A 133,095-nucleotide genomic window follows, 5' to 3' on the forward strand; every position below is an offset into this window, starting at 1 on the left:
TAAATAAACATTAAAAAATTTAAAAAAAGTAGGGGTGCCTGGGTGGCTCAGTCGGTTGAGTGTCCGACTTCGGCTCAGGTCATGATCTCACAGTCCATGAGTTCGAGCCCTGCGTCAGGCTCTGTGCTGACAGCTCAGAGCCTGGAGCCTGCTTTGGATTCTGTGTCTCCCTCTCTCTCTTCTTCTCCCCCCTCATGCTCTCCCTCTCTCTCTCTATCAAAAATAAATGAACATTAAAAAATTTTTTAAAAATTAAAAATAACATAAAACCCCCCAAAATAAAAGCTTCTGGCCCAAATAGTTTCACTGGAGAATTCTACCAAATGTTTATTATTATTATTATTATTATTATTATTATTATTTGAGAGAAAGCACATGCAAGCAGGGGAGAGGGGCAGAGGGAGGGGTTGGGGGAGAGAGAGAGAGAGAGAGAGAGAGAGAATCTTAAGCAGGGTCTACACTCAGCACAGAGAACACAGGTCTCAATCTCATGACCCTAGGATCATGACCTGAGCCAAAACAAGAGTCAGATGCTCAACTGACTGAGCCACCCAGGTGCCCTCCTACCAAATGTTTAAAGAATTAACACTAATTCTGCACAATCTTTTCTAGGAAAAGGAAACAAGATGACTTTCTGCTTCACTTTATAAAGCTAGTATTACCCTAATACCAAAACTAGGCAAAAACAATACAAACAATCCCACCTTACAGACTAATATTCATGAGCTTAAAGACACAAAAAAACCTCATTACATTGATATATTATGGCATATATAGTTCAATCATATATAAGACCATGAAGCCTTGTTATATAGCTACAGTAATCAAGGCTACGTGGTATTGGAGGAGGGATATCCACATAGATCAGTGGGACAGAACAGAGAACCCAGAAATAGATGCACACAAATATGCCTGAACAATTTTAACAAAAATGCAAAAACAATTCAATTTGTAGAACTTCAGCTCTTTCAACAAATGGTACTAGAGCAGTTGGATATTTATGGGAGAAAAAAAAGAGGAACTCAGTCTAAGTCTCATTCTTTCTATAAAAATAAATTTCAAGTGGATCATGGACTTAAATGTAAAACGTAAAACTGTAGAGCTTTTACAGAAAAAGAAAAATAGGAGAAAATCTTTAAATCTAGAGCTATGCAAAGAGTTCTTAGATTTGACACCAAAAACTCAATCCATAAAAGAAAAAAATTGACAAATTTGACTTCATCAAAACTGAAAACTTTTGCTCTGTGAAAGACCTTGTAAGAGACTAACAAAGACAAGGTACAGACTGGGAGAAATATGCATATACCACGTATCTGACAAAGGACTAGTATCTAGAATATATAAAGAATGCTCAAAAGGCAACAGTAAAACAAACAAATAATCCAGTTATAAGATGGGCAAACCACACGAAGAGAGATTTCACCAAAGAGTATATGCAGAAGGCAATAAACACATGAAAAGATGTTTATCATTATCCATTAGGAAAATGCAAATTAAAACAACATGAGATCACTACACACTAATCAGCATGGCTAAAACGCTGATTAGGATGCAGAGCAAATGGACCACTCATACGTTGCTGGTGGAATGTAAAATAGAAAGACCACTCAGGAAAACAGTTTGGCAGTTTCTTTCTTTTTAAAAAAAATTTTTTTAACGTTTATTCATTTTTGAGACACAGTGGGAGTGGGGTAGGGGCAGAAAGAGGGAGACAGAATCTGAAACAGGCTCCAAGCTCTAAACTGTCAGCACAGAGCCTGATGCGGGGCTTGAACTCACAGATGGCAAGATCATGACCTGAACTGAAGTCGGATGCTTAATGGACTGAGCCATCCAGGCACCCCATGGCAGTTTCTTAAAAAAAAAAAAACTAAACAGGGGCACCTGGGTGGCTCAGGTAGGCATCCAACATCAGCTCTTGTGGTTTGTGCATTAGATCCCTGCATTAGGCTCTCTGTTGTCAGTGCAGAGCCCGCTTCAGATCCTCTGTCCCCCTTTCTCTCTGCATCTCTCTCTCTCTCTCTCAAAAATAAAAATAAACATTAAAAAAAAAAAAGCTAAACAAGCATCTACTCTACAGCTTAGCCATTGTATTCAGCTTCTATCCAAGAGAATGAAACTTATGTTCGGACAACAACCTGCACACAAATGTTTATAGTGGCTTTATTTGTAACAGCCCACTGGAAACAATCCAGCTGTCCCTCAACAAGTGAATGCCTAAACAATCTGTAGCACACCCACACCATAGAAAATTATTCAGCAGTGCAAAAGAATGAACAACTGATACATGTGACAACCTGAATGAATCTCTAGAGAATAATGCTGAGTGAAAAAAGCCAACTCCAAAAGGTTACATACTGTATGATTTCATACAGCATGTATGGATGAAATGACAAGATTCTAGAAATGGAGAACAGACTAGTAGGGGTTAAGGATCCCAAGGGTAAGAGGGAAGTAGGTGTGGCTAAAAGGACAGCATTAGGAATGCTTGGGTACAGTAAAGTTCTGTATCTTGACTGTATCAGTGCTAATATCCTAATTGTGATATTACACCATAGTTTTATAAGATGTTACCATTAAGGGCACGCCTGGGTGGCTCAGTCAGTTAAGCATCTGACTTCAGCTCATGATCTCATGGTTCATGACTTCAAGCCCCGTGTCGGGCTCTGTGCTGACAGTTCGGAGCCTGGAGACTGCTTCGGATTCTGTGTCTCCCTCTCTCTCTGCCCCTCCTCTGCTCACGCTCTCTCTCAAAAATAAATAAATATTAAAAAAAAAATTTTAAAAAGATGTTATCATTAGGAAAACTGGAAAACTGTACATGAGATCTCTGCATTCTTTCTTACAGCTGCATGTGAATTTACAATGATCTCATAATCAAAAATTCAATTTTTAAAAGTAATACTTTTTAAAAGTATTGCTCAAAAATGAAAAGTATTGTTCAAATCATGTATTTCATTATTTATAAAACAACTTATATTAATTGTGAACTACTGGCCTAGAACTTTAAACAAGTAGTTTTTATTGAGCTTTTTATTTTGAACTACTTTAGACTTATAGAAAAACTGCAAAAAAAGTAGTTCCCATATATTCTTCACATATACACTCCCAAATGTTAAAATCATGTGTAAACATAGTATAATATCAGAACTAGGAAATTCACAGTGGTACAATACTATTAACCAAATTCAAGACTCCATTCACGTTTTGCCAGTTTTTCCAGTAACATTGTTTTTTTGTTGTTCCAGGGTCCCATTCAGGATCCTACATTGCATTTAGTTGTCATTTCTCCCTGCTCTGTGACCAGCCCCAACTGTTCCTCAGTCCTTCCTTGTCTTTCATGACCTTGATATTGCCAAAGATCAGCTGTTTTGCTTAATGTTTCTCATTACCAACCTGTCTGGTGTCTTCTTGTGACTGGACTGAGCTCTTATGCTATGAAGCCATCTGAAGGCTTCTAGCTTTTAAAATTAGGAAGGATTCAGGGGAAGGGGCAGGCAGGGCGGTAATTCACAGCTACTCCCGGGTCCTATAGAAAAAGGTACTTCCTCTTCTGAACTTTTGGATATATCCCTGAGAGAAAGATCACAGAATTGCCAAGTAGACTTGTGCAACTCAAGAGTGAAAGGAACCCATGTCCCCTTGCTGGACAGACAGGTTTGGAGACCTCTCAAGCCAGCATGGACAGGAAATGTCAAAGGTATTACATCAGTCCCTCTCATTCTGCCACCATATCTAAATGTAATCAGTAGGTTGGACAGACCCTCCAAAGTGGCTATTCACTTAGCAGAATAGGGGCTCAGACTAGAATCTGTTTTGAATTTTGGAAAAATCAATGTTACATTTCTTATGCTTCTGAGCTGTGGTCTGGGATTTATACCCATTGGTAAGAACTGAATAGTCTCTTATGGTCTGCCTCCCTCTCTGTTTTTATCTTATTTTTCCTTCCCTTCCCCTATGTTCATCTGTTTTGTTCCGTAAATTCCACATATGTCTTTCTCTGACTGACTTATTTCGCTTAGCATAATAGACTCTAGTTCCATCCACATTATTGCAAATGGTAAGATTTCATTATTTTTGATTGCTGAGTAGTATTCCATTGTGTGTGTGTGTGTGTGTGTGTGTGCCCACCCATTGGTAAGAACTGAATAGTCTCTTATGGTTATATGGTTATATATATATATATATGTATGTGTGTGTATACACACACACATATATATATACATATACATATACATATACATATATATATACACATACGTTTGGGCTCTTTCCATAATTTGGCTATTGTTGATAGTGCTGCTATAAACACTGGGTGCATGTGCCCCTTTGAATCAGCATTTTTGTGTTGAATAAATAACTAGTAGTGTAATTGCTCGGTCGTAGGGTAGTTCTATTTTTAACTTTTTGAGGAACCTCCATACTGTTTTCCAGAGTGGCTGCACCAGTTTGCATTCCCACCAGCAGTGCAAAAGGGTTTCTCTTTCTCTGCATCCTCACCAACATCTGTTGTTGCCTGAGTTGTTAATGTTAGCCATTCTGACAAGTGTGAGGTGGTATCTCAGTGTGGTTTTGATTTGTATTTCTCTGATGATGATTGATGTTGAGCATCTTTTCATGTGTCTGTTAGCCATCTGGATGTCTTCTTTGGAGAAGTGTCTATTCGTGTCTCTCCATTTCCCACTGAATTATTTGTGTTTTGGGTGTTGAGTTTGATAAGTTCTCTATAGATCTTGGATACTAACCCTTTATCTGATATGTTATTTGCAAATATCTTCTCCCATTCTATCAGTTGCCTTTTAGTTTTGTTGATTGTTTCCTTTGCTGTTCAGAAACTTTTTAATCTTGATGAGGTCCCAATGGTTCATTTTTGCTTTTGTTTCCCTTACCTCTGGAGACATGTCTAGTAAGAAGTTGTTGTGGCTGATGTCAAAAACGTTGCTGCCTGTGTTCTCCTCTAGGATTTTAATGGTTTCCTGTCTTAACAAAAACAGAGAGGGAGGCAAACCATAAGAGACTCTTAAATACAGAAAGCAAACTGAGGGTTGCTGGAGGGGAGGTGAGTGGAGGAATGGGCTAAACGGGTGATGGATATTAAGGAGAGCACTTGTTGGGATATGCACTGGGTGTTATATGTAAGTGATGAATCACTAAATTCTACTCCAGAAACCAATACTACACTGTAGGTTAACTAACTTGAATTTAAATTTTAAAAAGAACTGAATAAATGACAGTGAATATTGTGAATAACGATATATATGCACAGACGTGTGTGGATGAGTATGAGTGTGTTTGTTCCGAGCAGAAAGAGCAGCATGTTCAAAGGTGTGGAAATAGAAGTCGGCATGTGTGCTTTGGGAACTTCAGACATTCATGGGAAAGTAACCAATTAGCTCTACTTGTCAGGGTGGGGGGCTCCCATCCATACTGTGTTGTATTCCTCCTATTACACAGTGATGCATGTATGGCACCAAGTTGTGATGCCAGAAAAATATCTTTTTATGAAATGCCATAACCACCATCTAGGTAATGGTGCTGCATGTCTTTGGTTCTCCAGACCACTGCAGAGGGTGTGCTGCCATTGACCATGAAGGGGAGCCCTTGGCATGTTTATGAGTGTGGGTGAGAGGCTTGCCTCTTCTTGCAGGTGACAAGCAGGAGAAGTGGACAGCTCAGTCCCTTCACCACCAACTAAATTCCCCAACATTCTGTAGTCCCTTAGGGACTAACTCAGTTCACATTTCCAGACTTAGGGAATCACAGGAATTTAGACCAACGAGATTCGTAGGGGTTCAGCACCCTCAATTTGCAAATGAACAGACTGAGGTACAAAGAGAGAAGCGTAGCTTGTATAAGCACGTCCAGCAACACAGTGGCTGAGCCTTTGTGCTCCAGGCGCCCAGCCCAGTGTTTTGTGGTTAATTTACAATGTTTCATGACACCCTGGGGTAGCCTCCTCCCAGGAAAGCACTACCTGCCCCTCCAGCCCACCTAAACCCTATCTAGCTTTCAAAACCCACCTCTTATATGCCATGAACTGACCTCCCCCATGACAAATCTTGTCAATATTAGTAGTTGGCAATTAAACAAGCATTATCTTAATGCTTTATCTTCTAAGGTTGTTCTGTCAGCTTAAATATATGGGTTGAGTTTTTTTGCTGTTACTTAACTTTTTAAGCCTTTTTGCATTAGCTTGTGCAATAAAACTATTTTATGCTTGAGCATAGGCTTTGTATTTTGTGCGCATGTGTTCCTGCAATGGTCCCAGCGCAGCAGTGTGCAGCAAGTGGATACGTAATAAGCATTGGTTGATCTGATGCTGCTAGCACAAGCTCAATGCAGTGGGCTCTGAGACTCAAAGGAGTGTGATATAAGGCTAATTATGGATTCAAGAGTCAGTAGGCCTGGCTTTGGCCAGTTGTGTGAACTTGGGCAAGTTGCTTCAGTTTTTTTTTTTTATATGCAACATGGAATAATGATACTAATTCTCATAGGACCAACAAGAGGATTAAATCAATCTCTCTCTCTCTCTGTCTCTGGCATATAACATACTTATATAGATACATGGTCACAACCATAAATCTTCAGTTGATAGCAGCTATTACTACGACTAATGTCATGTCACAGGTTGGAAATCACTGAAGGGCTATTAACTTCATGGAGTTCTATGGCCTTAACCTAATCCTTCAACAGTCATTTCAACACCTCACAGAAGGGTTACAGGATCCATGCAGGGGCATGTGGGTATGTTCCCATAATTGTCACCCATTCTTATCCCTACCCTACTCTCATCCCCATTAAAGTAGTGATGTATGTTTTATACACAGAATCCTATATGTGTATATATGTATATGTATGTTGTGAATACACAAGACATTTGCAGGACACCCCTTCCAAAAAACCCCAAACCAACAGGTACCTTGCGTTAAGAGTTGTTAGCCATATTCTCTGCTTGCATAAATACTTTCAGCCACTAGGCGGTGCCTTAACTCTTCCCCGTGCAGCATGTTGGCTAATTATCACCAGGGACTCGGCTCTAAGTCTTTAAGTGAATCTTTCTTTTTCAACCTACTGCAGCGTGTGCAAATCATTTCCTCAGCTGATTCAGATGTATTATGATGTGCTGGGAAACCTGAGCATTCTCTCACCCTGTGGAGATTAATTACCTTGAAATATTCATTGGATTAAATGTATTTAAACATGCACTGTTTAAAGCTCAGTGCTGCAAAATGCCATGCTCAAGATATATATTATGGGCATTAAATAATTAACTTTAGTGTGTGAGAGAAAGGGAGACAGGAAGAGAGGGAGAGACCTTATTTAGTGCTAGGCCAGGGGTGACACTGACAGCAGCCAAGTCTAAAGCTTTCCACAAATCAACTCAATCCTGGCTCTGCTATTACTATAATTATGTGACCTTGGGCAAAATACTAACCTCTAAGTCTCAGCTTCCTCATCTTTATTTTTTTAATGTTTATTTATTGAGAGAGAAAGAGAGAATCCCAAGCAGGCTCTACACTGTTAGCACAGATTCCCAACGTGGGGCTTGAGCTCACGAAGTGAGAAATTGTGACCTGAACCAAAACCAAGAGTTGTACGCTTAACTGACTGAGCCATCCAAACACCCCAGTCTTCCTCATCTTTAAAAGGGAATTATAGTGCCTCAGAAGTATCAATTTTATGTGGCTAATACATGGAAAGCACTAGGAATTGTGCCTAACACATAGTAGGCATGCATATAAAGCAAGATTTAGAGTTTGTTTTTGCTTCCTTAGACCCAGAGATGGCCTTGGTCCCGGCTCTGTGACACTGTTCTTCCTTCTCTGTGCCAGGGTGCTCTCCCTTAGCTCTGGGAGAAGCTTGAGAGCATGGGTGTTAGGCGTCCAGACTCGGGAGCCAAACTGCCCTGGTCCATAGCCCAGCTCTACACATACCAGCTGTGCAAGCTTCTGAAACTCTCAGTGCCTCCGTTTCTTCATCTGTAAAAGGAGATAGTAACAGTACCTTACCTGATAGGGTTGTTGTGAGTGTCGAATGAGTCACCACAGAGAAAGTTACGAGAACAGAACTTGCCGCATAGTTAGTGCCTTTCAGGTGTCAGCTGTTATTATCATTTCTGGCTCAGTCGAGACCTCACCTGTGTCTAGATCACAGCTGACCTTCACACCCAGAGTAGGGGCTGTACCGCCTCCCAGTGTCCTATCCTGTTTGTCTCAGTGCCATACTGGACCTTCTAGAAGCCCCTCTGCAGGCTGGCCTTCTCCAAGTGGCACCTGCTCCATGCTCTAAGTCTAGATATATCCCCTCTTTTCCTCATTCAAATTCACCCCTCCTTAGTACCCTAATTTGTGGCTGCTGCAGGAAATGGAGCAACCCAATTAATTCATACTAAGATGCTAATGGCTAAATATAAGCTCCAGGGGGACAGAAGTCTTGTCTGTTTTATCCAGTACTTATCCCTAGTACCTAACAGGTGCCTGAACATAGGAAGTACTCTATAAATATCTGGTGCATGACTATTTGGACCTGTGGGAAGATAAACCTTCGTTGAAAGTAATGCATCTTGAATGGTGGGATTTCAGACATCTCGACAACTGAAGAGGAAAATGTTGAAGGCAGGGACTCCGACCTGTGTCCCTGAAACCACAGTGGCTGGAAGACCTTCTACTTCACTTACAAATACAGCTATATCTTTTTTTGTTTTATTTTTTATTCTGAAGTGAGTTTTGACTTACAGAGAAGCTGCAAAAAGAGTACCCATCTCTCAGCTTCCCTGAATGTCAGTGTTAACATCTTACATAGTGCAGTGACCAAAACCATGAAATTAACATCAGTACTATTAATGTTACTATTTGTGCTATTAATCATCATTAATTAAACTATAGGCCTAATTTGAATTTCACCAGTTCTTCCCTCTCATATGGCTCTCACACTGCATTTGTTGTTATGTCTCTTTAGTCTCCTCCAATCTGTGACAGTTCCTCAGTCTTTCTTGTCTTTGGAGACCTTGCCACTTTAAAAAAATACCAGTCAGTTATATTGTACGATATCTGTCAGTTGGGGTTTGTTGGATGTTTTTCACTATTAGATTGAGGTTATGGATTTTCGGCAGGAACACCACAGAGTGATGTGACCTTCTCGGCATATATATCAGGGGGTACATGATGTCAATATGTCTTATTACTGGTGATAATTAACCTTGATCACTTGGTTGAGGTGGTGTCTGCTGAGTTTCTCCACTGTAAAATTGCTATTTCTCCCTTTAAAATTAATAAATGTCTTGAAGAAGATACTCTGAGACTATGCAAGTATTCTGTTTGTCCTCAAACTTTCCCATAGTAATTTGAGCACCTATCGGTAGATTATGCCGGTAACAATTATCCCTGTAGTGTTTGCCTACTGGTGATTTTTTTATTTCTCTCTCTCTCTCTCTCTCTTTCTTTTTTGCACTTATTTATTGGAATCTTTCTGTAAGGAAAAGCTGTCCCTTCTTCCCTGTTTGTTTATTTATTTATGCAATTTAAAATGTATATCAGGGGGTGCCTGGGTGGCTCGGTCGTTTAAGCCTCCTACTTCAGCTCAGGTCACGATCTCGCGGTGGGTGAGTTCGAGCCCCGCGTCGGGCTCTGCGCTGATGGCTCAGAGCCTGGAGCCTGCTTCTGGTTCTGTGTCTCCCTCTCTCTCTGCCCCTCCCCCGTTCATGCTCTGTCTCTCTCTGTCTCAAAAATAAATACACATTAAAAAAAAATTAAAAAAAATGTATATCAGTATGGAATCATGGATATTTATTTTATTTTTTGTATAATAATCCAATATTTGTTTATCAGTTTGTTGGCTTAACATTGGCTTTGGCCAGTGTGGCACTCGTTTTGGCCTTGTGTCTTGTCATGTGCCCCATCCTTGTTTGAGCCCTTCCGTGAAGTCACATTTGGTAATGATAGACAGCACCTGGGCATATCCCCCATTATACACTGGGGGATCAGGTCCAAGGAGGCACACTGCTGTTAAGGGTGGTGGGACTTAGAAGCCAGGTCTCCTGGATGTCTGTCCTGCTCTGCCAACACTCTCCATACTTCATAGTCTTTGTTTACCATGAAATCCACATAACTGCACACATCCCCCATCCCCCCACCCCCAGTAACTGGGGTTCAGCTGGAAGAGCAGGAGGCCAGGCTCTCTCTCCACTTCTGTCATGTGTCATGGAGGGCTGGCCCTCTTTGTCACCTCTTTGTCACCAACACCCTCAGAGACAGTCAGGATTATTTTGGGAAGGTAAATCGTTAGGTTATCATTTCTGTTGTTGTTATACTACTGTAAACGTAGAGCATCTCACTTTTCAGCTAGTGTGGTCACTCAGAACTTTAAAAAAAAAGTGTAGGTACAACTTATTTCTCATTCCCGCAGTAGTGACTGAATGCAAATGAAGCTTGTTAAAGGATCCAGGACAGTTAAGTAGAAAACTGTTTCATCTACAGAGAGAGAGGAATAAATGAAAGGATATCACTAGGAAACATCAAAACATATCTAGAATGTGGAGTGCTCTACAAGAAAATTGGCCTGGACTCTTTACAAAGTCAGTGCCATAACACAAAAGTGGTAGGGGTTTTGTAAATTGAAAGAAGTTAATGAGACATAACAATCATATACAATGTGTCAATCTGGGATGGGAGCCTGATTTTTAAAAGGTTGTGAAAGTCATTTGGAGACATTTGAAATTTGAATTTGGACTGGATATTACACACTAGGAAATTATTAACTTTCTCTGATGTGATAATGGTATTATCATTCTGTAGGAGAACATTCTTATTCTTGGGATATATATGTTGAAGTATTAGGGGTGAAGTCTTTTTTTTTTTTTTTTAATTTTTTTTTTCAACATTTATTTATTTTTGGGACAGAGAGAGACAGAGCATGAACGGGGGAGGGGCAGAGAGAGAGGGAGACACAGAATCAGAAACAGGCTCCAGGCTCCGAGCCATCAGCCCAGAGCCTGACGCGGGGCTCAAACTCACGGACCGTGAGTTCGTGACCTGGCTGAAGTCGGACGCTTAACCGACTGCGCCACCCAGGCTCCCGTAGGGGTGAAGTCTTTTGATGTCTATAACCTACCTTCAGATAATTCCGAAAAAAAAAAAAAAGTCCATAGAGTGAGGCAAATGTGGCGAAAGGTTAACAGTTGTTAAATGTAGGTGTATAATAGAACAGTGTTCCTCTCAGTATTCTGTATGCTTGAAATTTTTCAAAATAAAGTCTGAAGAAAAATTACTCTTACAATCTTGTTTTACACCTTCTACTTATTAAGAAAACACCCCCTTACTTTTATTCTCATTAAAATGACAAAAAAATCAGTTCCATCCTACTGAAGCAATCACATGACCGGGGGCTCGGGAACTCACAGTGACAGCATTAAGAATCAAGCCCAGATCTGTGGAGAAGAGAAATGGTTGGGATGAGGAGAACTCTGTTCTCTGCATATCCAGTGTTAAATCCCAGCGACTCCGCTGTTTGATCAGTGACCTTGGCTATGCAACATGGCACTTCTTTGCCTCAGTTTCCCCAACTGTAAAATGAGGATGGTAGCATGTTATTTGTTTCGAACATCAAGGGTTCTATCTGGACATGCCGTCTAGTTTGGATATGAGAATCATCACCAGTAGTAGACAGTGATAGACCCACCAAAAACAGTAGCTGTTATGTTAGGTATAAGGGCCATCCAGTCCTTCTGGGGTGTGCAGGGAATGTGAAGATGAAATCCCAGGCCCCAGGAGCTAGAAGTTGGCTGACAGAAGCAGGAGTGAGGGCGGAATGGGGATGGGGTCTGTCCTCAGGGACCTCGAGATCATTTGCACAAATGAGATTTCACTGTGCCTTCAAAGCTTTTGGGTCAGGATCATTAGCTTATTAAATGTGAACATTTGAAATACCCGACAATATTTTAAAGTTCTGGTTTGGCATGGCTGCATCTTCTTCATATTTATGTATTTAACTTTTAATGTTTGTTTATTTTTGAAAGAGAGAGTGTGAGCAGGGGAGGGGCACAGAAAGAGGGAGACACAGAATCCCAAGCAGGCTTCAGGTTCCGAGCTGTTAGCATAGAGCCAGATGCGGGGCTCAAACCCACAAATCGAGATCATGACCTGAGCCAAAGTCAGACGCTTAACTGACTGAGCCACCCAGGTGCCCTTACTTCTTTTTTTGTTTGTTTTAAATACAGAAGCCTCAATAATAGGAGGGTCAACAATTGGATATCTTTATGCAAAAACATGATCCTTGGCTGTTACGTGACACTACGTGAAAAAAATTAACATGGAGTACATCAGAGACTTAAATGTAATCGCCAACTCAAAAACTTCCAGAAGAAATACAGAATAAAACCTTAGTGATCTTGGGTTAGGCAAAGATTTCTTTAAAAGGACACAAAAAGCATGAGTCATAAAAGAAAAAGGATTAAATTGGACTTCATCAAAAGACAGTGTCATCAAAAGCCACCAGTAAGGAAGTGAAATAGCAAGCCTTTCACTGGTAGAAAATGTTCACAAAACATGTATCTAACAAAAGACTTGTGTCTGGAATACATGACAGATTTCTTAGAACTCAAAGAGAAGATAAACAACTCAATTAAAAAGTGGGCAGAAGACTTGAATGGAGACTTCACTAAATAACGTATGCAGATGGGGGCGCCAGGGTGGCTCAGTCATTTAAGTGTCTGACTTCAGCTCAGGTCGTGATCTCACCATTCCTGAGTTCGAGCCCTGCCTCAGTCTTTGTGCTGACAGCTCGGAACCTGGAGCCTGCTTCGGATTCTGTGTCCACCTCTCTCTACCCCTCCCCTACCTGCGCGCACGCACGCGCTCTCTCTCTCTCTCTCTGTGTGACAAAAATAAACATTAAAACAAAGAAAAGAACATATGAAGGCAGTAAATAAGCACATGAAAAGATGCCCAACGTCATTAGTCAAAAACACAGTGAGATGCTGCTAGATGACCAAAATGAAAAAGATAGGTGCCAAGGGCTGGTTGGTGAGGATAAGGCGCAGTGAAAGCGTTCATACACTGCTGGTGTAAATGCAAAACAGTAAGGTCACTTTGGAAAACGATTGGGCGGTGTCCTATAAAGTTAAATGTACACTTAATAGAATTCCTGGAAATTCTACTCCTTAGTATTTACCCGAGAGAAATGAAAGCATATGTTTACACAGAGGCTTGTATGTGACTGTACACAGAGCTTTATTCATAATAACTCCAAACTGGTAGCAATCCAGATGCCCATCAGCTGGTAATGGATGAAAAATTATGGTATGGCCACATAATGCAGCAATAGAAAAAGGAATGAATGTGTACGACATGAATGAATCTCAAAAGCATATTAGGTGAAAGAAGGTGGGACACATAATTGTATAATTTTGCTTATATGGCGTTCCGGCAACCTTAAACAGAGGTGTTCTGGAAAAAATAACCTAGTGGTGATGTGGAGGTGATTTGACTTGCAGAGGTTCCCAGGGGGCTGTATATTGCTAGAAGGTGGGTGCTATAACCTTGACCTGACCTTGTGGGAGCCTGGGCTGGGGAGATTAGAAAGTATGAACATCAGAGGCTTAATATAGAGACTTGGCTTCTCATCTAGGCTCTGCTAGGGATGAACTGTGTGCCCCTGGGCAAGTCGTTTAACTGCTCTGGGGCCTCGGTTTTCTCATCGGTAAAACAGGGATTGAAAATCTGCCCCCAAGGAAAGTTAGAGGTTAGTTAGAGTTATAGGTAAAGTGTCTCACACCCTGACAGAAGTATAGCTCTCTGAAGATTATTTTCCTTCCCTATTGGTTTCTCCCACTTTGCCCCTCATTGATATGCATCTTGCCCATTCTCTCTGCTTCTTTTACGTAAGAAACTTAAGCACAAATGTGTCTAAGCTAAGTCAAAATGTGTCTCCTGGCCAGTTTCACCCCAGTATCACCCTTAGTTGGGTCTTTCTTCAGCATAACTTGGTGAGTGACATCCTATGTGACCTGGGCCCACAAGTCACCTTCCTTCTCTGGACATATTCTCCAGAATGAAGGGCTTGGGCTAGATGATCGCTCTGGGTTCCAATTCCAGATCTTTCGCTCTAGGATTCCAGTTCAGGAATGAAGAAATGGCCAAGCTCAAGGAGCAGTTGCTTATGAAAGTCCAAGGAGAGCTAGAGCCTCTGGGCGCTGGGCCTGGGCCTGTGGTCTAGCCGTGAGTCGAAACGGGACCTTTGGGAAGAGTCAGTCTAGAGTCTAGAGGAGAAGGATAGTAAGTTCAGAGTGGTCCCTATTTCAACTCCTGCACAGCGCCCGGCCCAGCAAAGTGTTGTGAGGTGGGTGGAGGCACCTGTTCTTTCGTGGAGGGAAACCATTTCTCAGGACGGGGTCCCTGAATGTCCTACATCAGAGATGCTGGCCTAATTGCTTTCCTGGCACAGCAGACTTATCAGGAGCTTCCAGCGAATAGGGGTACTTGGCAGCATCCTATCTTCTTGAATTTCTAGTTTCCTATCAGGCTTAGCTATCAGAACAGTGGGGGGAAAAATCTAACTTCTCAGCTGCCTACTTTTGGAGAAGGGGACTGCACATTTTGGTAGGTTTTTGCTGAGCAGGGAATCCAGAGTGGACCTGGTTCCTTTTTCATCTTTTTTCCTCATACAGGAATAAACTGTCATTCATGGTGTGCTCAGATCCTGGGACTCACCGGACACAGACAGGGTCTGCCTTCCCTGCTGTCCTCCGGCCCCCTTTACTGGGCCCCAGGACATGGTGCCCGGTCACTGCTCTTACTCCCGTGGCAATGAAGGGTGAGGCAAGCTCAGAATACCTGGGGGTGCCACTGTTGTGCCCAGCACCCCCTGCCCTTACTGATGCTCAGCAGCATCCACTGCGTGGAGAGGAAATGGCAGAACACCATCATCGAACTTGTGGCCTTGGCCTCCGAGAGGATCTTCCAAGTAGGATGCTGAGCAGCCTCAGATAAAAGGGCCAGACAAGACCCATTAACCTCCCTGGGCTGGGGGTGATGGATCCCACCCAGACAAGTTCCTTGTCTTCAAGCCATGCTGCACAGTAACTTCCCAACTGGCCTGCTGCACCAGCCCTGAGCTCTAGGTAGGCCAGTATTTTGTCTCTGACGGGCACATACTTTGTTAAAAAAACAAGAACCATGTAGTCACACAGGCTTGGGTTCAGAAAAGTGACTTAGCTTCTGTGTGTCTTACTTTCTCATCTATATAATGAGATTGGCAAACCTACCTGGAACCGTCATGGGGAAAAGGAATAAAATTGAATGCAAAACGTCCAGTGCCGTGCTCCGTACGTGGTGGAGACTCCATAAGTGAGGCTTATTTTTACAGTTGGTTTTAGGACCTCCTGCACAGGAAAGGGGCACATACCCCAGACTGTTTTGGATGCAACAAGGTTTATTTCACTAGACCAGTAACTCTCAGACCAGCAGGATCCAAGAATGGTTAGAAATGCAAATTCCCAGTCTTCACCTCAGCTCGTCTGAATCAGGAACTCTGTTTAAGTTCCTGAATGAGGCTCAGCTGTTGTAATAAGCCCTCTAGGTGATTCTGATGCATGTTCAAGTTTGAGAACAATTGTACTCTTTTTTTTATTTTGCAAATTCGAGAGGAGAGAATTTAAAATGGTGTCATGTAATATATTAATTGGTCTCACTTCATGCACTGAATTGGAAATAATACAAATCTCCCCCCAAAATATAACATCACGATTTGCATCATTTCAAAGCTGGCAAGTGAACGACTTGTGAAGAGCATTTACACTATATAGACTTGGTGGTGCCTTTTTAGTTGGTATCAGTTGAGTTGCCCTCAGCAGCAGATAACAGAAAATTCAGACTAAAATGGGTTTAAGAGATAGGAAAATGTATGGGGCGCCTGGGTGGCGCAGTCGGTTAAGCGTCCGACTTCAGCCAGGTCACGATCTCGCGGTCCGTGAGTTCGAGCCCCGCGTCAGGCTCTGGGCTGATGGCTCAGAGCCTGGAGCCTGTTTCCGATTCTGTGTCTCCCTCTCTCTCTGCCCCTCCCCCATTCATGCTCTGTCTCTCTCTGTCCCAAAAATAAATAAATGTTGAAAAAAAAATTAAAAAAAAAAAAAAAAGAGATAGGAAAATGTCTTAGCTCACGTGACAAGAATTCCACAGGTGGGTACACCTGGGAACAGTTCATCAGGGGCACTTGGCTCCTCTGTGATTCTGTTCTGCATGCTTTTGTGTGTTGGCTTACCTCCAAGATTGGGATGTAATGGAGGCAGGAATCCTAGATGTCACATCCAGACTTGTCAACACTGCAAGGAAGAAGCCTATTTTTGTGACCTTTCTTAAGGAACCATGAAGCCTTTCCTACAAGATCCTGGAAAGCTTCCCCTCATCCCATTGGCTGTTCCTAAACTGTATATCCACCTCTAAACCTATGCCCACAAGATGGGAAGAACAAGTTAGTTTATACCAGTCTTTGAGTGTTGTTATGGGTTGAGTTGTGTCCCTATTCCCCTCCCACCAAGTTTACTTGTTGAAGTCCTAATCTCCAGTACCTCAGAATGTGACTTTACTTGGAAATAGGGTCACCACAGATGTTATCAGTTAAGACGAGGTCATAATGGAGTAGGGTGGGCCCCTAGTCCAACGTGACTGGTGTCCTTACAAAAAGGGGAAGCTTGGACATAGACCTGTGCACAGGGTGAATGCCATGTGAAGCTGAAAGCAGAGATTGGGGTGATGCAGTAGAAGCCAAAGGATGCCAAAAAACCACCAGCAAACGACCAGAATTTAGGGGGATGGCAGGGAACAGATTCTTCCTTAGAAGGGCTAACCCAGCAAACACCTTGATTTGGGACTCTTAGCTTCCAGAACTGTGAGACAATAAATTTCTTTTGTTTAAGCCACCCACTTTGTGGTGCTTTGTCATGGTAGCCCTAGCAAACATATAGGTGGACCAGATGTTGGGGGCCATGACCACTACACCTGTTATCGGGCAATGAACGTTATACTAATATCTCTCCTACACCATACACCTAAAGTGTGAGACGAGCAGTATCATGAGATAGAAAGTGCCCAGGCTTTGGGATACAAAAATCTGGGTTTAAACTGTATCTCTGACTAGCTATGTGACCTTGGCAAACCACTTGAGCTCTCCAAACCACTAAACTCTAACGTCCACCACTGATCGGTGAGATGGGATATCCACTGTTGGCATGGATATTCTCGAAGACATTCCCCTTTCCCAGTCCACCAAAGAGGAGACCCCACCCCTTAATTTTCTACCTGGTTCCATTCTGTCCTTACCTCAATCCTCCTCCACCCCACCTCCACTCCAGGAGAGTTTGAGGTTGTTTCTGCAGAACTAACTGGGTGGAGAAGGACAAGACAAGACAGGAGAGGGAAGAGAAGGTAGAGAGGGAGAACTTGGCCCTCTGCAGAATAAAGCAGTGAAAGAAAGAAGAGAGAAGATGAGAAAAAGAAAATTTGAGAAGGCTAGAGGCGGAGAGACATAATTTTGAGGGTCTTTTGGCTAGTGAGGGGCTTCAGAGCAAGTACAGTGCAAGGGAATCAGGAAAGAGATTTCCAAGGAGATTTGCTAGGGGTATAGATTGGATCCACCTTTATGTTTTTCTTTTCATTTTTTCTTTTTTTAACATTTGTTTGTTTGTTTATTTTGAGAGAGAGAGAGAGCAGGGGAGGGGCAGAGAGAGAGGAAGAGAGAGAATCCACAGCAGGCTCCATGCTGCCAGTGTAGAGCCTACACAGGGCTTGAACCCATGAACCATGAGATCGTGACCTGAGCTGAAATCAAGAGTCAGGCGCCTAACAGACTGAGCCACCCAGGAGCCTCACCACCTTTGTGTTTTTCGAAAACTTCTAGTGAAGAATGTAATTCCTGGGCTGTAGACAGAAAATAAAGCCGGATCACAAACTCACCTTCCTGCAATACTTAGTGAAAGAATCATAAGATTAAAACCAGCTTCCCCCACCAAAACAAAAGCAAAAAGCAAGCAATCAGACATCCACAGTGGCAGCCAGTCAAGGAAAGGGGTACAACTTCATGCCACACTGTCCACGACGTACTGTCAGGGAAGGAGAGCAGTCTGGCTTGACTTGCCATGACTTGTAAACTTTCCCTGTAAGCCACTCAGATGGAAAAAGGTGAGCGAAAAAAATTCTGAGACTTCACACAACTATGCCCCAAATTGGAGCGAGAGGGACTAAAGCAGGGCTCTCAGATTAACTACAGGATACCGAGTTAAATGTGAATTTCAGATAACAGTGAATAATTCTTTAGTGTATGCCCCATGCAGTATGGAGGACACACCTATACTAAAAATTATTTGCTGTTTATCTGGAATTCAAATTTAACTGGGAGTCCTTGTATTATTATTATTATTGTTGTTGTTGTTATTGTTATCATTATTTCAATCTGGCAACACTAGACTGAGGTAATGAGCAGATATTCTGTAGAAAACTTCCAAAACCAAAAAATGAAATTAAAAAAACCCTCAAGTAAATGACCCTAAGTAGTCTAGAAAGGTCTCACTGGCAATCGGACTAACCATCTCATGGGCTCCTTTCCGAATGGGGGTACTGTTATAATGCCTCAGGGAGCTGCATGTGGCTTCACTAAAATCCCAGCAGAGAGACAGCCAAAGTCCTCTGGGCTCCCCATGACCTCTGTATGAGTTCTCCTCCCTATTGCACCCTCAGGGTATAAGAAGTGGGGATTTGCGTCTCCCTTTGGAGAAGACAGCCAGGCTTTGGGTGTAGCAGGATGGAGTCCATAAAGGAAGTCTTTTTAGAGTTATCTACAGTACAATGAGCAAAATGGAAAAGGATGCATCATAAATATGAAAGCAAGCAATACGTAGAAGACAAAGGAGAGATGAAGAATCCTGCCTGGAAGAAAACCCAAGAAATGAAAGAAAATTCCCTCTGGCCATTTTGAGGCAGCTGTTTTTGTCCAGCTGGCTGTTCACCACAGTTTTATAGCAAAGGAAGAAAAAGAGAAGAAAGAAAAGGCTTAGATATTTGATTAACTCTTTACTTTGGGGAATTAACGCTTAAGGAGAAAAATCAAAGAACTGCCCCAAACAAGCAAAACAACATATATAATAGGGATATCTGTTCTATCGCTGTTTATAACAGTAAACAAAAATGGCTTATGTAGTCAGAAATCGGTTAAGTAAATGGTAAGAATTCATACAGTGGAATTTACATGGAGTATTGAGAATTAAGATTGAGATCTGTGTTTTCAATTTCTGAGTAAAAATAATTAGGTTTCAGAGCAACATGTAAAGGAAAATCTCTTTGATGATCTGCAAACCTATGATCATGTGCTGATGTTGGTAAAAAGTGCCCACGAGGGCGTTTTCCCAAGATGCTATCACAGGCTTCCATGTCTTACAGTGGGATTTCTGATTTTTCCCCCCCTTCCCTGCACTTTTCTGGATTGAGTTCACTTTTTCCCCTCACGGCATATATGTATTGATTTTCTTTTTCTTTTGTTAAATTTTTTAATGTTTATTTATTTTTGAGAGAGAGACAGAGACAGAGACACAGCACGAGGGGAGGGGACAGAGAGAAAGGGAGACACAGAAGCGGAAGCAGGCTCCAGGCTCCGTGCTGTCAACACAGAGCCCGATGCGGGGCTTGAACTCACAAACTGTGAGATCATGACCTGACCCGAAGTCGGACACTTAACCGACTGAGCCACTCAGGTGCCCCTTGATTTTATTTTTCTTTAAAAGCTGGTACCCCTCTTTGCTTTTCTTGAGCTCAGGGGACTTTCAACATACCTGAAGTACTCTGGGATGCAGTAGACCAGGTAGAATGTGACCAGGTCACATTTGCTTTGTAACGCATGGCCTACACCTTGCCAGGCCTCAGGACAGTTCTGCAGCCCCAAGCCCTTGGGGAGTCCTAGCAACAGCTTCTTGGCCTGAAGCCACTGATGACCAGCTGGGTAGGCACCTGTTGGAACACTGGACTTGAGGCAGATGAATCATTTTGGACGGCAGAATGGGGCCGTGGAAGAGGGAGAACATAGCAACTTATTGGCCAGGCAATCTTGGGCAATTATTTCTCCTCTTGAGCCTCAGTTTCCCTGTCCATAAAATGGGGTTAATGGATCCTATCTTACAGGGTCATTGTAGGCGTCAGATAAAATAATGTATGTGAAAGATACTCCATAAATTTCAATTTCCCTTTTCAAAGTCTTCCCATTGTTCTGTTAAAATTAGATGTTCCATTTTACTGATGATTGGACCTTGAGTTGAGGGCAAATTTACTTGGAAATGTTTATGTAAGGATAAATGCCCTCCCTGCCCTCTAGTCTATACCCACAATCTAGCCTTCAATATACTTTAGGATTTCATTACTGATGGGAGTCTTACAACTCAATTATTTGTTTCCAGAATCTGACTTTCCTGTGCATTCTCTTATTTGATACGTGGGAAACAAGAGAATTCTGCAATTTCTATGAATAGAACATGATTAAACAGTTGTCAGGAAATCAGAACAAAAGGGAATGCTTTGCACTCAAAAGGCTTGCAATCAGTAACGAAAGGTCAGAATGGCATGTGAGGTGGAAATAGGGTTTCCATTTCCCCCTGCAGGGTGAGAGACCCTTGGTTCTCAGCTTTTCATCTCTGGCTCAATTAAATAGCAGAGTCAGCCTGCTGCCTGGGCTGACACACAAGCTGAGTACATTTGGTTACTTGTAGTTTATTCAGAGCAGCAATTTGGATTTTAAAAATTATTAAGGTGAGTTAATCAGCCTTACGTGTTGTCTTTGGAGGGACAGTCTGTCCTAGGGTAGGGTGAAAACATTCTCTCTGAAGTCAGTTTAACACAGGAACCCAGCAAAATGGGATTGCTCCCTGGATGGGCGTTTTGGAAACCGTGTTTAAAACAGAAAATACTGTATGGCAACTAGCATGTCAAAGCAGTGAGGCTCAGGGCGCCTGGGTGGCTCAGTCGGCTAAGCATCTGACTTGGGCCCAGGTCATGATCTTGCGGTCCATGGGTTCAAACCCCGTGTTGGTCTCTGTGCTGACAGCTCAGAGTCTGGAGCCTGCTTCTGATTCTGTGTCTCCCTCTGTCTCTGTCCCTCCCCATCTTGTGCTCTCTCTTTCTCTCTCTCTCAAAAAACAAAACAAACAAACAAACAAAAAAAGGCAGTGAAACTCAAAGAGCTGAGTTCTAGTGCAGACATCAAGCACGTGGCCATGGAATACAGCATTAATCAGAGCAACTAACACATCTGCACACATTCCAGGCAATTTCTCCCTCAGAGGACCACATCTGTATTTTTCACTGAAGTTAAAGTTTAGGAAAGCACATATCTAGGTATGTGCTTAGGCCAGGGGCTTCTGAATTCAAAAATGCCCGAGGATCCATCATAACCTGCCCAAGTCAGACACGCCCTTACAAACACACCTTCTCAGGGAGGAGGGGACTGAGGGGGCTTGTAAGGGCTGCGTCTTGGGTTGAACATAGGACGTGATGCTAATGAATCAACAGCTACTAAACATTCAAACATTGAGACAACTCTTCATAATTTTGGTCACCGGTAGCCATGGGATTAGTAAGTTGCCCCATACTGTGAATGAGTGCATGCACATGTGCGTGCATGCTCACGCATTAAGTGGAGTAAGAGAACAGAAATAAAAGATTCCAAACAATTAATTGCCCAATTAGCTGTCCTCACAATTATGGGAATGTGACATTTAGTGAAAAACGCAATGATCATTTGAAATTAAATTGCCCATTTTGCAAGCGTCCTCCTGGCTCAGTCGCCATGCCAACTGTTTCTCACAGTGGTGCCATTGCTTTTGAGGGGCAGGCACAATAGTCTCCCTCACACCAAGCCCAGCCTGCTTTCTTAATTAACAATATCGAAACCAGGGAGGAGAAAGGCTGTGGCTGGGAACCAGCGGCTCAGAGGGTCTCTCTTTCCAGGGATCTCTCAGAGTTGAGGGTGGCCTGCCTGAACGTTGCATCTGAGGAAATATTGTTGAGGGGGGTGATGCAGGGCAGGGCTGGGAAGACTGGCTGATCCGGGGCTTTGTGCAATCAGCTAAAGGTCTTTTTTCTTTCTTTCTTTCTTTCTTTCTTTCTTTCTTTCTTTAATGTAATTTATTGTTGAGTTAGCCAACATACAATGTATACAGTGTGCTCTTGGTTTTGGAGGTAGATTCCCATGATTCACCGCTTACATACAACACCCAGTGCTCATCCCAACAGGTGCCCTCCTCGATGCCCATCACCCACTTTCCCCTCTCCCCCATCTCCCCATAAACCCTCAGTTTGTTCTCTGTATTTAAGATCTCTTTGGTTTTACTCCCTCTCTGTTTGAAAGTTTTTTTCTCCTTCCCTTCCCCCATGGTTTTCTGTTAAGTTTCTCAAATTCCACATATGAGTGAAAACATATGATATCTGTCCTTCTCTGGCTGACTTACTTCACTTAGCATAATTCCCTCCAGTTCCATCCATGTTGTTGCAAATGGCCAGATTTCATTCACTCTCGTTGCCAAGTAGTATTCCATTGTGTATATAAACCACATCTTCTTTATCCACTCATCAGTCAATGGACATTTGGGCTCTTTCCATAACTTGGCTATTGTTGATAATACTGCTGTAAACATTGGGGTACCAGTGCTCCTATGCATCAACACTCCTGTATCCTTGGGTAAATTCCTAGCAGTGCTATTGCTGGGTCATAGGGTAGTTCTATTTTTAATTTTTTGAGGAACCTCCACACTTTTCCAGAGCAGCTGCACCAGTTTGCATTCCCACTGACAGTGCAAGAAGGTCCCTTGAGTGCTGTGGGAAGAAGGTATATAGCCGCTCCAAGGACAGAAGACTCTGCAGGCACCCGCCAACCAGAGGCCCTTTGTCGGCTGGGTGGAGTGGCACTACCCCCAACCAGGGCACGCACAGAGCGGGATCCTTTGACATTGGGGTTTGAATCCCAGCCAAGTGCCTGGGAGGTGCAGGAGACTGTGGAGGGGGACAGACCCGCCTGCTCACGCTCACGCAGCGCTGTGAAGACGACTCAACTGAGTGGCTGGGACACTTCGTCCGGGGAGGAGACACTGGGGTATGGTCATTTTTTTCCCCCATCACCAACAAGGTGGGGCTTCAGGGAACAGGACAGCGGCCCACAGTGGAGCCGGGCCGCCTACACCAAACCACACCCCTCCATGCCTGGTAACAGTGTATCTACCTGAGCGGGATTGACACTGACTGAACCAGACCATGCCTCCAGACCAGTGCAGCCACCAGTTCCAAGGCACCATCATATATCTTTCTAGTGGTTTTGCATTTTCTGATTTGATTCCATATATATATATATATACTTCATTCCTTGCTCTTATTTCTTCCCTTCTCCTTTCCGGTTGTTGGTTTGTTTAAGCAGACATTTTTAATCTATTCTTTTTACACTTCTTCTGTATCTCTTTCTTCTTTATTTTCCTCTCTCTCTCTGGATTAAGCTGTATAGTTTCTCTGATTCTCTGCCTGGCCAATTTTTTTTTTTTCTTTTCTTTTTATCCTACCCCTATCATTTCTCTCTTTGTATGGGATAAGGTTTCTTCTACCACCAACCCCCCTTTTTAAATTTTTTCCAGGGTTACTTCAGTGAACAAATCAAAGCATACCTGATGGAGGGTCCAAACCACCACTATGAGTAGGGAGATAAAGCAAAACCAGAGTCACAGCAACAGAGAGCATGCAACACAGTCCAAAAGCACCTCCTGAAGAGCCAGGCCCTGGACAGTGTATGACCCCTCTTTAATATAGTAGTGCTCGCAGGGGCAGGACTCATACAGGTCTTTTTTCTTTTTTTTTTATAAAAAAAATTTTTTTTTAATGTTTATTTATTTTTGAGACAGAGCATGAGTGGGGGAGGGGCAGAGAGAGAGGGAGACACAAAATCCAAAACAGGCTCCAGGCTCTGAGCTGTCAGCACAGAGCCCGATGCGGGGCTCGAACCCACGAACCATGAGATCATAACTTGAGCCGAAGTCGGACGCTTAACTGACTGAGCCACCCAGGCGCCCCCATACAGGTCTTTTTTCAAAGCAGGGTGATGTACGGGCAAAAATGAAAGACGAGTGAATATGAGCAAAATCTCAGGTTTCAGGGATTCAACATTATTGATCAAGGTGTATCTGGATTCTTTATGACATTTCCTATTGGCATCCAGAAATTCGAGAAGGGGACAGAACCAGGAGACTCTTCTTCCTCCTCTTTGTTTTCATGGTATCTTGTCTCGCATGGTTCCCACATGTGTCATTTTCATACCCCTGAGCCCAGAAGGAAGGGCCCAAGGGCAACCAGGATTTGAAGGGCACTAAGACCTCCTCCTCAATAGGCCTCTTGTGCCTTGGGTGACAGGTCAGATCCCAAAGCCCAGGGAGGACTTTGCAGTCAGTGAACATTGAACAGTTGCAAGCTTGTCTGACATGGAGTTCTCGAGAAAGCCCCATTGGCCAATACTTCAATACTATGAAGACTAAATAAGCCAATGCATGGGAGGGGTCTAGCACAGGTAAATACTCGGAAGTGGTAGTCTTTGTTACTACATATTCATTATTTCTTTCCAAATGGTGGCTCAGTGTCAAAGCTGGGGCTCCAGAGAGGATCCATCACCCCTCAGCCTTGTGTAGGCTCTGGGATTTGGAGGCCAAGGCACAGGCTGACTGGACCTACTTTCCACATGGCCTCCAATAGAGTTTTTCTAAAAATGGAGCTCTAAAGCATATCTCTCATCCTGCTTGAAGCCCTTCGGTGGCTGCCACTGACCCTGGAATATAGGCAGACAGAGGGGCCCTCTGAATGGCTGGGGCCTGGGCAGGGGCCTGAGCAGAGGCAAAGTGAGCAGAGCAACTGAGGACTCTGTCCATCAGGGAAGAGTCTGAGGCCCCGCATGGGTCAGGATTCAGGGTTCAATGCAGGTCTAGAGAAGAATGGAACCAGATTTGGGGAGGCACTTCAGGACCAAAAATGAGGTTCTTCTGTGCCCTAGAGATGGTTCCTGGGTGGGCACACAAGTCAGTCCACGAAACCAGATTCCAGGAGGAGTAAGACTGTTTTGGTTCTGTCCTCTTCTTGAATCCGAATGCCAGTAGGAAAGGTAAAGAATCCAACAGAATGACAGCTGGATCGGAGAGTGACCATTGATCCTGGGATGGTGAGGGGGCATTGACCTCTCTCTGTCCCACCACTGTATGTCTATCTTGCCTCCTAGTGTATGAGGAGAAATGTGGCAGCTCCCACGATGGCTTCAGTGGCTCTTATGAGAAAGAAATTTCACTACGGCGCAGTTAAGACACTTTGTGTTGCATGCGACAGTTCTGTTTGTTTCTCACCATACTAGAAGTGCAGAGGTAAGGCAGGCTCGGGATGAGGATGAGAGCCTATTGGTGTTACAATGATGTCATCAGGGCTGTTTTTGGGTCTCAGCTCTGCCATCCTTGCATGGATGTCCTCCTAAGATGGTTTCCTTCAGAGTGTCAAGATGGCTGCCAGGGAAAATGGCAAATACCTGCCTCCTTGTGAGGATGGGGAAGGGCTGAAGAGACCTCTCCCTGACCATGAAATGTAAGCCTTTCCTCTTAACCTGACTGGGCAATTTCGGGTACCCCAGACCGATAACAGTTTCCCTCTGGAGCTGGGGGGGATCCCAGATCAAATTTAAGACTCATTTCAAAAAGGCAGGAGAGAGCTATGGGTTGGGTAGGCAGGCGACTTCTCGCCATGTTATAACAAATATATACCTGTCACACTGGCATGTGAGAAGCATTCCCAGGTTTTCAAGACTGTGACATCCTCTGGCTTCTTAAACACCCACGGTAAACTTGAGAGCTCAGCCAGGGTTAGTCTATCTACTTGCCAGAAAAGGGCTCAGAGAGGTTCAGAAACTAACTCAAGGTCACACAGGTGGTAGAGCAGCAGCCGGACTTTCTTTACCGTCCCTGCTCACTCAGAACCTGTTTATGGTCTAGAATCCTGTGGAGGCCCTGAGAGCAAGAGGGAGTCCCATGGGTGATTCAGTTGTTTGTTCTGTATACGGTTGGTATCTAAATACTCTCTCAGAGAGCATCCCACAACATGTGCATCCTAGATCTTAGCTGCCAACCAACCACTCTCTGGCACCCAGCTTTTCCCTGCCCCCATCCCTGCTTCCTACCCACAGGCCCTGCTTTTTCACGTTTTGCCTTCTCACTTCTAGTGCCCTTTGTCCCAAGATTACCCACTATCAGTTAATGACAAAAATCTTCCCAGTGTGGGTAGGAGAAGGCAGGGGACAGGGAAAAGAGAGAGAGAAAGGACATTCCTAGGCAGAGAGTCTAGGGCAGCTCCACCCAAGGCAAAACGGCAGTGAAGCCCAGCTAAGCAGATCTGGGCAGATAGGCCCAGCTGTTGCCTGCCAGAATGTTGACTCCTAATGCAAAGGCATTGATTTGCCCATTGGGATATGTGGTTCCTTCTGAGTCTCCCTGGTGATATTTGGTTCAAAGAGATTGGAAACAGGACTTCAGATGATCTGGCTTTCAAAGGAGCCAAGGGTCAGAGTCCATCTGTTGGCTAGTGGGGCTTAACTTTTTCTCCTGAACGGTTGCAGAGGGCAGTGGCCTTTTTCTCCTTCTTGTTCTGTTTTAATGGGATAACCAGAGCCATGGAACATCCATTCCACCCTTCTGCCTTTGACAAAGCTCCCCTTCCTAGGCGCCAGCAAGAGGCCATGAGCTCCTCCGGCCATTGAAATGCCCACCTCCAGGCCACCTGTTGGAGGTGGCATCAGAGTCTGCCTGAGTGTCTCACTTACAGTGGAGTCTCCCAAACTTGGAGGAGCTCCATCGGGGATGTCTGAGGACCCTGGGGTTTCTCCTGATTTGGGGAATTTCTGTGTCTGTAATAAATGTGAGCCCCAGAGGAGTGGGGAATGCTCTGGAACATAGGGTGGGAGTACTGTGGCTAAGTATAGCTCAGATAACCACTAAGGTCTTGATTCATGTAGGTCTTCTATACCCTTATGTTTTAGAGAAAATGTAGCTGCTTCCTAGCTGATGCCTCTGCAATCCCCTGAACCTGACCCTGAGTAGAGAAAGCGATACTATTTTTTCTAATTATCCTGACATTTCTGACAAGGCTGTTGTTCCTTAAGTCTAAAGGGACTTGAAGTAGCTCTAATCTGGTTGGGCTCATGTCACCTGGTGCTGGCTTCCAGAGTTCCCATTACCTGAATTGCACTAACATTCCCTAAAGTTCATAAGAAGGAGACTCCAGGTCTGTGGTAGAGGGAGAAGGAACTTTGAGAGGATGGTCTTTTAAAAATATTAACTCAATCTTTGCAATCTTGACTTTTTCTGCAAAGAAGCAGGTTTTGTTCAACCCTTCCATGCTTCCTGAGAGAACCAATGTGACTGGGGTAAGGGGAGTGCGTAGAACGAGTCAAACAGGGGCAACACCCCAAAACTGGTCTGCAAAGGAAATCTCACAGACAAATGAAAGTCCTCTGAAGTCTTGGCAAGCAGGGTAAAGCAGATCAGTCCTATACTTGGGTCACAAGACAAATAGAGTCTTCCAATTTATTCTAGATTGTCAGTCATGTGGTCAGTTGCTCTGTATCCTCTGAAAATGTTATAGAAGAATATTAGTCATGCAAGAAAATTTCCCACTAGACGAGCGTCTCATCTTCTGCACCACTGACATTTGGAGCTGGGTAACCTTTGCTGTGGGGCTATCCTATGTGTTGTAGGACATTTGGCAGCAGCCCTGGTTTCCAGCCATCACTAGTACCTCACCCCTAGTTACCAAACCAAAAATGCCTCTAGACATTGCCAAATGTCCCTTGGGGGTCAAAATGGTCCCATTTTGGTTTGAAAAAGTAGTAACAGACTATCATTTTGGCCACTAATTACTGCGTGACTGTTACATGCCAGGCAACGTGTTAAGGGCCTTACAGACAGGATCTTGTTTATCTGTGTCTCCTGGGTTACAAGGGCCTTTTATTTTTTTCTTTCAGTATGAGAAACACATAAAGCCACAGGGTCCTGATTTCTCTAGTTAATTTGTGGGTTCTCCCTCTGCCCCAGCCCCACCCAGAGAAAAGTGACCATGTCGGGCTGGGGACAAAGATTAGGGGTCCTGGCTGTGTCGCTTCTTAGGGGTGTGGTTTTGGACATCCTTGTCACTCTTTTGGAACCTCATTTATAAAATGAAGATAATAATGTCATCCTTGAAAGGCTGTGAGGCTTAGAAACAAATTTGTGAGGAGAGGGAACATGCCTGCTTTGCTTATCCCTATCTCCTCATGCCAGGCCACTGGACCTGGTTCACAGTAGATGATCAATGCATGCTCCCTGAATGAATAGGTCAATGAAGAAGAATGCCTGGCATCTATCACAGGCCCTGGCACTTATATGTGCCCCATCAATACTTCCTGTCCGATTGTACGTGTCAGAGGCACTAGCAGGCATCGGATGCTATGAGCAGGACAAAAAATAGAACCGCCTCTGCCCTGCGGAGTTTGTGATCCAGGAGGATGGGAAGCTAGTCATTAAATAATTGCAAGTATGAAAATACCACGAAGCAGAGGTTCAGAGTCACCCACACGCTCCCAATCACTTGGACACACACTTACACACAAGCACGCCCGACAGCGGGCGGGTGAGAGCAAATACCTGGTGGCCCAGACTGTGGGAATCTCCAGAGCCAAGGATCTAGGCTCTCGAGAAGCTTTAGAGAAGTGTTCATTGCTTTTTAAGCTTAAAACAGTAAACTTTAATAAAAGAAAACATTTCCATTGAACTTTTAAATACTAGGAGTTAAAAGTAATTAAGACTAATAAAACAGTCTGTTTTGTTCCAATTCAGTAAGCACTTTCTTTTGTTAACCTCACTGTCCATTAAGATTGAGATTCAGGTTTGTCTACATCTGGAAAAGGTCATATTTGCCCAAAGACTGATGGAGGACTGGAGTAAGGCAGCCACTTGCACTGGGAATGACAGCAAAAGACAGGACTCTGTGAGGCTGCACCAAACCCACGGCCCTGTCCTTGGCTGTCACCGTGGACACGTTTCCCCTCCCTATTCTGCCAACCCTCAGTTTCCTCATGTGCGAAGAGAGGCTGGTACTACCATGTAAGGTTGTGTTGAGGATTAAGAGAACTAAGGTACGTGTGGAAAGGCACACCTGATACATCATGTGGCACAAGGAGGGGTCATTTGATGGTGACCCTCTCCCTCTCGGCTTCTGTGTAAGCGCTTCCCTGTACTGCATTCCCTCCGTATGAAATGCCTAGCATGGTTGTTTCCTGACAGGAGCACAATGTCGCATTCTGTGTCCCTGGCCTCGACAGGATCTCTGATCGGCTGAGTGCATTTTCTGTTGTCGCATTTCAAAGAAGATGGGATTTTGTCCACCTTTCTAGGCCTTGCACTGGGTTCCCCATCATGATCCATGACCTAAGTGATCCAGAAGCATGAGGGGCAACTAAAGTGAGGACCAACCCCAGAAAAATCTATGACCAAATCTTTAAAGTTCTTGAAAATTCTGTTAGTGCATTTCTATTTCATTTTCTCAAGCCCCAGCTTCTAATTGGGTCCACTTACATAACAAGTGTAATCAGTGAGCCAAAATTAAATACCCCCAACCTTTGCCCTTCTAATCAATCACAAGTCATGAGTGAAAAGAGCTGGTTCAAGTGGAAGAATTGGCTCCGGGAGGCCTGCTCTGTCTATCAGTTCTGTCCAGCTCTGCACAGAGGTGGGACCAAACCCCCCAGCCTAGGAGAACGTGAACCAGTCATCTCCAGTGACATCCTGTCTGCAGTGGAATTAGTCTTGAAGGAAATTTAGAGTGAATGCTGACATAAGAAAAATGCATCCTGGTTTCAGATGATTGGGAAGACATGGCTTTAGAGGTTGCCTGAATATGATAGGTGTCTCCCCTGCCATGAAGCTTCTCCAGAGAGCATGAAACCACTTCTCTTAAGGGGCTCAGGACATGCAGGCCGAGGTCCTGATACAGCCTCCCGAAGAGATGTGTAGGTGGTCTGCACTTGCTTTGGTCACCTGTGGAGATGGACTGGGCTTTGTTGAGAGTGTGCAGGTACAGGTACATAGGTGAATATGCATTCGGAATAAATCATGCTTTGGGGAGCCTGGGTGGCTCAGTCAGTTAAGGGTCCGACTTCGGCTCAACTAATGATCTCGCAGTCTGAGAGTTCAAGCCCCACATTGGGCTCTGTGCTGATAGCTCAGAGCCTGGAGCCTGCTTGGGATTCTGTGTCTCTGTCCCTCTTTGCCTCTCCCCCACTCAGGCTCTGTCTCTGTCTCTCTCTCTCAAAAAAAAAAAAAAAAAAGCATTAAAATGAATCATGTTTTAACTGAAAGAAGTAGGGTTTGTCATTGTGCCTGCCAAGCACCTGCAGGTGACTCACCTGGGGGCCTTGTAATAACACAGATTCCTAGGCCCTGCCCATGACCTCAGAGCCACAATCTTGAAGGGGGAGGGAGGCAGGAATCTGTGTTTTTAATCAATTCTCCTGTGATCTTCACATTTGGGGACTGTGTAAGGGATATCAGTGTTTTTAAGTGTTTATTTATTTAGCTGGAGAGAGAGAGAGCAAGAAAGGAGGGGGGGAGCAGAGAGAGAGGGAGACACAGAATCCCAAGCAGACTCCATGCTGTCAGTGCAGAGCCCGATGCAGGGCTTGAACTCACAAACCATGAGGTCATAACCTGAGCTGGAAACAAGAGTCAGACGCTTAATAGACGGAGCCACCCATGTGCCCCGGGGAAGTCAGTATCAAAATGCTTAGAAAGCAAGAGTTTTAATGAAGGGATCACTACCTCAGCACACATGTATGTATAAATCAATGGGACTGGGGAAGAGAATGAGTACTGACTACGGTTTTAGGTTCTGTGCTAAGCTCTTGCCCAATCTCGCTACTCTTTGTGACGCAGGCTCCATAGTCTTTATTCCTGACTCCACAGAAGGAGAAACAGAGGCTGCACCCCTGTCCAGCCGAGCAGGGTCTGAACTAAGGGCTGAGGCCAAAGCCCACATTTCAGCAACTCAGTGCTCCCCATTTGTGAACTGGGGTTTTCAGTGGGCAGGCTTTTTTAACTTTCAAGCTCAGGCCCCATGGTTCCTAGATCAGCACGTCCTCCCTCAGGACATCTCTAGAGGCTGGGGTTTGAGGTTCTGAGAGTCTTTCCCAACAGCCTGTATGGGGCTATATGCCTCAGTGTAAGATGGGTTTTCAAAGGTGACTCCTTCCACTCTGTCCCTAAACAGACTAGTCCGTGTGCTGGGGGAAAGCATTGTTGTCATGATTTAGTCTTGAAATCGGCTGAGGGAACAGAAACACGAGAGGCAGGACTTGCCCCATCTCGCCCACAGTGAGTGAGGGACATGGGGACAGGCCCTGGCCCACAACATCTGCCCAGCTTTGAAATGAATACCTCAAATTCGACCATTTCTGCGTGCCACTTTCTTTGTTGAAAAAAGAAGGAGCAGTAGAATTGAATGGAGCCACCGTTGGTCTTTTGTGCCACAGGGAAACTAATCAGTTAACTCTTCACTTGTGGAAAAGGTACGCTGAGAAAATCCCACTTGGAAATGGGAGTTTTAAATTACATTGTTTGTTATCTGTCATCGAAAAAGTGGTCTGCACATGTAAGGAACAAGTTGGTGTTTCCAAAACACTGTCCAGGAGTGAAACACTGTGGGTAAAGGGGTCCCAGGGCTTAAGGCCCAGCTTCTTTGCCTCAGGACTTGTCAGAGCTTTAAAAACAGGAATTCTCACGAGTTTCTAAGAAGGAGATATGGTTGTCATCATTTCCAAAGTTCATTTGACCATCAACTTCTTCACAGAATCTCGGGGGGCTAACATCCCCTGGAATACACTTTGAAGAAGCTAGGACTGAAAGTTACTAGTAATTAGAATCCCTGCCATGGACAGAATACCTGAGAGCTCGTCTCAATGGGCTTTCAGATGGATCTTGTTCTCTAGGGCTTTCTTGAAGGACAAAGAAGAGGGTGATTTGAGGCTGTTTTGGACAAGGGCGAAACTAGGAGGGGGCATCAAAAGGGGGACCTGGGGCTCCTGGAGAAGCTCCAGGGGGGCTGGGGACAAAGAGCTTGCTTCATCAGTCCCTGCACTTGGAGACAGGCCTGCAGCTCCTCAGGAAGCTCCCCTCTTCCCTAGAGCATGTGGGAAGACCCCCACCCCCACCCAGGCAGCATGACGCTCCATCCAGGCACTTCTCTGTCTTTTCTGGGGCAGGAACATGGCATGGCTGTTGGGGAGGACAGACTGCCAGGAGGCCTGTGGCATGGATGCCTGGTCAAGGGCTTAGGCCAAGGCTGGCCCTGGGCCACGTGGCCAGATTACAACTTTTCTCTCCCGCCTTGATTCCATTTAGGCCGCTCAGGATCGATGAATGTTCTGTTCATTCAAGTCACACCCGAGTGTGCCAACACCACGTGCTACTGCTCTGGGGATAAACCTGCTTTTCGAAGATAATGCTTACCTAATGGTGGAATTCTAGGCTCTGCTACAAAATGGGGAGAAAAATGGCTTTGAGCTATGGGGCTTTCTCAGGACCCCATGAATGATCCACCATAAATCTGTTCCTATTGACTACCATGCTGTTCCAGGTGCACTATTCCATTGGTACATCCAGCAGGAAAATACAATTCAGCTCAGAGTAACAAACCTAATATTCTGGAAGTACCAGGAGGCCTTGGGGGCTCCGAGCCATCCCTACTTAGTATCCACTCATCTGGGCCCCTGGGATGTGGAGGGAGTAGCTCTAAATAATGATCAGAGCTAGCAGGAACTTCATTCTTACCATGTATCAGGTTCCATTCCAAGCACTCTGTATGCAATAGCTTGCTTAATGCTCACATTAACCCCATGGAGGAGATGCTATTTTGTCTTCTCCATTTTATAGAACAGAAAAACATGGATAGAAAGGCCAATGAGGGGCTCCTTGGTGGCTTAGTCAGTTAAGCATCTGACTCTTGTTTTCAGCTCGGGTCACAATCTTATGGTTCATGAGTTTGGGCCCCATATTGGGCTCTGTGCTGACAATGTGGAACCTACTTGGGATTCTCTCTCTCTCCCTCTCTCTCTACCCCTCCCATCTCTCTCTCTCTCTCTCTCTCTCTCTCAAAATAAAGATATAAACTTCAAAAAAAAAAAAAAAAAGAAAAAGTCAATGAAGTTCCCATGGTTACCTAGCTAAGAAGTGGAGAAGCAAAACTTGAACTCAGGCTTCCTAGAAGTGCTTAGCAAGTCCTCTGCAGGGGTGCCATTTTGCCCATAGAGGAAGGGCAGAGGGCTGTCCTGGGCCAAGAGCAGCTGGTACTGAAGATCTGCAGAGGCCCTTAGAAGTAGCTGGGCCCATGTTGCTGAAGGCAAAGTGCAAACTGGAAGCCATCTGCATTCTTAAAATAGAGAATCTTGGAGAAATGAATGTACTATCCGAAGGAATGAATCACAAAGGGCAATGTTCAAGAATTAGTAGGGGATGCTGATGTCAGCCAGGGAATGTTTCTGAGTAAAGTAATTCCCCCAAACAAATGAACAAAAAACAAATAAAATGAAACCAAAAAATAAACAACAACTACCACAACAAAAGCTGCACAGAAAACCACCATGTGGGCAATCACACTTTTGCCTGTGGATAAAACTGAGAGTTCTAGAAATAAAGGGAGATAGATATAAAGGGTTTCAAAGTATGGGAGTGATTTTTGTTTTTTCATTTAATGCCAGGTTTCAACGAAGGAAGTATATATTTGTCAACTGTTAACACACTCATTCTGTTTTAAAACCCATCCAGATGCCTTACTGGGCTCTGTGAGGAGGGGAGGGTCCCCATGGCTGCTTCCCTAAGCCCACAGAGAACCCATGTGGGAAGTGTGGAGCACGTGCTCAGCAGGCCCCCTCGTGGGCCATTACTTCTTCTTGAACACTTGATGGCACACCTGGTCACCACAGGTCAGCTCCTGCAAGGTTAGAAAGTGGGTGAAGTGACTAGCAAGCCAGGCCTTCCTATGCACGCCCCTCCCCCTGCCCCCGCCTCTTGGTGTCTGGGAGCTGGGGTGGTGGGGGAAGCTGGAATAAAGAGGACACTTAGTCATTCTGGGCAAAGTGCATCTCATAGACCCAATCAGCTGGCATGCCCTGCAGGTAGCAGTAATTTGATTTTGACACTTGAATTGAGCTTGAACAACTATAAAAATGAAAAATGCAAAGAAATTACCCTCTTGGGCGGGATTTTTCCTACTCCCGTGATTAAAGCAACATCTCCTAATTTATAAAAGGCAGCGAAGCCACAAAGAAGGAAGGGATCTAGTGGGGAAAAGCATTTGGAAGGCAAGGGCCTGGGAATATGCTGGCTGGTGGGGTGTCACTCCATCCTGGGGGCTTTCTGGCCTCTGGGGATTAGAATGTGGGTTGGCGACATCACAGGCAAGGACAGGGCATGGGCTGCAGAAGGGCTCCCCCCAGGCCTGCCTATGCAGACAAGATGCTGCTTTTCATCTAGACAGAGGGAACCCCCAGGCCTTATCCTCACCTCATGACTCCTTGAGGGAGGAGGGAAAGATATGAGTGTGGGGACGGCCACAAAATCAGTGCAGTTGACAATGAATCCATTGTCTTAGCCACAGGGACCATTGGGGATTGTACTACAATTAAAAAAATCCATCATCCAAACCAGAGCAGGTAGGGAAAACCATCAACGGAAAACACGGTGAATGCCTCCCATTTATCACCAGTTGACACTGCCTCCAAAATAAAGATCTCAGGTGAGGCAGAGCCCGCCTGTGAAGGGCACCATGGTGACCTGAATACCGACACTGGAGCCAGGCACCCGCTTGACTCCACAGGTGAATGAAGGACTGAATGAATGAAGAGCCATTTGACAAATGAGTGACTGAATGTGTAAAGCAGTGAAAGATTTTCCCCTACATGAATGCCGGATGCATAAATTTCCTTGAAGGTTGAAGACTGAAAAATTAAGCTATCTAGACACATAATTCATTTCAGGAGATCAGCAATTGTTCCTGCTGCTCTGTTCTAATACCAAGTTTACCTAAAATAGTTCAGGATCAGGTGGGCACACCTGATGATGAGAGGGTAATGCTTGTGGTCTGTGAGATGGTTTCCCAAGCCCACCTGCCCCTGTCCACCCTACTCCCACCACTCTTCTTCCCTGGCTCACATAATGGTGAGGCCTGGACTTCCCCTCCCTTGGGGCGTCTTAATTCTGTGCCTCCCATTTCTCTTCAGCTGGTCTTTAGCAGGTTCCCTGCATTTCTCCCTGGATCTCAGCTTCCTAACTCAGCATTTTGAACTTTCACTTTAATTGCAGCCGTTCACAGAAACAGCGATATAGATTTCTTCCTGGAGTCCCCTGAGCCAGATGGGAATGGCTTTCTGACTATATGACCACACGCATTTGGCTGGAGCTCAGGGGAGGAGTGCAGGGCCGTTTTTCTTGTCAAAGCACCTGGCGCGGTGAACCTGTCATGTGTGGAAGCGTGTGGAAGGGAGCCGGGCAGACCCCGGGACTTACCAGGTGCAGCTTGTCCCCCTCAACCCACTGCCTCCAGCCGCGGTTCTCCTTCTCCCCCTTCTGCACGCATACCAGGACATCGCCTTCCCAGGTGACCAGAGTCTGCAATGACAGGTTCCCAGGCGAATCAAATGTATGGTCTTGATGGGGACCGAGCAAGCCTAAACCCGCAGCTGCACTTCCCGCGGCCATAGCCAGCCTCCCGCTTGCCCACAGGGCAGAGCCCTCGGCTTCTGCCAAGCCAAGATCTGCCAGACTCACTTTCCACATATACCTACCATTCCCACCAAACCGGCTTATTGGAGCTGGTTCTCTTTTAAAGAATTCTACTCTCTCATTTTACCATGCTGTGAAGATAGCATTTCAAATCAGTGGGGGAAAAGACGATGCATTTGACTATGTAAGGGTGTAAACTTTGTGGAAGGGGAAAATAGCGTAATGTCAACAGAGGAGTAACAAACTAGGAAAAATAACTGTAACACATACCAAAGACCTGACTTCCTTATATATAAAGGGCTCCTGTAAATCAATAAGAAAAAGATCATTCACCTAATAGGAAATTTTAAAAAGGATGCAGCCAACAGCTTACAAGGAGGAAAAAAAAAAACAAACCAGCAGATGGCTTTTGCCCGTAAGAAAACATATTCAAACCTACTCATAATAGGAGAAATGCAAATTAAGGCTGGTGTTTTTTCAGATACAATTCATCATATGGTCAAAGATCAAAGGGTCTGATAACACACTGAGTTGGAGGAAGTGTAGAGAAGCAGGCACCTCCGTAAACGGCTGGTGGGTACAGAAATTGGTATGAGTCCTTTTGCAGGGCAATTTTATATTACCTTTTGAAATACGGCATTGTGTATACTCCTTGACCTAGAAATTGTGCTTCTGGGAATTTTCCTACAGAAGCTACACTGTGAGGACTGCCTGTTGGAGGGCAATAATACATGCAGAGAAGCTACCTAACTAGCAGGGGCCACAACAGATGGCTTCAGTGCCATCCTCATCATCCAGAAGCAGGAGGGTGGACCTTCCCCCGGTCCTGGGTTTCCTCCACGAAGCAGTGCAGACTGGTTAGTAAAACAGGAGCAGCAGCAGAGGTTCAGAGCTCATGTTGGACAGCCAGGCTGAGCAGACCAGTAGGTTGCAGAAGCCATAAACCTGCTGAATTCCAAGAGGCTCAAACTCCTGTGCATGGGGTGCCTGGGTCGCTCAACTGGCTGAGCGTCCAACTCTTGATTTCCGCTCAGGCCATGATCTCACGGTTCATGAGTTCGAGCCCTGCGTTGGGCTGTGTGCTGATGGTGTGCAGTCTGCTTGGAATTCTCTTCCCTCTCTCTCTGCCCCTCCCCTGCTCACACTGTCTCCCTCTCAAAAAAAAAAAAAAAAAAAAAAAAAAGAAACAAAAAACTCCTGTGCACACACTTATACATTTTACACCCCCCACCTCCTCTGCCCTCTGTTTCCCTTTTATTTCTCCTGGTACCTGCCTCAGGACGATTCGTACCAGCCCTAGGTGGTTCTCTAGGGCCACCCACCTCTGAGCTCAGATTAGGACTGCACATGCACCTCCTGAGAGAATGATGTCACTCCCATGCAGGCAGTGGTTTTGTGTCGGTACTGTCCTTTCTCAGGGATGGCCCTGATGCCAGCTGGTTTTCTTCTAAGTATGTACAATCAGTAGTACGCCTCTATGAGCAATATTATGCCAAGGACTAGACGTTTACTTTTCTATCTTGCAAGCCTAGTTGGTAACAAACTGACCTGTGTTTATTTAGTCACTGTCCTTTGCACATTTAGGTCTATTTTTTGGTACAGATTTTCTTTCTACAGATTGTTAAGTCTACCTATTTCTAAAATATTTGACCTTGACCATATTATATATTTAGTGTACAATTTTATTCCTCCTCATTTTACTCCTCAACACAATGCAGTGTTGTTTGCTACAGCAAATGTCTGGAAGCCTCATCAATTCTGTCAGTGGGTGGCTGGTTAAATATGTGCGGTTCATCCATGCTGTGCAGCCCTTGAAAGGAGGAGGCAGCTCTCTACTTATGGAGGAGGGCAGTCTCCATAGTGCACAGTTAAGTCAAGAAAGCAAAGAGCAGGGCCACGTGCATAAAACAAGGGGGGTGGGTGCATGCCTGCATATGTTTGCACACAACCTCTTCAAGGAAGTAAAAGAACCCTTAGTAGTATTTGTCCCCGGGAAGGAACTGAGAGGCTGGGGGCCAGGATGGGAAGGAAATTTCACTTTTTACTTTTTACTTTTTAAAAAACCATCTGCATGTATTAATATTCCCTAAATTAATGTAATGATAAAATTGCCTACGTTTTCTAAAGAAAATGTCTCCTCCTTTGGGGCCATCCTAAGCCTCACATCTTTGAATGTCTTGGAGAAGCTTAATTCACAGGGTGTTCCCTTTGCCCTTCTGGGAGGGAGATGTTGTCTGGAATATTCCAGAATTCTCTCCCAAGTAGATGAGAAGGGGATACTCATTTGTTGTTGCTCATCATCAGTCTTGCGACTAAGTTCCCTCCCAAAAGGATGAGAAACGACTCAAAATGTCTTCCATTTGGGCAAAGACCTTGTCTTCTAACCCCTGCCTCCCCCATGCCACATTGCCTTACACCTAATGGACACCTAATACATGCTCATTGAACAAGTATCTGTTGCCCCCAATTGACACTAAGCTCCATGAAGGAAGAGGCTATGCCAGCTGCTCAGTTCTGCAACCCCAGACTCGGCACAGTCACCAGCCAGAGAAGGTGCCTGGTAAGCAGTGTTAAATGAATCTGTGATTGAGTAATTTTGTCGAAACGGAATCTTGAGGTAAATCCACGTGGGGGAATAAATGAGCGTATGTACTCTTCATTGATGATGGTTCTTGGCAATGACCTCCTTGCCTTGGTTTCTCTGGTACCCCGGGAGTGCACCCATGGGATCATCAATATGAACACTGGATGGTAACTGTCCGTCTACTTGTCTGCCTCCTCAGGAGGCTGTGACATCTTTCAGGGCAAAAAGGGGTCAATGCAATGACCCAGGCCTGGAATGTAGTAGGCGCTTGGCAAACACATAGAAGGAACAAAAAAGAAAAATGTTGGTGCATGAGGGCCTGTCCTAATATTTTCTGTTGATAAATCTTAGTAGGCAGCAAGATTAACAGTTACTCTGACCCTAAGTAAATCCATCACCAATGGCGGTATCTACGATTAATGGCAACACCTACATGTTTCCTACATGAAACAGACGACAAGAAGAGAGGAGAGAATGGTTAAATGAACTAAAATCCCACACTTCAACTTGCTTTTAGCTGGTGTCCCTCATCCCCACATCAGAGGAGGTTTTAAAAGATGCCCAACTGTCTTAAAAGATCTTGAGGCTGAGGAAATGGATACTAGTCAGGAAAATCATTGCTTGTGAGCTAGAGGGTGAAGAAGATGTGTTTGCAGTGAATTAAGGAAACTGGGCCCGCACTGCAATTTCCCCTGTCTCAGTGTTCAAAGTTAACATCATTAAAAACAGCCCTGTATGGGAAATTAGATAGGGTCCTGTATCGATGTTAAATTTGCAGAAGTTGACAACTATACTGTGATTACACAAAAGAATATCCCAATTCATAGGAAACACTCAATTATTTAGGGGTAACATATCGGACTGTTCAGAAAAATATATTTATATGATGGCAAGAGAACACGTACAAAAGCTAAAGCAAATGGGGCAAAAACGTTAACAGTTAGGTAAAGTCTCAGCAGAGGGTATACAGATGTTCTTTGCTACTTTCGTGCAACTTTTCTGCAAATTTGAATCAGTCCCCAAGGAAGTTTTTTTTTTTTTTAAAGGAAAATAACAGCTCTTTAAATTAAGAGCATTAAAGGGCACTATTAACAGGTTTAAAGTCTCCCAGTGCACCTGCCCTCATGGAAGAGTTATTCTGGCATTGCCCACTGTCCCCTCCGGCGACCCCTGAAGTGGGGACCTCCTGTGTTTCCCCTGGGCTCTGGCGCATAATAATCACAATGGCATTATTTGTTCTAACTGCCATCATCTGTGTCTGCGTTCCCCTGCCCTTACTGTCTGCCTCCAATCACTTATTGTTTTTAATTGAGATATAATTCCCATACAATTTACCTTCCCTTTCAAAGTATATAATTCAGTCATTTTTAGTATATTCACGGGGTTGTAAAAGCATCACCACTATCTAAATCCAGAATATTCTCATTGTCCTCCAAAGAAGTCCTGCACGAATTAGTTGCTGCTACCCACTCCCTCTGCCCCTGGCAACCACTTTCTGTGTCTATAGGTTTGCCTATCATGGACATTTTATGTAAGTCATATGACAAGTGGCCTTCTGTGTCTGACTTCTCTCACTTGGCAGAATGTTTTCCGAGTTCATCAAGGTTGCAGCAGGTATCAGTACTTTATTCCTTTCTATGCCCATATGCTATTCCATTATAAGATTATTAATTACTTCTTTTTTTTCAACGTTTCTATTTATTTATTTATTTATTTATTTATTTATTTATTTATTTATTTTTGGGACAGAGACAGACAGAGCATGAACGGGGGAGGGGCAGAGAGAGAGGGAGACACAGAATCGGAAACAGGCTCCAGGCTCCAAGCCATCAGCCCAGAGCCTGACGCGGGGCTCGAACTCACGGACCGTGAGATCGTGACCTGGCTGAAGCCGGACGCCTAACCGACTGTGCCACCCAGGCGCCCCATTAATTACTTCTTTTTAATGTACTTTTATTCTGGTCAGCTTGTGTATTTTTTTTTTTTTTTGCTTGTTTGCAAGCTTGTTTGCTTGTTTGCACCTTTTTGAAAGGTGCTTTAAATTCTCTTAGAAACAAATCAGAATAGGAAGTGACCCATGTGACCCATAGGAAGGAAGAAGATGATCCCTGGGTCCCTCAAAGATTCGACCCCATGATCAAAGTGGTGTCACTGTTCCTGTTCTGGCATAGACCTGGGCACTTTGGGGCTCTATTGTGCCTCTGCTACAACCCCACCCTACACACATCTCTCCCCCAAACTGCCCAATGGGGAGATTCTCAGAGGGGTTCCTGAGGGTGACCAAGTTGTTGAGAAGTAGAGCCCTGGAGCATAAGAGCATGAGTGCTACAGCAACATATATACACACAGATACATGCACACACACACACACACTCATACACATGCACACATATACATATATGCACCCGTGCATACTGGGGCACATACATGCACATGTGCACACATGCACATAGACACACGGCTTTGTGTGCACTCACACATGTCACCACCTGTGGAAGACAGAAATTCAGCAGAGAGGTAGACTCACTTGCTCCCTGTAGTCCCTTTCCAGCTGAAGGAATCCAGTCAAGTTACAGTGAGTAGGTAGTTCCAAGGGCATCTGCTCTCTGTGCAATTCTCATGGGAACAGTCCTTTGCTGGAGGAGACTGGGCACATTCTGTCCTGGGCACTTCTCAGCCCCCACCAGTCTCCTCTGAGTGTATGTGTGTGTGTGTGTATGTGTGTGTGTGTGTGTAAGCCCAAACTTTTTGTTTTGGGCAGAATAGAGACAAAAAGTGGGAAGGGGGATTCTCTCTCCATGCAGGGCTAAGACCTGATCCTGGGGAACAGACGGGGCTCCCAGAGGGAGCCCAGAGGGACGAGAATGGAAGAAGAGGCACAAGAAGAACAGGTGTTAAGAGACGGAATCCTTTAAGGGTCAGGAAGGTTGCACGTATGTGACTGATTTCAGGAAGAGTGAGTTCTCGACTATCAAAGGTGATGGAAAAGCCAGTCAGAGACAACAGGGCTGCTTTTCAATAGCCCAAACCCAGAATGGAAAGGTGAGGGAAAATGAATCGTTGTGAACAGATCAGGCTGGAACAGCAGAGTGATGCAAAAATCCAGACCACAAATTTCCTTTCGGTTCTGGTGTCTGAGGAATTGGCCTTCTAGCCACACAGTTCAGAGAAGGCTTGTCGATCCATCAACCCCTCGGGGAGGGATTCTACAAGGGGCTGCTCCAGAGCCCGGAAGCTCAGGTTCTTACGCCAAGATTGCTCTGATGGAAGCATTTCCAAAGTGCTTTTCATTTCCCACTTTTCTTTAGCACGGAGCACTAAATATAATTCAACCTTGACGTGATGGCTGAGATTATCAATGCTGCAGGACAACTTGATTGAGAAATAAAATGTGTCCTGCTGTCTTGGCTTCAGACTCATCACCAAAGAATGATGACAGCTTTTTCTCCCCACCCAGGAGAGCAGCCAGACCTCATGTCCCTGGCTTTGGGGGAGGGTTCAGACCTGTGACTTTGAAGGCGCTCCTGGACGCACCAGAGAAAAGTGGGACTCTGTAGAGAGTGGGGCTTACGGTGAAAGGGGAGGGGCAGGGTGGAGGATTCTGCTTTCCCGAGACACTCTAAGGGGATGGCCCACTGCTGGGGGTTGAGGGAACAAATACCGGTGGACACGATACTCAGCCCTGCCCGCCCTCACTTTGGGAGCCAGGGCGGAGGTCCTGGTGTCTACATTGGCATAGGGGGAGTGGGTGCTATAAATATTTAAGCTGCCCACTGTGGTATAAACTGCACGGGCCTGAACAGTGAGTGGTCTGTGGCGACCATGCTAAATGATATCCCCGGAAGTTTCCTGGACTGTATCATCCATGAGGTTCTTGCACGATGCTAAGATTGGAATGGGGGAATCCTTAAATATGACTGAGATGCATTTCTCCCCACTCCTACTTGTGGGGACTGACCAGGTGTAATTGGATTTGGATAACCAAAGACAGGTGCACTTACTATGAGTGTGGGCACCGTGGAGATCGCACACTGCGTTATGATTCCACATGGGGTTGCAAGAGGAGAGGGGGGCCTGCTGTTACCTCGGCTTCCCCCCCTTCCTCCCCACTTCCCCTTGTTGCTATCCTTCTCTACCTTATTTACAAAAAGCTCTTCTGGGCGAGGTCCTATCTCCTCTGCAGAGTACGGTTCTCAGGCTTTGAGATAACTCTCGACTTACGCACTCAGAGTTGTCTGCTCACTACCAAGGTCCTACCTATACCCAAGCAGTTCCAGTGGCTGGAAGTCTGGCCTTCTGATAAATGGAGGCTTTCCTCAGTGATGCCCTGTGAGTTAAGGTGATGCTGAGACAGAAGATTCCTCCAAATACCAGGACTGGGGAAACCCTGACTTCATTTAGTCTACTGACCTTTTTTGATTAGCACTTTCTTTTTCTCTTTTTGAAAATTTTTTTTAAAGTTTATTCAGTTTTGAGAGACAGAGAGCAAGCAGGGGTGGGGCAGAAAGAGAGGGAGACACAGAATCTGAAGCAGGCTCCAGGCTCTGAGCTGTCAGCCCAGATCCCGATGTGGGGCTCGAACTCATGAACTGTGAGATCATGACATGAGCCAAAGTCAGATGCCTAACTGACTGAGCCACCCAGGTGCCCCGGCACTTTATTTTTCTTAAAAAAAAATTTACATCAGTTGGGATCCTCCAATATTGAGGTATTTCATATAAAAACATGAATTCTCAGCATCTCTTGAAAAGAAAAATGAAATCTAGCAACATAAGACCCCAGGGCTCCATGGCAATGCTTGGCTGGTGCTGAGTAGGGTTGCCCCTGGAATGAAGCTGTGCTACCCAGCTTGTGAAATCACTGTCACTCCCTACAATATTCCACCTTCTTGGCCAGACCCATGTCGGCATAGGAGCTGGCCTCCTAACCCAGATCCTAGAGAGGTCGGCAGTCTTTTCATCTCTCCTTTCATTATAAACTTAGTGTAGAAGGCAGCTTGCCTCTTCCTGCTGAACTTCCAATAATTGCTAATTGCCAGCATCATTAAGTCCACTCTGGTCCCCTCTCCTGATCCCTCCCAGGTTGTTTCTGTCATATTTTCATTGTGAAGGCAGATAGCCAGCTCCTGCACACAGAGTATATGAGTAGAAACTGCCAGGCCAGGTCCTCACCTTAACAGTCCGATTGTCCAGGCCCTTTGTGTGTTCCTCAAACTCCACTCCAACGGTGAAATCCAGGTCATAGTTGCGGAACGTGCTGTTGGTTTTTGTCTTGAAGTTATCGCCGTTTTGATCAATGATCTTTGTCTGAGTCAGACGTACTGCGATCTTGCGGGTGGCAAAATCAATATCTGTTGGCAAAGGGAGTTGTGGAGGTTATGATGTGCTCAGCCAGACTCATTCATTTCTTTAACAAGGCCAAACATTTAGGACCAGAGGCACAGATCATGGGCAGGCCACATTTCTTTGCTCAAATGGAAAAGAAGAGTTGTCTTACACACGGCCAGTTTGGGCATCTCAGTCAATTGTCTGGAAACCTAGGGTCTCTCAGTGCCTCTTCAGGAGCCCTAATAGGAGGGAGAGGTAGCAGGCAGGGCTTACCTCTGAGCTGCAACTCCCAGTGTGTATGTGCACTCATACACATGCACACATACACATGCATGTGCATGCACACACACACACACGCACACACACACACACCGCTCCACCTAGAAGCTCCATTCTATCTATCTGACATTTTGGGTTTCCTCCTAAGAGCTTGCTGAGCAAAAGACTTCATGGTTTAAAAGAAAAAGGACCACTTAAAAATAACCAGTCTAGATCATGGGTAAAAATGGACCTTTTGTTAATAGCCATGGCAGGTAAGGATACATGCAAACTTTCATTAAAAAAAATTTTTTTTAATGTTTATTTATTTTTGAGAGAGAGAGAGAGAGAGAGAGAAAGAGAGAGAGAGAGAGAGAGAGAACAAGCAGAGAAGGGGCAGAGAGAAAGGGAGACACAGAATCTGAAGCAGGCTCCAGGCTCCAAGCTGTCAGCACAGAGCCCAACACGGGGTTCGAACTCATGAACTGTGAGATCATGACCTGAGCTGAAGTCAGATGCTCTACTGACTGAGCCACCCAGGCACCCCAGCAAACTTTCATTTTTAAAGCAGATTGCGGATGTACTTAGCTAGGCTGTTCTGCCTCAGTCATGATCCTCCAGGACAACTTTAAGCATATTCCAGACACTTAATAAATAGTTGTTCAGAGGTTTCTTTGGTTATTTTTAAGGAAAAGATGAATAGTTGTTTATATTTTTTATTGCAAAAAGTTTAAAACAAAACAGAGAGGAGAATACAAAGAACTACACGCAACCACTATCCAGATTCAATAATTAAGATTTTGCCTCATTTACTCCATTTACATGTTTTCTCTGCCTTGATTTTTTCCCCATCAAATTCTATAGCAGTTCTTTTTATCCCCAGCTTTACTAAGATACAATGAACAAATAAGAATGCATAACTTTAAGTTGTACAATGTGATGATTTGAAACATGTATATGTTGTAAAATGTTTAAGAACAATAAGGCAGTTATTTTTAAAGTTCAGTAAGCATCAGAATTTCCACGAAAACTTGTTCAAAGAGATGACTGGGCCCTGGTCCCATATGTTCCAACTCTGTTAGGTCTCAGGGCAAGCCATGAGTTTGTGTTTCGGATAAACTCCAAGGTGATGTTCATTATTATTGGTCATTGGCCACACTTTGAGTAGTATTCCTATGACAGATTGACAATTGGTACATATGCAGTCTTTGTTTTCACATATATTTTTGATTGAAAACAATGGCAATGGATATTTGAATATTAAGTTTCGCCAGAGAGCCTTCCAGTTATCTTTAACTATATCTTTATTTTAAAACAGGAGTGAAGTTATTAAAAAATATTTTGAAGGAAAACATATTCATTTCTTAGAGACTATTAGTAAGTAAAAGGGAGTGTGCCCCTCAGTGGGGTGTTTCATTTACTAAGCCTTGAATTTTATAGTATGAAGCTAGGTGCAGAACCAACTTTCTCGCCAACCTCTGGTTTTGTATAAAATGTCACTGTCCTGTAGAATAGATTTAGAAACAAGGGATAATTCTGGGACTTGCTATAAACATTATTAAGCTCTTAGTATCTAGCCAAATCATGTTTGAATCTCTTGATGTCTGTGAATTCTCCAGATATTTTTGGATGTCAATCTAAATTTTTAATTTTTTTTTCAGAAATTCTACCTGGAAATTTTCAGAAACTCTGACATTGATACTGACCTCAAGAGTAAGAACAATTCAAATTCATTGAGTGTTCTTTCTCCGAGAACCCCAGTCCCATCTCTATGGTAGGGGGGTGATTAAACTTGACCCTGTGTGCTGTCTGGTGGGGGATAAATACTATTGAGCCCGTGGGAAAGAGCAGCAGTTACCAACAGTTCAGGAAGCTCCAGTCAATATGGAGAACTAACATCTCTGCTGGCCATACCCCACCCTTTCTGTTGTGCTTCTATGGTAACCAAACATCATGTCCTTTATCCTCTCTTCCCATTTCCTTTCTGACCCATTTCCTTCTGGATCTCTTCACTTACTATCACTCTAAAGGACCTAAACAACCTTGGTTCTAAAGGACCATGAAGGGACTGAAGCTGGCTGGTTGGACTTCACTGTGAGCCAGCAGTTTGACCACAGATGGGAACCCACAACGGTATCACATCTGCATGGGGAAGGGCCCTGGCTGGGATTTTGGAACTGAAATTGTATAGACAGCCTTTATCATAAAGAGAAGAATTTCACCTAGCATTAGGCAGCCCAGAAAGTAAAAGGGTTACATACCTGTATCCTAAGTTGAAAAGAAAAAATAGGTTCAGATTGGCATGAACTGGTACATGAATGCTAGTGCCTTGCTCAAATATTGTTCACGAATATTGGTTGAGAACCTGTCATGTCTAAGAATTCACCAATGGGTCCCAAAGTTAGCTGCCCATCAGGATCATGTGGGAAGATGTAAAAACTACATATTTCTGGGTCTTACCTTAGACCCAGAATCTCTGGGTTTTTTTAGATCTTGGATTTCCTCATAAGGGGATGTCTGGAGAGAGTTCCATGGTGTAAGAAATTTGAAAGCCATGGCTTAAGCACCTACTCCTCAAGCCATAGGTGATGACATGGAGGCCGAGAGAGGTTAAGTGACTTGTCTAAGTATACATGGCTGAAAAAGCAATTACAGGATTTGATAATTGGATGGATATGTGTGGAGGTATCAGGTTGGGAGGAGAAAACAGTGGTTTTCAGCTTTGGAGTCAAGGTGAGATCCAAAAAGTGGGACAGGGGATTAATCTTTTGGGGAACATAGGAGCCAAATTTTAGGTAAGATGATCTGGGGGCTACACTGTGTGGACCCATGGTAATACTTGGGGCGGTAACTAAGACATGCCTTGAAACCGACCAGGAATGGTGCCCCAGGGTGGAACCTCCCTTGGGAAACCTCACCCAACACACTCATGAGATAAGTACCATATTATCTCCATTTTACCAATGAGGAAACTGGCTCAGAGAGGCTGTGTCACTTTCCCTGGGTTATATAGTGAGGAAGCAATACAGGTGGAATTTGAACTCAGAATGGCCTGTCTCCAGGGTCAGCACAGTGCTCTACAAGCCTGAAAGCTGTGGGCTGGCCCATCTTGTCAGGTCAGACCATCCTAGATTGTGCACTTTCTGTGGCTGCCCAAATACCAGTAACTTCTGACTGACCCTTCTTTATACTTCCCCTGGAGGCACAAGGACTTCTGGGTCCAGCTAGATGAGACCTCCCTGTTTGGGGCAGTTTATGTTTTCCAGAGCTCTAATGTATTATCTTCACCACATAGCAATGGTTTTCTGTGCCCAGGGTTCTATAAGAAATTTGAGGTGGGTCATTCACACTCCAGCCCCTGGCCATTCTCTGATACCTCATTTAGCTTCAGCTTCATGGCTTATGGAATTGTACCTGGGGACGTCCAAGCCACACAGACTGGAATGAGGCAACAGGATGTGGAAAGAGATAAAGGCTCTCTCCTCTGCTCTTTGTGCTGTGAACACCTCTAGGCCTCTTCGCCAGCATTCACAGATCCCGGGGCATCCCACTGTGTTTGCTTCATAGGTCATTTGGTCGTCAAAAAAATGTGGCCCGTGAGCTACTAAGTTCGGGAAATGAGGAAGTAAAAGCAAGAGAAGCTGGTTTCCACACTGAAGAACTTCACAGAGTCTTCATTCTATGAGAGATACTTTGCAACTCCAACAGTGGGGAGATAGGATGCAGACTTTCCCAGTCTTATGTGGTCGTAGCCCTGTGCTGTGGTGGGACATCTCACGCAGCCGGTCTGGTGCTCCGCAGAACATAATACAGAAAGCGCTAACAACCCCCCAATCTGAGGCATTATCTCAGTCACCTGGGCCCTGCAATTATGGAGCTATTTCCTGTTTAATTTTCACCCTTCAAGGCAACTGCTGGCCTGTTGAGAAAAGACTAAACAGGACCAAGTGTTCAAGTATTTCTGTCTTACAAATTAATCTTTCCTTAAAATTGCTAAAAGCCACTGAAGAATCTTCCATATCTGGTCAGTATAAACACATGGTTGTGGTAGGCAGAGGGCTAACATGTCACACTCCAACTCCTGCTTCTCTCCTTCTATCCCAGAAACAGTCTAGCGAGTCAGGTGACACCTGTGTGTCCAGCTTCAGTGCCATTGCTGGACCCTCGGGTCCAGATCTAGAAGCAGCAGAGAGTAGTGGCCATAAGTGGAGTTATTATTAACTGCATCACGTTGCTTTGAGGATTAACTTCGATGGTGTTTGTGAAGAGTTCTGCTCAGTGGCTGGTGCCTTGTGGTTATGGCCCCGTAAATGGTAGCTGTTGCCATCATTGTAATCATCATTATGAAGCCCCTTGATCTCAGAGGCTGGTGTGCTCAGAGTCCTTAGCGTTTTTCTAGATATGCCCTGTGCGTTCGCCCCCTTAATCTCTGCCCCTCTCCTCCCAGCTCTCCAAATCTGCTAAGACCCAGCCCCAGCCTTGCCCTTCAGGCCACAGAGCTTTACCCCCAGGAGGCACTACCTGATAGTTTCCTCTGACTTTTTCACGGGGGTGATGGTTCTTTCCTCTGAAGTCTTACCTCTATGAGGATAAGGACAATGCTGTCTGCTTGCTCTGTGTCCCCAGGATCGGACACAGAGTAGGTGCACCAGAAACACTTCTGGATTGGTTAATAGGCACCCTAGTTTGGGACAGTGGTTCTCACAGTGAGGTCCCTGGGCCAGCAGCTTCACAGCACCTGGGAACCTCTTACAAATGTAAATTCTAGGGCTTGCACTAGACCTGGGGATTGGGCCCTGCTTGTTTTTACAAGACTTCCAAGTGATTCTGTGCCTGCTAAAGTTCAGAACTACTGGTATAAAAGAGTGAGGGTCAAATCCAGGTATAAATCCTGGTCCAGATTTCCCAGCTATGTGACCTCAATGAAGTCACTTTGCCTTTCTGAGCCTAAGTTTTCTCAGAGTAAAATGGGGAAAGAATGCTCATCTCGTAGGGTTATTCATGTAAGGTTTCTGTTAAAATGATAGTAAATTGCTTTACAGAGTAGTAATGAGTAGTAATAGATGCATTGGCCTCTACCCCTCAACCTTTCCTGTTTAGGTGAAACAGTGGCCAGATCAGCATTCAGTCCAGGGCGAAATATTTGGTTCATGTTTCTGCATCTCCGCTCCACGGTCCAAGGGCTCTGGACTCTGAAGGAACAGTCAGAATGGTGGCTTATCTACTCTCTCACTAGCATAGGCCTGGCTTGTCACATAGGAATTCTAGCCAGCTTGGCCAAACATTTGTCTACATGGGCCAGTTTCCTCACTGTGATAGAAACAACTTTAGCTCTTGCTCCTGAGGTCCATGCTGTTCTAAACCCTGGTGCTGGAGCCGTAGTTAGGAGATGAGAAAGAAAACCACAGACCAGGTGTTAACCAGGTGAAACAAAGGGGAAGGCTCTGGGCAAAAGGACTAAGGAAGAATTGGGAATTACTGAGAAATTTAGAACAGCAGTGTTCCTCAGAGAGGATGTGGAAATCAAGGCACAGAGAATTTACGTGGTGGGTTCAGAGTGACCCAGCTGGGACAGAGCTCCTGACAGCTTGCCTACAAATACAGTCCGTTTATCGTTCACAACTAAGGCTCCCCTAACAAAAATTATTGCTTGTCCCTGGTTGCCTAGAAAGGTAGATCACAGCTAAAAATGCCTATTGCTGACAGAACTGGTTTGTCCTGGAAACACCACCCCCCCGTCAATCTTTCTGACCAGTGCTAGGGGAATCTTATCAGGGGCTCTATGCAAATGGAATCAAGCATTGCTGCTTCTCTAGACTGAAAAATGGCTCGGCCTCTTGGCCACCCTTTAGCATTTGCACAGGCCAGTTAATCATGTCACCTCTGCTCCACCCCAGGGAAGGGAACCAAGTGTTCTGTTGGTAGATTCGTGATATTTCTAATCAAAAGGAAAGGTTCAACTGCAGCTGTAGAATACACACGCACACACACAGATTATAAAAACACTTCCTCTTTGTACTTTGCAGAGAAAATTATTTTCCTGATATGGTATTTTAACATCAGGGTTATCAAGTATGTTTTATCTGCTTTTCTGGATTAAAGGTATCTTCGAGCCTGATTTATAGCCAGGTGAAATGAATTTCTATCTCAGAGGAAAAGGTCCAAAGGCAAGCTATTTCTGAATAATATATGTGGCTTGTAGCTCCTGCAGAAGAAAACAACACTGAAGTGACTTTATTAAAGCATACTTTCCATAACTGCATTTTGAACAATGCAAGCCATAAAGTTGAAATATGAGTATACTACTCACCATTAAAATGCTTTGTAATATGCTTGCGCAAAAAGCTAAAGTTGCGGGCTAAAAGGGCAGGCACTCTTTGTAAATTAAAGAGAGAGATGCACACATATTCATCATATGAAATCTGAGACCCATTTCAAGGGCAGCTTCGATGGGCTTCAAACCTGGACTTCATTCTCAGATCATCAGCCCTCTCAGGCAACTGTGGGGAGAAGGGTGCAAGAGCAGTCTTCTCCGCATCTTCATACCATTTCGTCCTCCAGATAACACATTTAGAGAGAAAGTGAGCTGCCCCCCTGTCTGCCTCTTCCTTTCTCTCATGGGCATCTCCAAATATGTTTAAAACCTTTTGTAGCCAGCAGAGGCAGGCTGGAGACCTTGGGATGCCTCCCTGCTCCCCCGGCACGAGTTTACCTCCCCACCCATAATCTAGTACTCACGACTTGGTTGGGGGCAGGGTGGAGGTGCTGCCATTACAACCTAGAGGAGAAGGGGCTCTCACTCTCCTAGGGGAAGATGCTAGGAAGAGGCTGAGCTTATCTTCACTGGGGCTTTTCTACCCCCAGCACTCTCTCTGTTTAAAAGCCCAACCAGTCTCTGCTTCAAGTAAAGGCTTTGGCAAGGTGTATAACTTCTTTGACTTAGGACCACCAGCAGAAATCCAAATTTTGTGAAATTAACTCCTTGGGTCATCAGACATTTTTTTCTTTCTCTCTCTCCCTCTCCCTCTCCCTTTGCCTATCCCTCATTTGTTAATTAATTTCTACCCAGGGACTCTGAGTAACCCAATGTTTCTGAGCATTCTGACTACCAGTGAGCTCCTCCTCTGCTATCCACATGCTTAGTACTTGTACCTAGAATAGTGCCATGGAAAGAGCTTGAGAGATGGAAGCAGGCAGATTGGGCTCTTGTCTGAGCAACATCATTTCCCAACCACAGATGACCCTGGGGAGGTCCTTTCACTTCCCTGGGCTTCAGATTCCTCATTCCATGAAATGGAAAACATTCCTTCCATCTTGATCCCTGACTATACCCTGAGCTCTAGATCTTGCGTCAATATGCCAATTTTAATACTCCAGCTGGATGTGTAACGGGCATGTGAAATCAAAATATGCAAAACAGAACCCTCAGTGCATTCTGCCCTGCCCAATACCCCTAACCAAACTCACGCCTCCCCCATGTCTTCTCTATTTCAGCCTATGGGATCAGCATCTTCCCAATTGTTCATCCCTAAGCCTGGGGCCATCTTCATTTCCCCCATATCCTCTGGTTTCACATTCCCCTAAAAGCCCTGTTGGCTTTATCTCCAAACTGTATGTTGAACCTGTTCTCTCTTCTCCAGACCCCTGGGCACTACTAGCCCAAGCCACTATTACTTCTTGCCTGAACAACACAGTGGCCTCCTAGGATGGGCCTCCCTACTTCTAGTCTTGCTTTCCAGTAAGTCATTCTCTACACTGTAGCCACAGTGATCCTTAAAGAATATAAATAAAGTAGATTGTCCTCCACCACAATGTCTAAACTTCTCTTTATTTGCCACTTCCCAACACATCAACCTTTGTGTTTCTTGAACACACCCAGAACCTCTGCACCTGCTGTCTCTTATACCCGGGACGCTGTTTCTCGGCATTCGAGCCTTGGCTCACCTGTCAGCTCCTCAAACAGCCTTCTCTGACCACCCATCACTGTTCACCCAACAAGTCCTTTTTGCTTTCTTTAAAGCACTTACCTACTTTATTTATTTTCTCTCACGGCCACTAGTGTGTACACTCCTCAGGTGAGAGGGATTTGTCACCTCATTTACCACCATGTTACCAGTGCATAGGACATTTCTTGGCATGTCATAGGTGCTCAATGCATTTGTTGCAACTGAAAAAATTACATGAAATAATATATATAAATTTCTAGAATGGTGCTCATCATGGCACGTGCTCATCTCTGATGGTAGACTGTGGCTCTTAAACCGTTAGGACAGGATTTGGAACATTGTGGGTATTCAGGAAACCTTTCCTGGCAGAGACAACCCAGGTGAGGGCTGCTCGACTTCAGCCTTTAAGCTTACCTCCTTTCTGATTGAATTTTCCAGAGACACACTAGGACTTTTTGCAGTAGCCTCTGCTCTTTTAAATCTGTGCATATTAATTTAAACGAAAATTTGGTCTTCATAGGAGATGGGCCCCACCTTCTTTCCCAAGTAAAGAGGAGAACTGGATTTTCCCCAATATTTACAATTGGTGAACTAAATATTTCCTAGATGTCTAAATTGAACATTAACTGAGCAGTTTTAAGATACACACCTTCCATTATATGTCCACATCTTTGCTGATTTACATGATGGTTCACTGAGTTACATTAAGGTGTTTCATTTTCCAGGCTCCTTCCCTGCCCTGTCACCACCCAGTAACCAAATCTAGTCTATTTCCCACTCTGGACATCCCCCTGTCTACCTTCTTGGCACTGCTCTTACCATCTTCCCAGGACCATTGCAACAACCTCTTCAGTTCTCTGACAGTTCTGCAGATCTATTCACCCCTGGTTGCCGGGGTGAGCATGGGTGCTTTCTCTCTCTTCTGCAGACAATTCTTCTCCTTGTAGGATGAAGTCCACATGTGGTGGCACACCCCATTCAAGATCTGACCTGTTACCTTTCTGACTCTGTTCAATCCCCTCCTTGCACTTCACCCTCTAGCAATACAACTTTTTCTGTTCCCTCTGCCCACACCACATTCTTACTGGCCTGCCCTTTGCACATACCCGCAGAACAATGCCTGACTACATTTCTGTGTGGAGCCATTCTCTCCTCCCTTCAAAACCCCACCCAAGACTTAGGAAGCCTTCAGTGACATTGTCCAGTAGCTCCACTCACCACTCACACACACATCTTGCTGTGGGCTCAAGGGATGGAATCACCTACTGTCTCATGGATGATAGATTGCATTTTTTTAATGGCTGCAACAATACCTCTCAACCTACAAGCTATTCTTGCCATGTGGCTTTAACATTCCTCCCACTGAGAGACGGGTCTATGTACTCTTCCCTTGGAGGTAGGTGGGCTCATGACTACTTCAACCAATAGAATACAATGGAAGTGATGCTCTATGATTTCTGAGCCTGGATCATAAGAGGCCATTCAGCTTTCACTTCCTCTCTCTTTGGATACAGCAAGCATGCTGTGAGGAGACCCAGGCCACATGGGAACACCACGTGTAGATACTGACAGTCCAGCTGAAGCCTCAGCTGCCAGCCAGTACCTACTGCCAGGCACAGAAGTGGGGAAGCCTTTGAGATGGCTCCAGCTTCAGTTATTGTCCACATGCAACGGAATGAAAGCCCCCTAGCAAGAACCTAGCAGGTAAACCTGGTCAGCCCCCAGAACCATGAGAGACAATAATAAAATTACTGTAGTTGTTCCAAGCCACTATATTTGGGGGTGATTTGTCACACTGCAGCAGAAAACAGGAACACCGTTTGTGCACGGCTTTAACTCGGCTGACTACGTAAGTTTGAGCTCCTTGAGAGCAGAGACTGGGTTTGGTTCTGCCTTAGATGGCACAGTCTCTGGCTTCCATGGCTAATGTCTGAACTGTGGTAGAAAAGTCAAGTGATTCCCCATGTCTGGACACTACTGGCCTCACTCCTTGGTAGTTAACAGACCTCCGCCAGCATTCTCTCACAATGCTGGAACTTCATTTTTAGATAAGCCTTCCTCAGGCTCTCCTTTAAATTAAAGACCACTCCCCCCATTCCCTGATCCCCTGATCCAGGCTGCAGGGGGACCTCAGAAAGCTACAAACCCCTTAGGGTGCAAGAGTTTACCAGCTGCTTTCCTTGCTGTCAAGAAAGTCTAAGACCTCAAGAAACACCAGGTGCCTAAGAAGGCAGGAGAGGAGGTACCATTGACCCTTGGCACTCAGTCTCTGAACACTTAGTAACTTTGATGATTTGGGATAAAACCAAAGGTTATCGTGACATGTGATGCTGCTGAAGCTGGCAGCTGAGTCATGTGGGAAGGCTGATGTATAGAGTGAGTCGCTGGCTAGTGACAAAGCCATGGGTGCCACCCAGACCCACTTCTCAACAGGAATCTCTCTTTCCCTACTGAGCCAGCCACCAGTCCCCCAGAGAAAGCCACCTCCTTGGTGTGAGGGATTCGAATCTAAGAAAGTGATGGTTCTTTAGTAGGAAATAGAGTTATACTTAGTGATATTTCCATGTCGGGGGATTTGCAGAGATCTCCACATATGTTCTTCCCAAATGCCAAGGGTTTGAATGCTCAAAAGGGCAAGTTTCCTGACTTGTCAATGTTGGGAAAGCAACCCCTGTTCCGCAGGGTAGGTGTGAGGGAATTGTACAGGTCTGCTGGGTTGCCTGTAGCAGATTAAATTGTGGGGGCAGCCCCACTCAGTTGCTTCCAGGGGATGGTAATAGTGGTGTTTACTTCTCACCTGAATCCTAGAGAGGGGGCATCAGGGACCAGTCTGCACAACTGAAAACTGAACTGAGACTCAGTTTTATACCTGAAGTAACATAGGACTTTATTATTTAAGAAAACACAGCAAAGGACACAAAATTGCTTTCTGATTATATTCCCTGAGTCTGGCTTGTTCAGCACAGGCTGAGAGCTTGAAACTGCCAAACAGCCCGTGGATAGTACTATTATTCTATCTAGCAGATGAGGAAACTAGTTCTGGAAGGTTAAAAAATTGGTCAAAGTCAGAGAACAAACCTTATGTGGGCTGGCCCCTCTCGTGTGGTTTCCTCACCTGCATGATCTTGTTCAGAATTACACTTCTGAGCTAAGCTCCAGACCCTCTGCCCATGTGTAGAATCAGTCTTCCATTTCTTTTTTTTTTTTTAATTTAAAACAATTTTTTAGGTTTATTTATTTATTTTGCGAAAGAGTGAAATGGGGAGGAGCAGAGATAGAGGGAGAGAATCCCAAGCAGGGTCTACACTGTCAGGACAGAGCCTGATGTGGCTCAAACTCACTAACTGTGAGGTCATGACCTGAACTGAAACCAAGAGTTGGACACTTAAACAACTGAGCCACCTAGGCACCCCTCAATCTTCCATTTCTATTGTTTCTTCAGGACACTAACCTCAGTACAACAGGTGTGGAGCTCTGGAAGGAAGATCTGTGCCTCCCTCCTCCTCCCCCAAGTATTTGAGGTAAAATTCTGACAGCCAAGAGGGAAAAGAAAGCTATTCTGTATTGGAAACATGTCTAAAGTACATGAAGAAAGTTCCAATCTCTATACATCACACAATATGTCAGCTCTCCTTGTTCACTGACAGAGTAGAAATATTCCTCAATGGAGTATCAATTGATTAAGTGTCCAACTTCAGCTCAGGTCATGATCTTACAGTCTGTGAGTTCGAGCCCCACATTGGGCTCTGTGCTAACAGCTCAGAGCCTGGAGCTGCTTCAGATTCTGTGTCTCCCTCCCTCTCTGCCCTTCCCTGTGCTTGTGCTCTGTCTCTCTCTCTCAAAAATAAATAAATGTTAAAAAAAAGAAATGTTCATCAAACTAGAAGTTAATTGCACAGAAAATTCCACAATTCCCATACTTGGTGAGACTTCCCATCTTCATATCCAGATTATTGGACCTCTGACCCCACGTGCAGCCTTAGCAGTGGGGAAATTCCAACCTGGAGCTCCTTATGTGGAAAGTTCTAAAGCTGGAAAAGGTGATGAGGAGGCTGTTGCAGGCTGTTGCCTGAAATAAGCACAGGCAGCCAAAGCTCCCTGCCCAGCGCCTGGCCCATGGCAGCTGCCCCACATAGTGAGCTCCTCCTTCAGGTGTTATATGATTTCTGTAAGCCCATGAGAGATCCCACAAGAGAGTCAACTCAGGACACACATTGATCAAGCTTTTGGCCTGGAGTCCAGTTCAAAAGCCAGGTAAGCAGTGAGTTGTTTGACCTGTATGCCAAAAGCCACTCCTAGCCTTCTGTGGGTCTCATATTCTCTAGAATAACAAATTTAGCCACTCCTTGTCTGCTTCCCCACCACAAGCCTGCCACAAGAGCAATGCAGGGTCATTCATGGATAATATCAGGTCTAACTGGCTATCTAATAGATGGTGATCCAAAGCGGGAGAGCTACTGTATTTATCTTGTCAAGTTTGATTTTACTCCATGTGTGCATGTACGCGTGTATGTGTATCCCACATTCATGTATCTTTTCTGTGTGCCAGGTATTATGTTGAGGACATTCCAGACATAATCTCATTTATTATTATTCCCAATTTACAGATGAGGAATCTGAGTTTCAGAATTTCTATGACATACCTATTATTACATAGCTAGCAAATAAGGAGCAAGGCTTACATACAGATCTGTTGAACTCCATAACGGCACTGTCTGGAGGGCCAGACTAAAGTTCTCCCAAAGTGACCCCTCCCCCTTCCATCCCTGTCCTCTCCCTTACCTAGGGCTTTCATGTAGCCTTCAAAGTTTTCATTACTCTCCATCTCCCAGGTTCCATTCTGGTCCCTTGTCATGGTGATAGCTTCTGGTTCAGTGTGGGTGAATGTTGAATGTCAAGGAGTAGGCTGCAGGGAGAACATGTTGAAATGAGCTACTTTTATAGCCTAGTGACTAGGTTTATGGCTTTGAGATAATAGGTTCAAAGATCGTAAGCACAACCAAAAAAACCTTCCCTTTCCTTTGCAAAGTTCAGCAGGACTATGAGCAACCCACGCTCAAAGTCCAATTGGGCACATGGGTGCCCCAGTGACCTGTACCATATGCAGGGGTCCAGAGAAGCCCATTTTTGGATAGCTGGGATCACACAGAGCTCTTGGACCCAAACTAAACACTGTCTGGCATTTGAGGAAAACAAATATTCAGTGCCCACCCCACACTGGGCAGTGCCCAATATACTAAAAGCAAGCCAGACAAGGAGGGAGGCCAGATGGAAGGCAGAGGGGCAGTGGGACTCTGCTTCAAGCCATTAGGAGCAAGCTGAAGATCACCTTGACCAAAATAGGGGGCATAGCTGGCATTTGGACAAGGACTCTTAGTTTGGGCTATTTCCCAGATTGGCTGTCCCCAGGGGTGAGAAAATGGGTTGGTTTACTGTTCTGATGCATAGTTCTGATAGATGAGGCCTGAACAGGAGCTGCTATACTGTGAAAAACAGAGATGTGGGCTGAGATGGATAAACCATGAGTCCCCAAAAGTGAGGCCAATTTTGATTATGGCACTATGGATCTCTAACATATGTATTTATATGCTATGAAATATAAGCAAATTCTGCTTATATTCTGTTGGCTTGTGGTTTGGGGGATGTAAAACGGCACATTTATTTATTTTTTTTTAGTAAATAGACTAGAGTCAGGAAGACACACAGTAAAAAAATGGCTCAGCTGCTATCAAAAAACCAATGTAGGGAAAAGGGAAGAGTAAAGGACAACTTCACTACAAATAGAAAATGAGTGAAGGCAGAAGAAGCAGATAGATAAGTAGCATCAGACTTCATTATTTGGTGTCCAGTCAGAAGCTTCTATAAGCTGATCACTTAGCCTTCTAGGTTGGAACAGTAGGTATTCCCCTAAAGGTTAAGATTCAAGGGCCTCTACGTGACCCCTCCTACCTCCAACTGAGTCTCCTATAGGCCTCCTTTGAAAGAAAATAATTAAAAGCTGACCTGGTATGGGAGAGAGTTGGGGGCAAAAATGAGGTTGCTAATTTCAATAAGCCAGAGATTTTAATTTTAATGGGTGGGCGGAGGCATTCACCCTGTATCAGGTGGGAAGTTGAAACTAAAATGTTTGCATGAAACCAAAACACTGAACAGACTACTCTGTCATTGAGAATGTGAAATAGTCAAAATATTCCCGGAGACAGTAAGAAAGTGTGTCTATTTAGCCTGGGATCTATGTGAGTTAAAAAGAAGTTCTACCCTGCTTTGCCTCTGGTTTAGGGTTTGAGCTTATGCTTCCTGCTAGCCAATGTATTAAATAAATGGAGTCCTGGAGCTTGCAAAACTTATAGGCTGCAAGAATTTAATGTAAAAACTGTCTGGAGGGATACATCTTCAAACCAGGCCAACCAGAATTGCCTGTGATAAAGTCAGCCAAATGTGAGCTCATCCAAAATTGTTAAACACATATGAAAATCCACCAAAAAAGCACACATCAGCAGAAATATACAGTCAAATTAGACTTCTAAGACCTCACATAATACAAATGGCCAGTTACAAACTATAAAATAAGTATTTTATAATGAGAAAAAAATTAAAAGCACTTAAAAACATGAAAATGGATAAAAAGACATTTAAAAGTATATTGAAAAATAACCAGAGAGTAGTTATAGAAATTAAAAAATGAAGTCATTAAAATGTGAAAGGTAATACATGGGTTAAATAGCTGATTAAACACAGCTGGAGAGAGAATTAGTAAACTGGATGATAGAGTTGAGGAAATTCCCAGAATGTTTGTAACATAGAATACACTGGTGGAAACTTAGAGCATCAAAATAAATATGAAATTCTAAAATCTTCCAGAGAAAACAAAACAACCATATAGATTACCTACAAATAAACAATACAATAATCATCTTGATATCAGACTTCTCAACAACTTTGATGGAAGACAACAATAGAACAATATCTTGCAGTGATAAGGGGAAATACTTTTGACTAAGAATTCTAAATGCAGTCAACTTCATTAAAATATGAGGGTTTTAAAACTAAAATTATTTCACACATTATAGACCCAAACTGGAATCAACCCAAACATTCATTGACAAATTAATGGATAAACAAATTGTGGTATATTCACACAATAGAATCCTACTCAACAGTAAAAAGGAAAAATCTCTTGATACACTGAATGATGTGAATGAATCTCATAGGTATTATGCTGAGGGAAAGAAACTTGACACAAATGGTCATATACTGCATAGTTTCACTCATAAGAAACTCCAGAAAAAGGATCTAATCTACAGTGATAGAAAATAGATCAGTGATTTGGTGAGTACAAGAAGAGAAGGTGGGGCTAGGAAAGGACACAAGGGAAATTTCTTGGAGAGGTAAGATGGAAATGTCTATAATTCATATGGTGGCTGTATGACAATCGCTAAAACTAAAACTCTGCAATTTGTATCTGTTCCTTTCTATCGTATATAAATTAAACTTTAATTTAAAAATGAATAAAACAGGGGTGCCTGGGTGGCTCAGTTGGTTGAGCGCCTGACTTCGGCTCAGGTCATGATCCCATGGTCTCTGAGTTCAAGCTCAGCGTCGGGTTCTGTGCTGACAGCTCAGAGCCTGGAGACTCCTTCAGATTCTGTGTCTCCTTCTCTCTCTGCCCCCACCCCTCCACTCTCTGTCTCTATCTCTCTGTCTCTGTCTCTCTCAAAAATAAATAAACATTAAAAAAAATTTTTTTTAATGAATAACACCATTTTTACTCATGGGCGGCTGGGTGGCTGAGTTGGTTAAGCATCTGACTCTTGATTTTGGCTCAGCTCATGATCTCAGGATTTGTGGGTTTGAGCCATGCCTTGGGCTCTGTGGCTGATAAGGTGGAGCCTGTTTGGGATTCTCTCTCCTTCTTTCTCTGACCCTCCTCCTGCTTACATGCTCTCTCTCTGTATCATAATAAACAAATAAACTTTAAAAAAACTATAAAAAACATTTTCATTCATGCATTCATTCATGATTATTTTTGCAAAAAAGATTTAGTAGCATCTCAAACTAAAATCCCATATTATACCCACATGGGAAATTAGCTGATTGATGTGTGTGCTAAGGAGGTTATAATTATTGATTGACTAGATGGTTGTAAGAAATATAAGTTTAAATATTATCTGAGGGGTGCCTGGGTGGCTCTGTTGGTTAAGCAACTGACTCTTGGTTTCGGCTCCGGTTATAATCCCACAGTTCTCGCAAACCATAAGATCAAGGCCTGTGTTGGGCTCTGCACTGATAGCAGGGAGCCTGCTTGGGATTCTCTCTCTCCCTCTCTCTCTGCCCCTCCCCATGCTTGTGCACTCTCTCCTTCAAAATAAATAAATAAACATTAAAAAACTGGGGACACCTGGGTGGCTCAGTCAGTTAAGCGTCCAACTCTTGGTTTCAGCACAGGTCATGAACTCATAATTTGTGAGCCCTGTGTTGGACTTTGCACTGGTAGTGTGGAGCCTGCTTGAGATATTCTCTCTCTCTCTCTCTCTCTCTCTCTCTCTCTCTCTCTCTCTCTGTCTCTCTCATGCTCCTAGCCCACTCATACTGTCTCTGTCTCTTTCAAAATAAATAAATAAACTTAAAAAAAATATTATCTGAAAAATTTAGGAGAAACCTCTAAGGAAGTGGTTCTCAAGCCCTACCAAGGGTCAGATTTATTTGTAATCTCATCCCATGGGCACACAGAGATAACAGCTACATCTATGCAACTAACTGTGAAAATGACCTGAACTCTGGCAGAATAGACTTTCCACTTAATCTTAGGTAGAAAGTCATGTTGAAAGGGGTAGGAAAGGTAGAGAAGTAATTGGGAACATAGCTCCCCCAGTGAGACTAACTACAAGTGGGAAGGACATCACAGACATAGAGAAGTGAGAGGGTCAGACCCCATACCAGGCACCCCTAGCCCTGGGTACCTGCATTGGGAAGATGAGTCCCTGTAACATCTGGCTTTGAAATCCAGCAGGGCTTAACTTGAGGATCTTTAAAAATCACTGGGGGTTAACTCCAAGAACTTTAAAAATCAGTGTACTTAACTCTGGGAGAATTGGAAGGTGATAGGAAACTGAGTCCCTGCCATTAAAAAGCCAGCATAATAAACAACTCAGCTCAAGACACAGCACAAATAAAGCTGTTTGAAAATTACCTGTGTTAGACATGAAGGAGATTTATTGACTAATCTTAAAATGTGTGCTGGTGAGGCAGGCATTTTTAGGAGACATCTCCAGGAAGAAAAGAATTTCTCTTCTTCTCCTCCAGTCTAGATGGCCTGATGTTTGTGGGAGCTAGAGCTAATACTCTCCATCTACCCTGCTAGCCTGTGAGCCCTGCCCCTGTGTTTCCCTGCAGAGCCCACCATGCCCAACCTGCTAGCTTCTTCAGGTATCCCTCCAAAACAGCTCCTGTCCTTTGAGACTCTGTAGGCAACTGTGGCCAGGACTGGTGCCACTCCAAAGTGACTCCTGCCCTGGGGAGGGAGGAAGATAATTCTACGCACCAGCATTGCAGTTGTAGCAGATGGGCCTCTTACCTGACTGTCCAGAGAGCAAGCCCTGCCCTTTGTATGCCTGCAGCTGTGGCAGAGAGGCTAAGTGCAAACAGCTAATCTGACTGCCAGCCCCACCCACCAACAAGACCTCAGCGACCTCAGACAGGACTCTCAACAGGGACCAAACCCTGCCCAGTATGCCCATAGCAGGCAAAGCAGGTCATTGAAGCCAGTTGGGCTGAAGGCAATTACAGTTTAGTCTCAAGAGGAGGATGCATGCAGCCCACGCAGGGGATACTCCTGAAGTGCCTGGTTCTGGTGACCAGAGAGGATTGCACTATATGGCACCACAAGACCCCTACTTCACAAGGCCACAACTTTCAAGACTAGGAGATGTAGCTGACCTACCTAATACATAGAAACAAACACAGAGAGACAAAATGAGTTGACAGAGGAATATCTCCCAAATGAAAAAATCAGACAAAGTCACAGTAAAAGAACTAAATGAAACATCTTAAGCAATATTCCTAATAAAGAATTCAAAGTAATAGTCATAAGGATACACACTAGACTTAACAGAAAAGTAGATGAGCACAATAAGAACTTCAACAAAGACAAAATATAAAAAATAACAAATCAGAGCTGAAGAATTCAATAACTGAAATTTTAAAAATACAGTGGAAACAATTAACAGACGATTAGAGGACACAAAGGAATGAGTCAGTGATCTGGAAGACAGGATAATAAAAAGTAACCAAGGTGAACAGGAAAAAATAATAATAAAGAATGAGAATAGATTAAGGGACCCAGCAATATCATCAAATGTAATAACATTCACATTAGAGCCATCCCAGAAGGAGGTGAGAAACAGAAAGGGGCAGAAAACTTATTTGAAGAAATAATCAGTGAAACCTTCCATAATATGGGGGAAGGAAACAGGCATCTTGGGCCCAGAAGCACAGACAGGCACTAACAAGATAAACCCAGGAGGTCCGCACCAGACACACAATAATTTTAAAAAGTAAAAATGACAAAAATTAGTAATAAGCAGAGAATTAAAAAAATTTTTTTTTCAACATTTATTTATTTTTGGGACAGAGAGAGACAGAGCATGAACGGGCGAGGGGCAGAGAGAGAGAGGGAGACACAGAATCGGAAACAGGCTCCAGGCTCTGAGCCATCAGCCCAGAGCCCGACGCGGGGCTCGAACTCGCGGACCGTGAGATCGTGACCTGGCTGATGTCGGACGCTTAACCGACTGCACCACCCAGGCGCCCTAAGCAGAGAATTTTAAAAGCAGAAGGAGAAGGTACAAAAACAGACACAGACAAATGGAATAGAATAGAGAACCCAGAATTGGACCCACACATATATGGCCAAGTAATCTTTGACAAAGCAGGAAAGAGTATCCAATGGAAAAAAGACAGTCTTTTTAGCAAACGGTCCTGGGAGAACTGGACAGCGACATGCAGAAGAATGAACCTAGACCACTTTCTTACACCATACACAAAAATAAACTCAAAATGGATGAAAGACCTAAATATCAGACAGGAAACCATCAAAACTCTAGAGGAGAAATCAGGCAACAATCTCTTTGACTTCAGCTGCAGCAATTTCTTGCTTGACACATCTCCAAAAGCAAGGGAATTTAAAGCAAAAATGAACTATTGGGACCTCATCAAGATAAAAGGCTTCTGCACTGCAAAGGAAACAATCAATAAAACTAAAAGGCAACTGACGGAATGGGAGAAGATATTTTCAAATGGCATATTGGATAAAGGGCTAGTATCCAAAATCTATAAAGAACTTACCAAACTCAACACTGAAAAAACAAATAATCCAGTGAAGAAATGGGCAGAAGACAGGAATAGACACTTTTTCAAAGAAGACATTCAGATGGCCAACAGACACATTAAAAGATGCTCTACATCACTCATCATCAGAGAAATACAAATCAAAACCACACTGAGATACCACCTCACACTGGTCAGAGTGGCTAAAATGAACAACTCAGGAAAAAACAGATGCTGGAAAGGATGTGGAGAGATGGGAATCCTCTTGCACTGCTGGTGGGAATGCAAACTGGTACAGCCACTCTGGAAAACAGTGTAGAGGTTCCTCAGAAAATTAAAAATAGAACTACCCTACGACTCAGCAATAGCTCTACTAGGAATTTATCCAAAGGATATAGGAGTGCTGATTCATAGGAGCACATGTACCCCAATATTTATAGCAGTACTTTCAACAATAGCCAAATTATGGAAAGAGCCTAACTGTCCATCAACTGATGAATGGATAAAGATGTGGTTTATATATATAATGGGATACTACCTGGCAATGAGAAAGAATGAAATCGTGCCATCTGCAGCAATGTGGATGGAACTGGAAGGTATTACCCTGAGTGAAATAAGTCAGTTGGAGAATGACAGAAATCATATGTTTTCACTCATATATGGATCTTGAGAAACAACAGAATACCGTGGGGGAAGGGAAGGGGAAAAATACAGTTACAAACATAGAGGGTGGGAGGTAAATCATAAGAGACTCTTAAATACAGAGAACAAACTGAGGGTTTATGGGGGGGGGAGTGGTAGAGAGGGGAAAATGGGTGATGGGCACTGAGGAGGGCACTTGTTGGGATGAGTACTGGGTGTTGTATGTAAGCGATGGACCATAGGAATCTACCCCAAAACCAAGAGCACACTTTACACACTGTATGTTAGCCAATTTGACAATAAATTATATTAAAAAAAAGAAATAGTAATGAAAGCTGTGAGGATTAAACAAAGAAGAAAAAGCAGCAAGAGAAAAGAAAATAGTTATATACAAAGAAAATCCTATGAGGCTATAAGCTAATTTTTCAGCAGAAACTTTATAGGCCAGAAGGGAGTGGCATGATATATTCAAAGTACCAAAAAGTAAAAAACCTACAACCAAGAATATTCTACCCACTAACGTTATCATTCAGAAAAGAAGAGGAGATACAGTTTCCCAGACAAACAAAAGTTAAAGGAGTTCATAAACACTAAACCATCCTTACAAAAAAATGGTAAAGGGAATTCTTTAAGTGGAAAAAGAGGAGACCATAACTGGAAGTAAGAAAATTATGAAAGGAAAAAATTTCACTGGTAAAAGCAAGCATGTAGTAAAGATAGTAGATTAATCACTTATAAAGTCATATGAAGGTTAAAACATTAAACTAGTAAAAATCAATTATATCCATAAAAATTAGTCAAGTGATACAAGAAAATTAAGATGTAAAATATGACATTGTACACATAAAACATGGTGAGGGGAGTAAAATTTTAGTGCTTTTAGAATGTATTTAAACTTAAGCGACAAACTTAATACAGACTGCTATATACATAAGATGTTATATATGAAACTGATGGTAATCACAAATCTGAAACCTATAGTAGATACAAAAAATAAATAAATAAAAAGAAGGGGAACCCAAGCACAACACTAAAGAAAGTCATCAGACAACAAAGGAAAAGATGAAGAGATGAAAGAAGAAACAGAAGAACTACAAAATCAACCAGAAAACAATTAACAAAATGGCAATAAGTATATACCTATCAATAATTACCTTAAATGGGGCACCTGGGTGGTTCAGTTGGTTAAGTGTCTGACTCTTGATTTCAGCTCCGGTCATGATCTCATGGTTTTTGAGATCGAGACCTGAGCTGGGCTCCACACCGACAGCATGGAGCCTGCTGGGGATTCTCTTTCTCCCGCTCTCTCTGCCCCTCCCCACCCTCATACATGTGTATACACATGTATGCTCTCTCTCTCTCTCTCTCTCTCTCTCTCTCAAAATAAATAAATAAACTTAAAAAAATTTCCTTAAATATAAATAAACCAAATGCTCCAATCAAAAAACATAGGGTGACTGAATGGATAAAAAAATAATACCCATTTATATGCTGTCTACAAGAGACTCACTTCAGACCTTAAGTCACATACAGATTCAAAGTGAAGGGATGGAAAAACATATACCATGCAAATCAAAGTGAGAAAAAAAAAAAAGCCAGGATAGCAATACTTAGATAAAATCAAGTAGACATTTTTTTTTCCTGAAAAGAGGTGGCTATTAATGTTTATGGATATTAACATAGAAATCCATGCCAATTCAGAAAACCCTCGTTCTCACAACAGCTTTTTGTATGCTAAAAGAGCAATTTCAACTGGGGATGGTTTTGCCCCACAGGGGACATTTGTCAATGTCTGGGGATGTTTTTGTTTGTTACAGCCAAAGGCCAGGACTGCTGCTCAACATCCTACAATCTATAGAGGACAGCCCCTTACAACAAAGACTTACCCTGCTCCAAATTCTGCAATGATAACATGGTCAGTGGAGACTATTATCTAAAGGGCACCAGAATTTAATGAGATAGTTTTAAAATAAAGCTTCTGAGATACTATGAAATCTGATTTCTTCTCAATCTGTAGTAGCAACAATATTTCAAGAAACGTAAGACACTACAAAGTAGAGATATATTACAGTATCTGTAAATTTGTCATTATACAGTTCATCTAAGTATTCTGTCCTATTAGTTCCATGAGGGCAGGATCAAGGGCAGTCTTGATCTTTGCTGTATCTCCAATGCCTGAGACATGATAGACACACAAATGTTGTTTTAATGAGTAAAGAAGTGAAGCATATTACTAACTGGACTTCTCTCTACAATACAGCATGATCTTTGTAGCCATTGGTGTCAGATGTGAAGTATCTTTGATTCCAGACAGAGTTATTTCTCACATCCTCTTTAAGAAGTTGGTCCACTCACTGTAGCACCTGAGTGGCTCAGTCGGTTGTATCAGGCTTCAGCTCAGGCCATGATCTCACCATTCATGAGTTTGAGTCCCACATCGGACTCTGTGCTGACAGTGCAGAGCCTGCTTAGGTTTCTCTCTCTCTCTCCATCTCTCTCTGTCCCACCCATGCACATTCATTCTCTCTCTCTCTCTCTCTCAAAATAAATAAATAAATAAATAAATAAACTTAAAAAAAAAAAAGTTGGTCCACATGCCGCAGCTCATTATCCCAAAATTTAAATTCCCGAATAACCCATTGTTGATATTGCCAGGGATGATAATTCCTTTGCATCCAATTAAGAATATCAGCAATAAACTCAAACTCCTGAGATGGATCTTTTAGCCAGTCCGCTAGTACTCTCCTATAATGCCAAACTTGATAGTTTTGCAGATGTTCCTCAATTATTGCAGTGATATAGTACATTTTTTCATGTAGATCTTTTTGAAGTGACTTTAAGAGAACTCTCCAAAAATGCCACACTGTATAATTGGCTGCATTTGACTCAATAACACCTCTGGTTAGTTTAAAAGCTCATTCACTTCTTTCATCATATTGCAGAACAAGCCCAAAATAATCATAAACATTTCTAAATTATTTGTTACAAATGATCTAGACCACTGTATTGGGGCCATAATTCTGTGGCACTAGATCTATATTTGCCCAATCTTTTTTTTTTTTTAATGTTTATTTATTTTAGAGAGAGAGAGAGAGACAGAGTGTGGGTGGGGGAAGAGCAGAGAGAGAAGGAGACACAGAATCTGAAGCAGCCTCCAGGCTCCAAGCTGTCAGCACAGAGCCCGACGTGGGGCTTGAACTCACAAATCATGAGATCATGACTTGAGCCGAAGTCGGACACTTAACCAACTGAGCCACCCAGGCACCCCTATATCTGCCCATTCTGCTCTCTTCATGTACAGGACATAAGTGGGTGAGTCCAGGCTGAGGAACCCATTGTCCATAGGGGACACCACCACTTCTCTGGGTTCAGCCACTATCGTTTCTTTCTGCAGACCAAGTAGACTTTAAAGCAAAGACTGTAGAAGAGGAAAAGAAGGGCATGACATAACGAAAAGGAATCAATCCAACAATAGGATATAACAATTGTAAATAGCTATGCACACAACACTGGAGGATCTAAATACATAAAGCAAATATTAACAGACATGAAGGAAGAGATTGACAGTAATACAATAATAGTAGAGAACTTTGACATTCCATTTACATCAATGGATAGATCATCTGGACAGAAAATCAACAAGGAAATAGTGGCTTCAAATGACACATTAGACCAGCTCGACCTAACAGATATATTCAGAACATTCCATCAAAAAACATCAGAATACAAATTATTTTCAAGTTCACATGGAACATTCTCCAGGATAGATCATATGTTAGGCAACAAAAGAGGTCCTAATAAGCTTAAGAAGATTGAAATCATATCAAGCATCTTTTCTGACCCCAATGGTATAAAACTAGAAAAAACTTATAAGAAAAAAACACAAACACATGGAGGCTAAAAAATATGTTCTCAAACAACCAATGGGTGAAAAAGGAAACTAAAAAAATTCATGGAGACATGAAAATGAAAACACAATAGTTCCAAATCTTTGGGAAACAGCAATAGCAGTTCTAAGAGAAAAGCATATAGCAATACAGGTCTACCTCAAAAACCAGGAAAAATGTCAAACAACCTAAAGGAATTAGAAAAATAACAAATAAAATCCAAAGCTAATAGAAGGAAGGAAATCATAAAGATGAGAACAAAAATAAATGAAATACTGAAAAAAGCAAGTGAAAAGATCAATGAAATCAAGAGCTGGTTCTTTGAAACGATAAACATAATTGATAAGCCTTTTCCAGACTCATCAAGAAAAAAGAAAGGAGTCAAATAAAATCAGAACAGAAGGAGGAGAAATAACAACTAACACCACAGAAATACAAACAATTATAAAAGAATAGTATGGAAAATTATATGTCAACAAATTGGACAACTTGGAATAAATGGATACAGTCCTAGAAATGTACTATCTTTGAACAGATTGCTAGCAATGAAATTGAATCAATAATAAAGGAAAAACTCCCAATAAACAAAAGTCTAGGACCAGATGGCTTCACAGTTGAATTCTAACAAAGCATTTAAAAAGAATACCTATTCTTCTCAAGCTATTCTAAAAAATAGAAAAGAAAGGAAAACTTTCAAATTTCTACAAGGCAAGCATTACCTGATGCCAAAACCAAAGATATTACTATAAAGAAAACTATAGGCCAATATCTCTTATGGACATAGATGCACAAAATCTCAACAAAATATTAGCAAACCAAATCCAACAATACATTAGGAAAATCATTCACCATGATCAAATAAGACTTATTCTATGGATGCAAAGGTGGTTCAGTATCTACAAATCAGTATCTACATATCATTTTAACAAGAGGAACTATAAAAAAAATACGACCACTTCAATGGATGCAGAAAAAACATTTGACAAAATACAACATCTATTTATGATAAAAAGTCTCAACAAAGTGTGTTTAGAGAGAACATACTTCAACATAATAAAGTCAACATATAAAAAATCCACAGCTAACAACATACTCAATGGTGAAAAACTGAAAGCATTTCCTCCAAGATGAGGAGCAAGACGAAGATGTCCACTCTCACTACTTTTATTCAACATAGTATTAGAAGTCCTAGCCACAGCAATTAGACAACACAAAGAAATAAAAGGCATCTAAATTGGTAGAGAAGAAGTAAAAATGTCACTATTTGTAGATGGCATGATACTACATATGGAAAACCCTAAAGACTCCACCAAAAACTATTAGAACTGATAGATGCATTCAGTAAAGTTGCAGAATACAAAGTTAACATACAGGAATCAGTTGCATTTCTAGACACTAATAACAAAACCATAGAAATAGAAATTAAGAAAATAATCCTATTTACAGCTGCACCAAAAAAAAATACATTTAACAAAGGAGGTGAAAGACCCATACTCTGAAAACGATAAGACACTGATGAAAGAACCGAAAGACAACACATAAAAAATGGAAAACTATAACATGCTCATGACTGGAAGAATTAATAATGCTATAATGTCCACACTACCTAAAGCAATCTACAGGTTCAATGCAATCCCTATCAAAATACCAAGAACATTTTTTGCAACACTAGAACAAATAATACTAAAATTTTTATGGAACCACAAAAGACTCCAAATAACCAAAGTAATCCTGAGAAAGAAAAACAAAGGTGGAAGTAACACAATCCCAGATTTCAATATATACTACAAACTTCTGTAATTAAAACCGTATGGTATTGGCACAAAAACAGACATATAGATCAATGGAAAAGAATAGACAGTCCAGAAATAAGCCTATGCCTATCTGATCAAATAATCTATAACCCAGAGAGCAAGAATACACAATGGGGAAAAGACAGTCTCTTCAATAAAGGGTACTGGGAAAACTGGACAGCTACATGCGAAAGAATGAAACTGGACAACTTCCTTATACCATACAAAAAAATAAACTCAAAATGGATTAAAGACCTAAATGTGAGACCTGAAGCCATAAAACTCCTAGAAGAAAACAGGGGTATTAATATCTCAGACATTGGCCTTAGCAACATTTTCTAGGTATGTTTCCTCAGGCAAAGGAAACAAAAGCAAAAATCAACTATCGGGACTATACCAAAATAAAAAGCTTCTTCACAGTCAAGGAAACCATCAACAAAGTGAAAAGTCAACCTACTAAATGGGAGAAGATATTTACAAATTATATACTTGATTAAGGGATTAATATCCAAAATATATAGAGAACTTATATAAATCAACATCAAAAACCCCCCAAATAATCCAATTGAAAATGGGCAGAGGACTCAAATAGACGCTTTTCCATAGAAGATGTACAATGCAAAAGAATGAAACTGGACAACTTTCTTACACTATACAAAAAAAAACTCAAAATGGATTAACACCTAAATGTGAGACCTGAAGCCATAAAACTCCTAGAAGAAAACAGGGGTATTAATATCTTGAACAGACACATGTACCCACAGACACCTAAAGAAATGCTCAGCATCTCTAATCATCAGGGAAATGCAAATCAAAATCACAGTGAGATATCACCTCACATCAGTCAGAATGGCTAGTATTTAAAGGGCAGGAAATAAAAGTGTAGGTGAGGATGTGGAGAAAAAGGAACCCTCATGCAATGTTGGTGGGAATGTCAATTGGTACGAGCACTAGCGAAAACTAGAGGTTCCTCAAAAAATTAAAAATAAAAATACCATATGATCCATTAATTCTACTACTGGTTATTTATCTTCCTCTCAAAATGAAAACACTAACTTGAAAATATATATGCACCCCTGTGTTTACTTCAGTACTGTTTACAACAACCAAGATACAGAAGCAGCCCAAGTATCTACTGATAGATAAGCAAATAAAGAAGATATATATATATATATATCTCACACACACACACACACACTGAAGTATTACTCAGTAATAAAAAAGAATAAGAACTTGCCATCTGTGACATGAATGGACTTAGAGGGTATTATGTTAAATGAAATAAGTCAGACAAAGACAAACATCATATCATTTATATCTAGAATCTAAAAAAAACAAAGCAAAGGAACAAACAAACAAACAAAAAAACAGACTCTTAAATACAGAGAACAAACTGATGGTTGTCAGAGGGGAGGTGGCTGAAGGGTAGATGGGTGAAATAGATACAGGGTATTAAGAGGTATAAACTTCCAGTTATAAAATAAGTAAGTGAAGGGGCTGAAGACCACAGCATAGGGAAATAGTCAATAGTTTTGTAATAACAGTATATGGTCACAGATGGTAACTACACTTATCATGGTGAGCACTTTGTAATGTATTCAATTGTTGAACACAACATGTTAAACACATGAAACTAATGTGACACTGTATGTTCATTATACTTTCATTGAAAAAAGAATAAAAGATACCAGTGTGGAAACACACACATACACACACGCACACAGATTGTTGGGCACTAGCCCTGGAATTTCTGATTTACTGGATCTGGGGTAGGGCCCAGGAAGTTACATTTCTATGAAGTTCCCAGATGGTGCTGATGCTGCTGGTATAGGACTATGATTTAAAGACCATGGGGGAGAGGAAAGGAAAAATAAAAAGTTACAGAGAAGGAGGGAGGAAAGAGATAAGAGACTCTTGGATTCTGAGAACAAACTGAGGGTTGATGGGGTGTGGGGGAGAGGGGAAAGTGGGTGATGGGCAATGAGGAGGGCACTCGTTGGGATGAGCACTGGGTGTTGTATGGAAACCAGTTTGTCAATAAATTGTATTTAAAAAAACAACGAACATTGCTAGAGAGTAATAGAAACGGAAGAGAAAAACAGTGGAGAGGAAAAATAAAATCTTTTAAAAAGTTTTGGGGTTGGCCACGCCAAGTTTTGAATCCAGGTTTCACCCCTTCCTAACAGTGGGATACCAAGACACTTGCCTTTTTTGAGTGTCAGAATCATGTGTCTCAGGGTCATTGTAGCAATTAAAGGAAGTGACACACATAAAGGTCTTAGCAGCGTCCTGGCACCCAGCATGCGTTTATTCTGAGGTGGTAACTATGGTACGGGGGTGGAGATCAAGCTCCTAGAAAGGATTTGGCTTGTGATAAGTCCTCAACAACATACAGCTTCACCATGCTCTTTGTTCTCAGATCTGTGTGTAGAGGATGGTGTGGTGGTAGTGGGGATACTGGGGGAAGAAAGTAAGAGACAGTGGATGAAGGAAAGCAATTGCCACTCAACAATTCAGCCAGTATTATTGCCTACACCTTCCATCCCAGGAGGACCAACTAACTTAAAATTGGCAGAACCCCAATTTCAAAAGTTCTACCCTAGGACCCCTGAACTCTCCATTCATACTAACAAATCACACACCCAGATGTTTCATTTTCTCTGTTGCCTGGGCATCTCCACTTCTGAATTTATCAACCTCTCTGTAGAATCCCTTAGGTGAGTCTTAAGCCTGCGGGAACTCATCAGTTGTAACCCAGTCTTTCTAAATTGCAAGAACCTTTCTGGAGAGCACACGAGAAAGTGAAGATGTGGATCTCTCAAGAAGCTTGGGTCTAAGATAAATCAGTCAGCTAAGAGCAAGCACAGCAGATTTCCAGGCATTTACCTGCAGTTCTCAGGAGCATCTGGCTGCCAGCATCTGGGCTCTTCACTGGCTCCAGTTAATCAAGGCAGCCTTTAGAGCCCAGGCCTGCCCAGCTCCACCCTGTTTCCTCCTGAGGCAAGAAAGCAGGTCCTACCAGGGAAAAGGCATCCGCTGAATGCTTACTCAGCTTCTCCTCAGGGCCCACTCCTTCCCCTCCCTTTGTTGAATGCCCTTGCAACTGGTCTGTCTGGCCTGTGTTTGTTATTGGAACTGGACAAGACCAGATTTGTCTTCACCAGAGACCCCGAGAGGGAGGGGACCTCGAGTTCCTTCAGCCACTACACAGAGCTGCGTCTCGCTTTAGTTTTCATGTAAATTGTTCCCCTTCTCCACTTTTGTGCCCAGAAGGCAGGCCAGGAGAACAGGAGGTCACAAACACTCATTCTTCCCAGGGCCACAGGGATCAAATTGCTTTAGCTCAGGGAGGAGCCCACTTGCAACCCCCTCTTCCTTCCCACCTTGCCCTACACTTTTACCAGCAGTTGGGAGGATGTGGGGAACTAGCAAGGGTGAGTCACTCCTGACCACCTCTTCCCAAGGGAGCTGTCCCTGCCTTTCTGTCAAGGATTCTTGGAATGCCCTTGGCAATCCTGACAGATGGAAACTGCTCCCTGCTGAAATTTTCTGCCACCAGAACTAAGGAATTTCTGGCTTTTCTCAGATTAGGGAACATCTGTTTATTTACTATCTCTTTCTCCCTGAGATTAGAGGATTATTGACTGTCTCTCTGTTTTGTTTACTGCCATATCCCCAGTGACTAGCACATTGTAGATGAGGAATAAACAAATATTTGTAGAGTGAAGACTGCTGCTCTTGAGTGTAAATGGGGAGGGTATTTCTCAGGCAGGAGCCCCAATTTTCTGCATTCTTTGTGAAGGAAAGACAGAAGGATTTTGACTATGAATGACGCTATAAGCTACCAGCAATCTTTCTTTTTAAGAACCTCAAATTAAATGAGAACATTGGTGATTTAATCAATTAGATATTGGTCCATATTCTTTTGCACCGTTTGTCAAATGCCATTTGATGTGTTAAAATCAATGAAGATGTGCCCATTCAAAACCTTTTATTATACAGTGTTTTGTTTCCAATAAGTGGTTTAACCCATGATTAGAATAGCAATCATGATCTTTTATTGAGTGTGCCAAGCACTTGTCCTGGCTTGTTTCATTTAACTCTCTCAGCTGCCCTTCAAGAGAGAGAATGTCACTGAAGTCCCACTATGAGGTTGACGAAGATGAGGTTCAGAGAGGTTATGTACCTTCCAAGGGTCACACAGCTAGTAAGAAGATTGTGGATTTGAACCCAGACACTCTTTTATCTGACCGGTAAGGTCTTGTTTTCTAGTTGAAGAAAATAATATATACTTATTAAGGCGGTGTTGAGAATTAAATTGTGTAATGTTTGAAAATAGCTTAGTGCAGTGGTTCTCCAACTTTGGCCCTATCAGAATTACCCCAATGTAGTTGGTGAAAATACAGAGGGTAGGCCTTATGCTACTTTAATGATCCTGGGCATGCCTTATTAGCTCCCCAGGTGATTCTGATACCTGCCAAAGTGCAAGAAGCATTAATGTAGCACATTTTATGCACTAAACATGGGAGAGCTACAAAACAAACAAGCAAAAACAAAATTCCCATGAAGCCCAGGTATAAAAAGAGAGCTGAGGGCGGCCAAAGATGTTGGACCACAGAAAGCATCAGTCTTTTATGGTCCCTTCAGTGCCCTGCATTCCACGAGTGCTGCCCTCTGGACTTGGGAGAGCCAGGCCTCAGGAACAGGTATTAGTAATGGTCATTGCATGGCTGCCCACATGCCCACAGTGACCTCAAGGCCGCCACTAGGGGCATGTCGTTCTCTTTGGGGCAATGTAGGTGAGGAGTACCTGAACGTGGTGCCCTTCACTGGCCTGATAGGTTGCCAACCTCAGCCGTGTGTTTGAGTCAGATTCAATGTTTTCCAAGTGGACACTCCTATGAGGCTGCTGGGGCCAGGCAAGTCTGTTCCCCATGCTGTGAGATGTGGGATCTCAAGCCCAGAGCCCTCATCGGGGCCCTGAGTAAATGATTGGTGCTAATCAGGTATGAGCCTTTAGATTTGTCTTCACCAGAGTCCTCAGGAGGAAGGAGACCTGGTAGTTCCTTCAGCTATCAGGCAGTACTGGGCCTTGCTTTAGTTTTTATGCAAATTGTGCCCCTTCCCCACTTTTGCACCCAGAAGGCAGGCCAGGAGAACAAGAGATCATAAATCTTCATCCCTCCTAGGGCCACAGGGATCAAATGGCTCAGGCCTAAGATGGGGTCCATTTGCCATCCTTGGGTCTCCCCACCCTCTCCCACCCTCTAACCAATAGTTAGGAGGAGGTAGGGCACTGGCAGCAGTCACTCTAGACCAACTCTTCTCAAGGGGGCTATCCCTGCCCCTCCTCCAACAGTTTCTAGATGGAAACTGTTTCCCACTGACCTTTCCTTCCATCATATGTAAGGAATATCTGACATTTCCATTTAATATATCTAAGAAATATTTCCAAATCAGCACATATGATCTACTTTGTTCTTATTTATCTCTAACATATTCACCTGGCTTGAAATTCAAGCATGAAAAAATACACAGTGAAAAGTCCTGCTATTGGTTCAGTTCCTGCTGCTGCTATTGCTAAGCAAGAAACCATTTTTAGTAATTTCTTGTGTACCTTTCCAGAGTTTCTTTCCATATATAAAATCAGATACAAAGACATTTCCCACTTCTTGCCTTTTTATCCAAAAAGGAGAATCCGACAAACTTTGATCCATATTTTTCTTTTGTTTCTCTTAGCAAATTTTCATATTAATACACAGAGAGCTTTCTTATTCTTTTTGACTGCTGTATAGTATCCAACTCCTTACAAGTACCATAATTAATTTAGCCAGTCCTGACTGGAAGGTCATTTGGGTTGTTTCCTGTCATTTGTAATTACAGACTGCAATTCTGATCCATCTTGTGCATATGTTTTTCTACACATTACAGAAAATGTTTTTAATAGGTTGTCCCAGCATATGAGGGTTCTGTTTCATCACATTCTTGGCAACCCTGTGTATTAACAAGTAATTTTTTAGAAATCTTTGTCAATCAGATAGGTTTCTAAAAATGTATTCTGTTGTTTTAAAATGAATTTATTCTATTATAATTGAGCATGTTTTCAAATACTTGTGGACATTTTTTTTCTGTGAGCTGCTTTTTCATGTCCCTTGTTCATTTGAAATTGGGTTTTTAGACTTTTGACTGATTTAAAGAGTTTTTTATAAATGTGCATGGAACCACAAAAGACCCCAAACAGTCAAAGCAATCTTGAGAAAGAAGAACAAAGTTTCAGGTAACACAATCCCAGATTCCAAGATACACTACAAATTTGCAGTAAACAAAACAGTAGGGTTTGGCATTAAAAACAGACACATATATCAATGGAACAGAGCAGACAGTCCAGAAATAAATCCACACCTATAAGGTCAATTAATCTATAACAAAGGAGGCAAGAATATACAATGGGGAAAAGACAGTCTCTTCGATAAAGGGTGCTGGAAAAACTGGACAGCTACATACAAAAGAATGAAACTGAACAACTTTCATATACTATACATGAAAATAAACTCAAAATGGATTAAAAACCTAAATGTGAGGCCTGAAATCATAAGACCCCTAGAAGAAAACAGAAGTAGTAATCTCTTGGTCTTAGCAACATATTCTAGGTATGTTTTCTCAGGCAAGGGAAACAATAGCAAAAACACTATTGGGCCAATACCAAAATAAAAAGCTTCTGCAGGGCAAAAAGGCAACCTACTGAATGGGAGAAGGTATTTGCAAATGATACATCTGATAAGGGATTAATATCCAAAATATATAAAGAACTTATATAGCTCAACATAAAAAAAACCCCAAAGAATCTAATGAAAAAATGAGCTGAGGACTTGAATCAACATTTTTCCAGAGAAGATGTACAATGGCAAAGATACATGGAAAGATTCCCAACATCACTAATCATCAGGGAAATGCAGATCAAAACCACAGTGAGATATCACCTCGCATCAGTCAGAATGGCTAGTATTAAATTTTTTTTTCAACGTTTATTTATTTTTGGGACAGAGAGAGACAGAGCATGAACGGGCGAGGGGCAGAGAGAGAGGGAGACACAGAATTGGAAACAGGCTCCAGGCTCTGAGCCATCAGCCCAGAGCCCGACGCGGGGCTCGAACTCACGGACCGTGAGATCGTGACCTGGTTGAAGTTGGACGCTTAACCGACTGCGCCACCCAGGCGCCCAGAATGGCTAGTATTAAAAGGGCAAGAAATAAAAGTGTAGGTGAGGATGGGGAGAAAAAGGAACCCTCATGCACTATTGGTGGGGATGTCAATTGGTACAACCAGAGAAAACAGCATGGAGGTTCCTCAAAAAATTAAAAATAGAAATACCACATAATCTAGTAATTATACTCCTGGGTATTTATCTCCCTCCCCAAAATGAAAACACTAAATTGAAAAGATACATGCACCCCTCTGTTTACTGCAGTATTGCTTACAAGAGCCAAGGTACAGAAGCAGCCCAAGTGTCCATTGATAAGCAAATAAAGAAGATGTGGTATGTATATACAATGAAGTATTACTTAATCATAAAAAAGAGTGGTATCTTGCTATCTGCAACATCCTTATGCATCTAAACCTTATGGTCTTAGAGGGTATTATGCTAAGTGAAATAAATCAGAGAAAGACAAACACCATATCATTTCACTCATATGTGGAATCCAAAACAAAACAAAACAAAACAAAACAAAACAAAACAAAACAAAACAAAATGAACAAAGAAAAAACCAGACTCTTAAACACAGAGAACAAACTGGTGGTTGCCAGAGGGGAGATGGCAGAGGAGAGGACAGGTGAAATACATAAAGGGTATTACGAGGTACAAACTTCCAGTTATAAAATAAATAAGTCACAAAGATGAAAAGTATATCATAGAGAAATGGTCAATAATACTGTAGTAACATTATATAGTGACAGAATGTGACTACACTTATCATGGTGAGCACTTTTTTATACAATTGTTGAATTAATATGTTATGCGCCTGAAACTAATATCACATTGCATATTAATTATATTTCAATAAAAAATGAACAGCTTTTTATACATTAAGGAAATTAATCTTACTATATAACTGTTACAAATATTTCCCTCAGTTCCTTGTTTGCTCTCTTCCTTTCTTTATTGCATTTCCCCACCATATTTTTCTCAATACAGTGTGTGTAAATATTACAAAACTCAAACTACTACATGGCTTATAATAAAAGTAGAAGTCTTTTGTGCTGCTTCTATTTACCAAAGTCCTACTTCCCAGAAGCAACTGTTTTTTACCACTCTTAGCTGTTTTGCTGGCACTTGCCTCTACATTTCCCAATAGACTTACATAACTTTTCTTTACTATACCAATTTTAGACATTTTCTATTGACTTCTGTCAATTGATGTTGAAGATTTCGCAGTATTATACCAGTTTTTCCTTCCCTTCCAACATATACCTTTCAGTCCTCTATTTGCTCTCTCTCTCTCTCTGTATTATCCAGTTTTGGGGTAGGTCAATGTTTAGTGTTTACATTATTTTGACTATTTAAATATTGATAATCAAGCTGAATAATTTATTGTGATTAGATTTCTATTCCTGCACAACTCTTTGTTTCCCTTTGTTCTGTTAATATTTGCCTTAGGTTGTTGCTTGAAATTGTTGTGTTTTTTTTTTTTTTTGTAAGTCCAAATCAGTTGAACATTGTGAATTTCCTATGTTTCAGCCTAATACATATCTCTTCCTAATTCTTTCCAAACTCTCAAACACAACGTGAAATCTCTCTCAGTAGAATCAAGTGCATCAAGGAAGATATTATTTCTTGAAAATATTGTCCTGGAGTGCTTCTTTCTCCTATTGTAGCTCTCCTGTTGTACAACCCAAGGTGGTTGTGCTGTGCCTATGTCCTCAGATGTAGAAGCCCAAAGGGACAATTTTCTAGAGAGTATACCTGTAGTTCTTGATGGAAGTGGTAGGCATAGTCAATTTTCTAGATGGGAAAGAGGTGAAAGTGCAGAATCCTAGTTGTTTCTTTTATAAACATGTAACTGATCTTTCTACTTTCAGTCTTTACTCCTATCTTCTGGGGCATTTATGCTTCTGACTTCTGTGCCCCCACAGAAAGTTTTTTGGGCAAATTAGACGGCTTCTCATTGGCATTCTCCTTTTGTGACACTTGAGGGTTTTTTTTTTTTTCTACTCTGCTAAGTCATTCACTACTTACCCACTTTTTCATTTCTCCCATCACTCAACTGCTTTTTCACTTTCTTCACTTTTGTGGATTTATAACATTTTTATTCTTTTCTGAAAAGTTGTGAACATTTTTAAATGGCAAAAAAATATATATTAGTGTGTATTCTATATAGCCCACCCATTCAGGTAGTCTTTAGCTAGCCAACTTTGTAGAGATAGACATTAACTTGTAGAGCTGATTGTGAGGCAACCGCTTCCAGTCTATAGCTGTGCAATTGATTCCTGATCATGGAATAGGTTTTATCCCATAAAGAATATGAATCTCTGTAAGTCAAATTATCATTTGAAGCAGCTGTAACATCTTACTCATTCCCTCATCAACTAATGAGTTAATTTAAAATCTTTGCTAAGTGTTCATTTTATATTTATATGAGAGTTATGATTTCATCTTTAAAAGAGTATCATTTAGGGGTGCCTGGGTGGCTCAGTTAGTTAAATGTCCGACTACAGCTCCCGTCATGATCTTGCGGTTCATGGGTTCGAGCCCTGCATTGGACTTTGTTGACAGCTCAGAGTCTGGAGCCTGCTTCAGAATCTCTGTCTCCCTTTCTCTCTGCCCTCCCCCCAATCACACTGTCTGTGTCTCTTTCTCTCAAAAATAAACAAGCTTTTAAAAAATATCATTTAACAGTTTTGAAGTTTCTGCTGAGATGCACTATAGATTCACCTGACAGAGCCAGGTGGACTGTGTGCCCAGAGAAGTATATTTCATGAGCAGCTTAAAGCAAGACACATTTTTTTTCTTGGCTCCTAGGTGAATCCAAGTATAGAATTTTAACTTTGCCAATTCTACATTCTCTGGGAAACACAAATTTTGAACACAAATTAATTTAAAAATTCATGCCCAGTAGGAAGGAGAACAGGTCTCTTTGATATACAGAATGGTGATTTAAAAAAAAAAAAAATCTGTGTCTGTTTCATGTGACTTGTGGCTAAAATTGTAGAATTAAAGCTATAAGCTCTCTGTATTTGGAAAGACCTTTACCTATCAATGTGTGTGTGTGTGTGTGTGTGTGTGTGTGTGTGTGTGTGTGTGTATGTATTTTCTTATTTCTGGAGGGTATAAACAAATTAGATTACAAAGTCTTTTAAATTAAAGGAGCTTTGTTCTTATTGGTTTATAGAATAAATGTCTATATAAAATCCTCCAAATAAGATAATTAAACTTCTAATACTTTAAATGTGCTAAAAAATCTTCTTCCTGAAGCTAAGTCAGAAACCTTTTAAGAATCCAAATCCACATAATTAAAGTAAATGTTTGGCAAACAAGACCAGTTTACTAATGTGAGTTTAATAAAAACAGCTTTGTCTCCTCTGATTTATCATTGTTAAGTATCATACAAGCAGTTTTTTCTACTTAGGTATGTTTTTCTTAGACATTTATTGGTTTACTGATCAGATAAGCTAACATCATTCCTACATAATGTTTAAGATTATGAAAAATATAAATTTATGCTTGACTAAATTGAATCATTGTTCTGACAAATTTTTAATTTCAACAGCTTTTTTAAAACCCGTAAGCTGGTATTAAATTAAATTAATTATTATGTAACCAGTAGATATGTAGGTACTTTCTAAGTAGAATAGAGCACTGACACATTGATTACTAAGCATAATTTTGCTTTTTTAATATGCTAAAAGAGAAGCTATAGCAATGAGTCATGTTAATGAATGTGCTCATTTTTGCCACACAGGGATGCATGTGACTATAAAAAATTATATTCTGAACTCTGCTGTCTGCTGAAATGCTTCAGTATGACAGAAAGTTCTCAATTATCTGCTCTCTAGTTTTCTCTGTGAAATAGAAGTTAATTACTTGAGTGAAAAGTTAAAATTAATATCAGTGGTCGCAACTGCACAAGGAGAAATGACAGAAATACAACCGAGAATATGCTTTCGCTTTTCCATAAGCAGTGGTTCTTGGGATTTATGTGTGTTACAGCTATTTATACTTACTCTATTAAAAATCAAAACTGAGAAATATTTAGAATACTCATTTATGTATTCATTTGAAGATAGTGATTAATGTATAGCATGTTATCAAAAATAGCATCTTAATATTATTATAGAATTAGTTTTGAACTTATGGACCTCTTGACATCTGTATTAGAATAAAAGTATAACCAGAGTATCAAACAGTGTAGTAAAGGGAAAGACTTGGAAAGTATATTTTTCTTATCCTGGTTTATAATTCTTAATCTTATAAGCTATGAAATGTGTTAAAATTTTTGCAATGTTCTTGGTCTTGATCGGCTTGCATCCTTGATTTTCTGATTAATGTCTTCACCTACAGTGTAAATGACTATTCTTAAAAAAATTTTTTTTTAATGTTTATTTATTACTGAGAGACAGAGAGAGACAGAGCATAAGCAGGGGAGGGGCAGAGAGAGAGGGAAACACAGAATCTGAAGCAGGCTCCAGGCTCTGAGATATCAGCACAGAGCCCAATGCCAGGTGGGCCTGAACCCACAAAACGCGAGATCATGACCTGAGTCGAAGTTGGATGCTCAACGGACTCAGCCATCCAGGTGCCCCAATGGCTATTCTTTTTAAAGTAACCCACATTCCTGATTGGCCTGGAACCAAGGGCTTCCTAGGATGTGGAACTTTCAGTATTATAATCAGAACAGTCTTGGGGAAGCTGGGAGGATTGGCTACCTTATTTACTTTCTGTGTAATCTGCCTAGAAAGCAAAGACTCTGTGACTTGCCTGAATAATCTTACATTCTCTATGTTGACTTTATGCTCTTAATTATGAAAAAGAAGAAGAAGAAAAAGAGGAGGAGGAGAATAAAAGGGAACAAAAAAAGTTTCCTTGCTTATGAAGGTGCTAAGGTTCTTTGCAATTCTGTTTCCTCCCTGTCTTTATTTTTAAATGTTTTATTGTCACTTTGATTCAATAAGCAGCCAAGTATTGTTTCTCAAGCACCCATGATCCTATCTTAATCAAGTGTCTAAATCTCCTCTGACAACTCTTGATTTTTGCCTTTGAAAAATTAGGTCTGAAATATAAAAGAAAATAAATAAGACTTGCAGGAAATCTTTTACACCTAAAGTAGTCTTTGAGATTTCCCAGAGGGATCCTGGAAAAACACAAAGCTTTGTTCTTTTACCTTATAAAAAGGGATGCTAGAAATAATCAGATTTGGTGAGCTGCATGGGAAGAGCTGTTAAATCAGAAGAAATGCTCAGCCTTCCCTAGGTTAAATTTGTATAGGTAAGATGTTATTAATATAAATATTTCAGAAATTTTATGCTTTATGGGAAGCCCCTAGAGATTTTTCAATGACTTTCTTTCTGTATATGTTTAAATTCAGGAAAAACATTGACTGGAAGTCTTATAAGATAGTTCTGTTGAACTTTCCCCTATTTATTTGAGTCTTGATACTGTTTTGTCTGATGATAATGAGCAACAGTATATTTCAATTATTGTTTAAAATGTTTATTGTCACAGTCTTTTATCTTTTTTAAAAAATTTGAATCAAGTACTTTTTAGGCCAATGGATCTTAATGCATATCAGACCTAATCATAAAATTTTATAGAAATACTGTTGTCTAGACCCTACTCCAGATGTACTCAATCTTTTTATTTGATATCATTCATATATTGTATACATGTTATATCTAAGGATTATGATATATCTTAAGAATTTTCCCTCTATAAAAGTATATTCACCCAATTTTATGAATCTGATGCAACATTCACTGGCTTCTTAGAAAGTAGACTTAATGGGGCACCTGGGTGGCTCAGTCGGCTGAGTGGCCAACTTTGGCTCAGGTCATGATCTCATGCTTCGTGTGTTTGAGCCCTTCATCTGGCTCACTGCTATTAGCACAGAGCCCGCTTCGGATCCCCTGTCTCCTGCCCCCCAACTCTCTCTCTCTCTGCTTCTCCTCTGCTTTCACTCTTGGTCTCTCAAAAATAAATAAAAAGTTTTATATATAAAAAAAAGAAATTAGATTTAATGATTGATCTAAGAGACATTTATTTAAAGTTTCTTTTGGGAGAATGGGTTTATTACATTTGTTTTGCAAACCCACTAACCAAATAATCAGATATCCTTTCATGCTTTATTATTATTATGAACTCTTACCAGTCCATTTGAAAAATTTCAGTAATAAAATAACATTGCTCTGTCATTTAAAAATAGTTTTTATATGCAGCAAAAGTGGTTCTAAGAGGGAAGTTTATAGCAATACAGGTTTACCTCAAGGGGAAAGAAAAATATCAAATAAACAATGTAACTTTACACCTAAAAGATCTGGAAAAAGAACAACAAACAAAGCCTAAATCCAGCAAAAAGAAAGAAATAAAGACTAGAACAGAAATAAATGATATGGAAACTAAAACAAAAACAAAAACAAAAAATAGAACAGATCAATGAAACTGGGAGCTGGTTCTTTAAAAGATCAAAAAAATTGATAAACCTCTAGCAAAACTCATTAAAAAAAAAAGAGAGAGAGGACCCAAATAATCAAAATGACTAGTGAAAGAGGAGAAATAACAACCAATACCATGGAAATGCAAACAATTATATCAGAATATTATGAAAAACTATATGTCAACAAACTGGACAACTTAGAAGAAATGGATAAATTCCTAGAAGCTAACATACCAAAACCAAAGTAGGATGAAATAGAAAATGTGAACAGACCTATCACCAGCAATAAAATTGAATCCATAAAAACAAAACAAAACAAAACAAAAAACTTCCCCAAAACAAAAGTCCAGGACCCGATGGCTTTGGAGGCAAATTTTACCAAACTTAAAGAAGAGTTAAGACTCATTCTTCTTAAACTATTCCAAAAAATACAAGAGGAAGGAAAACTTCCAAATTTATTCTATGAGGCTAGTATCACCCTGATACCCAAACCAGCTAAAGACACCACAAAAAAAGACAACTACAGGCCAATATCTCTCATGAATATAGATGCAAAATCCTCAAAAAATATGAACAAACCAAATCAAACAATATATTAAAATAAATCATACACCACAATCTAGTGGGATTTATTTCTGAGATGCAAGAGTGGTTCAATATTTGCAAAGCAACCAACACATTTCATATTAGTAAAAGAAAGGATTAAAACCATATGATCATTGCAATAGATGCAGAAAAAGCATTTGACAAAGTACAATATCCATTCACGATTAAAAAAAAAAAAAAAAAAAAACTCTCGGGGCACCTGGGTGGCTCAGTGGGTTAGGCGTCCAACTTCAGCTCAGGTCATGATCTCACGGTTCATGAGTTCGAGCCCTGCGTTGGGCTCTGTGCTGACAGCTCAGAGCCTGGAGCCTGCTTCAGATTCTGTGTCTCCCTCTCTCTTTCTCTGCCCCTACCCCTGCTCATGCTCTGTCACTTTCTCTCTCAAAATTAAATGAATGTAAAAAAAATTTAATAAAAAAAAATCTCTGTTGGGGCGCCTGGGTGGTGCAGTCGGTTAAGCGTCCGACTTCAGCCAGGTCACGATCTCGCGGTCCGTGAGTTCGAGCCCCGCGTCGGGCTCTGGGCTGATGGCTCGGAGCCTGGAGCCTGTTTCCGATTCTGTGTCTCTCCCTCTCTCTGCCCCTCCCCCGTTCATGCTCTGTCTCTCTCTGTCCCAAAAATAAATAAAAACGTTGAAAAAAAAATTAAAAAAAAAATCTCTGCAAAGTAGGTCTAGAGGGAACATATCTCAGCATAATAAAGGCCTTATATGAAAAACCCACAGCCAACATCATACTCGATAGTGAAAAACTGAAAGCTTTTCCCCTAAGGTCAGGAACAAAATAAGGATGTCCACTCTCATTTTTATTCACCATAATACTGGAAGTTCTAGCCACAGCAAGTAGACAACATAAAGAAATAAAAAGAAGGAAGAAGTAAAACTGTCACTATAGCAGATGACATGATACTATATATAGAAAACCCTAAAGACTCTACCAAAAAACTACTAGAACTGATAAATTAATTCAGTAAAGTTGCAGGATACAAAATCAATGTACAGAAATCAGTTGCATTTCTATACACTAATAACAAAGCAACAGAAAGAGAAATTAGAAAACAATCCCACTTACAATTGCACCCCAAATAATAAAATATCTAGGTATAAACTTTACTAAAGAAGTGAAAGGTCTGGACTCTGAAGACTATAAAACACTGATGAAAGAAATTCAAGATGAAACAAAGAAATGGAGAGACATTCTTGCTCATGGGTTGGAAGAACAAATATTGTTAAAATGGATACATGACCCAAAGCAATCTACAGATCAATCCCTATCAAAATACCAACAGCATTTTTCACAGAAGTGGAACAAGCAAACCATGTTCTACACAAAAGACCATGAGTAACCAAAGTAATTTTGAAAAAGAAAACCAAAACTGAGGTATCAAAATTCCAGACTTCAAGTTATATTACAAAGCTGTAGTAATTAAAACTGTATGGTACTAGCATAAAAATAGACACATAGATCAATAGGATAGAACAGAAAACACAGAAAGGAGGCAAGAATATACAATGGGAAAGGACAGTCTCTTTCACAAATGGTGCTGGGAAAACTGGACAGGTACTACAACATACTGAAACTGGACCACATTCTTACACCATGCACAAAAGTAAACTAAAAATGGATTAAAGATCTAAATGTGGGACCTGAAACCATACAAATCTTGAAAGAGTGCACAGGCAGTAATTTCTTTGTCACCATCTGTAGCAACGTTTTTCTAGATATGTCTCCTGAGGCAAGGGAAATAAAAACAAAAATGAACTATTGAGACTACATCAAAATAGAACACTTCTGCACAGTGAAAAAAACAATCAACAAAACTAAAAGGCAACTGATGGAATGAGAGAAGATATCTACAAATGACATATCTGATAAAGGGTTAGAATCCAAAATGTATAAAAATCTTATAAAACTCAACACCAGAAAACAAATAATCCAATTAAAAAATGGGCAGGAGACATGAGCAGACATTTCTCCAAAGAAGACATCCAGATGGCCAACGGACACATGAAAAGATGTTCAAAATCACTCATCATCAGGGAAATGCAAATCAACACTACAATGAGGTATCACCTTGTACCTGTCAGAATGGCTAAAATCAACAAACAAGAAACCATAGGTGTTGGTGAGAATGTGCAGAAAAAGGAACCCTCATGCACTGTTGTTGGTGAGAATGTAAACTGGTGCAGCCACTCTGGAAAACAGTATCGAGATTCCTAAAAATTTAACACTAGAACTGCCCTATGATCCAGCAATTGCATTACTGGGTATTTACCCCCAAATTACAAAAACACTAATTCAAAGGGATACACACACCCCTGTGTTTATAGCAGCATTATTTACAAACTGTGGAAGGAGCCCAAGTGGTCACTGACTGATGAATGGAAGAATGGAGGAAGAGGTAGTATGTATATATATATATATATATATATATATATATATATATATATATGCAGTGGAATACTACTCAGTCATAAAAAATAAAGATCTTACCATTTGCAACAATATGAATAGAGCTAGGGAGTATAATGCTAAGTGAAATAAGTTAGAGAAAGACATATATCATACGATCTTACTCATATGTGGGATTTAAGAAACAAAACAAATGAGCAAAGGAACATGAGAGAGAGAGAGAGAGAGGGAGGCAAACCAAGAAAGGGATTCAACTATATAGAACAAACTGGTGGTTAGCAGAGGGGAGATTGGTGGGGGGATGGGGAAAATAGGTGATAGGGATTAAAGAGTGAACTTGTGGTGATGAAAAAACAAAGTAAAATAAAATGAAAAACAACAACAACCAGAACAAAAAACAAGAACAAAAAATAGTTTCTGTTTTACTCCAATGTTTGCTGAAGTATTTCCTATAAGCTACAAGCCAGAATTTGTGTTTTTAATAAAGAAAGTCTCAGAGCCTTGTAGAAAAAGTTACTTCAAAATACAGACTCTCAAAGAACTAACTCTTGGGTAGAGGCATCTGAGCTGAAATCTCTTAGGCAACTTTGAGACCATATCAGGAGACTAAGTCAGGATTTCCAGAACCCTTTTTAGTTGGGAAACAGATGGCTTCATGAGATTATGAATCCAGGATATGGAATGGAATAAGAATTAATTATATAAACTGAATGAACTGATGAGAAAAATTTTATTGTGGTTGTTTGGAATATTGCTGATGTTGGTTTTTTTATTAAAAAATTTTTGTTAATGTTTATTTTTGAGAGAGAGAGAGAGAGAGACAGAGTGCAAGTGGGGGAGGGGCAGAGAGAGAGAGGGAGACACAGAATCTGAAGCCGGTTCCAGGCTCCCAGCTGTCAGCACAGCGCCCGATGCAGGGCTCGAACCCACAAACTGTGAGATCATGACCTGAGCCAAAGTCGGATACTCAACCAACTGAGCTACCCAGGTGCCCCGCTGATGTTGTTTTAATGCACTATTTTCCAGATATATAAGGAAACCCTTTCTATTTCTTCCTATGCTCTAAGTAACCCATGGCAATTTGGTAGACTCTGCTCTCATAAACTATAATGAAACACTTAAAAGTGATATCTAATTCCATGAACTCCTACGATTCAGAAATTCTGAGTCTATTTTTCATGGCAATATAGTTATTTGCATAGGTTTAACAAGAATCTGTCTTCCTTTCTACCATAACCTAATTAAACAAATTTATCAAACAACCAAGGCCTTTCCAGAGTATCATGGTTGAGAACAATGCTCTTTCAATGAGGCATGACAAGCCACTGCTAAGGAACAAAGTTTGGTTGTACTTACGGAACCATCGCTTACTATGACCTCCCAGGAAAACTGGCCTAAGTGCCTGGTTTACAGGGTTCAGCCTCACAATTTGTAAGGAAGGTCACTTTCTGGCAGGCCAGAAAACGTAAGTCATTTTGTGGGCCTCGAGAAAAGTAAAATTCATCTACATTTGCAATTAAAACTTGTTAGAGTTTCTTAGGCTCATTTTTTTAGTCAGGGGAGAGCAAATAGACATTTTTAAAAGTCCAATTTGAGAATCCTTATGAAAACTTTCAGATGGAAGTTAATAATTTTATAAATGTTCAATATTGTGTTACTCCAGATCCCACAAAACAAATTTAAAGAAACCTATCTTAACACTCTTACTGCACCTCTGCACATAATCAGGCCAAAGATTTGGATAACAGTCTTATTTTGTGATCAGGAATAATCTTTCTTGAGCTTATTATGATGACAAATTGGGGAGACTGTCAGGGAAAACCGTAGAAGACTTGAAACAGGCAAAATAATGTTAGAGGGTATCCTGTCTAGCCTACCCATGCAGGTGATCTTCGGTTGTCTTTGACTAGGCTCTTTTCTTTTTTATTTAAGCTTATTTATTTTTTAGAGGGGTGGGGAAGGCAGAGAGAGATGGGGACAGAGGATACAAAGCAGCCTCTGTGCTAACAGCAGAGGGCCTGATGTGGGGTTCAAACTTAGGAACTGTGAGATCATGACCTGAGCCGAAGTAGGACACTTAACCGACTGAGCCGCCCAGGTACCCCTTAAGTTTTAATTTTAATTCCAGTTGGTTAACACACAGTGTAATTTTAGTTTTAGATGTACAATATAGTGAGTCAAAAATTCCATACATCAGTCAGTACTCATCATGATAAGTGTACTCATTAATCCCTGTGACTTCTCCTCTTGTAACCATCAGTTTGTTCTCTATAGTCAAGGGTGTGTTTCTTGGCTTCTCTCTCTCTCTCTCTCTCTCATTTTCCCTTTGTTCATTTGTTTTGTTTCTTAAATCCCACATATGGTGTTTGTCTTTCTCTAACTTATTTCATTCAGCATCATATTCCCTAGCTCCATCCATGTCATTGCAAATGGCGAGCTTTCATTTTTTCTTAAAGCTGAATAATATTCCATGGTGTATCTATACCACCTTTTCTTTATCCAGTCATCTATCGAAGTGTACTTGGGCTGCTTCCACGGTTTGGCTATTGTAAATAATGCTGCTATAAACATAGGGGTGTGTACATTTTGAATTAGTGTTTTTGTAATTTGGGGGTAAATACCCAGTAGTGCAATTGCTGGATCATAGGGTAGTTCTATTGTTAACTTTTTGAGGAACCTCCATACTGTCTTCCACAGTGGCCACACCAGTTTGCATTCCCACCAATAGTGCATTAGGGTCCCTTTTTCCCTACATCCTCACCAACACCTGTTGTTTCTTGTATTGATGATTCTAGGTGTGAAGTGATATTTCACTGTAATTTTGATTTTCATTTCCTGATGATAAGTGATGTTGAGCATCTTTTCATGTGTCGGTTGATCATCTGGATGTCTTCTTTGGAGAAATGTCTGTTTTTGTCTTCTGCCCATTTTTAAATTGGATTATTTGTTTTTTAGGTGTTGAGTTTTATAAGTTCTTTATGCATTTTGGATAAGAACCCTTTATTGGATATGTCACTTGCAAATATCTTCTCCCAATCCATCAGTTGTCTTTTAGTTTTGTTGATTGTTTCTGACTAGGCTGTTTTCCAACTCTGTGAGATAGAAGTTAACTTGTAGAACTGATAATAATACAACTATTTCCAGTCTATAGCTATGCAAATAATGTCTAGTCTTGACAATGCAAGTAGATTTTGTTAGGTAGGGGGTATAAGTCTCTAAGTCAAATCCTCCTTGTAAGGATATTAATGTAATATCTTAGTGGCTCTTTCATTAATTAATAAATTAAATAAAATCTTTGCCAAGTATTTATTTCATATTTGCATGAAGTTCATGATTAATCATCTTTAAAAATTGTCCTTTAACATTTTTATTGTCATTGTAATGAAATTTTGGGAGAGAGCAGTGATAAATTCATGTATTTAATCCACTTATTTATTTATTTACTTATTTAGTATTATTTTCTTAATGTTTATTTATTTTTGAGAGAGAGAGACAGACAGAGCATGAGCAGGGGAGGGCAGAGAGAGAGGGAGACACAGAATCCAAAGCAGGCTCCAGGCTCTGGGCTATTAGCACAGAGCCTGACATGGGGCTTGAACTCAGGAGTCATGAGATCATAACCTGAGCAAAGTGGGATGCTTAATTGACTGAGCCACCCAGGCACCCCTAATCCACATTTTTAAACTGAAAGTTCTGTGCAGAAATTTTAATTTATAGGTACTTCAAGTTATCAAACTTTTCCTTCATTGGCTCTAAGGCTTATGTCATAGAAAGGTCTTCCCCACCCCAAGATGAATTTTAAAAAGAAAAAGAAAACCTCATGTAATTATTTCTAGAACCTTTACGCTTTCGTTTTTAAGCCTATAAACTTTTTGATTTAGCTTAATTATTTTCACAAATGTGTCATTGATTGTCCCAGCACCATTTCAAATAGTTTCCCCACTAATTTAAAATTCCATTTTGCTATGAAAATGTGAAAATGAGGGCTCCTGGGTGGCTCAGTTGGTTAAATGTCAGACTCTTGATTTCAGCTCAGGTCATGATCTCATGGTTCGTGAGTTTGAGCTCCACATCTGGTTCTGCGCTGACAACGTGGAACCTGTTTGGGATTCTCTCTCTCTCCGTCTCTCTCTCTGCCCCTCCCCAGCTTGTGTGCTTGCACACACTCTCTCTCTAAATAAATAAACATAAAAAAAGAAGGAAAGTGGGAAAATGTTCACATTCAATGTACATAGTAACTTAGGAAGAATGGACATCTTTATAATGCTGAGTTCTCCTATACAAGAACAGGGTAGAGGTTTCCGTTAATCCAAATATTATCTTATGTTAAGACTAAGTTTAAAGTTTTTGTCTATATAACCTTCATATTTTTGTTAGTTATTTCTAAATATTTTGTCTGTCATGGTTATTAGAAATAGAATATTTTCTCACATTATATTTTCTAGTTGTTGTTTGTATATAAGAAAGCTACTGACTTGGGCATCAATTTTGTGCCTAGTTACCTTTTTGAATCCTCTTATTATCTGTAATAGTTTTTTACTTGATTTACTTATATTCTTGTATTTTCAAGTATACAATCATATCATCTACAAATAATGTTAGTTTTGCTTCCTTGTTTCCAATTTTTATACTTTTATTTATTTTATTATTTTATTATTTGTACTTTTGGATCGTTGGCAATGGCTAATCCTCACAGAAAAATATTAATGGTTATCTATGTCTTATTCTTGATTTTAGTAGAAATATTTTTAATGTCTTGTCAATAATTGATTAGTTTTTAGTCTAATATGTCTTGTTAAGAAGTCAGCCACCCAAGTCTATTTTGCTGAACCTTTATTTATTTATTTTATTTTTTTACATTTATTTATTTTTGAGAGACAGAGACAGAGAACAAGTCAGGGAGGGGCAGAGAGAGAGGGAGACACAGAATCCGAAGCAGGGTCCAGGCTCTGAGGTGTCAGCACAGAGCCCGAGGTAGGGCTCGAATCCACAAACAGTGAGATCATGACCTGAGCCGAAGTCAGACGCTTAACCAACTGAGCCACCCAGGTGCCCCTACTGAGCCTTTATTTTTAAGTTAGCATCAGAAATGTAGGATACAATGAAATATATAACATCATTTTCATAAATTAAGAATATAGTGCCAGAAAACAATGCACATGTTGCAAAAATATGTTAACAGTAAACTTATTAAAATGGTCGCTTACGGAGGAAAGGGAATGAGAATACAAAGATAGAAAGGAAAACTATATTCATCTCAAAAACCTAACCTGATGAAACCTTGAAAGAAAAAAAGTACAAGTTTTGTTCTTTTTAGTATTTAATAAAATTTGCCTGTGAAATCATCTGGGCCTACTGCTTTTATGAGAAAGGGTGGTTCTTTGACAGCTTCCTTAATTTCAATAAAAGTCATTGATCTCTCTAGATTTCAGTCTGTTCTGCGATAAGTTTTGCTTTTTTACATTTTACTTAAAAATCTTTCATTTCTTGAAGAAATAATCATACTTTTATTTCCTCTGTGTCACTAGCTATTTCCTCATTCTAATTTTAATTTTATATACTTATGAATTCTTGATTTCATTAGCTGGTGGTGTCTCTATTTTATTTCTAAAGATCCAACACTTTTAATTATTTATTTAAAACTTATTAATTTATTATTGAAGTGGGGAGGGGCAGGGGAAGAAGGAGAGAGAGAATCCCAAGCAGGCTCCACACTCTGCTCAGGGCCCAACTATCATGAGATCATGAACAGAGCTGAAATCAAGAGTCACAGGCTCAGCTAACTCAGCTACCCAAGTGCCCTACAACCCTTTATTTATTAAAAAAAATTTTTTAATGTTTATTTATTTTTGAGAGAGAGACAGAGTGCGAGCGGGGGAGGGGCAGAGAGCGAGGGAGACACAGAATCCGAAACAGGCTCCAGGCTCTGAACTGTCAGCACAGAGCCCCACACGGGGCTTGAACCCACGAACCACGAGATAATGACCTGAGCTGATGTCGGATACTTAAGCAACTGAGCCACCCAGGTGCCCCTCCAACCCTTTATTTTTAAAGATTTGTTCTATTTACCTATTTTCAATGGCAAAAATATGTTTTTGCTTTGTCAGTTCCTTCTTCCTATTATTTTATACTAATTTTGCTATTCTTTTTCTAACACTTAAATTCGTAATTGCTTCCAAACCTTGTTCAATAATAGTAATCATAATTTATATATTAATTATATTAATTTATTAATTACTTAAGTATATGAGCATTTTCTTATATTTTAAATCATATCCCTTAGGATTTTGTATGTAGTGTTATTAAAAATATTTTTTCTAATTGTGATATAATTATAGACTCACGAGTTGCAAAAATAGTACAGAGAGGTCCTGAGTACCCGTCACCTAGCTTCTCCCACTGGTGACATCTCCTACAACCATAGAGCATTATCAAAATGGGAAATTTGTTGTCACAATACATACGATTGACTACAAATTTTATTCGGATTTCACCCTCTCGTTTTGTATGTCTGTGTGTATACTTCCGTGATATTTAATCACATGTATAGATTCATACAACCATTATAACAGTCAAGATATGGACTGTTCTATCTCCACAAAAATACTCTCTTATGTTGTCCCTTTATAGCCACATCCTCCTGCCCCTTCCTAACCCCTAGCAACCACTGATGTGTCCCCCGTCTTAACAATTTTGTCATTTAGATAATGCCATATAAATGGAACCATATAATATGCAACTTTTGAGACTGGGCTTTTTCGCTTTGCTTAATGCGCTAAGATCCATCCAATTATTTAAAGTATGAACAGTTTTTTTGCTTTTGTTGCTGACTAGCATTCCGTTAACCCTTCATCTGTTGAAGGTCATTGGGATTTTTTTTAGTCTTTGGCTATTAGAAATAAGCAGCTATGAACATTCACGTACAGGTTTTTGTGTGACTATAATGTTCCATTTCTCTGGAAAAACACCCAGGAGGGTGATTACTGGTTGTATGACAAGTGTATGTTTAATTTTTTAAGAAACTGCCAGACTCATTTCCAGAGTGGCTCTACCATTTTATATTTCCACCAAAAATGTACAAGTGATCTAGTATCTCTGGAGGGTTGCCCATACTTGGCATTATCAGATTTTTAATTTTAGCCATTCTAACAAGCATAATAGCATACTTTTTGAACAGATACTACTATGATTAAAATTGCATTTTCCCAGTGGCTAGTGATCCTGAACATCTTTTAATGTGTTTGCCACCCTTATGTCATCATTGGTAAAGTGTCTATTCAAGTTTTTCACTCATTTTCTAGATAAGACTGTTGCCTTACATTGAATGTAGAAAGTCCTTTCCGTATTTTGTATGAGTCCCTTGCTGGGATATAGGATTTGCAAATGTTTTCTACATTTATATTATCATCATTGTCTAACCATGTTGCCACTTCAGTTTTGATTTACTGTTTGCTCAAGAAATATTTTTAAGAGAGTTCATGCACCACAAAAAGAATGGAATTTATAATGATACAATGTCAGTCAGGAGAGCAGTCATGCGGTCATCCGGGGCTGATAGGGAAGGTGTCTTGCTTCAATAGGGCCTTTAGCTGAGTCTTCAAGAATAGGTAGGGCTTGGGGGAAAATAATCTGTAGTGATTGCAGCAACCTTGAGGGTTATCAATTAGGGACTATAAAATGGTGAGAGGCCCAAAGTACACAATAGCAGAAATTTTCTGAAGACATACTCGGGCATTATCTTGATATCCTAGATTAGGTGTTGCAATGGCCACCTCATCGGAGGAGCAGCACCCTCTCAGAGGTGGCCTCTTCTGTAGGCCAAAGGTCTCTTACCCATTGCTGCGTGGCAGGAAGATTTCTTTACGTTGGTTGGAGGTCTCCTTTGAAGGCCCATAAATGAAAGCATGGTCAGGGCTGGGCTGATAACCATGGTGTGTGAAGTTCAGAGTAGTAATTACCTTACTTGCACAGCCCAGTAACTCAGAGAACATAGTGCAAAGTGAGGAGGGAAAGGAGAACGGCATGAGACCAGGTCCTACCCGGCTGGAGAAAGTCTGATAGAGGCCACATGGTCATCATAGAAGAACGAGCTCCTGGAATGTGCAACCTGATTTGACCTCTCACTTCCAACATCACAACAGCACCAAACCAATCGAAATTGAGCAGAATTAGTTAGGTAATAGTCAGTCAAGAAGGCTTTTTGGAGGACGGACTTGGAGAAGTTCGTAAGAATTTGCTAGAACGGGAAGAACTAGGCACTTTTTTTTTTTTCAATGAGAACAGGGAGAACAATAGTGTAGTGCAGTGTAGTCACTGTTGACTTCAGGAGACAAGCCTGGCTCAACCAGAAAGGGTGTGTTCAGGACTTCAGGGGAGTGGGGGACTTCTTAAGGAGGACTTGAACACCAAAATGAGGAGGGCAGATGCCACAGGACAGGAATGAAGGTACTCCTCATGGGCTCAGGAAGTTCCCCACATTCTCCCCCACCACTTGTCATGGTGTCTGAGATGTCAAGGAGGGCCTAGGGTGACTTCTTCAGGTTAAGGCATTGTTGCCTCCAGATTCTTCATTTAGGGGTGAACAGTCTGAAGATATTTCTTCCCTCTGGTATTCCTCCCATACAATGGACCAGCCTAAGTTGCTTCACCTGGTGCTGCATCTCTTTGCCTACTAGAAAATTCCCCCCTCTTATCTCTCCAAATATCCAGCCAGCTTGCTCAGTCCACACTTGCCAGGGAGTCTTTCTCGAGTCCTGCCCTGCACACTGTTCTCAATATGCCAACAAGCTCTTATAGCACTGGACGTCTGAGGCACTCATTTGGCCCCTGGCCCCGGTGTAACACTTACGTATGAATGGCCCAGCCATGGCCCTGGCCCTGCTCAGGTGATCAGTAGACATTTATGAAGCAATGAAAGATAATAAGGGCACGTCTTAATCCAGTAAGGCCATTTTAAATCTGTTATCTGATATTGTCTCCCCTATTAATAGTTAATATCATTATCATGGGTAGGTTTGTTTTTGTTTTTGCTTAAAACAACAGAAATTTATTCTCCCACTTCAGGCAGCCAGGATTCCAAAATCCAGATATTGACAGGGTGGGTTCCTTCTGGAGGCTTGAGCAAGAATCTGTTCAGTTCCTCTCTCTTAGATTCTAGTAGTTACTGGCAATTCTTGGCATTTTTTTGGCTTATAAACACAACAGTCCAAATTTTGCCTCCATATTCAAACCACCTTCTTTTGTGTGTGCCCTTTTCTATCTCCTATAAGGACAGTCTCGTTGGATTTACTATGATCTTAATCTTGATTCTACCTTAATCACATCTCCATGGAACTTAAGTAATTTAAATTAATAACACAGCCACCCTCTTTTTCTGTCTTCTAATTCACGACCCCTCTAAGGTTCAAAAAGACAATCTGATGCTCATTAGCTATTTCCTCCCTATCTTCTAGCTCATTGGCATCTAGACTCTGAACAGTTACCTCATGGAAGGGTCACAGTCTTTGGCATCTCAAAGACCCAGGTGCCAATCTCAGTGCTTCCTCTTGGTTCTGCTTTTAAAGGCCTACAGAGAAGAAAGGAGGTCTTGCCATGGGCTGATACATCATACTCATGGGGCACAGCACTTCTTCATGGTTCCCCACTGAGATACTGGCAGTCCGCACAGGGGCCACCTTGATTATGTGTCTGAGAGCTCCCATATTGGTTATTTACTGCTGGGTAACAAATTACTCCTTAACTTAGTGGCTTTAAGCAACATAAACTTCTATTGTCTCATAGTTTCTATGGGTCAGGAGTTTGAGAGTGGCCTAGTTGGACTGAAGGACCTGCTTTCAAAGGTGGCTCACTCCTTCGGATTCTGTGTCTCCCTCTCTCTCTGACCCTCCCCCGTTCATGCTGTCTCTCCCTGTCTCAAAAATAAATAAACGTTAAAAAAAATTAAAAAAAAAAAAGGTGGCTCACTGGCTGCTGGTGGGAGGCTTCAGTTGCTTTCCATGTGGGCCTCTCCACAGGGCTACTCAAGTGTCCTTGTGACATAGCGCCTGGTTCCCCTCAGATCAAGTAGTCTGAGAGAGAAACCAAGGAGGCAGTTGTACGTACCCTTGTATGACCTACCTTCAGAAGTCACATACCCTCACTTCTGCTACCAGTCCACATTCAAGGGGAGGGAAATTAGGCTTTGGAAGGCAGGCATATCAAAGGATTTTCCAGATGATTTAAAAACCACCACAGCTCTCTTTTCTACTAGGTCTCCATCCTTCTTCTCTGTCTTCATCTACGTGGTCTTATTACTACACTTGTTCCCCTACTCCTCACCCTTACTCCCAGAGTCCAGGATCTCTGCCAGAGTGGGATGTGTGTGTGTGTGTGTGTGTGTGTGTGTGTGTGTGTGTCTCATACTAGTTAGGGAAAACAAAGGATTTAATTGGCTGATAAGTAAAAAGCCCAGGGTTAGGACTGACGTCAGGCAGGGCATCTCTTCATCTCTTGCCTCTGCTTTCCTCCATGAGCCTTCATTTCAGTAAGACTCCCTCCATGTGATGGCTTTCAGCAGCTCCAGGCTGACATTCTACCCCTTTAGTATTCCCAAAGGATAGACAGCATCTCTTTCCAGTATCTTAAATGAAAACCCCAAGATTATGTATTTGTGTCAGGTCTAGTGACTTTGAGTTTGATTGGCCAGGCCTGTGTTGTATGGCAACCCTGGAACTGACTGGGGACAAGGGAGGCAAGAACTGTCTGAAGTACATGGACTGAGTGTTATTATCAGAAGAAAGGGGACCGGACTTGGAACAAGTACACTGGCAGCAATCTGCGACACTGATGGTGAGCACTGAAGGAGACAAAGTATGTAAACTGTCTGGCGCTTGATGGAAATTTTTTCTGGATTCTTCTATTTTTCCCTTTCTCTGTATTTAATCATCTGATAAGTCCCACAGATTTTCCTTTAGCATTGCTGGTTGCCACGGCCCCGCCTCCTCCAAAGCACTGCTTTGCTATGGCCTCTCACTGCTGCTCTCCTGGACTAGGCTGGAGACACCCCTCCAACTCTCTCAGAGCACAGAACCTGAATCTGGCTCTGGAAGATCCATCATCTGCACACACCTTCCAATATCCCCTTGGCTACAGAAGAGCACGCGGATAGTTTGTAGCAGAGGAAGATGGCTGCCGGTGGGTGGTAGAGCTAGGTAGATGGGATGGAGTGGAGATGCACGGTAGCTATGGAACTGGCTCCCACGGTTCCCGGTGCAGCCCTGGAGACCACAGCATCTAAGAGCTGTGGGAGACCAGATGGCCAGAGTGTACTAGAGCTTCTCAGCCTCCACATTCAAGCAGCCCCATCCTCCATTTTCCCCAGAGGAGAAACGATGGCTTTCCATTCTTTGATTTAAAATGGAAAGTGCCCGGCTAACCTTGCCAGGGGGCTCCTCAAGATGTCAACTCTGTAAGAGTAGTCATAGTTAAGCCAGATGGAGTTTGATTTTGTGCAGGATCGTTTGTTTAAATTTTTATACTAGTTTTTTTTTTGTTGTTGAAGTTTTAAATCATGGAGTATTTCAAGTATCTACAGAAGCAGAAAGGATAGCTGAAGAAATTCCATGTGCCCAGCACCCTCAGCATTTATCAGGTTGTGGCTAGTCTTATTTTGTCTCCATTCCTACTATTCCTCACCTTTCCAATTATCTTGAAGCTAAACCCAGATATTATGCCCTTTCTCCATAAATATTTCAGTGTGTATCTTTAAAAGATAAGAACTCTTAAAATACATTACCATAATGCCATAATACTAAAAGTTTAATAGCATTTCTGGCACTATCACATGTCGTCAGTGTGCAAATTTCCCTAGTTATCTCATAGTTTAGTTATCTCTAGTTTCTGTTTGTTCTAGAGTATTTTATTTTCACAATTTATTTATTTGAATTAGGATTCAAATAAAGGCCATATAGTATAATTAGCTGATATGTCTCCTGAGTTTATTTTAGACTATAGGTTCCCTCTGTATGCCTTTTTTGTTCCTTGCAATTCATTTGCTGAGGAATCCAGGTTGTTTATCCTGCCGTTTCTTATAGTCTGGGTTTTGCTGATCACACCCCTCAAATGTCTAACATGTCCCTCCGCCCCTACATTTCCTGTAAATATGTAGTTGGATCCAGAGACTTGACCAGATTCTATGTGGATCTTTTGGTGAGGCCACTTGGTAGGTGGATTGTGTAAGAAGCACAGAGACGTTGTTGCCTCTCTGTTTTGTGTCCACTACTTAGTACCTGTGACACTGGACCCTGGGAACCAGAAGTCTGCCACTGGTGTCACCCCAAGCCAATTCCTCCACTGGTCCCATTTCAAAAAACGGAATTTGCATTATCCATCTTTCTCACCTAGTTCCCTTTCCAGATCTCTTTACTTGGTGTGACTGAGGGAATCTTGGTCTCATACCTGGAACCTGCATGCAAAGGAGGCTGGGGAAGCTATTTCTTTCTTTGATGAATACCTGAGAGAGATTGAATCCCCAAAGAAGGGATTCCCTAAATACGGGAGACTTGTTCATAAGATGGCAAACCACAGATATGATGAATGTGCGCGAGGGCATCTAAGACCATGGTAAGACTGAGAGCTAAGTGGTAGGAGTTCAAACAGGACCTCCACTGGGGTATGTGGTTTTGGGGGAAGGGACCCATTGGGCTTAGACCTCGTATTCATGAAGGGCTTTTCAACTTTTGACATTATTGCCAAGTGGTTACAGAGAGACAGTAATGGGACAGAATAGAGTTCCTTCTCTACCTTTATTTTTTATTTTTTTTAAATATGAAATTTATTGTCAAATTGCTTTCCATACAACACCCAGTGCTCATCCCAACAGGTGCCCTCCTCAATATCCATCTACCTTTAAACCTGTACACCATGCTTGGACCAGACTATCCCAGGTACACTCTGAATTCAGAAATTTTGTAAATGCTAAAATTATCCTGGAACTAGCACTACATAAGTATACTGTATTTTTGTGTACTAACCTATTTGTTACCTGCAGCCATTTAAAACAAACCACAACTTCTGTTAATTCAGATCTGCTATTTCTTTGTTAGAGGCATCTTAAGAAGTGGCCAGGATCATCTTAAAGAAGATCAGTACTCAAAGAAGGGGGGATTTTGTGGGTTGTGGAGGGGGGAGAGGAGGGCCCCAAACTTTACCTCTGAACGATTGGTAGGGTTTTGATTATTGTAAAAGAATGGGGCATATCATCATGAGTGTGTCCCTCCTGGAGTGAATCAAGTCCCTTTTCCCAGAGGGACACTTATCCCTTTCCTTGTCCCCACTATCCCTGAGAGGAAAGCCACTTCTGTGACTTGGGTGATTAGCATGTCCCTACCACCTACCCTGACTCAGTCCTGCAGGTCCCCAGCTCAGGGTGGGGTGTGGGGTTGGGGCCGCACTGGTGAAGTCCCTGAGAACTGAGATTAGGAAAGACTCAGCTCTGCAGATGGAGGCAGGCTGGGGGGACTATTCCGGTCAGCGTGGGCGTGGGTAAGGGACATGTGGGGGAATTAAGCAGAGTTTAATTGCAGGGCAGTGTTGAGCTGTTTCATTTGCACCTGAAAAGAACAATAATGCTGTCCTAATTAATTGAGACAGAAGTTACAAATCAGGGCTTCCAGAGAGGTCCTTGGGGTCCACCTTGTCAGGATGTTCTTGCAGGAGGGTTTTGGAGGCTGCCCAAAGAATGACATTTCAGGGGCTTTGGGGGTTTAGGGTCTGAAGTCCGTCCACCTGCCAGCCCTAGGATGACAGGTCACTGTGTCTGTGCATCGCAGACTCTGGGTTCTCAATCGGTATCATGTGTGTGAGAGAGAGAGCGACAGAGAGACAGAGAAAGAGAACCTGCACTTGGGTTTGCACCCCCAAAACATCAGAGAGGCTCTGCTCTACCTCCTCCTTCTGCCACTGAGAGGTCTGGGGCTTCCTGCCCTAGCTGAGCCACGCTTCCGGATTTCTGTTAAATGGTTCCCTGTGTCCCCTGAACTTCAACTCCTTCTGTTTTTCCGTCACCCACACTGTGTCAGCAATGAAGTCATGTTGATTCCACTCCTCGGATGCCAATCAGATCTCTGTTTTTGTTTTTGTTTGTTTAACCCACATATAAATTGGCTTGTTATATGCCAGGCACTGTTCAAATCTCTTTGTAAAAATAATACATACAGTAATCCTCCTTACCCGTGGAGGATATGTTCCAAGACCCCAAGTGGATGCCTGAAACCACAGATAGTACTGAACCCTATATATATATATATAATGCGTTTTCCTAGACGTACAATACCTAGGACAAAGTTTAATTTATAAATTGGGCACAGGACATTAACAATAAATAATAAAATAGAACAATTTATAGCAACATACTGTAATAAAAGTTATGTGAATGTGATCTCTCCAAATATTGTATTAGACTGTACTCACCTTTCGTCATGATGTGAGATGATAAAAAGCCTACCTGAGACCTGGCGCGAGGACACTGGCACAGGCACCCTGAAGTCGCGATAGGCTACTATTGACCTTCTGCAGATTCGTCAGGAGGAAGAATCTTTTGCTTCCGGGGAGGGGGTAACTGAAACCTCAGCAAGTGAAACTACGGATAAGGGGGGACTACTGTATCTCTTCTAAGTAAGCTCATTAGATGGATTAGATTCATTCAAGCCTCACAAAAAGTCCATGGCAAAAGGTCAGCTCTGATTTGCAGAGGAGTAAACTGGGGCACAGAGAGGCTGTACAATTTGCCTTAACCTCACAGAGCTGGGGAGTAGCACCGATGGGAACTGAACCGAGGCCGCGTGGTTCTGGAGCTTGGGAGCTCAGTCAGTCACCCCCACCGTCCCTCCTCCGGGAGGGCCTAGGCTCGGCCTCAGCGTTTCCTGCTTGAGTTCCTGCATGTGGCAAGCCTACGTTTTGAAAATGTGAAGTTATGTAATACAAACGCGTTAATAAGGTATGTTAGTGTAGAGCGTGTTTTGAAATATTGTAACCCTCCAGCTTGAAAAATGTGGAAAAAAAATAACCTTTTCAAGTTGGCTGGCCCATGGAATTGCAAGATGTAGTGAGGCTATTTCCATAGCTCAGTGGCACCAGGTGAGCTGGTAAATAGATAACCTCCATCCTTTGTCAGTCCCGTGGGGCTCTCAGTGTTGCTGACGTGCCTTGGAAATTGAGCAAACGAATCCGTTGCTAGCGCCCCGTTCTGTGAACAGGCACCGTTGTTAGAGCTGAGAGTCGTTTTCATATCCTCTAACAATGGCATCTGAGTGTCAGTTCAGTGGCAAAGCTTGCAATAGCGTTCCAAAAATGGAACGGACGTCAATAGCTTCGCACTGGAGGTGAGAGGTGCTAAAATGCCACAAAGAAAGCTGAATAAGCTCCGTGATGCTCGCCGCTGCCCACTTAGAAGCGAGCCCTCTGCAAAATAGTGGAGTTGGTGCCGAGGAGAGGAAAGGCTGCGCTGAAGCCCAAAGATTGCTTCTCGGGTTACAGATCTATGCACAGTAAGGAACCCTCCCACTTTACATATACTTCTTTGGGAAGATTAGTCTTCTATGATGTGAATTTTGAATTAAAGGTGATGGCCCTGCGCTCAGCTCCAACTCGTATTTTTCATTCTTCACTCTTCTTACCGCTGAGAGAACGGCTCCCGGATTAGTTCTGCTCAAAGGCTGATCTTGCCACTCTAAGGCTCAAAAACATCATGTGGCTCCCACTGAGGTCCTGTTGGTCAAGCTCTTCAGTCCGGGTGGGGCTGAGTCTCCCCATGAGACCAGAAACTCCCAACAGTGGGGCCATGACCTCTCCATCACATGCACTCACACTTTGAGTCCCCATCAGAACCTAACTGTTGGGTGAGATATTTACCTATTGGGGGTGGGCATCTGTAGGGGATTCCCATATTTGGGATGGGATAGGATGGGAACTCCAGAATGTCCAACAGGTATGATGCTAGTTCAGTGCTTCATTAAACATTTGTGTAACGAGTGAGTGAATAGCCGTTATGACCTTCTTGGCCTTTGACTTCTCTATTCTCAGGACCAGAGACCAGGGCAAAGGTGAAAAGGTCTCTAAAATCTTAGGCAATACTGGGTTTCATTGCCTTGTCTAGGCCAGGGAAATGACCTAGATAATGAAAAAAACATTAAACATTTCTTACATTTGTCTAAGGCAGGGTTTCTCAACTTTGTCACTGTCGACATATTATGCTGGATAACTCTTCCATGGGGGAGGGGGGGGCGGCTGTCCTGTGCATTGTAGGGTGTTGTGCAGCACCCTTGACCAAAGTTGTTAAATCAAACGTGTCTCCAGACATTGCCAAATGCTCCGGGCAAGGGCGAGATTACCCTCAGGTTAGAAATAATGGTCTAGGGCAGTGATTCCCAGCTCCACTGGCATATTAGATTCACACGGGGAGCTTTACAAACAACTGACGCCTGGGTCCCACCTGGAGATACTCTGATGTAATTGGTGCTGAGGAGCGGCCCAGGTAGAGGGAATTCGGTAAGCTCTGCAGGTGGTTCTAATGCTTAGCCAGGTCTGAGAGCACTGGTCTAGTGCTCGGCAGTCTACAAGTGTAATATGCATTACAGGCTTCACAGCACACCTGGGTGGAAGGGGAGGTAGCTTGTTAGTGTGGTTTTCTGACTTGAGAAGTGAGATCCAGAGACTTGTGGTGTTGTCTTGTGAGTGGTGGAGTGGGAATCGGAACTCCGCTCGCCCGGCTCCTAACCCACTCTTCCAAGGGCCAGGGCATAGCCTAAGCAGGATTGATGTTGAAGGGGTTCCTGGATGGAAGTCTTCCATTGTGCAGTGCTTTTCCTCTATCCTGGTCTCTCGTTTCCTCCCTTTCAGTTTCCCTGAGTGTCTCTATGCCAAGGCACACTAGCAGTCATTTACACTTTAGCGTGAACATGAGCTAGTCTCCCTCTTCTAGAGCGATTTGCCAGTTATGCCTCATTGATAACAGTGAGAAGGAAGGCTTTACATCAGCTCATAAGTGAGGTGGAACAGTTTGGGGTGGTAACCTGTGTGCTCATGACACCTCCGAAATCAAGTCCGACTGGTAATTGCCTTTGGTTAAGGTTCACCTCATTCTGGTTTTGGCTTACAATTCTATCCAGTTCCATCTCATTTACGAATCATTTTTAGAGCATCTCCTATGTGTATAGTATGGAATTGGAGATCGGTGGTGGCTGGATCTCCTTACCTAGGCTTTAAGTTCCCAGGTGGAGGGCATTTCTTCCTGCTTCTGTGGCATTCACTACATTTTGGTCCTGACTAGACATGTACCATGCAAGGTATTTAACATGTGGATAACTGAATGTCAGCTCACACATCCTGAACCCAAGCCTGTGCTCCTGGGGAAAGACCTTACAGGTGCAATGTGAGGACTAAATCTGCAGGTGTGTGGGTGATATTTCTCCTTCAGCCCAGGGATGGCATCAGGAGAAGCTGGCTTCAGAAGCCCCAGAGAAAAAGTGAGCACAGTGGGGTTCTGAAGCTTCTTCAAAACAGATGTATTGAGCAGAAATCACTTTTATTGGGATGGCTTCGTTTTAAGGAAAAGAAAAGAGACAAAGCCAAGAGAGAGACTCTGCTAACAGATGCCTAGGAGTGGCTGGACATTTCTGCCCCATGCTGTGCAAAGAAGGGGATCCTGGCCCACACGTCCATGCCACTCATTCTTCGAGATCAAGGTCTGCTCAGGCTTCAGTGCACTTTCTTGAATACTTGCTTGCAGACCACACCCTGCACTCTCATCTCCTGAAACAAAAGCAGATGCTTGTCATTGGCCAGAGCAAAGTCACACTTGGGGCTCAGTGCATACAGGGGCAGGAACTTCGAAAATAGCGCCTGCTATTTCTCCTCAAGAGTTGGTTCGAACTAACCAATTCCTTAGAAAGTCCGTTAAACTGGATCAGTGGATGTTGGGCCCTGCTATGCCCTAGGCAGGGCTGGCTGGGAAAAAAATGTGGTTCAAAACGGGCCAGCAGGACCCTCTGATACCTCCCCTCCCCCTACTACACTCAAGGAGCCAAAAGGCTTTCAGAACCTCAGTCCTGAGCCCAAGACAGAGTCTGTGCCCAAGCTTGGAAGAAATCGGGCCCAGACACATGGCTTAACCCCCAGAGGATTCAGTAGGTCGCCAAGGCCAAAGCTGCAAATGGCGTGGAAATTCTAAGCTTCAGCTACACATTAGAGTACCCGGGGAGTCTGAAAAAATGCCTGGGTCCCAGGTTAGACGAGTTATATCAGTGTCTCAGTGGGTGAAGCCCTGGAACTGCTATTAGTAAAAGCTCCCAGGTAGTACTCAAATGCAGACCAGAAAGCTCATGCCTTGCTTACAGGACAGCCCCTGCTGAGTGGCTGGGGGAAATGACACACAGAGTGTCACCACACATTCCAAGTTTTGTTTTGTTCTGTCTTGTGTTTTGAAGGAGGCTGAAAATCTGAATATTTACGTGACATCTCCTAATTTTTAAGTTGTTCCCTGAAGAAGTGTGAAGCTCCCTGATGGCCAAAGAAAAGAGGTCCGAGCCCTCCCCGCCCCCACCCCGCCATTTGCAACCTCTGGCCTAGAGCCACAGAACTACTGAGCTGAACGAGACAGTGGAGACCACATACCCATCTACCCTCATTGTTCTGCAGTTGAAATAGAGGCCCGGGGAGAAGACAGGCCCAAGGTCAGGGACTGCGTTAGCCTAATGCCTCTGAAAATAATGCCCTCGTGCCTCTTCCCAGCATTCACACGGACTCGCATCTTTGCAGAACTCCTGTGGTAGGATGGCATTTTGCAGGGGAGGCTTGAGGGAGGAAGTACTTACTCAAAGGTACCCATTGAGTCAAGAGTTGAAGAACCCAAGTCACCTGGACCAGGTTCTTTTCTCAGAAGGAAGGTAGTCGGGGAGTTCCAAGGGAAAAGGAGTGATGGGAGGTCTCCTTTTGGAGGACATGTGTTATTTTAGCTCTCCAGATGTTAAGCCCCTTCTTCTGGATTTGTGCGTACTTTTCCCAGACAATGGATGGAGTAGAAATGGCTTTGACCGGAGTTCCCAAGCCAGAGGCCCACACCTAGGCTTCTGAACTGACAAAGGCTTCTCGTCCCCTGACCTAGAGTGTTGAGAAGCTTAAAGAATTCTCCTTGATTCGAGCCTGCCACAGCTTGGCCTGGTGAACACAGACATCATTTGGGAGCAAATTTCAGTTCTTCCGTCTCCTAGCTGTGTAATTTGGATGTGCGCCCCCATGTTCTCATCTCCAGAATAGGACCCCTAATAGCAGCTGGCCCATAGGGCTGCTGAAAGGACAGAGAGAGATTATGGAATGCAAAAGAGCTTAGCTCCACGTCTGATGCTTAGCAAACGCACCTCTGTTCCTCATGTCTCTGACTGGACGGCTGAGTCAGCCTAGACCTTGAAAACTCGGGGCTCAGTGTTTAAAGTCACTCAAAGGTCTTCTTCAGGCCCTTGGAAGAGAAGCTTCAGAGCAGAACCAAGGCCCAGCCACGGAGTATTTTTCCAAGGTCCACTGGACCTCAACAGTGATTATAGTCTCTGGACCCTGTTCTGTGCCCCCCCCCGCCCCCACCCCACACACCAACAACCTACCAGGTGCAGCTCGTCACCCTCAATCCATTGGGTCCAGCCGCGTCCCTCCTTTTCCCCCTTCTGCACACACTCGAGCTTGTCCCCATCCCAGCTCACCGTGGTCTGCCAAGCAAAGGAACAGGGTTGTCAGTCCTGAGCAAGCAGCCCCAACCTTGTTTACGCAGGGTGTGCTCAAGTCAATTTCATTACAGAACACTTGCGGCCTAACTCCGTCTACCACGTGTCTTATTATAACAGGTAAATCAATTTTATTTTATTTTATTATTTTTTAACATTGATTTATTTTTTAGAGAGAGAGAGAGGGGCAGAATGTGAGCAGGGGAGGGGTAGAGAGAGAGGGAGACACAGAATCCGAAGCAGGCTCCAGGCTCTGAGCTGTCAGCACAGACCCCATGCGGGGCTTGAACTCATGAACTCTGAGATCATGACCCAAGCCAAAGTCGAAAGCTTAAGCGCCTGAGACATCCAGGCATCCCTATTTTATTATTTGTTTAAGTATTTCTTTATTTTTGAGAGAGAAGAGTGTGTGTGTGCGAGCAGGTTAGGGGTAGAGAGAGAAGGAGAGAGAGAATCCCAAGCAGACTCTATACTGTCAGTGCAGGGCCCGACGTGAGGCTTGACCTCACAACAGTGAGCTGACCTGAGCTGAAATCAAGAGTAGGGTGCTTGCCCTACTGAACCACCCAGATGTCCCCTGGAAATCAGTTTTAACATTTACAAAAACTTCCCTAAATTTCACTTAAAGGGGTACTTAGGAGAGAAAAGGTCATCAGGGTGGGGCTCTCAGAGCTGGGGCTGAGTAGGGGGCTGGGAAAAGAGGAGGGGCTTCAGAGGGCTGAGTGCACCCCAGGTGGGCAGGGAGAGGCTACTGTGCAGGTGCAATGGGCATTTCCCGTATTAGCAGCTACCCACCTCCCCTTCAACAGCCTTTCCATATGTGGCAATTGCACATTATGAGCCCTGCCTCCTCACTGCTGCAGTTAAGACTCCATTTGCCCCTTGTTCACTGTGTGGCTCTAGGCAGGTCCACCCTGTCTCTGGGTGCCTGTGTTCCTATCTGTCATAGGAAGGGGCCAGAGGCCATTCACTCGCTGGCCTTGGTTTTACAGAGGCAAGTTTCTAGGATTCATGTGTTCCCGGCCACGTTCAGCTGTTCAGCTGATAGATAGTCAGCAACAGCCTGATAAGGATTTAGGAGAGAAGAAGTCTGGGAAATGAGTATGGAGTGAGTGGGGCCACTCACTGGGCAGTGGGGACTACCTCCTCCTCCAAACCCCTCAGCTCCCTCCAGGGCTCACTGATGACTGCTGCCCTCTGCTGTTAGGGTGAAGCCTGCAAGGCAACACAGGCACAGGGTGACAGGTGGAGCCAGTTGTGTGCAGGAGTAAATCAGACCTCTGGTCCTGGAAACAGGATAATAACCTGTTTCCAGAGGGAGACGGAGATCAGGAGGACTTGGGGTGGGGACGTTCCTTTCTGGGGTCTAGAGATCACTCGGGGCACATGTCCAGCCACAGAGAAGCTCCCACCTTCAAATGAGAACATAATGAAGTTGATGTCTGATGAGGTGTGTCATGGGCAAAGACCACTAATGACTCAAGCCACAAGACAAGATGCCCATCCACTGGGCACCCCGTCCATGCCGGGCTTATGAAGGGAAGTGGGGACTGAGAAATCAGACATTCCTCGGCTTCAAGGAGCTCGTAAGAGTACTTGGCTTCCCCATCAACTGAACTTCTCTTTGTGTGTTTATCCTGAAGTGTACTCTGTATATTAAAGGCTCCAGACTCCATCTGAGGCTAAGAAAAGATCGCTGGTCCCCAGTTACGCTATATACATTTCTGCCTTTGCCAGATATGTTAGAGTCAATAAGCATATTCAGGCCCTCCGTGCTGGAAAATACAAGAAATGCTCAAAGAAGAACATGGTAATAAAAAGAATACCTGTAATCTTGCCTCCTCAGAGGTAATTACTCTAACATTTTGGTGTGTTTATGTCCAGTATTTTGCTCTATGAATGCATATATATATTTCTGTTTTTAAAAAAATTAGGATTGCATCATTTATGGTTTTGGGCCCTAGTCTCTTCATTTAATGGAAGCAATTGTCCACTTCAATAAATAGTCCACATAAGCATTATTTTACTTGTTACATAATATTAAGGAAATAGCTACATAATTTGTGGCGCCCTGCAGAAAATGAAAATGAGGGGCTCTTTTAAAAAAATGTTAGGAATTTTAAGATGGTGACAGACGAGCATTAAACCAAGCGAGGGGCCCTTCTGTGCCTTGTGACCTGTGTGACTGCACTTGGTCACAGGACCACGGAGCTAAGCCTGCTAGTATTACATCATATCCACACACTATCATTTAGTCCATTCGGTGTTCTTGGACATTTAAGTTATTTATTATTCTGTGCTATTATAAGTAAGACTGCCTGGAATAACCCAGTTTTGAACACATCAATTTCTTGGAGTACATTTACAGAAGAATTGTAGCATTCAAGAGTATGCATATTTTTAAGACTTTTGATAACTACTGCCAGCTTGAGCCCCAGAAAGCTCACACCTGTTTACCATCCAACATCAACGTCAGGGCACGAGGTTGAAAGAGATGTTCATTAATGGTAAGGCAGTCTTTGCTCCTGAACTAACATGTTACCCTTTCCAGATCATTTGACATCTTTTAATGGGGACCATTTGGATACAAATAATAAAATACCTTAGCAAGAGAATTATGGATAGCAGAATTTCAGGCATCATGAGAGATGGAGGGATAGAGGGAGAGGGCAGAAGGATCTTTGGGCATAGAGAACCCTTTCTCAGAGCCCTACAATCAAGCCCATTCAAGGGAAGGATCCCTAACACACAAATGCTATGGCAGTGTCCAAAGGAGACACTTCCTCAACCCCAAATTCCTGTTGTCTCTGACCCTGGGTACGTTGGACAGAACAGAGACTATTCTCGTCTGGACTGGATGTATACAGGGGAGGCTGAGCTCAGAGATGTGAAGGCAGTTTCTCAGGGTCACTCAGCTAACAAGGAAAGAATCTGGGCTGGAACATGAGGCTTGCAGGACTCTGTGACCCCCGTGTTTCCCAGCCTAGGGCAGGGCATCCAGCAGGTGTCTGCTGGAGTCTCTGGGGGCTGCACATACACATAGGCATTGTGCTCAGACTCTGAGAAGCTCCAGGAGAACACCCTTCAGTTCAGTCCAAACATTGTTGGGTGTGGGTGCTGAGAGCCAGAGATGGGTCCTCAAGAGATCACCGCTGAGAAGGTCAGATGGAAAAGTACGAGGCGGTTCCAGCCTGGTGTGGCTGGCGCTGGCGTTAGGGGAAACCCAGAGGCTGCAGTGGCTGGGAGGGCTCCTCATTCTCACAGGAAACATAAACTAGTTTTTGTTTTTAAGCGGCAAGGCATGCCAAACACAGTGCGTTAAGGACAAGCAGGCCAGTGCCATAAAAGCTATCCTGGAGTTAAGGAGAGGGTGGGAACAGGGCTGGGGGACTAGACGGGGCCACAGCGCCAGGCTGAAAACTGGGACTGTGGCCTGGAGCATGTTTCCAATGCCTGCCAGGGCCGCCTGCACCCGCAACGCAGCCCCCTGGCTCCGATCTCCTGGGTGGAACCCGTCGGCTGGGGAAGAAGCCGAGCTGTCCTCCAGGCTAAAAAGGGCAGGAAGCTCAGCCATCATGTACACAGGGCTCCTGGTACCTGCCCCCTCCCACCGCCCACCCTCCACCTGTATCAGGTGGACCCAGTACTGTCCGCAATGAACACGTGCCTAGGAGTCAACAGACCTGGGATCTCCGTCTCTAGCCGTGAGGAATGACTGAGCAATGAGAGTAACCTCCTGAGCTTCAGTGCCCTCATCCGCAAAAGAGGGATTAATGGATCACATATTCACACCCTTGTGAAGTCCCCTCCTGCACAGACTCTGGGCTTGCCTTTGTGACTCGCTTTGGCCCACGGGACATTAGCAAGCACGAAGCATGCAGCGCTTTTATAAGCGCTCGTACGCCGGGGGCTTGGTCTTTCAGAACCCTCCCCTGTGGGAACCAAGTTGCCGTGCTTTGAGGAAGGCCAGGCTATCCTGGGGAGAGAGGCCACGTGGAAAACCCTGGAGGACAAGAGAGAGGTTACCGCAGGAGAACTGAGGCACCCCAACTGAGCTTTCAGCTAAACATGCAGTCACACGGAACTCAAGAATTGCCCAATTGACCCACTGAATCAAGAGAATAAATGGTTGTCGTCTTAAGTTATTAGGTTCAGGGCAGCTTGCTATGTGGCATTAGCTAACCAGAAGACCTACTTCACCAGGTTGTGCTGGGGATGAGAGAAAATGTACGTAAAATGCCCAGGGCTGGCATGGGAGGCCCAAATAATAGTCATCAAGACCTCCAGAGTTTAGACAGGGATGGGATTTGCTTGTCCAAGCTGGACAATAACTAAAAGTCTTTTCTTTTAAGTTGGAAGTTTGTGAAGCCATGATGGATAGGCTGTTCATCGTGGCTAAACGTTTCAGAAGCTCCTCCCCTTCCTGGAGACTTGGACCCAGGAGGAGACCTTGCAGGGGCTGCTTGCTGAGCTGGGCGCCCAGGAGCACTGGGATGTCCACTGCCCTAAAACTTAATTAGTTTTTGTTCAAGCTGAAGATGTGGAGACTCCCCACTCACGGCAGTGATGGCTCCAAAACGGTGATTTAGTTCTCCCACTTGGCTAGCTCATGTTCACTTTTGGTGGGAATGGGTTTTTCTATTTAAGCTTTGTATCCTATGGGAAGAAACCAGCCTTTCCCCAGAGGGCCAGATTTGTCCCAAGAACAGAAAAGAGGGGTGAGGAGTCAGGGAGGAGGATGGTCACCCAAGAACAGGAGAGGGGAAATAAAAAAAAGAAGTAATGTTGGAAGGGGACTGGGTAACAAACAATGGTCACTTGTTTTCTTGTGATAACTCCTGATGACAATCTTCCCCAGGACCTAAGAACTCCTCCTGTGACGTCCTCTGTGGTAAGAGCCAACCACCTTTGCCAGACCAGGAGCAGTGAAATCTGGGACAAGGATTTGGCTTGCCCTGTGAATGCCGTGTCTGAAAGGGTCTTTAAGAGCTCATTCAACGCAGGTTCCCAGCTCAGGCACTCTCTACTGCCTAATCCCTTTAGCCAGGGTCTAACGGGGGAATTTCAGGCGAGAGAATGTTCCTGATGTTTTCCAAGTGGCATGGGAAGGCAGGTGCCTGTGGGGGCTGAGGTGGACACGATACAAACCACAGAGATAGGCAGTGCTGTCTGTACCCCCACTGTGGGCTCTGGGACTCCACCTTGGAAACAAAGGGGAAGTCCGGCCACCTTCAATTTCTCTCCTCACTGCACGGACCACCTGCAAGTCTGCAAAAGGGCTGGAGTCCAGGGCAGCTGGTTGTAAAGTGAAGCCAGTCCAGTAACTTTTCTATTAAAAACAAATAACCTCTAACACTTTGGCTCTGTCAGCAGCTTTCCCAGAAAGACATGCACCAACAGATGAACGAAGACAGCTTTGCATCACTATGACAAGGGACTGTCACTTCAAAAGCCATTATCCAGCTCCCCTGACCACTTAGAAACCCCAGCTGGCACGGCTGCATGGGGACCAGTGACACAGAAAACCCGGCTTCGGCAGGCAGCCTGAGGAAGCACGTCCCAGGGGTCCCGAGGCCCCCCTTGCCCTGTGCAGGTGACCTATACTGGGAGTGACAGACTATTCACACTAAATGGACCCATCTCTTGTCAGTGACCTGGCCTGGTCCACAAATAGTGGGATTCATCTTGCCTCCCAAGAATTGTGACATTTGTTAAAGCTCCCACATGCCCCAAACACCCATTCCAACAAGCAGGGGGAGGATGGGTCACTGACCCCTCCACACTTGCCCACACAGCTCGGGGAAGCCCTGTGCTTACGGACCCACCTCCCAGAGGCACCTAGGACTGCATCTTACTGTCTCTGTGGTTCCAGAGCCAGGTCAGAAGGGAGGTCTTGTCCATAGTGCTTCTTTCTGCAAAGGTCAGAGCCAGGATTGACCCAGATCTGACTCCAAAGCCTGTGCTCTTTAAATTCTGGAGGGGGTGGAGGATTGAAAAACCAGACAGTGACTAGACTCTTCCTGTACATGATGTGAATTGCTAAAAGCTGCAAATTGGCCATTGCTCCTGGAGTCTGATTTTAAAGTATGCTTCACCCTTTGAGGGTTCCTGGGACAATAAGACAGTTCACAGCCTCTGGTGCCTGTGTTAAATAAGTGAGTGGATGAGAAAAGTCAGGAAAGGTAACAGGGAGCCTGTCAAATGCCAGGTACTTCCACGTTTCACTTGACTTTCAAGCTCTAGAGCTGATAAAAATTAGACTTAGTCAGGTAACCAGCCTATGTCTCGTGGGGGTTATGGGCTGGGCCATCACCTGGACCCAGTTCTTTCTGGTGGAAAAGTCCAGTAGCTGCCCACGAGGCTCGGCCCGGTGAGCAGTGTGCTCACTCTCTTCTGATCCACTCCTAGGAGGCTGGTAATTATCTAAAATCAGCACATTCAGGGGAAAAGCCAATTCTCTCTAAAAGCAGATTAAAACTAAATTAATAAGGCCTTAACATGTGAACGAGTAATTAGAGACACAAAAGCTGTTATGAGCAACTACTATAAACCAGTAAAACCACAACAAGACCTCTGTGGGCATGAAAGAATGCAATTCTAATGCCATGAAGGAGCTAACCGCAAATGATAACACAACTCTTAGGACAAACAAAATGATAAAATATTATGGCTAATCTTGACGTGTCATTTTTAAAATTCCTTAAACATTCTGGAAAGCACCCAGGATCAATTTTAAAACAAGAAGCCCTTAGAGAGCTCAAGGCCCCATGAGGCCAAGGTTCTGGATGGGGAGGAGGGAAATGGGGCTGGAGAAAGTCACAGGGCTCATGAGAAACTGTGCTCAGCCAATACAGGGACCCAGCACTGAGTGCCCCAATCTAGGGGCCCTAAGGCTGGGCTGGACCCAAGCTATGCCACAGAGCAGCTCAGCCTAAGGGGAAGGCAGATATGTAAACTGGCATTGACACCACTGGTGTTCTGAGTTGGGGTGGGTGGTGGGTACCCAGCCCAGTGAAGAGACAGGGAAGGCTTTCTGGTGGAAGTAATAGCACCACTGTCGTTGTCACCGTCACCATCACCATCATTACTCTAACAATATGTGCTGAATATTCACTATGCACTGGGCAGGGCAGGGTATTAAATGCAGCCTGGGTCGTATCTTCCTGGAGCACTTCTCCCATTTTACAGATGTGGAGACTAAGCCTTTCAGGTCGCCCAGCCACGAAGTGGGGAGATGAGATGTCTCACTGGACTAGAGTCCATGTTTTTGCCTACTGTGCCCTGCAGTTACCTGATCTAAGCTGATCTTCCAATGAGCAGTAGGATTCTCCAGCGTGGTTCCGTGCAAGGAAACATCCGGCAATCGTGCGCTCGACACCTGCACACTAGCCTTGGGTACTGGAAACAGAGGCAGGTGAGGCGAGCATCCTACTCTCAAGAGCAGACAGACTATTAGAGAAGAAGACAAGCAGAGAATTCCAGCAGGATGGCAAGTGCTGAGTTGAGGCAGGTGATGGTGGTTGCAGAAGTGGGAAGGCATCTCATCAGTCTCTGGAATGGGGACAGCGATCTATCAGGGAAGGCTTCCTGGAGGGGATAATCACTGCTGGAATTAATGCTGGAATTGACACCAGAAAACACCACGGGAGTTAGTTAAGAAGTAGAAGTTGGAAAAGAGGAACGAGGGAATCCCAAACAGAGGAACAGCCTGGACAGATGCAGGGAGGCCGGAGGCTGCCTGAGTGAGGCTTCTAAATGAGCTTTGCCCAGCTGGACTCTCTTGGCATGACCCTCCCCAAGGATCCTGACCCTGCTCCTCCAAGCCCAGAATTTACTGGGGAGAGGACTCAGCCTCTCTTTTCCCTCACTTTACATCTTGGCGGCTCCAACCAGCCAGACCTGAGCAACGGACAGTCCGGATGTTTGCTTATCTGGCAGGCAGAGCCAGCCTGCTACTTGAGCCAGGGCAGGGAATCAGCTTGTTATCAAGTCCACAGGGCGGGTGTGGGGGGGGGGGGGGCTGTTGGGAGGTGGCGGGGGAGGATGTACAGTAAAGGAGGGGCCATCCTGCCACAGTGCTCGGAGGGACTCTGAAGGGCAGAGTCCACCAGAACCTCGTCACTTCCACAAGAGCCTCTGGTTTCTACTTCTTATCTCTCAAGGCGAACAGAAGCACACAGCTCCCAGGAGATAAGAGATGCTAGCTCAGTAGCTGAAGAGGAGTCAGCAGGTCGGGATCTCTCGACTGAGAGCTCTTTGGGGTCTGGGATCCTTTTAGTCACTGCAGGATACCAAGCCCCACCACAGAATCTAAGGCAGGGAAAATGCATATCACCATTTGCTGAATGAACGAACAAATGGCAGAAAAACATTGTAGGGGTACTCTTGCAATGAGCACATTTTTATTTTCAGATAATGTAGCCGTTTTCCAAAGATGAGCTGTACAGAACTGCGTTAGCCGTTGTGTGACACTGGCCTGAAATGCTGAGTCCTAGAGCACTTAGCCGTCACGCCCAGGGCCACACAAGCCAGGAAGAGTGCCAGTCATGGTTTCAACCCCGTTCTGCCCAACTCGGAACCCGCAGCCTGCTCTCTGTTACCCCATGAGCATCTTGCCGCCATGGATGCTCTTGCTGCCAAACACTAGCAGGCAGGCTATGGGCCGGCTTGCCTGCCTGATCTGGGCATTTGTGCGGGTGGGGGGTTGGGGGGGCCTGGTGACAGTCTTGGAGAGGTGCAGGCCCGAGCCCCAATCCATCCCTACCTAGCAGGGAGACCCTGAGCAACGTACCCCACCTTCTGAGCCTCCATTTCTTCATCTGCAAAGTAGGGCTGAATGTCCTGCCGCAGAACAAGAGCATCAGGATGAAATGAAACAAGGGGTTGCAAGGACCCATTCAGTGCTGGACACAGCAAACCCTCCATAAGCAGTAGCTCCCTCTGCCATTGGCTTTGCCCAGCCTGTTCTCTCCGGCTGTGGACAGGCACGCGCCCTTGCAGGCCAGCCTGCGTGAGGTAGCTCTGCCAGCTCTTCTCTGGGTGGCCGGGGCACCCACACACCCGTCACCACCTCCAGAATTTGTCTTCTGGAGAACACAGGTTACACGATGAAAGAATTAACAGTAAGAGCTCATACTGATGGTGGTGACGATTACAGGCTTTCCCTCATCTAATCCTCACCGCGGAGTAGTAGGGATCCCTTACTTTATAATTATCCCCATTTCACAGACAAGCAGAGGCACAGGGAGGTGAAATAACTTGTTTCATGCCCAGTTGGCAAGTGGCATAGATGAGACTCCAAAGACGATGGTCTGGCTCCAGAGGTGAACCGGTTATGACTCAGCCAGGTTCTGCCGCAGAGAGAGCTGGGCCGCGGACAGCCTCCACTGTTGAGGAGAAATGAGATGCAAACCAGACCCCCACTCCTCTGCACCTGACAATTCCATCCATGACCCTGCTACCTCACTGGGGACACTGCATTTGACATTTCAAAAGCCTCACAGAGAAATTATTCCAGAGTTGTGACCCTTAACATAACAAGGATGCCACCTCTCTCTGGTAGCAATCTGGACTCAAGACTGCCAGGATCCCAATTCAGGCTCCACCAGCTCTCTCCGCTCAGACAAGTGGTATTGGTGCTGGCTTTCATTTTCTTCACATAGAATAGAGGAAGAATTTTGGCCTCTTCATTACAAAATCGTGAGGCTTAAAAGAATTAATGCATGGAGGGACACCTGGGTGGCTGAGTCGGTTAAGCGTCGACTCTTGATTCTGGCTCAGGCCATAATCTCATGGTTGGCTGAGTTCGAGCCCTGCATTGGGCTCTGTGCTGACAGCATGGAGCCTGCTTGGGATTCTCTCTCTCCCTCTCTCTCTTCACCTCCCCTGCTTTCTCTCTCTCTCTCTCTCAAAATAAATAAAAAAACATTAAAAAAGAAAAGAACTAATGCATGGAAAGTGTCTAGAATCCCTAGCACATGGGAAATACTCAACAAACACTAGCTATTATCGAGTGGCAAATGGATCTTGCAGTGATATGACCTACCAGTTATATTGCTTGAAGTTCTATTATTTTTACGTAACACTCATATGACAAACACAATGGAGCCTTCTGTGCTAGGCACTGGATAGGTAAAGTGTGGGTTCCACTGTCTAGAATCTCAAATGCATTAATAAGTGTCACAGGTGCCCTGGGAGCAATGGCTGCAGAGAGCGACAGTGAAGCAAAAGGAAAGGATGAATGAGGTGGGATGAGGAGTCAGGACAAGGTTGGTGGAACAGTTAAGCCCGGGCTGGTCTTTACCAATGGGTAATTATTCTCCCAAGGGAGAAAGCAGGGGACTTATCCCAGGGAAGTGAACAGAGAGATGCCAAAGAGGAGGGCAAATGAAGGCGCCTGCAAATGGTGGGATGGGGCCAAGGATATGGGGTGGGTAGGAATTGGAGCTGGAGCCACGTCCTGAAAAACCCAAGCCACCTCTGGCCTTTGCCTGCCAGCCCTGGGGAGCTCCTGGGCAGTTGAGCCAGGGAGTGATACAGTGAGATTCCCATTTTAGAACGTGAACGATAGGGTGAAGTGTTGAGAATGGTGGAAGGGAGATCAGGGTGAAGACGTAGTTCATGGTAAGAATATCCAGTGGAATAAAGGCAGTCTCTTCAGCAAATGGTGCTAGGGAAACTGGACAGCGACATGCAGAAGAATGGACCCGGACCACTTTCTTACACCAGACACAAAAATAAACTCAAAATGGATGAAGGACCTAAACGTAAGACAGGAAGTCATCAAAATCGCAGAGGAGAAATCAGACAAAACCTCTTTGACCTCTTACGCAACATGTCTCTGGAGGCAAGGGAAACAAAGGCAAAAATGCACTATTAAGACCTCATCAAAATAAAAAGCTTCTGCACAGAGAAAGAAACAATCAGCAAAACTAAAAGGCAGCCAATAGAATGGGAGAAGATATTTGCAAATGACATATCAGATAAAGAGTTAGTATCTGAAATCTATAAACAACTTACCAAACTCAACACCTCCCCCCCCAAAAAAACCCAAATAATTCAGTGAAGAAATGGGCAAAAGACATGAATAGACAATTTTCCAAAGAAGACATTCAGATGGCCAACAGACACATGAAAAAATGCTCAACATCACTTATCAGGGAAATACAAATCAAAACCACAATGAGATACCACCTCATACCAGTCAGAATGGCTAAAATTAACAACTCAGGCAACAACAGATGTTCGCGAGGATGTGGAGAAAGGTGAACTCTTTTGCACTGCTGGTGGGAATGCAAACTGGTACAGCCACTGGGGAAACCAGTACGGAGGTCCCTCAAAAGTTAAAAATAGAACTACCCTACAGCCCAGCAATTGCACTAGTAGGTATTTATCCAAGGGATACAGGTGTGCTGTTTCAAAGGGGCACATGCACCCCCATGTTTTTTTTTTTTTTTTTTAATTTTTTTTTTCAACGTTTATTTATTTTTGGGACAGAGAGAGACAGAGCATGAACGGGGGAGGGGCAGAGAGAGAGGGAGACACAGAATCGGAAACAGGCTCCAGGCTCTGAGCCATCAGCCCAGAGCCTGACGCGGGGCTCGAACTCACGGACCGCGAGATCGTGACCTGGCTGAAGTCGGACGCTTAACCGACTGAGCCACCCAGGCGCCCCAGCACCCCCATGTTTATAGCAGCACTATCAACAATAGTCAAAGTATGGAAAGAGCCCAAGTGTCCATCAACAATGAATGGATAAAGATGTGGTGTGTGTGTGTGTGTGTGTGTATATATATATATACACACACACAATGAAATATTACTCAGCAATCAAATATAATGAAATCTTGCCATCTGCACCAACATGGGTGGAACTAGAGGGTATTATGCTAAGCGCAATTAGTCAGAGAAAGACAACTATCATGACTTTATACATGGAATGAAGTGGAATTTAAGATACAAAACAGATGAAAATAAGGACAGGGAAGCAAAAATAATATAAAAACAGGGAGGGGGACAAAACATAAGAGACTCTTAAATACACAGAACAAACTGAGGGTTGCTGGAGGGGTTGGGGATGGGGGCATGGGCTAAATGGGTTAGGGGCATTAAGGAGGGCACTTGTTGGGATGAGCACTGGGTGTTATACATAAGGAACGAACCGCTGGAATCTATTCCTAAAATCTTTATTCCACTATATGCTAACTAACCTGGATATAAATTAAAAAATAAAGATAAATTTATAAAATGAAAAAAAAAAAGAATTCTTGGAAAGTGCTGAGCCTATTGCACAGGAGTAAGCATAAGAGATGTTAATAATTATTGTTATTATTACAGGCAAGAGATATTCAGAGAAGGGGGGATGGGGGAAGGGGAAAGAGATGCTAAGAAGCAGAATCTACCGAACTTGTTGACTCGTTGCCCATAAACACTTTCCGTTTATCTTCACGGTGATCATTTACATGGCAATGCAGTGGTCTGTGGAATCAAAAAGCCACAGTTACTCTAACCACCTGTGGTTATGTGGCACTTAGGAACACCAGCAGGAGGTGACCAGTTCTGCAAACCACACAGAGTCTGGAGTCAGAGAGGTGTGAAGTTCAATCCCAAGGCTATGGTTAACCAGCAATGTGACATAGGACGCGAGGGTCCCTGTCTGTAAAACGGGAGTAGCACCTCCTCTCCGGGACTGTTGGAGGATTAAATAATATATGTAAAGTGCAAGGGCAGAGCCGGCCACACAGAAGCCCCCAGATGGTGGCTGTGCTTATATGTAGGTTGGGGAGGGTTATTAACCACACAGCTACAAACAAATACCTTTGGACAAATAGACGTGGCTTTCCTTTGAATGGTTTTCTTGGAGTGTAATCACATAAGTGGATCTCGGAGCCAAAGAGTGAGATGATGTTTCTGACTCACCGGACACTGTCAGACAGGATTTCCCCAGCCCCTCATTTCCTGTGTGCAGAGCCAGGTATGTTGTGAGGACGGGTAAGGGTAGGTTTTGCAGCCTGGGTTCTCCTCCATCTCTACCCTCACACCTTTCATGCCCATCTTGTTCATACAGTTCTTCCCCAGAGTCTCCTCTGCTGTCCTTGGCCCCTCAGGTCAGGAAAGAAAGAAGCGGGGTGGGGGGCGGGGGGGGGGGAGGAAGGACAGACTCACCAATCACCCTGTATTAAAGACAACCAGCCCTCTAAGGTATTTGCTGGTTAAAGGAAACACCTAGAAAAGGCTTGGGATATTTAACCAAAATAAATGTGCTCTAATGTTGGAATTTCAGGCATCATAACGGAGACCTGGAGTTTTCGTTTGGAGGACAAGGGGTAGTGTGTACGTGTACGTGTATGTGTGTGTGTATGCACGCATGCTCTAGCACAGATCAATTTGTGCAACACAGATGAGCCACACCAATGCTTCCCAGGGACGAAGCCATTGTGACTCAGGCACAGAGCTGGTTGGCAGAGTTTTCAGCCAACTCCAAGTCAAATACGAGTAAGTCCTCAAGCCCACGTGAGAGGTTACAATAGGACCTGAGCTGCAGGGCTGGTTACGGGAGAAGCTTCCCACGGGGCCAAGGGGACCGGAAGGCAGTCATCAGCTTACAGCCTCCGGATGCCAGGAGGGGAGGGCAGAGGGGGTTTCCTGCTCACTCAGGTCTTCTGGATCCAGGCCCGGCGACCGCTTCAACCAAGAGAATATGGCAAAGTATCGCTATGTGACTTTGGAGGCGAGGCAGATCACAACACTGTCATACGCTTTTGCCTCGTGCTCTCAGCCCTCTCACTCTCGGGGCCCAGCTGCCGTGTCCTGAGGAAGCTCAAGCAGCCAGGAGACAGTGCGTGTGAGGGGCCACACGGAACGTGGGTCTTCCAGCTCCCTGCAGACAGGACATGCCACGGGGACCACCCACCCCCCTTTGCCCAAATTGCAGACTCGTGAACAAAATAAACAGCTGCCATTGCTTAGAGTTTTGGAGCACTGGGTTTTGGAGTGGTTTGTTACACAGCAATAGAAAAATGAAATAACTCATCACCATACATAATTGTCACAATAATCTCAGTGCTATGACCCCCGGCTCATTTTTATAGATGACAGATAAAGTACCTTCGCCAAGGAAACACAGCTGGAAGGTGTGTCCCAGATTCAAATCTGGATCCACCTCAAGGCCAAAGCTCCTAAGTGCTCTGTCATAGCCCGTCCTTGTTCACACACACACTACTGAGGTCTTTTACCCGGGGGCTCAGGTGCAGGCCATCATGGGTCGCTGCCAGTTTGGTGTCCCCAAGCAGACTCCATCCGCAGGGACTGGACTGCACGTCTCCACTCTCATCCAGCCCCCAGAACTAAGCAGCTGGAGCCCCGGCGCAGGCTTGTTACGCTGAATCATGACCAGCACATCACAGGATCCTGGGCGTGGGCCAGGCTGCATCCTCATTTTTCTTTCTCAGGAGTTATCAAAAGCCCAGCCTTTGGGGCGCCTGGGTGGCGCAGTCGGTTAAGCGTCCGACTTCAGCCAGGTCACGATCTCGCGGTCTGTGAGTTCGAGCCCCGCGTCAGGCTCTGGGCCGATGGCTCGGAGCCTGGAGCCTGTTTCCGATGCTGTGTCTCCCTCTCTCTCTGCCCCTCCCCCGTTCATGCTCTGTTTCTCTCTGTCCCAAAAATAAATAAAAAACGTAAAAAAAAAAAAAAAAAAAAAAAAAAAAAAAAAAGCCCAGCCTTTGAACCAGCAGCATCAGCAGCATCTGGGAGCTCATTAGAAAAACATGTTCTTGGGCTCTATGGCAGACCTTCCGATTTTGGAAACTTAGGGGGGTGGGCCGCTCAAGTTTGAGAACTCCTGCTCTATTGATGTGGTTCTTTCACCCATGATCTGTGGGCTCTGTCTGAGGATGTCTTTAGTGACAGGAAACTGGTTCACACAGCCTCAGGGGGAAGAAAGGGAATGCCCCGCTGGCTCAAGTACACCGAAAGTCTTGGAGATGTGCTGGTGTCAGGGGCTCCAGCAAATCCCCAGTGTTGCAGCTTCCCTCTCTCATTTCTGCTTCTCTGCTGGCCTCATCTTTCCCTTCTGTTGGATTGCTCCACACGGCCATGGGAGATGGCATCCCGCCAGCGTATGAACTTTAGGACTAGAACACGGCTCTCCACCAGCGTCCCTAAATTAAACCCCGGGAAAAGGTGAGATGAGGCAATCCCGTGACAGGTCACTGGACACGGTCATCACCCTGGTTTAAGGTGCCCAACCCACGAGAGACAGTGTACCATGACGTGCAGCTCCACTAGAGCCTATGAGGGGAGTAAGGGAATACCTCCCACCAGAAGAGGAGGTGTTTCTTTGGGTGGGTGGGGAGAGCAATGTTGGTCAGAAAAACAAACAGCGGTAACTCCCCCAACCAACACCGGGCCACCGTCAACGATTATGCTTTGCCTCTAGCCTAAGGCATCACAAGGGCTTTCGGTCCCTTATTGCACACAGTGTTGTGGCTTCACAAGGCACTGTCCCCTGTGCTATCTCCATGGTCCTCTGAATTTGCCTTGTGAGACAGCAATCATGATGCCCATTTTGCAGATGTGAAGACAGAGGCAGCGTGTCCAGTCATTTAAGGTCACTGTCAGTTGGGTAAGGGAGGAGGATTCCAGCCCAGATGTCGGCCTCTAGGACTAGCACTGATGTCCACACCCCCATGCCTTGTCAGTATTGTGCGCTCACCTCCAGCCTGCAATGGGCTCACAATAAGGACCTGAGGTGCTGGCCCTCAGCAGAGCTCCGAGGGAGACCTTGTAATACAGACCTTTATAATAGACCAGTTAGGGGCGCCTGGGTGGCGCAGTCGGTTAAGCGTCCGACTTCAGCCAGGTCAAGATCTCACGGTCTGTGAGTTCGAGCCCCGCATCGGGCTCTGGGCTGATGGCTCAGAGCCTGAAGCCTGTTGCTGATTCTGTGTCTCCCTCTCTCTCTGCCCCTCCCCCGTTCATGCTCTGTCTCTCTCTGTCCCCAAAATAAATAAACGTTGAAAAAAAAATTAAAAAAAAAAAAATAGACCAGTTAGAATCCTTCCTCTGACACCAGCTGGCTGGGACCTGGGGTCAAAAAGGTTCTTCACCTCTCTGAGCCTCAGATTCTCATCTGCAAAATGGGCATAATGACACTTAGAGAACTGCATCTGTTGTGGAGACCAAAAGAGAAAAAGTGCTAAAATCATTCGGTGCAGGCATGGTGCTTGGTAAAGACTTAGGGCTTGTTATTTTTCTTTGTTCCTGCCTAACAAAAAACAAAACCTAACACAACAGTGTGATTCTTGAAAGCTACTTTGTGCATTTTATTTGGGTTGCTTAAATTCTTCTTTTTGTAATCCTCAAAAGCATGCTGCTGACACCGATTTCAAAGGTCGGAGAACTTTAGCTAAGACATGAAAGAGACTCCGTGTTTCCATTCTGGAAAGGACCCAGCAGAGGGCTGGGGGCCTGATCTGTGGCCCTCGGAAGGCTCCCCAGTCTGAGGGCGTTCACAGCTCTGTGGTCCAGGGAGTTAATCGTGCCATCGGCATTGTGTTCTTTAAAATATGAACCAGAAAAAAACCCATTAATGAGACCAGAACAGGATCAGAGAGCTGGCAAGAGTTTAAACCAAAGTGTTAACAGCAGTTTCGTGGATTTCATGTATTACCATATATAATTAGTTGGATGGATGGATGGATGGATGGATGGAAGGAAGGAAGGAAGGGAGGGAGGGAGGAAGGGAGGGAGGAAGGGAGGGAGGAAGGAAGGGAGGAAGTCAGGGTAGGAAGGGAAGGAAACACAGATGGTTAAAAGAGAGAATTCAGAAAATCTACAAGCACGGACATGGAAAGATGCCTAAGAAGCAGCACTGAGTGAGAAAACAAGGAGCCAAGGACTGAATTTCTTTCCTTCCCCCCCTTTTTTTTTTAAACCGATCAATAGATAGACAGCTTCTATATTCGAGGAAGATTTCCGACAGATCCACCAGAAACAGGAGCGGTGATACCCTCTGGGAGGTGGGAATGAGGCCAAGTAGGGGAAGGGGCCCTTTGCTTTGCAGTCCACTCTCTCCTTCGCTATTTGAATTCTCTTTTTCCTTTTACAATAAAAACAAAGAAAGCAACAGAGGGGTGGAGGGCCGCAAGCCGGAAGGCAGGCTCTGCGGAAGGGGTCATCCTGAGTTCACAGCTGGAGCTGAGGGAGAAGCCTCAGCCAGGGCAAGAGGCACCAGACTCCCAAATGAACAAAGGTGCCCCCTCCAGGGAAAACCGGCCCCAGTGTCCGAGGTGGGAATGACAAAGGGCCCTTCTGCCACCACTGCGCGGAGCCGGGCTCATGGCTGTGATTCCGACCGAGGCTGTCTTCTCCCACAAAAGCTGCTCATGCTGGGGACAGCTGGGAACAAAGAAGTCCATCATTCTTCATTCCAAGGGATTCCCTGGCCTGAGTGGGGAACACTATCTGGGGTTGAGGAGAGCCCTCCTCCTGCAAGCCCTCCCACCCTGCCAAAGCTACCTGTGCTGGATTTAATACGTGATATTGGCTTCAAACTGGGCCCGAGATTTGCTTTTAATGGATAAAGGCATGCAGGCGGCAGCGGAGAAAAGCTAAGCCCAGCCTTCACACATTTCCGCCAAAATGACAGTCCCTGCTGCCTGCAGGTCACATAAAATCTGAATAGGACAGACTGGAAATGTGAGCTGAGTGATCCCGGGCCACACAGATCTGCATCCTCCACCTCTCAGTCTGGGGACAGACCGCTGAGCCATTCCAGGTGGCTCTGGGCCTGGATGGCAATGTCTCCGGGGGGGGGGGGAAGGCCAGATGATAGACCAAACCAGCTGGTGGCCCGGGGCCCTCTGCAGCTGACTGTATGGTTTCCCAGTGTCTCCAGAGATGCACGTACACAGAGATGTTTCTTTCCTCCAGAGCAGGGGTTCTCGAACTTCAGCCGCATCAGAGCCATGTGGCGCACATACTGAACCCCAAGCCACCAGCCCCACCCAGACTTTCTGACTTGGTAGGCCAACAGCGCAGCTGGAGAATTTGTGTTTCTAACAAGTTCGTGCGCTCCTGTGGCTGGTGTCCGCTTCAGGACACTTTAAAGAACTCTACTTTAAAGAACCCACAGTGCAAACAAAGACAAAGGGCTCCTTGATCCTGGACTTCAGGTTAACAGAGCGGGGTAAGGCCTGGGCGGTGTCCCATCTAAAGGGACAGCTCTGACAGTGTCCCAGGGGTCCACACGGCACAGGAAGAAATGGGTACCCAGTGTTTTCAGCCATCTTGATTGTGTTGGTAAGAACAGGCAGAAATATGGATTTTTCTATGAAATCTTACAAACTTTGGCAACTGGCTCTGAAAATTTTCAAACACTGTGCAGGCCAAACAAAAACACATCTGCAGGCCAGATTTCACCCTCTGGCTGCTGTGCTAGAGCACACATAATGTTCCCATAGAAAGAGGCAGAATCAGAGGTCTCTGAGCCAGCAAGCCCCTGGGCCCTTAGGGAAGGATGTCAGTCTGACCAAACCTCTCCCGGCAAGGGGTCCCTGCAGCCTGTCAGGGTCACACGCAGGCTCCCTACTGGGTCCTCATCACTCCTGTCTTCCCCAGTCACATCTGGCATTCTGGTATTTGTGGACTACACGTCTCCCACCTCCCAGGCCCTCTCACAACCAGCCCTTTTCGGACTCCTGGGCCTTCACAGACACGGCTCCCTCTGTCTAGAATGCACTTTTCCCATCTCTGCATATGCCCTAATGCTTACTTGTCTTTCAAGGCCCCCCTCAACCAGGCAACTTCGCTGACCACTGCTCCCTCACCCCTCCACACTGTGTTCCTCAGCTCACTGTACTGCCATCACTGAAAAAAAAAATGGCCTGGGTGTTCCAGAAGGCCTTGCTGCTTCTGTGTCTCCAGGGCTGAGCCCAGAGGCCAAGGTGGGACAGGTCTGAAGTAGCATTTACCAACCTCTGTTCTCTTGGCCTTGGCCTTCCTCTTGTCCCCTTTCTGCTTGCCTGGCTATTTCCTATCTATCCTTCAAGCCACAGTTCAGACTACTTCCTGTGAGAAGTGAGAACCTTCCCTGACCTCCCAGATCCAGGGGGGGTGCCTCTCTGGCTGTCCTGCCCCCACCCGCATGCTATCACAGGATGTCTGGCCTCCCCCACTGCCCTGAGCTCTATGAGAGCAGAAATCTTGTGCAATTCGTCTCAGTAACACAGGGGTTGCAAAGATATGGGAAAGCGACATAAAATGCTTGTCGGACCAAGAAAGGAATGAACAAAACAGATGAACAATCCCAGGTGAGAAATGAGACCCTTGTGATGTGCTGGGAAGGAAATGTTAGAATCCAGCCAACTTGGTGCCGAGAACAGATTGGCCTCCTCCTGGCCACTGCTCCTGGCTGGTGGGTGCGGAGTGTGTGGAGCAGAAGGGGCGGCGGTAAAAGTTAGCTTTGGCAACTGCCTGGCCCAGGACCCCAGGGGGACTTGAAGACCTCAGCCCCTGCGGCCTCTTGGCAGGCAGCTCCTCTGGCCCTTGCAAGTCTCGGGCTGGACAGTCGCTACAATTCGATTATCCTCCGCCCTCCCCTGGCTATGCTCTTCACCGTAGGCTTCCATCCAGCTGGCAGCCAGAGAAGGACTTCTCTGCAATGCAAAGGGTCAAGGGAAGGCCGGAGCAGAGAGGCCGTCCACCCCCCCAACAGCACCAAGGTGAGTGAGTGCCATACATTTGGGAGAGGGGCGCCCTGAGTCCTGGGACAGCAAAGGTGACCATGAGTCCTAGTCCAATGTCATTAGTTTGCCCAGCTGCTGAGCTCCCTGATCTGCTCACCTGGGTTGTCCTGATGTCCTAATGCTGAGTTGAGAAAAAAAGGAGGCCACGTGCCCCTTCCTTTGTGTCTGAAACCTTGGCTTCTTCTACCCCTTTCCTCTTGTGTAGAAGCCACCTCCTCCAGAAGTCCTTCTGGGTTCCCCTCCTCTAGGTGCTTCCCTTTGTCACCACTAATCACACTATGTTCTCTGTGTGTGTCTGTCTTCACCACAAAGACTGTAAGTTCCTGGCACATCAGGGATTGTGACACCCTCCTCCACGTCCCTGTGCCTGGGGCCGTGATTAGTGTGTGAGGAACGCGGTAGGTGCAGTGCAGTGGTTAATGGCAGGGACTCCGGAGCTGACAGACCAAATCCAAACCCTCCCTCGGCTACTTACTTAACCTCCCCAACATCACACAACAAGAAATCTTGCCTCAGTTTTCTTATCTGTGAAATGGGGTTGAAAGCGGTATTGTGAAGATTGGGTTAAAATAAAATGGGAAGAGTACGTGGTAACAGTATGTGGTGCACAGTAAGCACTCAACAAGCACTGGCTAGTATTACCAGGTGATCAACATACGTCTCACGCAGTAATGGATGAGGGAGAGAAAGCAAGATGGAAGGCAATTAGCCAAGTAAGTACAAGTGGGCACATTCCAGAGGCTGCAGTGACCTAAAACAAACAGAGATGTCTGATGTGCTCTGTGAGTACCCTAAGAGTGAGCTGGGGACAAGAGGTGTCCTTAAGCTCCATCCAGCAGGCCAGGGAACAGATCATGGACAGTTATCTGAAAGGCAGAGCCCTCACCTTACCAAGGCAGACCCTGCTGCCGGGTCTCCTTTCCCACTGCGAGCCTCTCTGAGGATTAAGAGGCCCTGGGCCTTCTTAAGGCACAACTGACATGTTCCTACACCAGTATCGGCCTCTCCAAGGACACTCCCTGCTGGCTACCCCCGCTTCTGCCATCACTCCAAACAGCAGACTCAGACATCAACTCCTGACTACCTTCGGATGAATCAACAGGCCGGGGGGGAGTAGTCCAGGCCTGGGATTCCACACTCTGGCACCTTCAACCACAGCCCCAGCAAACCTCTGCCATCTGGCTTCTGCAAAGGTGACTGGCAGATAGGGGCCTGGCAGGGAGCAGAAGGGTGAGCTTCAAAGCGCAAAGGCCTAGGGTTCAAATCCCATCTCTTACAAGTCTCTTCTCCTCTTGGAGCCTCAGTCATTGTATATTACGGGGTCGTGGATCTCTCCCTCGTTGGGCCATGGTGTAAAATAATGGTGCGGTGCAGGGCACACAGCAGACCCTCAGTAAATGTTGGGAGGGGGAAGGGAGATGGTGGGGGGGGGGGGCGCTCCGTCAACAAGCAAAGCAGGTCCCTAGGGGTGAGCATACAATACTAGCTCTGGACCCAAGACTGAAAGGGATGCTGGGAGCACCCAGACCTTCCCAGTGACCCAAGAATGTTGATAGAGACTTGGGGCTGACCTTCTAGAATTTCCTATGGAAACGCTAATTGGGGTCTCTGGGTCATCAGCTTCCCACCCTTGGGGATAGGCTGCTCACTTCCCTCCCCCTCCTGCAGGAATGCTTCCTCTAGCCTGGGCCACCATGGCAATGACCTACTGAGTAGGGGTTGGCTGCAGGGTTCAAAGGAAGCTCAGCAGGCAGTGGAATATAGGGTGGGGAAGGGGAGGGCCAGGAGCCAAATCCCAGCTCTGGGACGAGGTGGGGCAGGTCAGAGGCTTCAGGGAGATCCCCTGCTTCCTAGAATGGCTTCATGCTAGGCTATACAGGAAGTTTTACACTTCAAAAGAGTTCCCTGTGTTTCTTTCCTCCTTTCCTTCAGCCTTCCTCCACCTGGCCCTAGTACAGGCAGAGGAGAAGAGAATCAACAGACTTGCCTAGAATTCCAGCCCAGCCCCTGCCTAGCTACTCTGGGCATGTTACTCATCTCTTTGAGACGGTTTCCTCATCTGTAAAATGGTCATACTCCTACCACCCTCATAGGTTGTGAGGATTAGATAAAGTCAGATGTATGAAACATCTGGCTCAGTGCCCGGACACAACAGAGACTCAACAATCTGCAGCTTTCATATCCATCACTATCCTGTTTGGGCAGAGGGGGATGCTTGATAAGTGGGTGCTGCCTACCTTGAGGGCTGGGAGTATGAAGATCCTTGGTCCCTAAGAACATAAGGGCCCTCGCCTCCCTCCCAAAGGAAGTAGTCCAGACTTCGGTCAGGCCCCCTGGGCAGGAGATGCCCTGGTGTATGCAAATCCTCACCATGCACTTGCGGTCATCTATGCCCGTCAGATCCTCCTCAAACTCCTTCCCAACCTGGAAGTCCATGATATAGTTCCTGAAAGTGCTCAGCGTGCGGATGATCATATGGTCGCCGTCCTGCACAATCTCTTTGTCTGGCTTCAGCAAGTTGGCAATTTTGCGCAAGGCCACGTTGACATCTGCAGGGGATGAGGGGGTAGAGGGGACAGAGAATTGGCAGGAACATTCAGATAACTGTCTCCAAGGTAGCGGGGTCCCAGGAGCCGGCTCCTCCCCAGGGCAGCACCATTGGGGTTTCCTGTTCGCTTAGCGCTGTCTCAGCCAGCAACCGGTTCTGCGCATTCTTTTTTTTTGCAACAAAGTTTTCTGGCCTTATGCTGACCCTGTACCAACAAAACCTAGCAAACTAGACCCAGCTTTCCTAATGAAGTTATCCACGTCTAGAGGCAACTATCAGATGTTTACCACCAATTAGTCCTAACAACCCCCACCCTCCAAGTTGGCGGCCGAAGCCCTTTCGCTGGCTGGCGACGGGGCGGCGGCTGGCCCAGGCGGAGGCAGGCGGGCCCTCGGGAGAGCTCTGCGGGGCCCAGCCCTCGTCCCCGAGCGGCCGGCCGGGGCAGCAGCTTACCGAGAGCGCGCAGGTACTCCTCGAAATTCTCGTTGGCCAACATCTTCCAGTACCCGGTGAAGTCGACCGGCATTTCGGGGGCTACTGGGGCGGAACGGCCACGGAGCAGGCAGGCGCAGCGGCTACCGACGCGGTCGGGGTGGTGGGCGGCCCGGAAATGTGCGCCCGCCGGGGGCAGGGGGCTCCGAGGGGCGGCGACAGCTGGATTCCAGGCGCGCACAAAGCCCGCGGGAGGAGCCCTCGCAGCCGTCGCTCCGCCCCCTTCGCGGGGGCGGGGCGGGGGCAGGGGGCGTCGGAGGGCCAAGTTTGTCTCTGGCCTGCAGCCACCTTCATTCAGTGACCTGAAGGTCACTTCCAGATGGAGGAGGAGTTGGGGGTGAGGAGGGGGGAGGTGCTTTAGTGGCTCCAAGTCTTTGGTTCCTCAGGGATTCCTTCCAACGCCTTAAACGTCTCACATTCAGCAGCCATTAAGGGTTAACAAACAGTCTCGGAGGGTTTGCTGGAGTGATTAGGAAAGGAGCTGGTCACTGATCTTTGCTCCTGGTCAGTCGGGCTGGTGAGCAGCCAGGGTCAGAAAAGCTGGGGAGTTGCATTCTGGGCGAGAAAAGTGGGCACATTTCCACATCCCTCCCCCAAATAAAAGCAAGGTTGATGTTGTTTAAAGTTAAGTATGGCTGAAAAGGCCCTCTGGGTGGTTACGATACAAAGAGAAGTTTGAGATCCCCTGCTTTATGCAAATGTAAGCAATGATCAATATACTGTTGATTTTTTGCCTCCCTTTTCATCTAATGGCAGCGAAGTATTCCGTAGTGATCTTCTCACTGTGCTTTTTTCCAGTTAATATATTCCAGAGAACTTTCTACTTCTATACATAGAAAATGTCATTCTCTGGCGGGATGTTCCATTGTTTACCTAGCTTGCCCACCACCGATGGACATTTATGTTGTTTCCAATCCTTTGCTCTTAGAAACAGTTCCACAGTGAAGATCTTTGATCACATTTCATTTCCCACCGGGTGGGTATGTCAAAGTGCTTTAAAACCTCTGCCTTTGCCAGTAAAGAGATGACATAATCGTGTGGGCTGACTTTTTGACCTTCCATTAAAGACTAAGTATCTCTTATAAATTGCTTCTTGCACAAATCAAAGCCTGGGTGACAGCAGGTACATTCTCTTCCTCCCCTAGCACTGCCATGACTTTCCCCTCCTCCCTCCCTGTCCCCCCCCCCCCCACCCCCCCAGCCTGGGGCTCATGCTAGTCCTTGCCTCAGACTGCATCTTGCTGAGTTGGGAAAAAAAATGCCTCTTCCTCAGAATAGGGGCAGTTTCATCGCAGGGAGTGCCTTGGATTTTAAGCCCCTCTTACCCAGCTTGCTCCACACCAGGATTTCCCATCCATGGCACTGTTGCCATTTGGGGCCATATAATTCTCTGTTGGGAGTGGTGGTAGGTTGTCCTATGGATTGAAGGATTTTTAGCAGCATTCCCGGCTTCTACCCACTAGATTCCCCCAACCAAAAGGATGTCTCCAGACATCTCCAAGCGCCTGGGAGAGGGGTGCAGAATCACACTGCTCTAGACAGCCGTTCCCCTGTCAGGTCGGTTTCCCATCTCATCTCACCTGGCTCTGGGACCCTCAGGCCATCAGTTGTTCACCCAGATCCTGACTCTTGCGTCCCTCCCTAGCCAGCTCAGGGCTCATCTCGGTGGACAGCCAGGACACCCTGTCCCAGCCCTGCCCAGCCTGAAGGTGCAAGAAGAAACCCCTGTGGCTCAGTCAGATGGATGGGTGGATCCTGGCATGGACTGGGTTCTCTGTGGCATCTACTCAGGGCCAGCCATGACCCTGGGCTTCCCTGTCAGCTTGACTCACCAGAACCGGGAATGAGCCAAGGGCTTAAGCAGTAAACTGGCCATTTCTTGGTTACCTGAAACTAGTTTAAACCCTTCTTCCTGCTCCTCTGAGCCATCCAGCCTGGCCAGCCAGATTTCTCACCTATCGCAACCTTCATCCTTTGTGCTAAGTCTCCCTTTGTGCTGAGATGGTGTATGCCAAATGCCCAGCACAGTGCTTGGCACACGGCAGTGCCTGGCCCAGTCCGTTGTGGCCCTTTGCCATGCCCAGAGCAGTCCTTTCATGCTCTAGGCAGAGGCATGCCCTCCTCACCTGTCTGGTCCTCTTCTGTTCATCCTAAAGAACCAACATCTGGCCACTCCTCCCTCCTCTGGCCACCTTACAGGTTTCCTGCCTACCTGACCTTACTCTTCTGAGGTGGCCAGCTGGGCACTTAATTCAGCCTGGTTGTGCTGCCTTTGTCCTCCCGGAGGGTCAGTAGACTCTTGCCCTTCTAGATCTGCTCCCAGGAGGGCTCTCCCAAGTGTGTCCCCTGCTGGCTGTGCTGTTGCAGCTGGGGGTTGGTTGTGAGGGTAGGCTTTAAAGGCTGAGTGCTTGGTTTGAAGGTAAAAAATGTGTCACTGTCCAGCTGAGTACCCCTGGGTAAGTTGCTTCTCCCTTCTGTACCTCAGTTCCCACATCTGTAAAATGGGGACACTCTGACTACCTACCTCTTAAGGAGGTGAGAAGCAAAGGAGACAACGAATATAAAGGGCATGGCACAGAGTATTCCTCCAGACATACTGCTATTTGAGCCAGAGAGAGGGGGCCTTATGAGTGAGGGAGAAGGCAAGGGAGAAAACGTGCTGACCTGTGTCCCCTTCTGGGGCCTTAAGGTCAGTCTAATGAATTGAAATGAAAAGTACTCCGTGGGTGTCATGGAATCATTAGGTATCATCACAGTTATTTGCATTTAATGCATTATTCAGTATTTTTTGGAGTTTGTTTTTGTCTGAGATGCTGTCACTTGGGATGTGTAGTGCAAAGAGAGTAACAGTGTATAAAGAACGGTGGGGGGAGGGGGGTTGTGTGGAGTTGGCAATCAGTGAGGGCTCCCTGGAGGAGGTGAGGCTCTGGCTGGATCTTGACAACAGCCAGGAGGAGGGGAGGAGAGGCCCTGGGAAGGGAGAGAGGGGAACAAAGGAATGCTGTGGAAGGAGGAGGCTTGTTGATGACTGAAAGGGAGAGAGATATAAACACGCTAAAACATCCTAATTGGGCTTGCTTCATTCACAAGCCTTAAGAACAGCAGTGGAGATCCACAATCTTTGGGATCTCTGGTGCCAGAGAGCCACCAAAACCATGGAGCAGAGGAAGCAAGCCAGTGGGGAACCACCCTGAGGCTGTGCATATACAGTGGCACTGGTAGGCACTGTGAGCAATCCTAGAGTAGCGGGAAGCGGGACAGGAAAGAGCCAAGGGCCCTGAGGGAAAGAGGGGCTCAGAGGAGCTAAGGAGGAAATGTGCATTTCATTCTTTAGCAGATCAGTCTGCTCCATGGGGATAAATTAGAGCTCAGGGAGCCATCTCCATGAAATGACTCATTGATTGCCCACGACCCTTATAATCGCCTTGTGTGCTGGCCAGTCCTGTCCCTGAGTCACTGAGAGGTCAAGCAGCTTGCCCGGTGTCCCCAGTTGTTGGGGCAACAGAGCTTCCTCAGGGAGAAGGGATTGGAGCAGAGAGTCCTGGAACAGACCCTGAGGCTCTGTCCCTCCCCAAAAGATGCTCCTCAAAAAAAAAAAACGCTGGGGCAGAAAGTACCTTCCAGCCCCAGCCCCACCCTCTGCAGGTCTCCCACACCTAGAGACTTGAGTCTCCCAGCAGGGGACAGGTGACTACATAGTCCTCCCTCCTGTTTATAAAGAAAACCTTTCTCATCTGACACCACACCCCTGCTTCTCTTCTAAAGGGCTCATTTTATTTTGGAGACTTGTTAAAAAAAAATCTTCCCTTTCCCTGTGTTCAAATATGTCTCTGGAGTTATTTTCTGGAGAACGACCCTGCTCCAATCCCTGAGCTGTCATGGTGCCATCTGTGAGGTTAATGCCTGAAGGGATGAGAGTGGCCCAAAAAAGCTGCCTTCCTGTGTTGGGCTGTGTTCAGGAGTGAGAGGGTTTGTCAAGAGGCCACTGGGGCTGAGGGGCACCAAGGTTTACCCAGGATGCTTTTCTTTGATGGGTTCATGAATATGCAGATGTGCAAGTGACACACCATGTCTACAAACAGCAGAATCTTACACCCACTTTGTGGGGGTAGCCTGGGATTTATTTTTGTCTAGAAAATGGTTCTGCAGAATGGGTCAGCCACCTTTCATTGACACATGATTGTTTCTATACATTGTGACATACACTGCATGGAGAATGTCTCTTTTCCTTTTCCTTTTCTTTTTCTTTTTCCATTTCCTTTCCTTTCCTTTCCTTTCCTTTCCTTTCCTTTCCTTTCCTT

At 44.1% G+C, this 133,095-nt stretch overlaps 2 protein-coding genes and 1 pseudogene across 5 annotated transcripts; all 3 read right to left on the reverse strand.

Annotated features, from left to right (window-relative positions):
• Positions 1–33,764: 33,764 nt before the first annotated feature.
• RBP2 (retinol binding protein 2) lies at positions 33,765–101,057 on the reverse strand. Of its 4 annotated transcripts, XM_040480326.1 has the most exons (6): positions 100,710–101,057; positions 95,744–95,826; positions 56,734–56,857; positions 43,592–43,770; positions 35,621–35,722; positions 33,765–34,046 (listed from the first exon to the last, which is right to left on the reverse strand). In XM_040480326.1, exons 3-6 carry the CDS (start codon positions 56,804–56,806, stop codon positions 33,996–33,998), a joined length of 405 nt encoding a protein of 134 aa, XP_040336260.1. In that variant the 5' UTR covers positions 56,807–56,857; positions 95,744–95,826; positions 100,710–101,057; the 3' UTR covers positions 33,765–33,995. The 4 variants fall into 4 exon arrangements, with proteins under 4 accessions (XP_040336260.1, XP_040336258.1, XP_040336259.1 ...); XM_040480324.1 differs by lacking the exon at positions 95,744–95,826; XM_040480325.1 differs by lacking the exons at positions 95,744–95,826; positions 100,710–101,057 and adding an exon at positions 72,485–72,609.
• LOC121034184 (protein farnesyltransferase/geranylgeranyltransferase type-1 subunit alpha-like) lies at positions 66,167–74,534 on the reverse strand (annotated as a pseudogene).
• A 2,745-nt stretch (positions 101,058–103,802) lies between the features above and the next one.
• RBP1 (retinol binding protein 1) lies at positions 103,803–130,237 on the reverse strand. Its single transcript, XM_040481119.1, has 5 exons — positions 130,120–130,237; positions 128,756–129,175; positions 128,125–128,303; positions 105,893–105,994; positions 103,803–104,048 (listed from the first exon to the last, which is right to left on the reverse strand). Exons 1-5 carry the CDS (start codon positions 130,235–130,237, stop codon positions 103,995–103,997), a joined length of 873 nt encoding a protein of 290 aa, XP_040337053.1. The 3' UTR covers positions 103,803–103,994.
• Between the last annotated feature and the right edge of the window lie 2,858 nt (positions 130,238–133,095).

This window comes from Herpailurus yagouaroundi, unplaced genomic scaffold (genome assembly GCF_014898765.1).
Source record: "Herpailurus yagouaroundi ecotype Mexico unplaced genomic scaffold, PumYag 159, whole genome shotgun sequence".
In the NCBI taxonomy this organism is placed as follows: domain Eukaryota; kingdom Metazoa; phylum Chordata; class Mammalia; order Carnivora; family Felidae; genus Herpailurus; species Herpailurus yagouaroundi.

Excerpts from the sequence above, each read along its gene's own strand:
- RBP2 (XM_040480324.1), bottom strand. The coding sequence starts at position 56,806 with ATGACAAGGGACCAGAATGGAACCTGGGAGATGGAGAGTAATGAAAAC. Across the intron at positions 43,771-56,733 it reads AGGCTACATGAAAGCCCTAG|ATATTGATTTTGCCACCCGC; the intron begins GTAAGGGAGAGG and ends CTTTGCCAACAG. Across the intron at positions 35,723-43,591 it reads TGGACAATCGGACTGTTAAG|ACTCTGGTCACCTGGGAAGG; the intron begins GTGAGGACCTGG and ends CTGTCATTGCAG.
- RBP1 (XM_040481119.1), bottom strand. The coding sequence starts at position 130,237 with ATGCTGCTAAAAATCCTTCAATCCATAGGACAACCTACCACCACTCCC. Across the intron at positions 129,176-130,119 it reads CCTGGTGTGGAGCAAGCTGG|GAACCAAAGACTTGGAGCCA; the intron begins GTAAGAGGGGCT and ends GGAATCCCTGAG. Across the intron at positions 104,049-105,892 it reads AGGGTGACGAGCTGCACCTG|GAGATGAGAGTGCAGGGTGT; the intron begins GTAGGTTGTTGG and ends CTTTTGTTTCAG.